Source organism: Camelina sativa, chromosome 14 (genome assembly GCF_030686135.1).
Source record: "Camelina sativa cultivar CO46 ecotype springtype chromosome 14, ASM3068613v1".
NCBI lineage: Eukaryota > Viridiplantae > Streptophyta > Magnoliopsida > Brassicales > Brassicaceae > Camelina > Camelina sativa.
In genome coordinates this window covers 16907120-17033513 of record NC_141893.1, presented here as the reverse complement: position 1 = coordinate 17033513, position 126394 = coordinate 16907120, and the positions used below count along the sequence as shown (strand labels likewise).

General features: G+C 35.6%; 12 protein-coding genes, 1 long non-coding RNA gene and 5 pseudogenes across 24 annotated transcripts; 5 read left to right on the top strand and 13 right to left on the bottom strand.

Moving 5' to 3' along the window:
- Positions 1–9023: 9023 nt before the first annotated feature.
- On the bottom strand, positions 9024–11274 carry LOC109128697 (S-protein homolog 5-like; annotated as a pseudogene). Its single transcript, XR_015580799.1, has 2 exons — positions 9782–11274; positions 9024–9167 (listed from the first exon to the last, which is right to left on the bottom strand). The product of XR_015580799.1 is annotated as an S-protein homolog 5-like (transcript).
- A 13192-nt stretch (positions 11275–24466) lies between these two features.
- LOC104741922 (4-substituted benzoates-glutamate ligase GH3.12-like) lies at positions 24467–27404 on the bottom strand. Its single transcript, XM_010462854.3, has 4 exons — positions 26896–27404; positions 26720–26821; positions 25335–26107; positions 24467–25232 (listed from the first exon to the last, which is right to left on the bottom strand). The coding sequence occupies exons 1-4, from the start codon at positions 27162–27164 to the stop codon at positions 24673–24675; spliced, it is 1704 nt and encodes a 567-aa protein (XP_010461156.2). The 5' UTR covers positions 27165–27404; the 3' UTR covers positions 24467–24672.
- A 2876-nt stretch (positions 27405–30280) lies between these two features.
- On the bottom strand, positions 30281–34054 carry LOC104741921 (cystathionine gamma-synthase 1, chloroplastic-like). Of its 6 annotated transcripts, none has more exons than XM_010462851.3 (13): positions 33916–34054; positions 33696–33820; positions 33436–33524; positions 32857–32960; positions 32660–32733; positions 32407–32575; positions 32250–32309; positions 31967–32170; positions 31795–31881; positions 31345–31452; positions 30819–30914; positions 30611–30726; positions 30281–30527 (listed from the first exon to the last, which is right to left on the bottom strand). In XM_010462851.3, exons 2-13 carry the CDS (start codon positions 33752–33754, stop codon positions 30404–30406), a joined length of 1290 nt encoding a protein of 429 aa, XP_010461153.1. In that variant the 5' UTR covers positions 33755–33820; positions 33916–34054; the 3' UTR covers positions 30281–30403. The 6 variants fall into 6 exon arrangements, with proteins under 6 accessions (XP_010461153.1, XP_010461152.1, XP_087340573.1 ...); XM_010462850.3 differs by having other exon boundaries at positions 33939–34054; XM_087484447.1 differs by having other exon boundaries at positions 33696–33722; positions 33847–33941.
- An 815-nt stretch (positions 34055–34869) lies between these two features.
- LOC104741920 (uncharacterized protein ycf45) lies at positions 34870–37061 on the bottom strand. 2 transcript variants are annotated; one of them, XM_010462849.3, is made up of 9 exons: positions 36740–37061; positions 36597–36659; positions 36437–36514; positions 36106–36326; positions 35955–36027; positions 35583–35867; positions 35333–35476; positions 35174–35224; positions 34870–35058 (listed from the first exon to the last, which is right to left on the bottom strand). In XM_010462849.3, the coding sequence occupies exons 1-9, from the start codon at positions 36890–36892 to the stop codon at positions 34987–34989; spliced, it is 1140 nt and encodes a 379-aa protein (XP_010461151.1). In that variant the 5' UTR covers positions 36893–37061; the 3' UTR covers positions 34870–34986. The 2 variants fall into 2 exon arrangements, with proteins under 2 accessions (XP_010461151.1, XP_087340574.1); XM_087484448.1 differs by having other exon boundaries at positions 36106–36331; positions 36740–36985.
- A 743-nt stretch (positions 37062–37804) lies between these two features.
- Positions 37805–38646, bottom strand: LOC147928330 (uncharacterized). The gene is made up of 2 exons (XM_087486092.1): positions 38302–38646; positions 37805–38095 (listed from the first exon to the last, which is right to left on the bottom strand). The coding sequence occupies exons 1-2, from the start codon at positions 38644–38646 to the stop codon at positions 37805–37807; spliced, it is 636 nt and encodes a 211-aa protein (XP_087342218.1).
- Positions 38647–44923: 6277 nt separating this feature from the next.
- Positions 44924–46317, bottom strand: LOC104741919 (protein BEARSKIN1-like; annotated as a pseudogene). The gene is made up of 3 exons (XR_015580760.1): positions 46022–46317; positions 45654–45922; positions 44924–45560 (listed from the first exon to the last, which is right to left on the bottom strand). The product of XR_015580760.1 is annotated as a protein BEARSKIN1-like (transcript).
- Positions 46318–49279: 2962 nt separating this feature from the next.
- LOC104743750 (uncharacterized) lies at positions 49280–52017 on the top strand (annotated as a pseudogene).
- Positions 52018–52701: 684 nt separating this feature from the next.
- Positions 52702–54394, bottom strand: LOC104741918 (uncharacterized). Its single transcript, XR_760401.3, has 3 exons — positions 54003–54394; positions 53773–53842; positions 52702–52780 (listed from the first exon to the last, which is right to left on the bottom strand). It is a non-coding gene; the product is annotated as an uncharacterized LOC104741918 (long non-coding RNA).
- A 226-nt stretch (positions 54395–54620) lies between these two features.
- LOC104741917 (uncharacterized) lies at positions 54621–56949 on the top strand. Of its 2 annotated transcripts, none has more exons than XM_087483086.1 (6): positions 54621–54816; positions 55158–55382; positions 55477–55603; positions 55698–55985; positions 56085–56305; positions 56444–56949. In XM_087483086.1, exons 2-5 carry the CDS (start codon positions 55168–55170, stop codon positions 56103–56105), a joined length of 651 nt encoding a protein of 216 aa, XP_087339212.1. In that variant the 5' UTR covers positions 54621–54816; positions 55158–55167; the 3' UTR covers positions 56106–56305; positions 56444–56949. The 2 variants fall into 2 exon arrangements, with proteins under 2 accessions (XP_087339212.1, XP_087339213.1); XM_087483087.1 differs by having other exon boundaries at positions 54631–54816; positions 55162–55382.
- A 961-nt stretch (positions 56950–57910) lies between these two features.
- LOC104741915 (uncharacterized) lies at positions 57911–60449 on the top strand. Its single transcript, XM_010462843.3, has 7 exons — positions 57911–58746; positions 58849–58992; positions 59191–59263; positions 59357–59462; positions 59550–59646; positions 59855–59950; positions 60043–60449. Exons 1-7 carry the CDS (start codon positions 58294–58296, stop codon positions 60196–60198), a joined length of 1125 nt encoding a protein of 374 aa, XP_010461145.1. The 5' UTR covers positions 57911–58293; the 3' UTR covers positions 60199–60449.
- Positions 60440–62088, bottom strand: LOC104741916 (protein FATTY ACID EXPORT 4, chloroplastic). The gene is made up of 4 exons (XM_010462844.3): positions 61771–62088; positions 61608–61672; positions 60936–61023; positions 60440–60828 (listed from the first exon to the last, which is right to left on the bottom strand). The coding sequence occupies exons 1-4, from the start codon at positions 62006–62008 to the stop codon at positions 60683–60685; spliced, it is 537 nt and encodes a 178-aa protein (XP_010461146.2). The 5' UTR covers positions 62009–62088; the 3' UTR covers positions 60440–60682.
- Positions 62089–62717: 629 nt separating this feature from the next.
- On the bottom strand, positions 62718–64823 carry LOC104741914 (putative receptor-like protein kinase At1g33260). The gene is made up of 2 exons (XM_010462842.3): positions 64111–64823; positions 62718–63735 (listed from the first exon to the last, which is right to left on the bottom strand). Exons 1-2 carry the CDS (start codon positions 64448–64450, stop codon positions 63011–63013), a joined length of 1065 nt encoding a protein of 354 aa, XP_010461144.2. The 5' UTR covers positions 64451–64823; the 3' UTR covers positions 62718–63010.
- Positions 64824–69390: 4567 nt separating this feature from the next.
- On the top strand, positions 69391–71842 carry LOC104741913 (uncharacterized). The gene is made up of 3 exons (XM_010462840.2): positions 69391–70715; positions 70795–71346; positions 71448–71842. Exons 1-3 carry the CDS (start codon positions 69738–69740, stop codon positions 71559–71561), a joined length of 1644 nt encoding a protein of 547 aa, XP_010461142.1. The 5' UTR covers positions 69391–69737; the 3' UTR covers positions 71562–71842.
- Positions 71843–79802: 7960 nt separating this feature from the next.
- Positions 79803–83317, top strand: LOC104741911 (trihelix transcription factor GTL1). 2 transcript variants are annotated; one of them, XM_087485884.1, is made up of 3 exons: positions 79803–80691; positions 81088–82555; positions 82638–83317. In XM_087485884.1, exons 1-3 carry the CDS (start codon positions 80411–80413, stop codon positions 82896–82898), a joined length of 2010 nt encoding a protein of 669 aa, XP_087342010.1. In that variant the 5' UTR covers positions 79803–80410; the 3' UTR covers positions 82899–83317. The 2 variants fall into 2 exon arrangements, with proteins under 2 accessions (XP_087342010.1, XP_019091259.1); XM_019235714.2 differs by having other exon boundaries at positions 80002–80691; positions 82642–83317.
- A 1322-nt stretch (positions 83318–84639) lies between these two features.
- Positions 84640–88463, bottom strand: LOC104741910 (uncharacterized). Its single transcript, XM_010462835.3, has 10 exons — positions 87637–88463; positions 87429–87507; positions 87217–87311; positions 87015–87119; positions 86835–86914; positions 85994–86084; positions 85808–85915; positions 85632–85718; positions 85246–85314; positions 84640–85018 (listed from the first exon to the last, which is right to left on the bottom strand). Exons 1-10 carry the CDS (start codon positions 87832–87834, stop codon positions 84887–84889), a joined length of 1044 nt encoding a protein of 347 aa, XP_010461137.1. The 5' UTR covers positions 87835–88463; the 3' UTR covers positions 84640–84886.
- Positions 88464–90402: 1939 nt separating this feature from the next.
- On the bottom strand, positions 90403–91654 carry LOC104741909 (putative glucan endo-1,3-beta-glucosidase BG4 pseudogene; annotated as a pseudogene).
- Positions 91655–94766: 3112 nt separating this feature from the next.
- Positions 94767–95640, bottom strand: LOC147928329 (uncharacterized; annotated as a pseudogene).
- Positions 95641–113442: 17802 nt separating this feature from the next.
- Positions 113443–117286, bottom strand: LOC109124464 (putative methyltransferase PMT18). Of its 2 annotated transcripts, none has more exons than XM_010462833.3 (5): positions 116059–117286; positions 115684–115894; positions 115299–115599; positions 114524–114991; positions 113443–113788 (listed from the first exon to the last, which is right to left on the bottom strand). In XM_010462833.3, the coding sequence occupies exons 1-5, from the start codon at positions 116785–116787 to the stop codon at positions 113572–113574; spliced, it is 1926 nt and encodes a 641-aa protein (XP_010461135.1). In that variant the 5' UTR covers positions 116788–117286; the 3' UTR covers positions 113443–113571. The 2 variants fall into 2 exon arrangements, with proteins under 2 accessions (XP_010461135.1, XP_087342009.1); XM_087485883.1 differs by having other exon boundaries at positions 113443–113729.
- Between the last annotated feature and the right edge of the window lie 9108 nt (positions 117287–126394).

The window sequence follows — 126394 nt, the reverse complement described above, 5'->3', positions numbered from 1 at the left end:
TCGTGGTGCTTGCTTCAATCCATATAGAGCCTTCTTGAGTTTGTACACATGATTCGGAAATTTTGGATCTTCAAAACCCTTTGGCTGAGTGACATATACTTCTTCTTGGATGATCCCATTTAGAAATGCACTCTTCACATCCATTTGAAACATCTTGATGTTCAGAAGACATGCCATGCCCAAAAGTAAATGAATGGATTCAAGACGTGCTACAGGGGAAAAGGTTTCATCAAAGTCAACACCTTCAACTTGAGAGTAACCTTGAGCAACCAGCCTTGATCGATTTCGTGTAACATTTCCATCCTCATCAATCTTGTTCTTGAAGATCCACTTAGTACCAACAACATTTACTTGCGGAGGTCTTGGAACAAGATCTCACACATTATGCCTAACAAACTGATTGATCTCTTCATGACACGCAGCAAACCAAAACTCATCTTCTAAGGCTGCAAAGATGTCAGATGGTTCCAGTGTTGAGACAAAACAAGAATGTTGTAACATTTCTCGGAAGTTGATCTGAACTCCTCTTGTTTGTCTTTGACCTTCTAGGTTGCCAATCACATCCGATTCTTAGTGATTCTTAGGAACTTGCAAAGGTGTTAACCTTTTATCCACAGCTGATCCTTGAGTAACCCTTGTTTCTTCTTCTTGATCCTTTTCGACTTTCTCTTGATCTAGAATTGGCAGATCTTCATCATCCTGAGCTACAGGGAATTCTTGAGTAGGTGATCTATCATCAAATACAACATTAACAGATTCTTCAACTCTCTTGAGACGTTTGTTGTATACCCTGTAGGTCATACTGTTTGTAGTATATCCCAGAAAAATACCTTCATCACTCCTTGAGTCAAACTTACCCAGGTGATTTTTATCATTCAAAATGTAACAAATACACCCAAACGTGTGGAAGTAGCACAGATTCAGAGTTTTCCATTTCCAAATTTCATAAGGAGTGGTGTTGGTGTTTGGTTTCACATAGACACGATTGATGATGTAACAAGCAGTGTTTATCGCTTCAGCCCAAAACCTTGGTGACACATTGTTACCGTAAATCATGGCTCTTGCCATTTCTTGGATAGTTCTGTTCTTTCTTTCAACAATCCCATTTTGTTGTGGTGTCCTTGGTGCAGAGTATTGATGTCGTATCCCTTGAGAGTTGCAGAATTGCTCAAATTCTTAATTCTGTAACTCACCACCGTGATCACTTCTGATTTGGACTATAGGTCCCTTTTCAGTCTGAAGTTGTAGAGCTAGTATCTTGAAGCTCTCAACAGCTTCTGTTTTTTTCTCTTAAAAATCTGACCCAAGTGAATCTAAAAAAATCATCAACAAGTACAAAGGTGTACTTTTTTCCATTCAAACTCTCAGTTTGTACTGGCCCCATAAGATCCATGTGTATCAACTCCAGAATCCTTTTTGAACCAATATCAACGATTTTCTTGTGATGTACCTTGATTTGTTTTCCTTTACTGCAAGCATCACATACTGCATCAGTTTTTCCATCGAGCTTTCGTATTCCTCTGACAACGTTAGCCTTCACTATCTTGACTAAACTCTGAGTGTTGATGTGCCCCAGCCGTCGATGCCATAGATCAAGTTTAGATACTGTAGCGGACAGACACATCTCTGACTCTTTCCACATATAATAGTTGTTTCCTGATCGAACTCCAACTAGAACTTTGTTTCCATTTTCATCATATGCACCACATTCCATTTTTGTGAATGTGACTTTAAGTCCATCATCACATAACTGGCTTATGCTGATTAGATTTGCACGAAGACCATCAACAAAATACACATTCGCCAGTTGTGGTTGGTTGGATCTGTCAATCATCCCTTTTCCTTTGATTTGACCTTTTCCTCCATCACCAAAAGTGTCTTTTCCACCTAGTATAGGTGTAAATTCGTCTAAGGCTGATTGATCTCCTGTCATATGTCTTGAGCATCCACTATCAAAATACCAAGAGTTTTGACTTCAGATGAATCTGTAGATGTGTATGCTACATTGGTTTCTACGTCATCCTCCTCAAGTTCTATCAGGCTTGGATTACAACTTAAGCTGATATTCTCGGTTGAGTCTTCTCCAGAAACAGCAGGGAGAGTTTTGAGATTGCCTCTTGAGTAAATCTCATCATCCTCATCATACATCTTCATTAGGTTGAGATTCGATTTTTCTGTATATAGATCACTGTACAAGTCTTTCTTGGAGATCCACACAGAGCAGAACTTCGCTGGCTCCAAGTAGCACTTATTGAGATTCCACAACAGATTGATCTTCTTCCTGAAACTGTAACAATGTCCTCTTTGATGATTGCCACCACAGTGATCACACCCATAAGTTCTTCTCCTTATGACCCTCTTGTGATAGTCCTTCAACGAATGATTCTGCCTTTTCTTTGATCTCTTTATCACTGAAATTTCTTTCGTCAAGTTAGTAGAGATATCTGCTTCTTTTTCTAGGTGACTGGCACTCACGAAGTTCAAGGTTGAACGGTCAGATCACTTGAGGTTCCAGTATTTCCTTGATACCCTAGACCTCTGTGTGTGGCATCTATTCTTCCCATGGGCAGAATCTTGTCTAGATCCTTAGTTCCACTGTTCAGCATCCTGATCTGCTTGTGTTTCTCATTCAACTCCTTTTCAAGCACTGTGGCTCTTCCCTTTTCTTTGTAATATTCTTCTAGAAGGTTGCTCAGTTTATGAAGAAGTCCTTCAGTTGATTGATCATTAGCCTTGAGTGGGGTATGGTTAACCTTTTCCGTTGCATCTTCATAGGCTGATTCAAGTTTAGATTCCAAAGTGGGCTTTTCTTGAATAAGCTTAAGCTTATCCTTGCTTAGATGTACCCAACTGTCATACAGAATTCTGTATTCCTCCTTAGGATTGATTTCTTCGTCACTCTCTGAGTCATAATCAGCTCCTATTTGAACATTATCTCCATTGACTGTAAAAGCAACAAAGTTGAGCAGTTCTTCCCCTTCCTCATCAGACTCGGAGTCGCTGAAGGTCAACAAAGATTTATCCTTTGACCTGGGTTTTGTTAGGACATTCAAACTTTGTGTGTCCCATGCCTTTGCACTCAAGACACTTCAACTCATTCCGTTTGGTTACAAGACATTCAGGTTTGATATGACCATAGCCTCCACATTCGTAGCACTGAATCTCCTTTCTCTTAGCAGAATAGTCAACATCTGGTTGTGATGATCTACCAACTGGTTTGTCTCCTTCTGAAGTACTCCAACGTCGCGTATCTCTGTTGTTGTTTCTCTCAACCTTTTTTAAAGCTTTACCAAAATTTCTGGCCAACAAGGATATGTTATCCTTGATTTCTTGAAACTGATCAGGTTTTTGATCGGCCTGAAACGCAATGCTTGAGACGGTTTGGCTTTGTCTTCATCAGCTTCCATTTCTTCAGATTTTAGTAAGCCGACCAGTTCAGAAAAAGTCATTGACTCAGTGTTGCCAGCTACCCTCATTACAGCCTTGTGAGCAGCAAATTTGGATGGAAGACACCTCAACAGTTTCTTCACCAGTTTTTGATCCTTGTAGGTCTTTCCAAGCACTTCAGCTTCATTTGTTATGGCACTGAGTTTTGAGCTAAACTTCACTATTGTTTCATCTTGAGCCATCTTCAGACACTCAAACTGAGTAGCTAACATATCAAGTCTCGTTCTCTTAACAGTTGACGTTCCTTCATGAGATTGTTGGAGAATATCCCAGACTTGTTTTGCAGACTTGCATCCTTGAATGAGTTTGAACTCATCTTCATCCACACCAGAGAAAATGGCATTCATGGCTCTTGCGTTGAATTTTGACAGATTCTTCTCGTCAATCGTCCATCTGGCTTTAGGTTTTGGGATTTTAACTCCATCTTCTGTTGTATCAAACGGAGGTTCCCAACCTTCTTCTACAGCTGTCCATGCATCTTCTCCTTGGCCTATGATGAGTTGTGTCATTCGAACTTTCCAATACCCATATCTCTTAGTATCCAGCATGATGTTCTTACTTGTACCCGTACCATCAGTATTTGGTTCCATAACTTAGGATTTAACCTGTGTAGAGACGATAGTCTCAGATCGGTTTTCCCGCTCTGATACCAAATGAAATAACTAGAACCTTGAATACTAATACAAGAACACCAGGAAATCAGTAAAATGAGCTTTATTAAGAATTTCCCAAACAACTATCTTACAAGCTTGTTTGATAAATTTTATGCAACACCACAACAACTGGTTTGCCACTGAAACAATCCTAATCTACCCAACCTTACCTGCACAGCAACAACTATGCTCACTTTTTATTCACTCACCAATGAAACCCTCAAGCAATATTATTTCTCTTGCATAGATCTAAACACACACTTTTCTCTCTGTCAAAGTGCTAACCAAACAAGGATGTGAATTGCTTCTCTTTTATATACAGCAAAAATCTTCACCATACTCTTCTTTATCCAGCAAATCCTCCTATGCACCATGTCCTTCAAGAACCTCTCTTTGTCCAATGAGTCATAGGAGAAACCTCATCATTATGTTGACTTCAACACTCCACTTCCTTGTAGCTTCCAACGGACACCTTTTAGCCTGTCACCTTTTTCGCCCATGCTCAACATCTCCACGCTCGATGCACCGCACTGTCTTCAAGGTGTTGTGCTGGCAAAGAAAACTTGACACTTTCCCGCTTCGTCTGAAGTCCTTCAAGTACACTCTGCGACAGCTTGTAACTTTCCCGCTTCGTCTGAAGTCCTTCAACTACACTCTGCGACAGCTTGTAACTCGTACAGATCCTCTGTTTCTTCAATCTCCCCCTTTTTATCTGAGTGTGTGCCTCAAGCCAACGATACAAAAAACTTTTGAAGAAATCCAAGAAGAAATGTGTAATGTACGCATTATATAGCTCATGCATCTCCAATAGATGGCTCAAACTATATGTGCAAGTGTGAAGACAAATGGAAAAAGATTGGACTGACAAAATTAAATGACACTTTATTTATAACAAATTTATATTTTCTTTATTCGTACATACATTCGGTGACAAGCGTTTAATCATCGTGTAGAGTTCTTCAACACAATCTTCTATGGTGATGTGAAATCTAGATCAAGAAAATGACAACTGATCAGTGAGCAGAGCCACAAGAGAAAAGACACTAGTCAAGCACTTCAACTACGGTTTGCTCAAAGAAGTTTAAAATACGAATTCATGAAGGAGCTAGATAGTAAGATGCGTTGGCAAAAGATCTCACGAGGGTAAAAAGCTGAGACCAGTTAGACCTTCTGTTAAATTCGGGCTTTCAACTCAATACCAATTGGAGAAAAATATTTATACTATTTTCTAAACAAAAAAAAATTTAAAAATTTTATGGGGAGAAAGATCCCATATTGAAAGATGTGATGGGACTTAAGTAATACATAAAGGGTTATGGTCAATTCACTCATTGCCAATTGGTTTTGAGTTGGAAGCCCACAGTAAAACCCGAATTTAACATGGTATCAGAACCTACACACGCTGGCCCGTTAATTAATCCGACCCGGACAGAGGCCCGATAACCCCATTAATTGATGGTCCAAAGGAAGGCCCAATTCCATCGAGATAGCTAAATAAAGAGCATTATCTCGAGGGGGCGTGATGGATTGTCGAGATTAATAGTTAGAAGAACCATTATCTCGAGATGGCGTGTTGAGAAAGATCTCACATTGGAAGATGTGATGGGACTTAAGTAATATATAAAGGGTTATGGCCAATCCACTCATAGCCAATTGATTTTGAGTTGGAAACCCACAGTAAAGCCCGAATTTAACACCTTCCCCAACGGGGGTTCATAGAGGAGAACTTAGTATTTTGTTGCAAAAAAAATAATCAGAAGAAAAGAAAAAATGTAAGGGAGCCCCTTATATATTATACCGAATGTTGATCTAAGAGACGAAACGTGTCAGCATTCTATTGGCCGAACAAAAAATAGAAAAGAGAAAAAAAAAATTATTTGGATCGAATTTCATTTCTTTAATTCTCTCTCTCTCTTTCTCTCGCGATTGAAGTCCCGAAAAGACAAAGATTTGTATTTGGAATCGAAGGGTGTGGAGGAAGAGGAGATTGCGGTCGGAGAAGATGCGTAACGGGGGTGAATTAATGACTCGGCCGTGTCCCATCGTGATAGATTGAATCGTCTCCGAGAGGATGTATGAGAGGCGATTTGAATTTGGAATCCACTCAATCGGAAGAGATTGAATCAATTGGAATCAGAGGGTAAGTTTCTCAATACAATTAGTGATTGAACCAATCCTGATTAGTGTTTTATGATTAGAATTCTTTGATTTTGGATTGCAATTTAGGGTTATTTGATGTTTGTTAGAAAATTAGGGTTCTTGGTGTTCATGTGTTCCGATATGATCCATATGTTTAGTAGATGTTGTCCGAATGCTGCAGGTCGGTTGTTTCTTAGTTACTATATCTTTGTGTCATTTCAGTGCTGCTGTGATGACAAGAGCTTTCCCTGACTATATGGCTCAAAGGAAGGATCTCATGCTTGTTCAGAATATTGCTAGCTACTTGCTCCTTGCCTGTGGGGTTATCTATTTCATTACAGTACGATCTCCTTCATTTTCTCAAATATTACATCTGCTTATTATTCCTCTCTTACTTGTATTACTGTTGAATCTTTTTTTCATATTTGTTTGTGCATTGTTGTGGTTGCCTCTTGCTTATCATAATGCATTTCACTCTATAATGAATCTTGGATTGTGCATCTTATTGTTTCTTTAGATTTTTTAAGTGAAGAGTCTAGCATCTTGTTTCGAAGGTTACCAGCTCTCTTTATATGATATATATGGGGTTTGCCTGGTAAGAAACCATGATGTCACTTTGGTCCTAGACCTTTAGGATCACTTGGATAACTCTTAACTCTGAACAATAGGTGCTTGATATAGTGGTTAGCAAGTCTCTATAGTTATTTCTAACTTTATAGAATGAGCTTTTTGGTCGAGGTTTTAGTTACCACTTTCGCCCAAATCACTTTCTTTCCAATGCTGCCAATGTAAGATCTGCCTATGTTGGATTTGGTCGGCAAAAACTTTCCTTTTTCTTGGCAATATATCTGAGTTCTCGTTTATGTTTCGATGTCAATCTTTGATTGTTGTCTTAATTTCAGGGAGTTCTATGCATCGACTTTCTGAAGCGTGCTCGACAGCAGAAAGAAATATCAAGAGAACAAGCCGTCAAGGATCTTGAGGCAAGTATTGATAGTTTATTATCATCTAGTTTCTATACTCTGCATCATTACCATTATCATATTCCTCAAATGGCTTCTAAATCATTGAATGTTGTTGCAGGAGATAGCCAGACGCAGGGAAGAGTTGTTTGCATCAGAATATTCCTCAAATGGCTTCTAAATCATTGACTGTTTTCATCCTTCCACTTGGATAAGAACAGCAGATTCTTTTGTTTTTTTGTTTGTTGAAATTGAAGCTTTGATATTTTATAAGAGACAAGAACTACTGAATATGAATTTCGACATGTTGATGTAAATTACCTGCAGTATATAGTAAATTGATTGTCAATATAAAAAAAATGTAGCTAATTGATGAATGCTATATCTTTCTAAAGGCCAAAGAGGAAGCGAAGCTAAAATGAAATTGTAATTTTATAGTTAGTTTGAGTAATTCTTTCTTCTATCTATTCATAATTGGGCTACGAGATTAGAGAATCAGACAAATAATAATCGCATTAGATTGGCGATATTCATCTTCATTACATTACAATATCATGTTTTTGGCTTCTTATCCATCACATTTGAACTTGTGACTAAGAAGTTTTCTTTTTCGTCTGAGCTACTCTCATCATCAGACAACACAAGAAGAATGTCATTAGAACAAGAAGCAGCAGTTGTATGTTTAAAAATTAATTAAATGTAATATTTTTTTTTTTTATAAAATCTTAAATGTTTACACATTTATACCACTTTTATTCTATTTAAAATTTTTAAATTTCAAAAAACAATACTTTCAAAAATAAGATATCCAAAATTAGAACCTACCATTGGAGGAGAAAATTTTAACTAAAAATCATGAGTTCTTATATTCAAAACAATACACAATTAATTCATAAAAAAAATCAAAAAGTGTTTAAGATCCTCCTAATATGAAGCTACCGATGGCCTTGTCTTTAGAAGCTTAGGTTTGTAATCTAATATATGCGAGTTAATATATGTTAGTTTTATACCTTTTTGTTTTCATTTTTTTTTCATTTAAAGCTTTAGATAGAGTAGTCTTGGAATCGTTTGACAAAAAAAAAAAAAAAAAAAAAGAGTAGTCTTGGAGTCTTGAACAAATAGAGTTTTATTATCATTGTATATGATTCAAATGGGACTGTTGTCTTATATATTTTTTGGGAGAAATTGGATGATACGTTGGCTCACCGTGTTTATAAGATTGAGTATCCTAATAGATTTTGTGATATAGGAGCTTTGAATCATCTACATTAAAATGAAACAAGAATCGGAATCAATGTTTAGAGTTAGAAACCTTAGTTTGCTTCTGTGATGTAATAAAACTTCAAAGAAAGAAAACTACTACACATTGATTGGAACATCATGAATTTATTGTTGGGTTCTTTTTTGTTTTATTCAATCAGTTTTGATGGTAGCATTTATTAGATAAGATATAGTTGTTTTAAAAAAATGGTTTGTTTAGTGTATTCAATCAATTCCACTGTTGTTCCAATTTTTCAGATGTCATTGTTTCTACTTAGATAGTGTTTGTCTTGTGGTAACTGTAAATAAGCTTGAATTAATTGGAACAGCAGTCAAATTGGTAAATAGAGTTACAAACTTAGTTTGCAAAAATAATGTTTGTCCAAAAAAAAAAAAGTTTGCAAAAAAAAAGTCTGTGTTAGAGAAAACAAAAGAGAAGAATAATATAACTCATAAAAAAAACACTTCAAATAAAGATAGCATAAATGATATTATTTTATTCAATCAATTTTAATGGTAGCATTTATTACATAATATATCTAACAATAATGTTTATTTTTCCTTAAGGATGATCATCCATTAGGAAACAGTAAGGCAATGATCTATCGCGGTTTATACGACAAATAGTGTGTTCATTATAGTAGCCCACTTCCCAAATACATTGTTGGCATATTAGAGAAAAATACTTAGGTTCACTCTTACGGACCTCTGTATTCACTCCTTTTCCTCTCAACCAATCAGAATGTTTTATCTAATATTTTATTTAAAAATAAATCAAAATTAAATTAAAAAACTAATTAAGAAAACAAATTTTGTATACTTTTATTTAAAGAAAGTTAAATATTATTTTGGTTTAGATTTTACAATTAAACGAGGTTATATATCGGTTTGAGTTTATAAATGAGAATTAGTGTTTATATTTTATAATTAAAACGAAATTATATGTCGATTTGGGTTTACAAATAAGGTGGTTAGGGTTTAGATTTTACAATTAAAATAAAATTATATGTCGGTTTAGGTTTACAAATAAGATGGTTAGGATTTAGATTTTACAATTAGAACAAAATTATATGTCGGTTTGGGTTTACAAATAAGATGGTTAGGGTTTAGATTTAACAATTAGAACGAAAGTATATGTCGGTTTGGGTTTACAAATGAGATGGTTTGGGTTTACAAATGAGATGGTTATGGTTTAGATTTTACAATTACAACAAAATTATATATCGGTTTGGGTTTATAAAAGAGCGGTTTAAATTTCTAATTTTATAATAAATGTGTACAGATTTTATTTCCTTATTTTGTAAGTATTACTCTTCTAACTTGTCCAAATGGATTATCTTTTTTAGATATTTTAAATATATCAAAATTATGAGATCCGCCTCCTTTCCACCAAAAATGACAATGAAATTTTGTAGATTTCGATATGTTGACATGAAATCTGAAACCCCAAGATTGCAAATATGCCAGACGAATTCGTCCTAAATCATTTTCATTGGATTTACAGCGCACATTCAAAAATTTAAAGTTGTCCACAACGTAACGAATTACAACATGCTTTCTGGCTAGAGGCATCAAACCGTTGTTGCCCGGTACTTCTGCTGCGGCACTTGATAGCTGACGTAAAACCAATAAGAGTATAAGAGATTAAAAATAATAATACAAAATGTAATACAAAAGGATGATTATTAGTAGAAGCCATGGTTATGTAAATTAGGCTCGAATAGCTAGATAGAACGGAAAAACGTTTTTTTCATATCTAGACAATTACAATACGTATCGAACTATCAACTGTGCGAAAACATACATGCACTTTTAATTTATTTGAATTTCATACCCAAACTTATAATTTTGTGCTTAAATATACAAAAACGTTATTTGCTAATTCTGTTAATTTTTCGTTAACCCAATCTGACCTGAATTCCAGGTGTACAAAGGAAACGACGTCGTTGGCTAGGCTTAAAACCGTGACCTTGAGAGTCTAAGACACAAATATCTCTTTAACCACTCGGAGATGCCATATTATTGGGATTTGTTGAACAAAACATTTATATATTATCTTTCATCTCGCTTCTAAATTAGTGATCTTCATCTTCTTCCTTCTCCCATCTCTAAAAAATAACGAGGGAGAGAACATAACCCATAAATTTAAACACAAAATTTATAATCATTAATATAATTACAAATCAGCTTGAGAAATGTGACACCCTAGTTTTAGAGATTTGCGGAGATGTTTAAAAGAATTGATTTGGCCACCTATATTAACAAAGTGCACTTATCTTTTCGGTCAATGGTCCTGAGAGAATTTCATAGTTAAGCGTGCTTATGCTGGAGTTGTCTCAGGATGGGTGACCTTCCGGGAAGTGACTATCGGAACTGTGTGAGGGAGGACAAAGCACAGGGAAAGATCATGTGGTGATTTGTAGGGACGGTAACAAATCTTTAAAGCCTCCCGAACATAGCAAACCGGTCGTCGGATATGAATGGGCTCACGGACCTAGTGAGAGGATGTGAGGCCCATTAAAGAAAGTGGGCTACTGGAATTGGACATAGGACCTACTAAGAGATGGTAGTGGGGACGTTACAAGAAACAACGAATATATGAAGATTTGAAACCACCCTTAATCGTCTATTTTGTAAGGATGTCTCAGATCCCAAATCTGGATCAGAACAGCAAGAGACTCCTCAGTCTCAGAATTCTCTAGCGAATCGATCCTTACATCGAGGAAATCGTGATCACAACCGCTCATGTCACTTTCTATAAATCCTCGTTTGCATAATTTGATGATGTTTTGCTATGTTACCCAACGACAAAATCCATTTTTCTGGGTTAGAGAGAAAGAAGAAATAGTAAGACGAGGAAAAACACTGAATTGAAAGATATATTAAATGTTTGTTTAATAATTCACAATAATATGACATGTCCTAGTGGTTTAAAGAGTGATTATTGCATCTTAGACTCTGCTAAGGTTAGGCAAAATAGTTGAACCCAAAAATTTAACCCGAACCCGATTAAAAATATCCGATTCAAACCCGAATCCAAACTTTAAAAATATCCAATTGAATGCTTTTAGTAAATGAAATGGGTACCCGAACCCGATTGGGTATATCCGAACACCCGAACATATACCCAAAACAATTATGTTTCACAACAAAAAAGGTCTATGACCAACCAATCAAGGTTGAGAAATTAGAAGAAAATTAATTTGACACAATTAAAGAAATAGTAAAAAATTATAAGCACGGTAATATATGAATCTTAAATAATTCAAAGATGAAAATATAAATTAAATAAATAATCTAAAACTACTGCAATAAATTTTAAAATACAGTATTAAAAAAGAAGATGCATATATTAATTTTCTTTTTTTTTGGTCAACATATTAATCTTACCTATTCCAAAATGAAAAAGAAGAAAGTAGGAGTATTTGCCTTCCTATTAAAAAAGTTTTACCAATAGAACAAAATTGAAAGCATTATTTTTGTATTAATTATTTTGTTAGATGAAAAATATGAGATGATCTATGTTTATATAGAAGTGAGTATTTACATTTTTTAGAATTAATAATTTACTATATATTTTCCTTAATCTTTTTTTCTATGTTTTGTAGAATTAATAACTAAAAATTAAAATAAGTAAATTTGTTATAATTTCGAAATTTATGAATGATATATATATATATATATATATATATATATATAATCTCATAATTATTTTTAAAAACTGCTTAATTTTTGTAAATTTTTGATAATAATTATCTTATTACATTATTAATATTGTTTAAAACAAATTGTTTTTTTTTGTCGTAATCTTAAATCTCCTATTAAATATTAAATTTACACATGTCAAAATATCAGATTAATAACTTGAAATATGTCAAAATCATGGTAATGACTAACTTTGAAAACCCAACTTTATATAATAAGATATCTCAAGTTTTTATTCGGTAGTTTAGAAACTATTCTTTTCTGACCAATAAAAAAGGTAATATTTCTAATTATATGAATTAAGAATAAATACATCTAACTGAAGAAAATTTGACAAAATATTTTTTCATGTTAAAGAAGTTTGACTATATATATATATATATATATATATATATATATATATTCTAACAAGATATAAATCTCATATATATTTAAGTATCTTGCAATAATACAACAACTTATAATTTGTTAAAACTAAAAGAGTATTTTACTTAAGACATGAGCTGAATTTTATGACACTTTGATTTATAAATACGTACATTAAACATGTTTGGGCTTTTACCAAAAAAAAAAAAAAATAATAACATGTTTCGGTGAAAAAATAAATATGTTCTCGATTTTTTTACTATGAAATACATAACTCTATAGAATTTTTCTATAGTGAAGTAGTATCAAAGTTTGGTGTAAGTAGCCAGTTAGAACTTAGAAGCTTAGATACAAGTATAACTACTATATGCGAGTGCGAGTCTATGTTGGTTTTACCTCTTTATTACTTGTGTTCATATTTTTTTTGTTAATTTATTCATTTGAAGCTTGAGGCAGGATAGTCGTGGAGTCATGAACAAGTAGAGTTGTTACTATCACTGTATAAGGATTCAGATGTTGGCTCGTCAAGTTTCTAATACTGAGTCTCCTGATGGAGTTTGCGATATGGGAGCTATGATATCATCTACATGAAAATTGGAACAACAATCATGATGTCGTGAAGTACTTGGCAACATGGTCTAGCCATAAACCGCTCATGGGTGGCTCACCGTGTTCAGTGGAAACAGGGCAGGTGACGATGGAGTAGCTTGCAAGGAATCAAATAATCTGATTAAACTACCTTTAATCATGATGATTTTTTTTCTGAGTAGACATGAGAGAGAGAGAAACAATTAGAGAAGGAGAGGAAATGCCATTTACGGCTATAATGTCGAAGAGTCCAAGATCTATGGCTGCTATTTTAACTTTAAGAATCATGGGAAGAACAGCTTCTAGCTGTTTCAAATTGTCATGTTAACAAAACAAAATCACACTTAACTCAAATTGGTTACGTTAATGTTTAACAAGTAGCATCATCGAATTGTCATGTTAACGAAATAGAATCACACCTAACTCTTATCTAATTACGTTTATGCTCAAACAGGTAGCATCATCGAATTGTCATGTCATCAAAGAGTAACTGAATTACGTTTATGCACAAGAATTGGCATCATCAAATTTTCATGATATCAAAAACAAACTGTGAGCTATATATATATAATCGAAAGGCCGTTCCAAGGAAACAGATTTATACTTTGATTTCTTTCTCTCTCAACACACACTAGAATTCAGTTAATCTTTTTTTATTGTTATGGAGATCTCAGTACGGGGGATTGAAATCCTTAGAGAAACTACTGCACAGACAGAGAGGATCATGACTTTTGCAGAGATCCCTTGCGGATTTTACAGTGCCGAGGACACTAAGGACAACTCCATGTCCAAGAAGAAGCTCTCAGTTTCAATCATCCTCTGCTTTGTCTTCATGAGCGTTGAAGTTGTTGGCGGCTTAAAAGCGCATAGCCTAGCCATTCTAACGGACGCGGCACATCTATCACCGGATGTTGTCTGCTTTGCTATTTCATTGTTTTCGTTATACGCATCAAGGTGGGAGACAACACCAAACCGGACCTACGGATACTTCAGAACCGAGATTCTTGCGAATCTTGCTTCCATCCTGCTTACCTGGGCTCTCAATGTGTGGATTGTTTGTTAAGCAATCATAAGGCTCTGCCACCAGAACAGAGAAATCAAAGGCCCTCTTATGTTTGGAGTTGCTCCTTTGAAGGCCGAGTCTCGCCTAACACATCAGCTATTTTACGATACAAGTTGATAGCAATATTGTGTATACAGTATACTTCTGTCGGGAATGGTAGGTGTCGCTGTTTCATTATACGGGATTGATCCTAATCGAGATTTAATTTCTTTTGTTCCGGCTGCCGGTGTAATACTGACCACCGGTTTTGTACACATACTTCCATACGCAACCGAAAGTCTTACAAGTTCTTGCATTGGAGATGAACCGTCGTAGGGTGGTTTTTATTATAATGTAATTCCAAATATTATACACCAAATCCTTCTATTGTTTTATTGGTAACATGAATTTATAATATAACTCTAAAAATGAATAAAAAATTCTTATTTTGATTTAAAACCAAAATACTTAGCACATTTATTATATGTTATGATCGAAATATTTAATTTTATATTTAGAACATTTTATTTATATTTTGATTTTACTGTGTTGTATTTTTTTCATTTCTTTTATTTTTGTTTTTCCTTTGATTAAAATAATACTATCACAAATATGAAAGAATTAATTTATTCATTAACTTTAATGTTCTTTTTGATGATGCGGACACCCTTTATAAAAGAGAACTCTCTAGTTATATATAATACTAGATTATGATCCGCAATACAGAACAAGTTTTTATTTAATTTATTTTGTTAATGTATTATTTTAATATTAATTTTTCTAATGTATTTTTTGTTAATTTAAGTGATTTATATAATTTATAGTATACCACACACTAAATTTTGTTTGTTAAAATCTTAATTAAATCAATTTCATTCGACATATTTTATATTAGTGTTGTTAAAATAGTAAAATGAGAATTTAACATATATTGAAGTATCATATTATTGATATTTTATCTTTTAGTATTATCAATTCAGTCATGTCATATCATATAACCCGTCATGTAATATAAATCGTTGGTGTTATTTTGACAATTTAATATGTTTAAATATTCATAATTCTAAACTTTTTATTAATTTATGTATCAGTTATAAATTATAAACTTCTTAAAATTTTATAATTTACTATATGTATGTTTAACACACACTTTTTATATTAATTGAGTAATATATGTTCGTTTTAAATAACTCAAATCATGATATATGCCAAAAAGGATATATTTTTACTAACTTTATGTATTACTAGATAAGGTCCGCGTTAATACGCAGGTAAAACAATATATAAATCGATAATAATTCAAATATGAGTGATTATCTATACATTTAATGATTTTTTAAAAACGAATTTGAAATTCACTATATCTATTTCTAATACAATTTAACTATTTGAACCATCATAATAAACCATATTTAATTTTCATAATTTATCTTAAATAGTTACAAACTTATATTAAACACAATCTGTGCATCTTAGTCTATATCATAATAAGAATTATAATATTTGAAATTAACAGAAAATAATTGTTTAAAAAAAAACCACTAAATTTTTTAGAAAACCAACATTGGCTAAGATATTTTTATACATATATCGTTTCCTAAGTAATAATTTACCTCATGTCAAAAAAGTTAAAATATATATATATATATGCATAATACGTTAACATATGCTTTGAGTTACGTAAACACACATATATATAAATTAGCTTGGTCTCAAAATAAAAACGTTGAAAATATGGGATCTTTTATACAATTTTGGTGTAGTTTTACTTTATAATATGAAAAATCATCATAAGAATAATACAACCTCATAAATAAATAAAAACATTGCTTTGCCAATATAACATAGTTGAAGAAATTACATTGTTACGTGAGAAAATATTAGATAGTTTAGTTGTTGGATAGAAATGAGTCTTTATAATCCTTTTTCTTTTAGGAATAATAAGTTACTATTGAATATTATATGAATTATTTGTATATCCTTAATCCATTTTCTCTTTTTAAGAATAAAGGTAATCCTTTTCCTTGTAGAATTAGTAACTTAATTAAAATTACTACCTAATCTTATAATTTTTTTTGAAAGTATATATTTATTTAAAAAGCTAACAATTTTAAATTTCTTAAAAACATATTTTTTCTTTTATACGTATTCAAATGAAAATTTGTTAGAAATGCCCCTTTTGAGATACCTCTTTAAAAAAATATCATTTTCTTGAACATTTTCATTTTTGCTCACTTTTACACAATAACAATATGTTAAATTAATTTTTAGAATTTTTTTTAGGTTTGGATTCTCTATTTTACAAACCGGTAATTGACCAGGTTGAGAGAAATGATGTACCTCCAACCATTACTGATGTTCATGAGCGGCTCCGTAACCGTGAAGCTAAGCTCCTCTCTATTGCTCCTCCGCAGCCCTCTCTGTTCCCAGCCACAGCGAATGTCGTGCAACACCATGGTGATCGCCATAACAACAACAACAACAACAACCCCCACCACAACACCAACAACCACTACAAATGGAACCCCTCTCATTCTCCGCATCACCAACAACGCTTTAATAATGGTAACTGGCACAACTCTCAATCACAAGGCGGTTCCTCTCGTCCGTACAAACCATACCTTGGCAAATGTCAGCTTTGTAACACTCAAGGTCACAGTACTCGTCGCTGTCCTCAGCTCTACTCCCTCCAATCTGCCTTGCCTTGCTACAGAAGCCCTTTCACACCATGGCAGCCTCGTGCAAACCTAGCCGTTGCTAAACCTTGCCCCTCGGTTCTTGACACTGGAGCCACCCATCACGTTACTGCTGATCTCAACAGCCTCACTCAACACCAACCATACAACGGTGGTGATGACCTTGTCATTGCTGATGGTTCCACTCTTCCTATCACTCATACGGTTCACTATTCCTTCCCTCTCAATCTCGTGCTTTACTATTGGATAAAGTATTATGTGTTCCGAATGTACACAAGAACCTCATTTCCATATATCGTCTATGCAATGCTAACCGTGTCTCTGTGGAATTCTTTCCCGCCACCTTTCAGGTGAAGGATCTCAGCACGGGGGTCCCATTACTCCAAGGTTGGACTACTAATGAACTGTATCAATTTCTAGTGATGAACCCCTTCACTCTTGCTATGCTTTTTTCCGCTAGCCCATGCACCAATCTTTTCTCATGGCACTCTCGTTTAGGCCACCTCTCATATACTATTCACAATAATATTATTTCGGCTTTTTCTCTTCATGTTGCTTCATCTACTCAAAAATCTTTGTCTTGTTCGGATTGCCTTATTAATAAGAGTCACAAACTCCTTTTCTCAAACAACACAATTGTCTCAACTCACCCTCTTGAATACATATTTTCTGATGTTTGGACATCTCCCATCCTTTCTCTCCAAAACTACAAATACTACCTTGTACTCAGACCACTTCACCCGATATACTTGGTTATACCCACTCAAACAAAATCTGATGTCAAAGATGTGTTCATCGCTTACAAAGCGCTTGTTGAAAACCGGTTTCAAACCCGCATAGGCACCTTATTTACCGATAATGGGGGAGAGTTCCTCGCATTACGGACCTTTCTATCATCACATGACATCTCTCACCTTACTTCACCGTACTCTAGAGCATAATGGTCTATTGGAAAGAAAATATCGCCATATTGTCGAAACGGGCCTAACACTACCGTCCACTGCTTCGGTTCCCATGGAATATTGGCCGTATGCATTTGCCACTGTCGTGTACTTGATCAATCGAATGCCCACTCCAGTTCTTGATATGCAATCACCGTTTCAGAAGCTGTTTAAGTCACCACCGAACTATGAAAAGCTCCGCATCTTTGGCTGCTTATGCTTCCCATGGCTACGTCCCTATGCACCACATAAATTTGCGGATCGCTCACAACGGTGTGTCTTCCTTGGCTACTCTGCTACACAAAGCGCATACTACTGTCTTCGTATACCGACTGGTCGAACATACGTTTCTCGTCATGTCCAGTTTGTCGAACACAGTTTCCTGTTTCGTGATCAACACGCTGTGACACCGCCATCATCTTCTTCAAGTATATCACCACCACCGTCCTCACTGGTTCTATTCCCTCTGTCGTCGGGTAATGCTCCAACATCTCACTGTCCACCGACCAGTGCAACTCATGTTGTCCATACTTCATCGACTCTCGACCGTGACTTTCACTTCACATATCAGCGTAGAAGCAACCTCGTAACTCAACATCTTCCCAGGCCACAGCCCACTTCTAAAGCCCATCAACAATCACCAGCCCAACAAGCCTCCTCATCGTCCATTCCTTCATCGCCATCATCACCTTCGCGTTTGGGACCCCGGGCTACTGACCTTCACCCCCACGCTACGACCACACCTCAGGTATCATCTTCTATCTCTCTCTCATCATCCTCCCTCACCACCACTACTTCGTCATTGGATTCGGAGTCCACTACTCCAACACAAAATGGACGCAACACACGTCTCAACCAAATCTACGTTCCCCTGAGGCCACTGCTCGACCACAAAATGAGTTGCCAACCACAACTCAGCCACAACACCAAACAGTCCCCACTTCACACCAAGTTGTTCCATTGCAACCACAGATCCAAACAAATAATGTTGAGCCACTTCAAAATCACCACAAAAGGACAACCAGAGCCAAAAATAACATTACTAAACCCAACCCCAAACTCAATCTTCATGTCACTGCCTCTTCGTCGCCACCAAAAGAACCAAAAACGATCGCTCAAGTCTTAAAAGATCCGAATTGGGGACCTTCTGCCTCTCACAAGTATGATGCCTTGAACATCAATCACACATGGGACTTGGTCCCTCCCAATGCCAGTCGATCAGAACATTGTGGGATGTAAGCGGGTCTTCACAACAAAGTTTCACGCCAATGGACTTCTTGACCGCTACAAAGCACCCTTAGTTGCGAAGGAATTTCATCAACAATACGACAAAGACTATGCTGAAACCTTCGGCCCTGTTATAAAATCTACAACGATACGTCATGTTCTTGACATTGCGGTAAAGAAGTCTTGGCCGTTGAAGACGTAAACAACGCCTTCTTACAAGGCGATATCATTGAAGATGTATATGTCTCAACCGCCTGGTTTTGTTGACAAAGATCGACCATCCTATGTTTGCAGGTTAAAAAAATCCATCTATGGGCTGAAGCTGGCGCCTTGAGCGTGGTATGTGGCTTTGAAACAACACTTGCTTGACACCGGCTTCACTAACTCCCTCGCTGATACGTAACTGTTTATTCGTCATTCTGGTTCCACGATTACCTATGTGCTTGTTTACGTCGACGACATCATTGTCACAGACAATAATTCCATTGTTGTTGCATCGGTTCTCCAATCATTCTCCGAGAGATTCTCCATAAATGACCCTATTGATCTTCATTACTTTCTTGGTATAGAGGTCTCTCGGACATCACATGGTCTCCACCTCATGCAAATAAAATACATCATGGATCTACTTCACCAAAATAACATGCATCTTGCTAAACCGGTTGCGACACCATTACCAGCGTCCCGAAACTTCTCCTTCTTTCACCCCGAGGTGGCATGGTTAAATTAAACCAAAAGGCTAGGTTTCACGATTATCTTCTCCTTCTTTCACCCCGAGGTGGCAGCCACGAACGAAAGGAAAAAGGGATCGAGTCGTTGTTGTAGTGGCGAGAGAGTAGAGAGGAATTAGGAAAGGCTGCGTGGTGGTGGTGTTGTCGGACTCGTGAGGAAGATAACCAATATGGGCCTTGGAGGCACCTTAGTTGTGATGTGGCTGTGATTTGGTATAGGATTAAAGAGGAAGACGGGGGACAGCGGAGAGAGCGAGACGACACGGAGCGGGGTGTTGAGCCGTGACAGAGAGGAAGAGAGAGAGAGAGTTTGGTGGTGGTATGAGAGAAGAAACGGCTGGTTGTGGTCGAGGTGGTGTAAGGAGGAGAGGAGTGAGCCATGTATATGTATACATGTAAGCATCTCCTTCTCCATTTGTGGTTATCGTACGGTTGTGTTGTTTACGTTGTTCTTATATAAAAGGGAGAGTGAGGCATCGTTGTATGGGTTGAGTCATCGATGTCGTAATTGTGTTCGAGTCTTAGAGCCAGCGTTTCTCTACCGTGGTTGGGTCTGTTCTTATCGGAAAAGGGATAGGAGGAAGGGAAACGTGCAACCCGTGAAGAGAGGCGATGAGAGAGAACGGATGTGCGGAGAAGAGAGAGAGAGACATGATAGAGGTGGGGAATCCTCTTATGGATCTGGTTGGTCATTTTCTGGCTGTGGGAAGCTTCATTAGTGGTGAAATAACAAAGCCGGAGTGGACAGAGGTGAAGAGGAGAAGGTTAGTCCAAGAAGCATGGAGATAAATAAAGTGTGGAGCAGTCGAATTTGGAGGCTTTCCGGCGCCGTATCCGACATTGTCTCGGTAAGATGATGATACTTAAGTAATATCCATCAAGCCAAGATTCCAAAGAAACAGAGATAACTGCATTTGGAGTTAACCACGAAGAGTTATGTGCGTTGCTTCCTGGACAAGTAATTGCTGGAAACTGTGAAATCTGGGTTAAGTATAAACCCTAGAAACTATTCCGAGATGGTTCTTTCTAGGCGACGTTTGGAGGTCCAAAACTAGCCTGATCTGAACGAAGTTTGGTGGAGAAACTCTTGATAGTAGTGGCTCCATATCCAACGGTGGGACTGCGAATTGAACGGTTAGTTTATGTTTTATTCGAACGACAATATGAAGGTTTTGTATGGTTTATATTGTTGGATGAGCCAACAAGCTCGGTACGAGCTGGAACCTTGCAGGGGTTTTTATGGCTTGTGGTATTAGGTCATGGTGGTTTGAGAACCAAGTTATAGCTCAGCAGTGCAGGGTTCAAGCTAAGATGGTGAATCGAAGGGTTCATTGGAAAAGGGTTTCTTGTGGCTGGACAGAATAAAGTATTCCAGCCCACCTCTTTTGTTACTCGGTTGCTAGGGATGGTTGGTTGTGTGACTCATTAATTAAATGAGGTGGTGTTTGGGATACATGTTGAAGTGGCTTGTTTGAGTGGTTCACAAAGTGGTCAGTTAGAGGAGGAATAAGAGTCTACGAATGTACGATGCTTGTGGAGGTGATGTACGTTGTATGATTGCTATTCGTAGTTGCAGAGTAAGAGTTAGTTGGATCTTGCTAGTATTTGTGGAAGTTTTTTTCTAAAGAGCGGTTGACGCCGGTTTTCTCATCGAAATTATGGGGTTCCGGTAAGATTGTTTCCCGTGTGTCTCCTGTGAGGATTGGGAATCCGGGTGCGGTCATTTCAGTTATGATTAAGCTTTTTGCTTTGAGAATCATATATCCCATTTAAGGTTACAATGATAAGTATTTATATTAAAACATGCCATTAATTCTCGATCAATACAATTATTCTCCATAAATGCATACGTTTTGATTCTAGCATTTACACCACCGTAAGTTGGAATCTCTTGGCTTGACCGATCTCCTTTATGTACGGGAACCTCTCTCAGCTCCTGACTTCTCGCTCTCCTTTAATGCTCGGGAACCCAAACTCTCTTGAACCATGAGCTGAGTCAGCTGACTAACTTCGAGTTGGCTCCTCTCTTTTGTTTGAACCCTTGCAGTTTTGAAGTTGTAATTGTACATGTACGGAACTATATGCTGCATATATTCTCTTTTATTTATTTTTAGTATCCATTTTATCGAGTACCCGTATTTAAAGGTGAAACGATCTGATCCATTTTTTGAGTATAATAATTGACTAGTGATTCCATACTCACTATCATCCTAACCACAATGAGTACAACAGTGGAAATAAATAACATCATTAAACTAGAATACTTCAATTATTCCAATAACAACTAAACCAATATCAATATTCTAAGAAAAATCCAGTAATTCCAAAAGAATAACATAAACCAAGAAACCAACAATCCTAGGCAACATTCTAACGACTCATTTCTAGCAACCTAACATAAGTCAAACAACAAATCAACGAGCCACTAGAACATCATCCTCTTCATTGTCTTGATTTCATGATCACACATTGTCTTTACCTGCACCGTAAACAACAATTGAGATGTATGAGTATTGTCATAAACACTCAGTGAGACAATCCTCCCATCTGCTGGGCTATATACACAAGCAATTAGGAATCCAATGTTCAACAAACAACAAACAACACAATCAAACCAGGAAAAGCAAGTATCAACCGTCTACTGTTGTCAGTGGCTGGACGAAATCAAATATTCTAGTCCACATCTCTTGTTACTCGGTCGCTAGGGGTGGTTGGTTGTGCGACTCAGTAACTAGATGAGGTGGGTTTTGGTGTATTTGTGGAAGTTTTTGTAGTTAATGATTTCTACGCCAGTTTTCTCGTCAGAATTATGGGGTCCCGGTGAGATCGTTTCCCGTGGAACCTGTCCAAAGATTGAGAATCCGGATGCGGTTGTTTCAGACATCAGCAAGGTAAGTCATAGCCATTAGACCATTCATCTTGAATAACTATTTTTCTTAAAATAATAGGATAGCTGGTTACATATTTGTGTTGATGGTTTATAGAATGTTGCTAATGGGCTGTTTATATAGAGAATGAAGTAGGGTGAAAGTTAGGATTAAGTTGCAGAGATAAATGTTTGATCTTATCATCAAGAAAGGAACATTCGAGTAAGAAGATCTTACCTGATATATTATAGGAAATATATTAGGCCTGGGAATTAGAACCGAACCAATTTTTTTAAACCGAACGAAACCGAGATTTGGGCAAATTGGTTTGGTTTAAATTAATTGACATAACTAAGTGGAATGATTTTAATTTTAGTCGGTTAACTGAAATTTTAGGTTTGGTTCTCTAGAACCGAACGGTTAACCAAATAAATGAAAACTCTAGTCTAATATATTTCAAGCCATCATCTCTTCTCCTTCTTCCTAGATTTTATCGATTCTTTTTTTTTCTCTAGGCAAACAAAAAATTCTTCTTTTTATGGTTCTTTTTCTTCTCCTCCTATTTTGATTCATCACCATTATTTTTTCCTTCCTCTTCGATTCATCAACATCTTCTTCAATCCATCACCATTATCTTCTCCTTCGATTCATCACCATAATCTTCTTCTTCTTTTTGATTCATTGTCTTTCATAATCATCATCATCATCATCTTCGTCTTTCAGATCAATACTAGGAGTTCCACTTTTTAGAACTCGCCTTCAGTGTCGATCCATTGATTTTCAATGGAAAAAAGTCTTTTTTTTTAAACAACTCAATTGTAAACCTAAATAACCGAGTTTTCGAACCAAAATAACCGATTCCGAATCAAACCGAACCAAAATCTTAGTCGTTTTGATTCGGAACAGTTTTCAATTTCTGAAAAAACCGAAAACCGATTAATCCGAACCAAAATACCCGAAGAAACCGAAATCGCAGGCCTAATAACATCCCATTTTTAATAAAAGGGAAGTACACAACATAGTTTTTGTAGACTTTATATTTTTAATAAATAGTTACAAATGGTTATAAATAGGTTATAGATTAATTCATATATTAATCGGTTACACCTAAATATTGGGTGTAGGCCTGAACATAAAAACCGTACCGGAATACCCAACCCGGAACCCGATCCGAAAAACCGGGTTCGGGTTGGGTACAAGTTTGCCTATAAAACCCTATTGGGTTCTATTTTCTAATACCCGTGGGTTCGGGTTAGGGTCGGGTAATACCCGGTACCCGTTTGGGTACCCATTAAACCCGAACATATAAACATATTTATAATATTTATCATTAATATAATGTAATTACCCCAAATTATGATTATAATTTTGAATATTTCATTTAATTTTATACCTAAATATCAAAAATAATCAAAATATCTAAAATATTTTGTTATGTAAGTCAAAATTTAACTAAATTTATTTAAATTTAATTATATTTTTTCGGGTACCCAGTAGTTCGGGTACTAATTGGGTTCTAAAATTTATAACCCAAACCGATCCGAACCCGATAGTACCTAAACCGAACCGAACCTATATATCTAAAAATACCCAATAGATTCTATTTTTCTAAACCCGTTTACCCGAACCCGAATGGGTAATACCCGAACCCAAACGGGTTACCCGAATGCCCAATTGTAAACCTAAATAATCGGAAACTTGATTATTTAGGTTTACAATTGAGTTGTTAAAAAAAAAAATTCCACTGAAAATCAATGGATCTACACTGAAGGCGAGTTCTGAAAAGTGGAACTCCTAGTATTGATGTGAAAGACAAGATGATGATGATTAGAAGTAAACCTCTTTAATCATAAAATGAATTTATATAGTTGAAGATAGTATACACACATACACACATACATAGTACACACAAAACCACATCTTTACTTAAGACAAATGCATCATCAACCACACTTTTGTTTATACAGTAATAAATACATCAACCACACTTTTAAGACGCGCACACAAGATAGCATCATCATCTTCCAAACAGATCATATATGATATGATCAAAGAGGAGGACATTTATCGCTAAAGAAACGACCAAGAACCTTGTCTTCAAGAACTGTTAAAGCCTCCGAAGATTTTATGCATAAAGGTGTCTTGTATTGTGATATCGAAGAACCTTTTGAAACGAAAAAGTCCATGAGGGAATCGAACGTTCCTTGTTCCACCACTCTTATCTCTAGAGCTCCGATTGATCCATCTTTACTCCTAAATGTTTTATAAAGAGGACTTAATGATTCCTCCATCACACAACAACATTTCACCAATACTTTGTTATCAAGTTCAACACCATCGATGTTTTTGTTGTTGAGTTCCCAGTAAAAAACATAGTGACCTGGATTCGTAGAAATATCTTCATAGCATGTGTTACCCATCAATATCAAATTCGAAGATTCAAGAACGAGTGTCGCATGATACAACGCCTTTAAAATATGCTCCTCAATTGTTATCTCAGTCTGAATGCTAAGAACCGTTTCTTTTCTACGTATGAATCGAAATTGAGGTGTGCTATTATAGAACCCAGTCACCTGTAAAATATCTCCAATGTTATACCTGTGTAAACCTAGCAAAATAAAAAGTAACAAAATTAACTCTCATGACTTGAGTCTAGATTTATTATATTTTTTTCTTTTATTAAGAGTAAAAACACATTTAAATAACTTACCAAAATAATTTGTGACTAGTAGCTCATAGTAGCAACCAAGCTTAACGTTCACCAGATCAACAATGTCATCCTTGTTTTCCTCGTCAATCTGTTTGAACTCAAAATAAGACATATTGGGTAGACATGTGTATGAGACATCTTCTAGTTTGGATGACGGGTCAACGTTGATCCCAAATATACTTTCCGATGACGCATAGAGCACAGAATATATGGGAAGTTTGTTGGAGTAAAAATCCAATGTAGGGATGTACTGAGTCATCGATCCTGTAACAACGCAATCGATAAATTTGACTTTGGGCCAAAGCCGTCGGATTATTCCTTGCCATGATTTTTTGTTGCATTCGTACTCAATAAAATTTGCTAATTCAGGATTAGGCCCTCCAAGGATGATAGTCACAGAGTCCCTGCATTTTTGGTCTGTAATCCACTCGCTAACATGACCATATCGTGTATTACTACACAGCTCTCTCCAGTGAGTTTCAAGAAAATTGATGGCACGTACCAAGATAGAAACAAAGTAAGCACTCATACTTGTTATTTCGTTTCTCTGGACGAGTCCACAGAGAAGATGACAATACATACTCTGTATGTTGTCTGGGCATAATGTGACATCAATGGGGCTTGAATACAGCTCTGATGGTTGGTTCTTGAAATAATCGCTCTGTAAAAAACTCGAAACACCCCCAGAAACTGGCAGACCAGAAGGAGTTTTGGATAATGGTCTAGTGAAACCAAACATCATCTCCTTTTCTCGCTTGGCCCCATCCATATACCTACAAATCATAATCAAGGATGACAATAAATGGTGATGGAGTTGTTACATATGTAAAATATTATATGGGAATAATGAGATGGACATCATCTAGTGGCAGTGTTTGGCGGGTGAACATTTTCTTTTTGTGAATGTCTTTTTTTTTTTTTTAGGTCAAAACCTTTTGTGAGTGTCTAAGCCATAAATATGAATATGTATACCTCTAGAGAGTGTTATTCTACAATTCTTCACATATAAGAAAAATGTAAAAGTGTAGGGTTATATATAATTGATAGTTTGTTTGTAAAATTTTTGTTGGAAAGTCACAAATGACACTTTTTCTTAAACCTTAAAATTTATATATAATTGATAGTTTGTTTCTATCTCTCTGGAGTATACAGTATTATTTTGTAAGTCTCTAAGCCAGAGAGATATAATCACACCAACTATAAAGTCGGTTTTAGCTAGTCGTGTAAACGTCTTTGGTAGCAATAAAACTCTCATTCCCAAAGTCTCGAAATATTTATGATTTCGACGTACAGTTTAGCCAATTACTATAATTTATGGTTTGTTTAATTAAGGATTGTTCGCGACGTCCAAAAGGATAAAAGAAAAAATATTGAAAATTACTTACTTGGATACAAAGGGGGACGAAAGAGCTTTGTATAGCAATAGGTTCTCAAAGAAGATATTGTTCATAGGAAATATCTTATGTTTTCCTCCTGATGTTCCGGAACTACATGATCCACAACCATTAGAGGAAAAATGTATAATAGCTTCATCGCCACGTAATCAAAAATAGACATTTACCTTAGGAAAAATCCAGTGATGGAGTTGCCTGTAATGACATTTGAAGGTTCTCCGTTGGCAACACGTTCGATATAAGGGCTAACATCTTCATAGGTAATTACTGGCACGTTCTTTTTAAAATGCTCTTTATCAGAACTTCCATGGAGGTAACGTTGGAGATATTCAGTGTTGGCGTTAAGTGTGAGTATCTGCTTCAATACATCGTCTTGTATTTGCTTCGCGTTCGATGTTAATGCCTCTAGATCCATGCAATCAAAACTTGGACTCATATTTGGTATAATCTCTCTGCTCGCCTGAAAATTAAAAGGTTTATTTATTTATATGATTTGTTTAGTAGGTTAATCATATAAGTGACACCTTTTTCTTTCGACTCTCTGGACTCTAAAAGAGGTAGACGAAAGCTAACAAAACCAAAGACACTAAATTTTGGTTGAGAACTGAGAGAGATAAATAAGCGTTGAAGTGAAATAATGGATTATATTGCTATAAAGGAGAGGAGGCGGTGGGACGACATAAAGAATGGTGCATGTCCGAAAAATGGATGGTTTTGCTGACATAATGGACGCATGTCCGTCCGTGAGACAACACATCTCTCTCACTTGACACATCACTCACTTGGACAAAATGTCCAGATTAGCTAGCTTTGACTCTCCCTGATGGCAATGCAACCTATAGAATTGAACACATGCATGACTAGCTTAACTTGCTTGTTTTTTACGCCTAATTTGATATAGAATTCAACAACTTAATATGTCTTTAACTAAATCCGTGAGACAACACATATCTCTCTCACTTGACACATCACTCACTTGGACAAAATGTCCAGATTAGTTAGCTTTGACTCTCCCTGATGGCAATGCAACCTATAGAATTGAACACATACATGACTAGCTTAACTTGCTTGTTTTTTACGCCTAATTTGATATAGAATTCAACAACTTAATATGTTTTTTATATGACAATCCGTCCCGCGGATCCCACTAGCCTCATTACTAGTTGCCTCTATAGACTAGTTCTGCAGGGCATCGATTATAACTCATTACTGTGGATATCCAAATCCAGCAGTAGGTTATTGGTGCATCAGGCGTTCCTCAAACCCTGGTTCTTCACCCTTTAACAATCTTCCCACAGGACAAACTGTCATCAATTGAGCTGTAGGTCAACTGGTGATAACTTGTCCTGTGAGAAAGTTGTTAAAAGGTGAGATACCAGGGTTCGAGGAACGTCTGATGTACCAATAACCTACTGGTGGATTTGGATATCCACAATAATGGGTTAGGATCGATACCATGCAGGGTCAGCCTATAGAACAACTAGCAGTGAGGCTAGTGGAGTCCACGGACGGGTTGTCACTCTTTCTCTCAATTGAAATTTAGCTGAGTATATATTAACATTATTATTGATGTCGGCAAGTAACGTTATTGACTCTCTTTTTATCTTTGTTTCATTTTTTTTTTTTGAATCATAATACATAAATTAGTTGATAAAAATCTTATCTTATTATTCATATATAAGTTCTGATTCAAATTAAAAAAAAAACGAAAATATATTACTAATATAAAACAAAAAAAAATCATTATTTTATTATTTTGATAACACTATTAATGATAAAGTATTAGGCATGTCAAATTGATTCCACTATGAAGTCTATGATTAGAAAAAAAGTATCCCCGACAGTAAAATTGTAGTTGGTACGTATAAAACCATGCATAGATATTCCACGTATTTGCAAAAAATATATATACTTCCTCACGTATTTTTATAAATAATGTTTTTATTATTCAGAAAAGGTTTATAAAAAATGTTGATTTCTTAATCAGTGTATATAGAAACCTTATACATCAAACTATAAAAATACGGAGAGAGTATTAATCAACCAGTGGTGATATAGAAGATAATATGCGCAAGTCCAAAATTACAGTTTTACACACTTGTTGTTGTCTAAATCAGAAGAAAACTAGAATACGACAGTGCTACGGATTGAAATTCTATTATTTATTTTGTAATTTTTATTCAAAATATCATATATGTGATTATTTTATTTGTTTTAAAAGTATTTTTTGGATGGAACACTATACCATAAAATCATATGCTGAATATGACTTATAAAAATAACATCTATTTTGTAAGATATATTTTATTAGATCTAAAATTTTACTCGCGGTAGAGTGGGAGTTAAACTGTGTGATAAAAAAAAATCATTAGTTAATTTTATTTAATTTGTTTAGTTTTTAAAATTATATATTGTATTTAGATTGTTAATTTTATTACTTAACCCATAATATATCGTATATTAATTTTAGGACTAAATATGTAATGTATGTTTGTTAAAATCATCTTAACCGAGAAATCCTAGCAAACAACATTATTCCAAACTTTAATTGAATCCGAGAAATCATATTTCTTGAAATTTCAATCTGTGCTCTAGAAAAAAATCATATTTTTTAGAATTCTTTCAAAATATTATAGTGACATATTATTGACCCGTGCTATAACAAATCAAATTAGAGTGTTTATAATTTTTAACTTTTTGATCTATCATGTATTTATAATATTCTTAAAAATATCAAATTAAACTATTTTAAAATATTTCAAATTAAATTATTTTAAAAGTTTATTATAGTATATAAAATTATACAATTCAACAAAAGAAATACATGAAATTGAATTTAAATATTCAAATTTTGATTCATTATTCAATCAAACTTTTAGTTGAATATATATTTTTTAAAAGAATAATATTATGAATGATTGAATATTTTATATATTGAACAATTTTTTTTTTGTATGAAAATGGTGTATTTCGGTGAATGGAGATGTCAATGATTTATAATAAAAGGTTGGAAGGGTGTTATATAAGATATTATTTTGTTTGCTTAATCGGAAATCACGCTTAAGCGTGATTAATTTCCGAGATTTTATTATATTTGTTTTCTTTAATTGTCTAACCATATATATGGGCTAACAGTATATGGTTGTTAAAGATTTTATTTCTTTTAAGTTGTATTATTTTTTGGGATATTCTTTTAAGTGTATCTTAATAAGGAAGCCAACCCATATAACATATTTTGTAACCAACTAATGAATCAAATAATAACTATAACTATATAACATATAACTATTATGTAGTTTACCAACAAGAAGTTGTTAAATAGGGGATTGTCTTAGTAAATTATCCCTCAATCCTTTCTGACTATTTTTTCTTTCAGATTCATATAGAACAGAGAACCTAAGCTTTGATACATGGAGGCTGAGACCAACTCAGGTATTTAGAACTGAGATCTGGTGGAATCGAGATACAATATAAACATTTTTTAAAGATGAAGCGATGCATAAATTGATCAATATATAGGAACAGACAAAAAAAAAAAAAAAAAAAAAAAAGTTTAACTAAAAAACGTTTTCATTTGAAATTATTAAAGTTTGTTGAAATAGAAATAAAACAAATGGTACACGTGTTTGTGAAATGTTTGGGAAACAGCTTCGTTTACAAAACATCAACATTTATTTAGATGGTATCAAGAGCTTGAAGAACGTCAGCCTTGATGTCATCAAAGTCTTCAATACCAAAACTGAAACGAACTAAGTTGTCGTTGAGTTCATAGTTGAGCCTTTCTTCTCGCGGTACATCCCTAAATCAAACCCCCGAAACATTTGTGTGTGTAACAAGAAATAAAAAATTAAACTACCAATGTTTTAGTGGGAAGTTATATACCAGTTCCTTGTGGCAGGTTGGTCCACGAAGCTCTCGCATCCACCAAAAGATGTTGCAATGTAAGGGATCTTCAGAGAATCAATGAACTTGATTGTCTTCTTCAAATCTCCAGCAACCTATTTGCAGATATAAAGGAAAAGAAAAAGAAAAACACATTTTAAGATTGAGAAGATTTCATTAAAGGTAAATGAATAGGATTAATTTTGACCTCGAAAGTGACCAAACCACCAAAACCAGTCATTTGTCGCTTGGCTATGAGATGTTCGGGATGACTCGGAAGGCCCGGGTAGTAAACGCGACTTACCTAACACGATTACAGTGAATCCATTTTTTGATGAGATATGATGGTCCACTTGACAAGGCTAAGAAAATGGAAGACAAAGTATGGAGCAAAGGTTATGATGTTTTATGGTTCAATTTTATATGTGTGTTAAGTTCCACAGTATGGTTCATATAATTGTGTGTGTTTATGTGTAAATAGTGGAGTCTTGATCGTCTGCAAAGACACCTCAAAATCGATTCAGTAACATCTTATAGTACAAGTTTCCTCTTTTAATTTGTTTGATCATTTCTCAACTTGCTAGGCAAGAAACCTCATTCCAAATTTCTTTTCTTTCTTGCACAAGAATTAAGAAGTGTATATGAGTGCTTAATCATAGTATATATATTAGTTTCTTTTATCATTTTCACATACCCTATATTAATAATGGGTGCAACCAAAAGAAAAATAGTACCTTGGGATGTGCTTCTAACACTTGGGCCATCCTCAAAGCATTTGAATTATGTTGTTTTACACGAAGATGCATCGTCTTCATGCTTCGGATGAGTAAATATGCGGCATTCTGTTTCTCGCAAAGACACAGTTATCCAAAGGTTAGAATATTGATGAATAGGGATGATACGGCGGACCTACTAAGGAGGAAGGTGGGTCACCTGACCTGGGTAAACTAACTAAATAATTTGTTTTTACATGTAATTACATAAAATTTCAATAGCACAGATGGTAAGTTCTGCACTGTTGACCTCCCCAAACCTGAGTTCGAACCACGAATATGACAAATTAATATTTTTTCTCTGTATTTGACCTCCCTAAATTTTTATCTTTGGTCCGCCAAACTGACACAAATTGAAATTTCAACCGATGTATGAAGTGGTAGCATTAAAGGGGAATCAAGCATTTTTACAGGATTAAGCGTGCCTCCCAAAAGTTGATGCAAAATGCGAATCTTAGAAATCAACTTCGTTGAGCCAGATATGCATCCAGCAAGAACCTGGGAAGACACACGGAACAAATAATCAATTTTTGGTAACCAGTTCTCTAAGCACTAATAAGGTTCTGCGTGCTAAGTTACACACATCATTGTGTCCTCCAATGTACTTAGTACCAGACTGGAGAATAAGATCAGCACCAAGGGCAAGTGCCTTTTGATTCAAAGGTGTTGCAATGGTACCGTCTATACAAACAAGAGTTCCTCTTTTGTGACAGATTTCTGACACTAACTTAATGTCCACACATCGAAGAAATGGGTTTGTTGGGGACTCAGTAAAGAACATAGAAACCTGTAGAACAAACCACAATTCATATAATGCTTTTCAACTTTTAAAGTATGCTAGGAGAACTCATTGTAAGTTATAATACATTATGGTCATTCACTACAGCTTCGAGCCTTGCGGTATCATCAGAGTCAATCATAGTCACCTGGATGACATATATAAACACACACATAACAAAAAGGTGATCAATGAGTCGAAACAAAACAAAATTGAAGTGAGGAAACAGGGTTTTTATTTCTTACGGTGATTCCCAATTTGGGAAGAAAATTCTCCATGATCATCCTTGTCTCCTTGTAACAATCTTTAGTTGTCACAATATGACCATTCGTAGGAACCAATGCCAAAAGCATAACACTAATTGCACACATTCCAGATGCCACGACCAAAGTTGATTCAGCACCTTCAAGTGCACTAATCAAGAGAGCATAAAATGGACAACTAAGAACAAAAATCAATTGTGAGACACTAATCAAAGACATCAAGAGAGTGCGAGACCTAATCTTTTCTTCAAGTACCATAGTTGTTGGGCTTCCATAACGAGTATACTCATGACATACAATCCGTTGCTCCTGCAAAATTGAAAATAAATTTATTGTTGTAAAAATAGTCGATTAACTTAGTCAAAGCAACACACTATTTAAAGTTTTTTTCCCCCGATATATATTCAACCCTAGATAGAAGCATATACGGACCTTGAAGTCGACTAGGTCGGAAGTGTTCTTGAAGAAGTAGGTCGTTGTGTTTACTACAGGGGTCGTGATCGAAGTTGTGTTTATTTCACGACATAATCTTTCACCTGATTATAAAACCCACAACAAAATCCATTATTTTCGATTCTCCGCTTACGAAAATCCCATTCTTTTCACAATGAATGAATAAGGTTGGATACAATATGTCTTAAAACGCTTTAGGCGCTTGCTAGCCGGTGAACGTTGTTTAGATACATTTTTCTTACATCCATTTTCAGTCGATCGATAGAAATATTATATTGTACATGCGCTCTAAGGACAGGTGCTAAAAACCTAAAGCATATACTACATGATTATTTGTGGCACAGTGGCAGTGGGTGCATGCATGCATTCTCGCGGCTCCCTTAAAAGAAAATTGTACATTTTAATATATAAAAAGATATAATATATTTTGTCCAAACATATAACAAATTTCTAGTAATTAAGAGGTGACAAGAAAAAAAAAAAAAAAAAAAAAAAAAAAAAAAAAAAGATAACTAGCAAGAAATCAGTAAGGGTTGACAATGACCGTAGGTAACGTACCAGCATGAACAGCCAAACTCCCATCGGAGCTCAAGAATGAGGGCTTCAAATTGTTCATCTCCCCCATCGGATGAGCTAGTTCCCTCTTTCTTTCAAATACAAACCAGTTAAGATTTTATTGAATATTTTGGGTTAAACATAACAAAATTAGACTAAATTTGAAGCCTGGAATAACATCCTAGACATCATACAACACATAAAAAAGCAAAAGCCTAAAGATCACGAAAAGGAAAGAGAATTAAAAAAAACAACTCATTTACCTCTCTTTTTGATCAAATTGAAATTCACTTTCCAAACCGAAGAATATAAATGTAAGCATGCAAGGTACGGAATGTGTTAAGAGAATGCTTTGAAAAACGTTTTTAATATCCAACCAAAGCACGACCTGAAACATTATTTAAGAAGACTTACGTTTGATCTAGAAAAGCTCAGAATGTTATATTGGCCTCTATGGATTCTTAGGAGGATGAAGAAACTAACCAAGACCAAGAAAAAATACTCACTTTGGTTAAGAATTGAGAGATATCTTTAGCTTTTATGGTTCAATCTTAATTGTTTTTACGTGATACATGGAAGGGCAAGCACGGAATCTTGACATCTTTAGATTTGGCAATGGCACGGGGAGAAATTCAGTTCATCATTCACAAGAAAACACTGAGACTGAGACTTGAGTTTTGTTCATGAGACACATGTCCACCCAGAATACAACACAACTGATCTCTCTCACTTGATACATCACTAACTTTGACAGAGCGTCCATACAGCTTTAATGACTCTCCCTTATGGCCATGCAACCTATAGGGTTTGATCACATGACTAGCTTAACTCTTAATATTGATTAATTATATGCCTTATTCGATTTACAGTTCAATAACCTTAGAAATTTACTAAACCAGATGCAATCATTATCACAAAACTTTTAAATTCAATTAAGCCTACTCACCAATAAATGTCATGAATAAATGAGATGAATGCACTTATAAAATCCATAATGTGAATCGAAACCTCTGGAAAATAAGAGAAAGTCTAGTCTTAACCCCAACGTTACTTGAATCATTAAACTCAAACTCTGGAATATTATTACTTGGGAATTTCTACATTTCTTTGTCCTTATATCGTCTCAGATTTTCGGGTAGATTCTCGCTCTAATGTGTGTGCACGTATGAGACATGTTTGGGTCGTTTAATGCTGATCAGACCTGCTGTATTGACCAGAACTTGACTAGATACATATATGTTATGTGAATTGACTTGACCTTGTCGATTGATGATTAAGTCTATTAAATTGTTATATATCATTATATCATGTGTGCTTAAGGTTGAATGAGATGGAGATTGAATCTTGCTTGTGTAACAGATGAAATGTGGACATGTGATGGGCTCAGTGCCACTAGACGTCGGCTTGTACACTTGAGTACGTATCGATACAAATGAGTAATTGAATGCGATCCTGATGGATGTAATGAGATGGATGCATTTGTGTTCTTATAATCTTTTGCAAACATTTGTGTACATAAGAAAGATGCCCAAGTCTAACAACGATGAATAAATCTCAGATGCCTTGCCCGTCATATGCCTTCCACCTTTCTATTACCACCTTGTACTCATCATCCCTTCTCCTCACCTAAAACCATAAGTTATAGAAGTCGAATCAGTATCTGTTGAGCTCAGTGATCAAATCATTGTTGTCGTATAATTCTCAACTGATATATATTTTTGAGTACTACTATATACTGTACCTCAACCATGGGATTCCTTCCACGAAGCAACATATCAACGCTCTTTTCAGTCTGGACGAGAGTGAAAGATGACAAGTTTTGTTAATAGATATGATCTTTGATATTGAATGAGTGCAGGGCAAAGGCAACAACAGACTGAGTTGTGAAACAGAGGCTTACTTGATGTGCAATCCAATAATCCCGTTCTCTCATCTCTATCAAGAAATAAAAAGTCGGTGGAGCTTTCCTCTCGAGAATACTCTTCTGACTCCTTCTCGCCCTCGCTTCTTCATCTCCAAGAGTGACAGTCTCAATGCCTCCAATCTAGAACCAACAAAAGAGCAGGAAAACAACATGAAAAAATCTTTGTGAAAACTAGAAGCAAGCGATAACACAACATTCAGACAAGCAGTGAAAAAAAAAAAATTACCAAATCTGAAAGTGTAGGATTCTTTATTATGTTCTGGAGCTGCTCTCCGTGAGCAGTGCCAATTAGCATCACTCCCCTTTCAGCAATGGAACGACAGGCAAGTGCTTCAGCTTCTGTGCCGATCTCATCAACAATGATCACTTGAGGCATATGATTCTCTACTGCCTCAATCATAACTTTATGCTGCAAAGATGGCTTCGGTACTTGCATCCTACGAGAACCTCCAATAGCTGAGTGTGGAATATCTCCATCTCCTCCTATTTCATTGCTGGTATCAATTATCACCTAAAAAAACGCAAATTACGCATACTTAACAACTTAAAAACGCAGAACCTTCATGCTAAGAAAACCTCAAGGATAAGCAATACCCACCACTCGCTTCTGGAATTCATCAGACAAGACACGAGCAATCTCTCGCAATACAGTGGTCTTACCAACACCAGGCCTGTAGTTTAATTCGATAATCAAATCATCACCAGGGAAACAAAATGAAGCATAAGAGAGTAGTGTGTAAAACAAGTACCGTCCAACAAACAAGATACTTTTGCCATAGTGAAGGAGATCATAGAGCATATCAATGTGACCACTCACAGCTCTCCCAACCCGACAAGTTAAACCAACAATGAACCCTTTCCTATTACGAATAGCTGATATCCTGTGCAATGTACCCTCTATTCCAGCTCTATTGTCAGCACCAAATTCACCTACCAGCTCTTGAGCATCCTCTAGCTCTTCCATGGATACCTAAGCTAGTGTTTCCATACATACAAAGTATCCAAAATTCAGAAGACACCAACATAACTCCTATTCCCACTAAAAACACAACAACATCATTCATCCCTAATTAGCTTTACCTCGATGTTCCTAAGATACTGGCCTCCAGGTTCACCGAGATAACGTGCTTCAGGTGGTCTTCCCAAATCCATAATCACCTAACCAAGATTTTCAAAAACTCTCATTCCATTTTTGTTAAGCTTTTCAAAATTGTTCTTCACGAAGAGTTGAAACAATAACCTCAACAAGCTGATTTCTTCGAGAATCGTTGAGGAGAAGATGACGGAGATCTCGTGGAAGGATCTACAAAGACGCAAGTGTTGTTCAGATCAAACTGTAAGAACAAAGACGAAACAGAGACTGGTTTTTATAGTAAATTAGACCTTGAGAAATGCGCCGAGATTGTCGTCGACGATCATAGCGGAGGAATCTGGAAGAGCGAGGGATGAGACGGTGGAGGAAACAGGAAAACGCCGGCGAATTGGAGGGAAAAAGCGACATGCTCCGCCTCCCCAAGAGACGCACACTCCGGCCATCTTTTTTCACTGCTCCACCGAGCGGATAAGGAAGATTCCTCAAAACCACCACCAAACTATTAAACGTATGGGCCTTTAGGTCTTTGGGCCTTTAATACTCTCATATTATTGTCTAGGTTTTTAATATCCTTTTAGCCTTCGGCGTTCTGATTATAGTTCGGATCGGATCAGATTTTTTGGATTTTGAATTTTTTGGATTTATTATTCTAAAATTCGTTTAGATATTTTTAAATTTCGGGTTTGGATTCGGTTATCCAAAGTACTCAAAAATTCAAATTTTTTGTGTCCAAATCTATTCAAACTACTTGAAATGAACCAAAATATCTAAAAAATACGTTTATTTTTTACCTAAATATACTCAAAAATAGTTGTAATACCTGAAAATATTTAGAATATCCAAAAATTTAAACTTTTAGATACCAAAGTTATTACAACTTGTAAGTATTACTCAGATATTATTACTATGTATTTATATTTTGGGCATGTTCGGATATCCATTCGGATATCCATTCGGATTTCAATTCGGATTCGGATTTTCGGATCCTTAAATTTAGAATTCGTTCGGATATTTCTAAATTTTCGGTTCGGATTCGGATATTATGCCCAGACCTACTTTAGAACTTAAACAAAATCATCCCTCCACTAGAAAACTCTAAAGAAGGTTGCTCAATTATTTAAATAATAATTTTTTAATTTTTGTTTATGAATTATAAAATTTTAATAATCTAAAATGAGAAAACAATTATTTATATTACATAAAATAGAAAACAATAATTTTTTACAAAATTCGGAATACTAAACATATTTTACAAAATTCAGAATAAGATTTATTGTTGGGTTGCACCAAATTTTTGTCAGATATGCTCAATCAAATCTTTTTTCAAATGATCATGCATTTGTATATCATGAACGTCATTTCGAACGCCCCGTCATATTAGTTAGATTTGTTGGCCTATCTATAGAAAACGATAAATCGACATGAGAAGTTCCGCTTCCTTCTCCGTGATAGAACTCTGATGGATCGTAGAAATTGTAGTCATGTCGATCGTCTTCCACTATCATGTTATGCAATATGATACATGTTCTCATTATTTTCCTTATTTTTCCTTTATCCCAAAAAAATGTGGGATTCTTCACGATGGTAAATCGAGCTTGCAAGACTCCAAATGTACGCTCTACATCTTTCCAGCATGCTTCTTGACACTGATCAAAGATTTTTGCTTTTTGGCCATGTGGAAGTGTAATGGATTGGATGAAAGTTGCCCATTTGGGATAGATATTGTCAGTGAGGTAGTACGTCATTTTATATTGATGTCCATTGACAACGTATTTAACTCTCGAAGCTTGGCCCTCTAGGATATCATCAAACACCGATGAGCGGTCCAAAACATTGATATCATTTAACGTACCTGGTGGTCAAAAAATGTGTGCCAAATCCATAAATCTTGCGATGCCACAGCCTCTAGGACGATTGTCGGTTTTCCATATCCACATGAATATCGTCCTTTCCATGCAGTGGGATAATTCTTCCACTCCCAATGCATACAATCTATGCTCCCTACCATTCGGGGGAAATCGCGATGTTCTCCAATATTCAGTAATCGTTGGAGGTCTTCCGTTGTAGGTCTTCTGAGATACTCGTATCCAAAAAGATTTATAACTCTGTCTACAAATTGTTCAAGGCATTTGTGGGCGGTTGTTTCAGCCAGTCGTAAATATTCATCCACCGTATCTGCCAAATATTTGTAAGCCATCATACGGATAGATGTCGTCTTTATCTGAAGTATGGGACTCCATTCTCAATAGTACTAACAATGCGTTTGAACAATGGTTTGTTCATTCTAAAGCGACGGAGGAACATCGCTTGAGTGTAAGTCGGATTCTCACTAAAATAATCATTCCATAACCGAGTGTGACCTTCTTCGCGGTCTCTATTAATGTGCACTCTTCGGAATATTGAAGTTGGTGGTACTTCCTCTTTAGTGTAGTTGTATTGAATCTCCTCCATTATACTATCAACTTCCTCCTCTACCATTTCATCAACTTGATCAGAACTCCAATTAGACATTATTTGACCGTTTGGGTTTGTTTTGAGGCCTATGGAGTTTGGTTTATTTTGTATTGGAAATGGTTTTTTGTTGTAAGGTTTATGGAAATTTGTTTATGTAATGGAAATGGGTTTGTCTTCTAAGGATTAGGGAGATTTGTATTTGTTGTAAGGTTTTTTGGTATTAAATATTTAACAAGAAGAAATGATGATAAGATAAAAGAGATGAAAAGAATCGGATGAGAAGCAAATGAAGTTGTACACAACATTGATCAATATATAGACCTTACAAAAGACACACAACCAAACAAAACCCATTCACGGGTTACAATACATAAACATCACAACTCGAAACCCATTCACGGGTTGGACAAGCCGTGATAGTCCTTACAACAAGCAAAAGCCGACCACACTTAACCTCGATACAGAAAAAAAGAGAGACCCGTAAATGACACTAAAAAACAACACCCATTCACGGGTTAAAACACAACACATCTTTGATAACAAGACAACTTCCATTCGCTTGACAACCAACATGTTTCCCTTCACATGACAACGAGACAGCTTCATATGTCGTCCCAAAACCTGCAACAAAAGAAGAAGACAACTAGAGCTAAACACAAAAAAAAACTTTTGAACACAACAAGAGTTAAACAAGAGTTAAACACCAAACATGACAAACAAGAGACAGAATATTCAAAACATGACAAAGACAATAAGAGTTAAGCATAACAAATGAATAGAATCGAAACCTAAATGTTTGTCAACATTTGATCAACGATTTTGTCTTTTAAGTAGTACTTCAACGGGTGTTAGTTCACCCTTGTTACGCAGACTGTCTAGCAATCTCATTTTGGTGTGCCTCTCTTTAGTCGCTTGTTCTTGATCCTTCATTGCTATGATCCTATCTAACTTACCGATAGAACCATCCTCCACATCACTACTAAATTCCGGTTTCTTTCCTTTTTTCTTGGAAGCTTTAACCGCCGGAGGCCTCATCTCAGCTCCATCATTGCTCGAAGTAGCTGAGTATGCTCCTTCAGAAGCAAACTTAGTCTGTTTATGGCTACATTCTTCTGGGATCCATTTCTGATCATGCTTTAGTTCCCTCAGCAATGACCTAGCATAAATGGCTTCTTCATGTCGTTCTTGTAAACCTCATATGCCATGCTCATCACATTATCTTCCGATCCTCCACTCTTCCTTCTTGCACTCGCTTTTGCGTAACACCCAACAAACTTGTTGACTTGGTGGTTTATCTTGTTCCACCTAGCCTTACATTGTGAAGGCCCTCTTGCGTTTGAACCGGATGCTCCATCATTTGCTTTGTAATAGTCTGTTACCCTCTTCCAGAAACTATCTATCTGCTGCTCATTACTTACAACTGGATCTTTGCTTATGTTTAACCAAGCGCTTATGAGATTGACATCTTCCTCTGCACTCCACCGCTTCCTACTTCTTCTGCCTGCGTCTTCTTCATTCTCATCTACTATAACCTCGATACAGTCTTCAGATTCAGATGTCGGGCTAAAGTTAAGAGGCTGAGAAGAGAATTCAGGGCTAAAGTGTACAGGCTGAGAAGAAAATGTAAAGCAAAACAGGACAGGCTGAGAGGATTGTGCGGAATTTGGAGGAATAGGATTATCATAACCGTTGGAGTTTTTTTGAGAATTCAAAAGATCAACAAATTTTTGCTGTGAAAAACGATAAGGGTTTCTAGGATCCATTGCTTGTTTTAGTGAAAGCCGATGTTTAACGAAAAGGGTTTGTAGATGATCGATAATGGTTAAGGTTAGTGTAATACCCCTTATTTTGACCTAGTATACGGATGGAGGACCGCGAACGTGGACGTGCGACCGACTCGGAAAAATTTTCGAAAATAAAAATCCGTTGGAGCCATCAGTGAACCAAACCTTATCCGAAGGATTGATCGAAGAAAAATGGTTGAATTGATTTTTATATCAAACCATGAACAAGTTAAAGATTTCTTTCGGCTACCGTCAAGTATCGAGAAGGGAAGGACCGACTATCAGTGGCATTGGGCAGTAAGGCTATTGGAAGATTATATGCATTCGGTCAAAGGACATGATCGAGTGTTTACTAAAGGTTATTGAGTTGGCTATCAAGGGTTAAACAATTTGTTCGATAGAAAGATCAATTGTACCGAGAAAACTAGTTTTACCGAGAAGGAGCTGTTATGGCCGAGACAAGCGAGCGATGATCGAACGAATTTGGATACACAGACAACAAGGTTAGTAAGTGGTTAAGGACAAGCCACATTACATGAGTTTAGCTGTAAAAATCGGTCGAAGAACTCTCGGTTCAGTTTTGGCCACGAAGCTGCTTTGTCGTAGAGGTGCTTGTGGTGTAAGTAGGTGTGTCACCACCTGGGAGTGTGCTGACCACGAGGTGCCACACTTTTGGATGGGAATGGCGTGTGTTGAGTGTAAGTTGGCACAAGCTTGGGTTTGGATAAGAATGGAAGTGGATAAGGATAAGCTTTTGGATAATGCTTATCCGCCACCTCTCGCTTACCTTAGCTTGGAGGCTAAGACTCCTCTCCCTATATATAAGCCACGAAATCCTAGCTTTAGTTCATTAGCTTCCACCAAAATCCGACCTTAGAATAGTTAGATAGTTAGTTATATCGCTGAGCTTGTGGAGGTGAATCGGGTAGAAGTTGGTTGAGTCGAGAGTCGTGGTCGGGTTTCCGGTAAGTAAGTCCTGCCCTTAGTCTCTTATTCTTTTTGGAATATTTTTCTAAGTTTTTGGTTCGGTCCGAAGCTTAGATCCATCCTTGGAAAAAACTAGTCGGATCGAGATCAATGGGCGGGCAAGGGTAGAAAGTCGTTTTCTCGGCGTTAAGGCCAAGGTGAGTACCAAAGCATGTGTAGTAGCACATGATTAGGATTTTATTTGATGTATGAGTTTAGGATTGAGGTTGTATGTTAATACTTGTGCATGATAGTTAGATCTACGTCTTTGTGTGAGATCTATTTGTTTGGTTGGTTTAGATCTAGCATCCTTGCTTGATCTATTTTCATTTTGTGAATTTTGTTTGAGGTTTAGGAACTATACTTGGTATAGTTTCGAGATCTGTTTGTTGTTGTGAAGTTGCTTAGGCAATTTTATGAGGTTAGGCTATCGCTGGTATAGCCGTTATGCTGCTTGGTTGTTCATGGTCAATAATCGGTAATTATTAACATGATAACCGGGCGTTGTGTGTGTTGTTTAATTGTTTCATATTGATTGTTTCATTGCTTGTTTGTTGATTGATTGATTGATTGTTATTAGTTAATCTTGTTGTTGCTTGATTAACTTGTTTATGTTAGTAGATCTGGTTGCGAGTAGTACTGACTTGATGTCAGGCTCGTAGTAAGTAGTGTGGTGCTAGTCATATGGCTAGTATATAGCGAGGTCGTGATTGTCCCAGTGGCTCAGAGCGGTTCGCTACCACCGGGCACTACTTGACGAAGTAGTAAATTTTGCTGTAAGGGAATAGGTCCCTTGTAAACGGTTTTGGGGAAGGGATGTGATCGTTCTAGCCTTTGTGGCTAAAGTTTGGAAGACATTGCCTTGTGGGAAATCAGAATCGCATTATTAGTAGTAAAGGCCTTTAGGATTGGTAGTGAGTAGTGTGATGGATGTGGTGCCATTTTGTTTGTATTAGTTAGCTTCCGCTGTGAATACTCTATATGGAGTTTGATTGCTTGTTAATCTTGATTGTGTGTTGTGTGTTTGATTGTTGTTTGGGGATTGGGTTTGGGGTTGTTGTTTGTTAGATCCCGGACTCACTGAGTAATCTTAGATTACTCAAGATTCTACCTTTTGTTTTTCAGGTAACCTTAGTTGGGAGACCTTTAGGGAAAGCACGGACGTTGGACACCGGTGTAGAGTTTGTTGCCTTTGTAAAGAAATATTTGTAAAACTAGATTTATTGTTATTGACTCGATTTGGGCCTTAGGCTCTGGGATCCCAATCCTTTGTAAGTGTTTTCAACGGTTTAAATTAATAAAAGGAGTTTTTTTATTAAAGCCTTGTGTTCCACTCGATATTAGTCTTGTTCGGACTAACACAACTTGCGGATACGGTACGGGTTGAAAAGCCTTAGGCCGTGTACGAGAGGAACGATACCCGCGGATGGACTGACTAAGGTATTAGATTCGTTCTATTAACCTCGGTTGGATTGTCTACGGGCATCACACGTGACACGTCTGATTCGTTCTTAGTCCTAGAACGGTTCGGGGGTGTTACAGTTAGTGTTCAACATTGAGGGTTTATATTGAACTCAAGGTTAGGTTAACTTTAAAACTAAAGGTTAGACAAAGAAACTAAAAGTTTATTGAGGTAAAGAGTAATGAGTGTTGAGTAGAAAAGAGATATACTTTTCAATATATTTCTATGAGTAGACAACTGAAACACTTTTTCAGTAAATCTCTATGTGTAAAGGTATTCCAAAAGCTGATGTTTAAAGACAATACTAAATTCAAATACAATCATATACTCAATAAACCAGTTTAATTATGCTATTTTATTAAAAATCAAAACAAATATCACCATCACAATTGAAAGAACATCAAACAGGTTTTCAAAAATTTTAAAATACTTGAGCAAAAAAAGAAAACATCAGCTTACATATCAAAGCTAGAGGACCATACCTTTTCACACAATTATTTATACAAAATATCAAACTAAGATCACACCCTACCCCTAACAACAACACACGGGTTTATAAAAAACATCAAACATTCTAACAATCACTCTACTACTAAACACGTAACTCACAATCTATAACACAAAGACAAATTTAAGAGAACAAGAACATTAAAAAGCTACTCATTCATCCCAAACACAAACTCAGACAAAAACCTAACAACAACATATGAAAGATAGAGGACAATACCTTTTCAAGTTAGACAATCCAACCGTTGTGTCCACTTCATGAATACCACTCTTCACCATTTAACCGTTATATCCAGTTGAAGAAAACCTCGCACAAAATATGACAAAAGAGTCAATATTAATCACACAATTATTTATACAAAACATCAAACTAATCTTACACTCTACTGATCAGAACAACACATGGGTTTTATCTACAATCTATAACACAAACACAAACATAAGATAACAAGAACATAAAAAGCTACTCATTCATAAAAAAAGCTGTCAGACAATGAGAGTAATTAAACCGAAACCCTAAATCCTCCAAACAAATCTCAAAATCAATTGGACATCAAACTAATCTCATAATCTACGCCTAATAAGTCAAATCGACAGAAAACATTAATCATTCTAACAATCAATCAAATTAATATGAAACCCTAACAATTAAAGACCACCGAAGATGAATTACAAAAACATGCAATAAATCAAAGATGAGAAGACGAACCTTATCTCTCCGATTTGTCAGCTGATGGACCTCGCCGTCCGCTTTAGGCCTTCAGAAGAAACCTCCGCCGTCGTTGTCCCACCAAAAGAAACCTCTGTCGTCGTTTGTCGTCAAATCTTAGGGTTACGCCGATTTAGAATGTCATCGCCTCCGGAAGACCATCAACCCTCAAGATTTAGCCGGAAATTCAACGGATTCGATGTGATTCGATTGAATTTTCTGATTTCGGATGAATCGCATGTTTTATCGCCGTTTCAAACGAGAGAGAAGAGAGAGAGAGTCGAGAAGAATGAAAGAAGAAAATGAGGAAAAAAATAATCTTTTTATATTTACGCGTCCACCAATCGGCATACGCCACATAGCGTTTCTCAGGGGTTGCTCAAATTGCTTCCCACAGCACCGATTATCCACTTCATGAACTCATAAATGAGTTTTTTTAATCTGAATCTGAGGCCAAAATGTGACAACAACTCAAAGAGCAACTCAAATGTGAGATGCTCTTAATCTGTGTTTTGATGCATTTAATGTAGAAGAGAGATGTTTTTTACATTTTAAGAGTTAGTGTTTTTTTTGGTGTTTTTTACATTTCAACTAGTTGAATACGTTTCTTATTAACGTTATCAATGATGCAATTTGCTTCCTAATCACAAAATGAAATAAATGGATACATATGTATTCAAAGAAGAAAACATAGAAAGAGATGCATATAGATTTAACATATAATTAGCATCTATTTAAAATAACCCAAGAAATCCATTTTCACCGCGCAATGAAAGCAGATTCGAAGGTGGCTGGACCGTCGACGAATTGTTGTTGCCTTCATCTTCAAACCTCATAGTCATAGCTCTAGACGAGTCCTGTTCATGATTCCCCATGTTACAATTCACCATTCCCCATTCACCAACTGTTTTGCATGAGCCGACCTCAACCCCTGATGGCTCACACGCTTGCTGGTACTCGCTTTCCCTTGGAAGAAGAGCCAAAGAGTAGTCATATCCAATTGAAAGAGGCTTCTGATGAGGCTGAAACATTGGTGGTTGAGGGTATTGATGTAGACCGATTTCTTCAGGCTTGTTAAGCTCAAACATTGAGATTCCTTGGTAAGAGCTTTCTCTACGGATGAAGCTACGAGCCTCAAGCCTACTGTTGTTGATGTTTGAGCTAACATCATTCCCAACTTTGAACAGATTCTTCTTCTTGAACACTCTACAAACAACCCATCCATCTTCCTGCATTATTTTTATAGATAATTGGCACATCCGTTAAAATAAAAAATGGACCCGCTTTAACAATTTTGTAATGAATAAGAGATAGATACATACACTAGGGTCATCGTCAGTGTCCTCAATACGGTACTCATGCATGATCCAATCAGTCTTTTGGCCGTGAGGAGCTCTTCCTTTGTAGAATACAAGAGTCTTCCTCATGCCTATCTTCTTGTAACAGTTTCTTATGCATTTGTCACGTCCCGTCGCCTTCCAGAAACCTGAGTGGGTCGCACGGTTCGTCCTTGAACCTGTCGGATATTTCCTATCCTTGTGGCTGAAGAAATACCACTCGTTTTGCGGCGTTGATCCTATTCTGCATCTATCTACACACACACACACACACAAAAAAAAAAAGAGTACATGTATAGTAACTAATGGGAGAATTAGATTATAATGGTATGTTTATTAATCAATGAACGTACCTTGTAAATCCCACGGCTCAATCTTGTTCAAGTCAACCTCCTTGATGACTTCCATATCGAACTTTTCATAAGAAATCTTCTTCTTCAAGTAGTAATGAAGAAGTTCTTCGTCCGTTGGATGAAACCGAAAACCTGGTGGTACTCCTCCGTTAGACGAACTCATTTTCCGGTTTTGTAATGATCAGTGTTTGTTTGAGTACAAAGCTTTAGAATAGAGATCTTGATTACAATGATCTGCCTTTTGTTTGAAGCACTCTTCTTGTTCTTGGTTTATATATAGAGACGTTAGAGAAAATCCTAAGAGAGATTACACACACGTAATCGTCAACTCTATTATCACAAATTAAATAATTTAAAGAGTTAATAGTATGATGATGAAGAAGTTGACGGCCGGTGACAACGCCGCCGGAGAAGCTTCAAAAAGCTATCGTGAAAACTGAAAAGCAAGACTCTTCCACAGCATTTAAGCCGTATTACACTTGCGTGAACGTTGACCCTAGCTACTTGTTTATTCATTTTATAAAACGAATGATCCCGGTGAATTTGGAAATATAATTATCATTCTGTTAAGTTATTAATAACGAATCCGTGTTGAATTAAATTGTTCCGTAAGCAAAGGTTTACGTCAAAGTAGGAAAAAAATTTCCATATGGGGAACTCCAATTCTGATTATACGGTCCATTTTGTGTGTGTATATGTGTGAAGTTTGGTTAGCATTTAATATGAATCTAATTAAGATGGCTATAGTTTTTTAAAAAACATGCATGGAGGGAACTTGTGATATGACATGCAGTGGACAATGGGGCCAATTGACCAATTGTATTTGTCAATTTTTTGCGATATTTTCTGATTTGTTTGGTTTGTCTAACTTTTAAGCATTGATTCTTTGATTCATGTTCATTGACTTAAGCAACCATTATAGAAATGGATTTATGAACTCAATGAATAAAGGGGATTTGAAATTTTGAGATAAGTCCCGCGCATGCATCGCACATGGAAGACTTGCGGCGATGGTATATGTACGTTGACATACGATTAATGTACTATTTCTAACATATGATGTTCGTGTCGTGAGTAAGGTGAATTGTGAGATTTAATTTGAGCCTAATTACATAAGGTTATTATAATTATTCTGTGGAAATAATAAATATGTTGGTTTTAGTGGTTAAACATATTCAAATTTTCATAATTTTGATGATAGTAATATGTTTTATGGTAAAGTGTTTAAAGTTTTAAATATTTTTAATGATAAAATATACTAAATCAAATTATAATTTCTAAATTTCATATTAAGAAATATATGTAAGTTACTTAAAAAAATACTCCATGAAATTTTGATTTGTGCAATTGATTAAGGTTCATGTAATGTTTTAACAGATAAATAGAAATTAATACATAAGAGGATATGTATAATACAGTAATAAAATGTCAATGTACATACAAAAGTTCTTTTGTATTATAAATAATTTGTTATTTATTAAATTACTTATTAAACAATAAAAAGTTAATGATTGATAAGTATAAGAAGACGGGTTATATATTTCAATTTCCAGACGCATAATGGCGAGAATGAGCAATCTATATACTGTCTTGCAAGATATCTACTAGCAAAGTCCAGGGGCGGACCTTGGTACAAGGAAGGAAGCTGGATAAATTTTTTAATTTCCCTAATTGTTATTGAGAAACAAACATATCTGCTCCATCAAAAAAAAAACTTTTAGTTATATTGACCTGGTTCAAAAATCATCTTAGGTTTGTTACTGGCAGAGTTTGTCAATAATTTTGACGAACTCGCAAAAACATACTAATGAAAGAGTACTTGATTTTACGTGTCGCGAACTCATATTTTGTTTAAACTTTGTCCAACAAACCTTATCTTTATTCATTCTAGCTCACGAAAAAAGTCTTAAATTTATTTTCATGTATATTTTATTCTTTATTAATTAAAATTCTATAAGGAAAAAAATTTAACCCAAATAAGACTTTTTAAAAAATACATAAGATTAAAAAAGCAGAGTTATGACGGTTTTGTCAAAGGTAAGAGTTGTCCTATTAGCTTGTGCATTTTCAAACATCACCTTCTAATTAGGTTTATCATTGTGTATTTCAAATGAGTAAAGCCATGAATGACGTCTAACATGTCGTGCATGCGACCATAAGCTCAAAATATATCTTATAGTTGTTGGTTTTGTCAACTCTTTAGTCTTTTTGTCCACACATATCTTCATCTATCACCACTATTTCTTTGTATACTTAGACGACATAATTTTGACTGGAAAGAGTGACAAAATTGCTCAACAATTTTTCACTTGTCTTGCATAACATGTCTTGGTCAAAGATTTAGGCGATATCAACCTTTTCTTAGCATCGAAGTCACATATTCCACTAGAGGACTTTACCTCACGTAACAAGAGAATTGATCTTCTCACAAAGACCAAGATGGTTAAAGCCAAAACAACTTTGAAAACCTATGACGCCTTTACGAAAAGCTCACACTTCTCTAACGAGAGAGGACTTCATGATTTAATCGAATATCACACTGTTATTGGCAGCTAACGTGACTATTTTCAATTAGCTTTTCCTAACCCACAAGATAGACTTTGTTGCGGTGGAGCTACAATAAAAAGATAAATGAGTGCGATTATACATGATTGGCATCTCATATCGTGGTATCTTCCTTGAACGTAGCAACATATAGGTTTTTTTTTCTTTGGTATCAAGTATATCTCATATATACTTTAATATATCACTACAAGAATACAGTAAATCCGCCACTGCTCGGCCATCGTTCCATCGCAGTCGCCACAAAGGCCACTGAAAAGCTACCATTTAGCCATTGTTACTCTACCACAAAATTGTTGGACATTTCAGTCGCGGACTAGTAGCCTCGTGGTAGCTGATTAGCCACTGAACAAAGACGGTAGCCACGCCGTAGCTGCTTAGCCACTGCTATTGTCGTGTCGAAATGTTTTTAATATTTATATAGTTACTTTTTGATAGCGACCGTAAGGAAGTGGCGTGAGTGGTAGCTAAATTTGAATTTTATGGCTACGGAATATGGTATCAGTGGCGAGAAGTAACAGATCTAATTATGACCGTTCTCTACAGATGGTTTAGTGTCTATATGCTGTATTTTTGACCGTTTGTTGCAGACAATGATTCTCATTTACTTTCGATGTCTAATAATTTTTACAGAATTCAAGAATTCTTTTGGCTAAAATGTCTTTTACACGAAATTTATTTTTTGAGAGAGGGTGGATGTATGAAAGATTAGATCCGGTGAAGCAGGGTGTTTCTGATGTCTTTTTTGCAGGATTAAACACGTTTTTCAATTGTGCACAAAAGGAGTCTTCTTATATTGAGAAAGGAACTATGTTGTGTCCTTGTACTCAATGTAAAAATAGGAAGCGTCTTGATGCAAACACGGTGGGAAATCACTTATATACGAGAGGCTTCACGGAGAACTACTATTTCTGGTCGTCACACGGAGAAACTGTTGGCGGTGAAACTTCAACGAGTGTCGTTCAAACGGAAGATGCAAATCAGTTTACAAATTATGAAGATATTGGGCATCACGAAGGTGGTCATCACGAAGGTGACAGTTATACGTATGTACACATGGTACAAGATGCTTTTCCGGAAATGCAGCCTGAGTTTCATGCAGCTCAAGAAGAACCAACTGGTGATTCGAACCATTTTTTTCAAATGTTGGCGGCTGCAAAAGAACCAATATACGAGGGATGTGAAGAAGGATTGTCTATGTTATCTTTATCAGCTCGTCTTATGCATATTAAGACAGAGCATAACCTTTCTGAAGTTTGTGTGGATGCAATATCACAGACGTTCAAAGAGTATCTACCACATGGTAATAAAGCATCGAAATCTTACTATGACACAAAGAAGATGGCGAAAGCATTGGGGATGCCATTTTACATGATTGATGTATGTGAAGATTATTGCATGCTTTTTTGGAAGGGTTCAGATAAAGAACTAACGACATGTCGTTTTTGCGGAAAAGATCGGTATCATCCTAGAGAAGGTCCTGGGAAGAAAATTCCAAAACAGAAGATGTTTTACCTCCCTATCGCTAATCGATTAAAGCGATTGTACCAATAAGAACAGACAGCATCAAATATGAGATGGCACGTTGAACATGTAACTCCTGAAGGAGAAATGCAATATTCTTAAAATGGTGCTGCATGGAAACACTTTAACCAGATATATCCTAATTTTGCCTTGGAACCTCGGAATGTCTATTTAGGACTATCAACATATGGATTCAATCCTGGTGGTATGCATAGTAAGAACCATTCTGTATGGCCTGTTATAGTCACTCCATATAACTTGCCACCTCGTGTGTGCATGAAGAGAGAATATCTCTTTCTATCTGTTTTAGTTCCTGGACTGGAGCATCCAAAGAAAGGGTTAGATATTTTTTTGCAACCGTTGATAGAGGAATTGAAGGATTTGTGGATAAGTGGGGTAAGTGCATATGATGTGTCTAGGAAACAGAATTTTGTGATGCATGTTGCACTAATGTGAACTATTAGTGATTTTCCAGCTTATGCCATGTTATCAGGGTGGTCGACACATGGGCGATTAGCTTGTCCTTATTGTTTAGAGGAGACAAATTCCTTTTGGTTACCTAACGGTAGGAAACATAGTTGGTTTGATTGTCATCGTGCATTTCTGCCAACTGATCATTCTTATCACAAAAACATTAGATCTTTTTGTAAGAACACGGTGATCAACGACAAGCCACCAACATGGTTAACGGGTGAAGAAATATACTACGAGGATTAACCAAATTGAAGGCTTAGAAAGAACGATCGAATGTGGGGCAGAGGACATGAAAATCCTCATCGTTCTATTGATTGCTATGGTGATTATCGGGTGAAGAAGAGTATACTTTGGAACTTGCCTTATTGGACAGATAAACTTTTTCGTCATAATATTGATGTTATGTATACCGAGAAGAACTTTTTAGACAATGTCATGCACACAATTTTGAATGTGCCTAAGAGGACAAAAGATAGCTTAAAATCGAGGAAAGATTTACCAAGGATTTGTAATCGTATGGATTTAGAGATTCTACCAAATGGTAAAGCCCTTGTACCAAATTTTAGGCTATCAAAAAAGGGTAAAGAGATCTTTTTCAGTTGGTTGAAAAATGATATAAAATTTCCCGATGGATATGTTTCCAACGTTTCAAGTTGCGTCAATATTGACAACGGCGAGCTTACTGGGCTAAAAAGCCATGACTGCCACGTGATAATGCAGCGAATACTCCCTATTACATTTGCAGAGCTTCTCCCCAAGAATGTACACACGGCCATATCAGATATTGCTCTGTTTTTTCGGGATTTATGTGGAAGAACATTAAAAACGGATGACATTTCTTTGTTGAAAGAAAATATAGCTGTTAAGATATGCAATTTGGAGAAAATCTTCCCTCCATCGTTTTTTGATGTTATGGAGCATCTTCCTGTTCACTTGCCTGTTGAAGCTAAATTAGGAGGTCCAATACAATACAGGTGGATGTATCCATTTGAACGGTTTATGAGTCATTTGAAGAAAAGGCTAAAAATAAAGCAAGAATTGGAGGTTCTATAGTTGATGAATGTGTGAATGAAGAAATATCCAATTTTCAGTCGCATTATTTTGCTCCTAATGTAATCACAAAACAGCGTGATCGTCACTGTGAAGCTGAGGGTGAAATTCAAATGAGCTATGCTTATCTGGGAGTTCCAACAATTTTTCAACCCATTGGACGTGTTAGTGGGAGTTTTGGGAAAGGTTGGCTTTCAGAACAAGATGCCCACGTTCTTCAAACATTTATATTGTTAAATTGCGAAGAGATAGCTCCATATGAAAGGATGTTTGAAGAATATCTGCGTTTGTACAATCCAGATATTACCGACAATGCCATCAATAATGCAAAAGATGTACAATTTGCTCAGTGGTGTAGAGATTACGTAACACTACAAGAATTTTGAGTTTTAATAGCGTCTGAATAACGCCATCTATCGATACTATAACATTTTAACAAACGCTATATTTGCTCCCGTCATTGTAGGTCAGACACTTTAGATAACGTTTTTTTATTATGTTATTGTATTATCGTATACAATAGCATTTATTCATCTGCAATTAAATATTCTATAATAACGTATTTTTCTGTTATTAGTATATTAAAATGGAATTGTTATATTTAATAAATGTAATTTTTTTATTTATTATTTTATACTAATTTGATTCGATGTATAATAGAATTCTAGATTTATTTTAGAGATGGTATATATCAAAACACGTTATTAATTGTCACAAAGACACACGCATAAGTTCAAATAAACGCAAGCAACAACTTTTTACAAACTTTACATGTTTCCATCTTCACCATGACTTGTAATCACTTCAAATTATCAGGCTTCACTCAGCACATGTCTTCTTACTTCAAACGAATCAAACCAACGGTGTCGTAAAACCTTTTGTGGTCACAAATAACTTCGCCAGAGACTAGCTTGTTGAGACAGACGTCACTTTCCCATGTTAACATAGAAACACTTGTTTTGAGTACCGAACACTTCGGCGACACGAAGGAGATCGAGCTCACCGTTGAGTTCTTTAAACCACTTACCGCCCCAATAACCTTATGAACACATCGGAATTACGAGAGACTAATGCAAATCTACACTAATACGTACCATGGAGCTTGTATTACTCCGGCGTAACCAGCCTGTAACACTTCATCTGAGACACCTACCAAAAGACAAAAACAATCTTGCATAGAAGAACTTAAGAATTCTCAAACGATGAAACAACAAAGCAATTCAAGGGTTTTAAACAGAAATCCACCTCCATCTTACATGGTTACAATGAAGAAAAGGGGAGGAATATAAACAACTCTTAAAATTAGCTGCTCATTCTCCACTAACAGATCCGTAACACATACAGTAAAACCTCTATAAATTAATACTCTATAAATTAATAAACACTATAAATTAATAAATTTTGCTGGTCCCAAGTCGGGTCAGTGTAAAAATTAACAATATTCGATAAGATAATAAGATAATAATTTTTTCGAAATCTCCTTATAAAATATGGTCCCAATAATATCATAAATTAATAATTATGTAAATTTATATATATATATATATATACTGATATAATAGTGTATGTTTCTCCTAAAGCTCAATTCTATAGAACAATTGTAATGTTGTATTTTCAACCTATAATAATATCTCTAAAATATTTTATAACATGTCATACAAATAATTAAATTTAAAGTTTTAATTTTTAGATATGCATCATTTACAATTTGATAATTTGACAGGTTATTAAAATAGGAGAATTGATATTATTATTCATAGATTTGAATTTATGTGTCTCATGTGTATAAGTCAATTTGTCTATAATATTTGTAATTTATTGTAAATAGTGCTTTCGAAATATTACAAGTTCAATTCCTAAACCATAAAATTTATAACATCCGAAAGTTTAATCTTATTTTGCTATAGTTGTTCCAATTCATAATTTTTTAAAAAATAAACAATTAAAAATATATCTATAAAATAATAATTATTAATTTACACTATAAAATAATTATTATTAATTTATAGATAAATTAATATCACTATAAATTAATAAAATGTCTTAGTTCCAATATTATTAATTTATAGAAGTTTTACTCTACATCATTTAAAGAAATGCTAAATCAATTCAATAAAACTCAATAAAACAAGAAAACAAACCTCTTAGTTACTCTGTCTAGATCCATTAATCTAGCCACCGTGAACCTTGTCGATTCAATTTCTCATACCCCTTTCAAAGAAAACAAACAAAAACAAATAAATGACAATTTTTTTTTTAAACTCCAAAAAAAATAGGTTTTTCAATCGGAGTAAGCAGAGGAAGAGTCAGAGAAAGTGTTGGCGGCTACGGTGTTGTTTCGAGCAAAACTGAGACGGATCTTCTTATATACCTTGAGTGAATCTCTATCTCGCTTGCATCAACGTTGGCTATGGTTTGATTTCGAAACGGAGAGTGAATAGGAGGGCAACAACATGATACAGATCTGTATTTAATGAAGAAGCTGTAACTAGGGTTTTGCTCGGTGGATAAGAGGAAGAAGACTCATGTGGCTTTGAATCTAGGTTAGGGATTTTGTTGGGGAGGGGGGGAGAAACTTGATTCTAAATCTGGTGAACTGGTAATGAAAGAGTTAACAAGAGTTGAAAGGTTGTTTTGAGAAGATAAACAGAGATAGTAAGAAAAATAAACTTAAGTGAAACAATGGATTGAGCCATTGAGGGGGAGAACAAAAATTTCTTAGCCCCTTTGATTTTTTTATGTTTTTAACCCAAATACTTAGCCGGCAAATGAATTAATTTTCCGCGTTAATTATCTATAGTGTTTTAAAATATAACAGTGCTATGTATATTACAGTTCCAACAAGTTTTTCCAAAAATAAAAATCAGACCAACGAAACACAGCGTTTGCACTCTAACAAACGCTATCTAAAACTGAAAGGTATATCAACTATAGCAAAAGATCATAAAACGCTATATTATAATGCTATTAGTACTATGATTTCTTGGCCAATTAAAAAAATCCTCAGTAATTTATCTTTTTATCTCCACTTAAACCCTAACTACAAAACAGCGTGAACGACTGTATGTGTGATTCTCTCCCCATTCTCTGACGAATCTTTGACGAACTAAAGCCTCTTTCTCTCAACTTCTGCGACCACACTCTGCCTGATTCCATCTCTGACAACCGTAGTCTTCCAATTCAAGGTTTGTTTTGTACATTCGTTCCAATTTTTTTTTTTTTTTTTTTAATTTTTCTTTGTTGTATTCTGAATTTTGTCACTTGGACCAAGTTTCCTTTGATTTTGGTTGTTATGGTCACAAGCGATTAAGTTTAGTTCGATTTTGGTTGTTGTGGTCTCGACTGTCTCTCTATTTATCAAATTTGGTTTATGTTGCTCTGGTTTACTTTGGCTAGCTTTGGATTAAAAACAAAACCATACCTAATATTGTTGTTTTTTTTTCTTGTTATGTGATGTTTATTTTAAGGCATCTAAAATTTACATTCTAATCGTATATCTACTGTTCTTTTTGTTGTTGTTTCCAAGAAAGAGAAATATGGGATCGGTTCCATTTCGTTCTGTGCCTCGACGAAGGAACGCTTCCACCACATCAGTAGGTAGCCAAGGAGTTGATTCTTCTGCAGCATCAGCTGCTCCTGCTGCCCCAGCTGAGCTTCCACAATTGAGCTTGAATGAAATTATGTCGTCTCCCTCTCGTCGTCCAAAGCCTCGTTTACATCCAGATAGACCAGAACGGCCTAAGGATGTTTGGTGGGCTTTTCAAACTTTTATCTAATGTTATATGTATCTGATGCTAAGGGTATTATTTATATATATTTTTTTTTATATTTGGTGAGCTTTTCAGGTTTGGTCTTGATGATTGTGTTAGGACTGATATCAGTTCGATATACCAAAATGATTTCAAAGGTCCATGGAGTTGTATAAGTAATGTCCCTCTAGAGCATCAAAAGCAATGGTGGTCTAGATTTGCGGTAAGTTTAAATCCAGATTTTAATTATGTACTTGTTGAACATTACAATATTGTTAAGTCCTCTCTGATTTTTTTTCTTTGCTTTGTTATCTCAGCAGCGTTATTTTTGGGAAGATGAACATCATGACGCTGTTATCAAATTATACCGCAAGCAGCTTAAAGAGTTGCTAAAAAACCTTATCAGCAAGGGAAAGCGAGATGGAGTAAAGCCTGATTTTGTTAGTGATGATGATTGGAATCTGATGGTAGAACGCTGGGACACAAAACCAGCAATGAAGAAGTCTAAACGGTGTAGTGGTGCAAGAAAATCACAGCGGTCTGGCTATGGAGCGCATTGTCATACTGGCGGTTCAAAGCCGTTTACCAAGATTGAATATGAAATGGTAAGCTATCAACAAATAATTATGATTAGTAACATAGGTTTATTAGTTATGATAGCTCTTGTTGTACTTAACCATAATTCAACATGTTCTTTTTTGTAGACTGAAAAAATAATGGCGTAAGGCCTTCGATCCCTGAGTTGGTTAAGCCGACTGACACAAAATCTGATGGGACATATGTGGACAAGAAAGCTAAGGAAATTGTTGAGGACGTGTACAACTTGGCGACTCAAATGTCACCACATGATTCAGATGATAACGAAGGAGACTCATCAGCTGTTTCAGCACCTTCTTCTACTCTTTTGAATAAGGTCTTCTGTGAGGTGAGTATCACCTTCTTTTCTATTTTTAATGGACTTTTAGTAATTTTAATAACTCAAATTGTTCATGAATACTCTTGACACATGCTTAATAAGTTAATATATACTAATGTTTGACATATTTTTTTTTATTTTGAGTAGCAAGTACCGGTGGTCAAGGGATACCGGTTTGGCATAGGGTCCGTGCATCATCATCGTGGTGAGGCTTTGCAGTCTTCCACACCATGTCCCTCATGCCAAAAATCACTTGGAGACAGAGTTTGTGGAGATGAAAACCACCGTCTCCTCCCTTGGTGACCATGTTGCCACCCTTAGTGGCAAGTTTGACACACTTCAAGCCTCTCTGAACATCTTGGTTCAGACAATAACAAGAATGCCAACTACCATTCCTTTACAGCAGCCATGTTACCAGTCTCCTACCACACCAGTACATCAGCCAGGGAACCACTCACCAGTAACATCTCAGCCGTTGACTTGAGTAATAATGACTTCAATTTCTCTATCAAATTTATCAATTTTGTTTTCATTGTGTCTAATCGGAACATGCATGTTTTGTAATCTCTTTTGAATGTGAAAAAACCTTAAAACATATTATGTATGCTTGGATCAGAATGTCTTTTGGATGAATGTAGAATGTCTTTTGGATATATTTTATTCTAAATAGGTTGCCATAAGCGACCAACTTCGTAGGGCCAAACAGTGGCTAAGATAAAATAGCCACCAATTTAGATATATTAATCTGGTTCCAGTTCTGTAGCTAAACGCCACTGAATATAAAGGTGGCTAATCGTCACTGTATAGCCACCAAATAGTAATGTCTCCAACAGTGGCTAGCGTCAAAGGGCGACCATTTATTTTGTAACTAAAACCGTGGCCATCTAGCCACCGTTATTAACGTCGCTGACAATGGCTATATAGCTACAAAATATTAAAGTCAATAGTGGCTAGCATAAAAGAGCCACCATTTATTCTGGTAACAAAAACTGTGGCAATATAGCTATCGTTAGTCTGAAGGCTAATTCAGTAGTCAAGCGCAACTGAATAAATGGCAGCCTTTCGGTTGCTATTTAGCTACTGAAATTGGGCGTTGCAAGCCAGTGGCTATCTAGCCACTGTTGGCGACCAGTGGCAACCATTGGCAACCGAAAACCAATTAGCTACCATCCATATGCAACCGGAATATTTGGTAGCTAACAGTGGCTATTTTCATTTTAGCACCGATTTGGTTGATTAGCGCCTAGAAAAATGGTGGCTATATGGCCAGTTTCTTGTAGTGTATAGGATATGCTATATTATGGTCCTGAAAGAAGCAACATAGTTGCTTTTTCCACCGAAATCCGACGATTATCATTTCGTTGCCAATGTAAAACCAATGACACATTACCAACTATACATATCATTTGTTGCAACGAGGTCGGCCAAGCTTTCCTAAGTGTCGTCAGTCTCATGTTCCACCCTTAGTCTCTTACATGAAGGCTCAACTATTACTTCTTTCGTTCGTGATGACGTCCAAAATCTTGTCAGATAATTGAACTTTTAAAGCCAACATTTCTTGTTGGATCCATAAAAAGTAGTTCGTCGATACGATAGGACCGGCATGACTAATTTAGGTAATTACACTTTCGGTATGGTTGAAACAGAAACCGAAACAGAAACCATCAAATCAGAATCATGTTTTTACTCTTTTGACCTTCCTAAATCAGCCCTTCCTAGATTCTCTCCTAAAACAGAGAAGCTAGATACAGAGTTGGATTGAACAGAGACTCTCGCCAAACGTTGCTTCCTTGGGAGACCTACAAAGTTTTCTTCTTGTATATCGTTTAAGTGTGTTTCCTCTCCAACTTCACCAAACTAATTTCGCCACGAAACCAAACAGAGTCACATCCTCATGAGTGTTTTGTGTGCTGCGATGATCGTGTGATTGATTCAGAATCCCTAACTTTTTTCGAAAAAATTCCAGTCCAAAAACCAAAGCTTGACCCATTGATTCCATGGCGATGTCTCTCCGTTCCGCTCCATTCATCTCTCTCCGTGCAAGAAAAAGCTTCAACCTTTCTTCCAGAACCCTCGCCTTTAGGTTATCATGCTGTTCTTCTTCCAATGGGTCTCCCCAAAATCAAAACTTTTCCACAGATTCCGAGAAGAAGAGATCATTCGCTGTTGCCACCGGTGAGCTTTTCATCGGAATTGCGTCGAGACTATTGAAGTCTTCTAAGGAGATTCAGAAGAAGACGCCGACGGTTGATGATGGAGATAGAATAGGTAGTGTGATTGAGGATGAGATTGAGCCAGCGGTGATATGGGAACAAAGGATTAAGGATGTTGAAGCGGAGAAAGAGAGGAGAGTCATTACAAGTCCTGGGTTTAGTTTCTCTGCTGCTGGTCTTTTGTTTCCTTATCATCTTGGCGTTGCTCAGTTGTTAATTGAAAAGGGTTACATCAAGGTGCTTCATTTTTTTTGTTCATGAATTGATTGTGTTTATTATATAAACCATTATGATTTTGAGGAAAGAACATGATTTTTGTTTGTTGTGTGTTTGATTTAGGAAACTACTCCTTTAGCAGGATCTTCTGCTGGTGCTATTGTCTGTGCTGTGATAACCTCAGGAGCCTCTATGCGAGAAGCTCTTGACGCTACTAAGGAGCTTGCTGATGATTGTCGACGCAATGGCACTGCGTTCCGTCTTGGGGTAATGAGCCTTCTTCTTTCTCAGTACATTTACAAATGTTTAGAGCCATGGAGTTGTATAAGTTCCTAGGTGTTGCTGCTCTTTTTTGTATATCAATCAAATCATCTACCTAGCTTTAGAATATATTGTTATTTGCTGTGAGGAGTTTGGCTTTACGTTACATTATAAAGCTGTTCATACAAGTTCCTGTTGTTTTAGGCTGTCCTCAGAGAATCCATGGAGAGGTTACTGCCAGATGATATTCACATTAGGTCCAACGGGAGAATTCGCGGTGAGGAACAACTTTTTCTTTCTTTCAATTTGTATTTGTCATGCCTGACTTGTCTTCGGGTCTGACGTTGTTGATCATTCGACTGTATTGTAGTTGCCATCACACAGGTGTTTTGGAGACCTAGAGGTTTACTAGTGGATCAGTTCGACTCCAAGAGCGATCTGATCAATGCAATTTTCACTTCTTCTTTTATTCCAGGGTAAAATATCACTCTTTTTTGCTTTTGAAACTTTCAGATTTTTTGGGAGAACAAAACTTTAACAAACAGAATTAAAAACACATGCAGATATCTTGCACCAAGACCTGCAACGATGTTTCGTAATCGAGTTTGTGTTGATGGAGGCTTGACATTGTTTATGCCACCAACAGCTGCTGCTAAAACAGTATGTACATGACTGTTGTGTTGTTTTGTTCTCATTTTCTTTATCTTAGGCGCCTGCTTGTCAGCTGTTCATTACGTATCTTTGAGCTGCTAAAGAGTGTGTGTGGCCTTTTCCAAATATTGGAAGCCCTTTTGTATGTGTTCAATCCATTTAACTTCTGTATATGTTCCATGGAGCTGAATGAACTTTCTGCATCAATCTTTCGCAGGTTCGAGTTTGTGCATTTTCCGCAAGTAATTTCAAACTAAAGGGTATTGAGATCTGCCCAGATTGCAACCCTTTAAACAGGGCAACAGCTAGACAAGTAAGTGCTCAGTTTCTTTTAAATCTCTAATGAGATTATTATCTTTCTCTTTTGAGAGTTAGTGTGTTAATCTTGGTTTTCCTGATACTTAGCTATTAAATTGGGCACTGGAGCCAGCAGAAGATGACGTGTTGGAAAAGCTGTTTGAGCTGGGATATGCAGATGCAGCTACGTGGGCTGAGATGAATCCAGTTGAGGAACTGGTGTATGACGATACTCCCACTCCTCAAGAGATTACTGCTACTTAAGAACACACGAACTCAATACTATATTACAATAACCGTAATTAGTCAAATTTATTTGCGCTACAATAGATTCTGATAGTCTCGAAAAGCTAGCTGGTTTTAAAAGTCACGAAAAGTTGTAGTTCTTAGATCAAACAAAGCATATGGTACATCACTTTCAGATGGAGTTCATAAAAAAATGTGCTTGTAAGTTGTAAGGGAAGCTATTAGGACCCAACGATTCTCAATAGTATGGTCCACAAAATATTATAACTTTCTCTTTTGGATCATTCAACATCAAACTTTATATTTGGATCATTTCAACATCAAACAAAGTCACTAACAAATTCTTGAATGGAGATGCATATGAAACAAAAATTATTCTCTCCACATTAGCTTCACACAGCTTTGCAATTTATTGGTGTGGGGAAAAAAAGCAAAAACTGTTCTTGATTCATACTTTTGAGAGCTTTCCTCTCAGGTTATCAACCAAATGCTCTCATCTAGGCTAAGGTAAAGGTAACGGATCAGGTACGTATATAGGAGGTAAACTGTCGTGCATATACGCCATTACAAAGAAGGACAACATGCCGACAGAAAGGAGTAGTAGCGGTCCTGCTGGCACTGGTTTCCGGGAAGATGCTAAACGAAATCCTGCAAGAAAGTTGTAGACAGAACAGAAAATCCCATGCGATGAGAAGAGATCTGCTGCACAATTCAAATATGTGCAAACATTAAAGCACATCTTAAGAGGAGCTTACCGAAGACGGAAGAGAAGAGGAAGGCAGCGCCAAGTCCTATGGTGTCACCAAGAACTCTTGTCTCTGGCGATTTAGTAAGGAAGTAAGCCTATATAGAAATCCAAACATTGGAATGCTCAGTTGAACAAGAAGATGTGGATGCTTTCACTTATGCAGTTATTGATCATAGAACCGAAACACAGAGCACAAATGAGAAACGAAGGTTTTTGTAGAAGACAAACTTTGGAGGAACACAATCAGGAAGATACAATACACCAGCTAACATAGAAAACAAACAGGGGTTGATCAGACAAGCTTCCGAACTTATTAAGGTTGATCAGACCTTCAAAAATATTACTGACCAAGAGGGGGTCTCATTTTACAAGGTAAAAAGGCATATAAGAGAATCAAACAACCACCTTCTAATAATTCAATTAATATGGTTTAAAGGAACAGGGGTATGCTACATCATCTGAAGATTATGACAGATCAACTGTTAAGATTTAGATAGTTTCTTAAGCCTCCTCTCTCTAAAGAGACAAAAACACCATTTTCTCAATGAACTTAAACAAAACTAGCTTCATTAGTGCACTTAATTCCTCACTAGCTTCCTCAAAGGACAAGTTCAGATTAAACAGACAATGCAGCAACTAGAAACAAACAAAGAGAGAGAAAGAGAGAGAGAGATCTTACAGATGCCATAAGAACAGAACCGGTCAAACCACCAAAGAGAGAACCTTTGCTTCCAGATTTGCTATCTTCAATTTTGAGGAACAAAAAGTTCAAATTTTTAGTTGAATTGAGCCCAAAAACGAAGTCCAGCTAAAACGTTAGAACCATGAGATCAGTAACTTACAGGCGAAGAGACCGCCTCCTAGAAGAAGAACACCATAAGCAGCAGAGGCGACTGGAGCTAGCTCTGACAGCTCCGCCTTGCAGCAGAGACCACAATTTCGTCTGCTCTTCGATTTCTCCGACAATCTAGTGAGTTTTGACCAATTCCGGCCACCGTTACTGACACTCCGCCCAAGTTTAGTGCTCCTCACCGATACCAAAGACGGAGAAGGTAACAACGTTAGCGAAAGAGACGACATTGCTTCACCGAGTGGGTCTCGCCAGTCAAAGAGTATAAAAATGGATCAAATATGACAAAACTCAGCGTTTTCACTTACTTACGGCTTCGGTTTAATCGGTGCGATTCGGTTTATAAATTTGGGCACTAAAAATCGATTTGGTTTGGTTAATTTTGGGCATGTATTGGTTCCACTATTTCCAATGGTTTTTTCTATTTTTTACTATATAATAGAAAAAAAAATAGAGATGGGTTCGACTGTCAATTTAAACCAAAAACTAAATTTGGTTTGGGTTATTATCAACTCTTTTAATAATTTTGTTTATTTCAGGTAATCTCGATTAAACTAATATAGATTCAGGATACAATTTTGAATAACTTCACAATGAAAATATGGTAATTTTGTTTGGTGGTTCCTAACCAAACTGGTTACCAAATTTCATGTTTTGTCCAATAAACCGAATCTGAATTAAATTACCAAAACTTCGGTTCATTTCGAGCCATTCGACTAATTTTGTTCGGTTTATATGCCCTACCACTAATAGTTTTGGTCTGGTAGTTCCTAACCAAAGCGGGTACCAATTCTTTATGCTTCCTCTTTTGTCTTTTTCAATCTGTTTCAAATCAGAGTTAAATTACCAAAACTTTGGTTCGTTTCAAGCCTTTCGGCTAATTTGGTTCAGTTTATGCCCCGGCCGCTAATTTTGTTCGGTTTAGGAAGGACAAAGAGATTCTCTCAATCGTTTGTATTAAAACATCATCACACATCAATGTTTACAAAATGCAATTCACACAGAATTGTTTGTTTTGCTCTTTACTATACACATCACTAAGCAGAACCATTTGACTCTTCCATCTTTTTTTTTCGGGTTGTTTTCGACAGAATCTCCTATACAACAAAACTCAAATCTTCTCACCTCTTTTTGTGTCTTTTGATAAACCAACAACTAGACCTACACACAACAATCACTACCTAAACCTCATCGTCTTAAAAACACACGGGTTAATTTTATATACATATATATCACTCTTCTTTTCCACAACCGAGGAAAGACAAAGACGGGATCTTCTTGACAAGAGTTTGGACTACTTGAGAAGCCGATGGTCTCAACGATGGAGCGCTACGAAGACAAAAAGCAGCCACACTTAGCATTGTCTTAACCTCTTCTAAATCAAGACTAGCATCCCTGGACAACCTTGGATCCAAGAACTGTCTCATCTTCTCTTCTTCGATATATCCATTCGAATCAAGAATCTCATGGATCAACGGAGCTGCTGTGTGCACCAACATCTCACCTCTCTCAGAGCTAGCCGCTTCTTTCCCTGAAACCAACTCGAGAACCACAACTCCAAACCCATACATATCCATCTTCTTCGAAGCAATCCCTGTTCTTAAGTAGTGAGGGTCTGTGTAACCAGGAGAACCAATCATCATCACTTGCTTGGAACGTGGTGACATTGTTGACATCGTCTTAGAAGGCTGAACCATCGACGAGAAACCGACCTTTGCTGATCCGAAATCGCATAGCTTGGAGTTGAAATGTTTGTCAAGAAGGATATTGGAGGATTTGATGTCGCCGTGCACAATCTGAGGACTACATTTCTCATGAATATGTTCAATTGCTTGCGCAACCTGAAACGCTATAGCGGTGCGGTTTCTCCATGGTAACACTTGTTTGCTGTTGCGGTTAAGCTTCTCTTGGAGGTTACCTTGAGGAAGGTACTCTAGTAAAAGTGCACCAGTTTCCTCTGAAAGATAGACAACAATAACAACAACAAGATTAGATTCACACTAACAACCCCACTTAAAAGACAAATGATTTGCAACAATGAAAAGCTAATCAACTCCAAACCAATTAGGGTAAAAGTGAAAACACTAAATGGTTAAAGAAACGAATCTACATAAGGACAGGACAAGACTAAAGCTTAAAGCTTAGTACTTTATAAAGTATTTGACTTTTATGAGTGTGAATAATTCAATAGGACCAGTTCTTGATTAATCAAAATCTTGATGATGAATCAACAAATCCAAGAATTTAAAGAATCTAAAACAAAATGAGGGACCGATCCTTAAATTCGCTAAACATAATTGAATTTAAAAACGGATTTAAGAGAGAAAGGAACCTGAATCGTCAAAGTAACCAAGAAGCTTAACAATGTGAGGATGTTGAAGACGAAGCAAAATCTCAAGCTCAGACCTAAACACTTGGTAAAGACGATGGCTACTAACATGAACCTTGAGAGCAGCGTTGATAGAGCCAGACAAACGAGCCAAGTAGATACTACTGTAGCCACCTGAACCAATAAGTCTAGAGAAATTGGAAGTGAGAGACTCAACGTCGTCCCATGTGTAACAAGTCACACCGGAGACAGAACCAGATTCCGGAACCGTGGGTTTGTTGTTGTCGGTGGTTGTGGTTGTGGCTGTCATGTCGAAACGGACACAACTTAAGAAACAAGACATTTTTGGAAATGGTGTGTGAGAGTTTGAGTGAGGAGTGTTCTGTGATTAATAAGGAGGAGAGAACAAAAAAAAGTGGGTTTCTTGGAAAATGAAGAGGGGTTTTTGTAACAGCCGACAAAGAAGGAACAGAGGAATCAGAGAATGAAGATCTGATTTTTTAGGAATGTGTGTGTTTGGTGGGTTTGTGATTAAACAAAAAGAAGAAGAAGAAAGAAGAGTAAAATGGTTTCTTTAATTTTTTTGGATCAAGGAAGAAGAGGGAGAGAGAGAGAGAGAGAGAGGCAGAGTTTGACCAGTTGTGATTAATAAGAGGAAGAAGAAGAAGAAGCTGCACTGACGTTATAACCACTACGATTACACTCTTTAATAAAACACTTTTTTTGCCGTTTCGTTTTTTTTTTATATTGTCCAATCATTAATAATATTTATGGGTATTATTTGCTCACGTATACATATTTTGTTTTGTATTTGTTGTTTTTTTCTACAAAAGGAGATTGAAAGTTTCGGTTTTTATTATACGGTAGTGGCGACTAGTGAATGCACCTCGATCGGTCTGATGGTTTAGTCTTTCCGAAGTTGCCACGCTACCGTCAAATACGAAATTTAAATGGGAAGTTTCGAAATGGGGACCATAATATATAGGTTGGATCGTTTTGTGAATCATCATCGCACGTGTTTGATGGTTTCTCTATTCAATTTGTTTGTTTGACAAAAATGCATTTTATTTATCAAATTTTAAAAAATAAGACAAAACTATTTTCGGCTTTCAGAACATTTCTTGCTCATAAATTCGTTTCAACATGTTGTCTCGAAGTTGATTGAGATGAGAATGAAATATACCCATTTTGTTCCTAATTATTTTTTTTTTTATAGTTTTTTCACACCTACACAACACATTAAAGTTTATTATAAATATATTATTTTTTGTCCTTTATAATTTTCTATTAATTTAAACCAATAATATTTAGTTATTTTTTAAAAAAAAATTACATTTCTTCGTCAACAACTATTATAAAATCCATAGATAATCTAAAAAATACACCATTTTTCCTATAAAATAGATTAATAAGAAACAAAGAATGTAATAAGAAATACTATAAAGAAATTATACCATTTTGTTTTAATCATTTCCCTGTATTTTTACTATCGTATCAAAAAAATTTACAATAAAACAATAATTCTACTAGTAACCATTAGAAGAACTAAAAGAAAATGAATAAAAAGAATAATGCAGAATAGAACAAACAGTTTTTGACGAATAAAAAGAAAATCTGCAGAGAATGAACAAAATAGTAAATAGTAACCAAACAACAAAAATATTTTAAAATATAATAAATATTAAATAAATTATTTTTAATGTATATAATAAATTTTACATTTGATTTTAAAATAAAATTTGTAAATTAAATTTTAGATATATCATATTAAATATTAATAATTAATATTAACATACAATAAAATTTTAAGAATAATTTAAATTTGTTTTACTATTCATACAGTTTTCAAATAGAGCCTTAAGATTAGCCAATATAAAATTCCTATCAAAAATATTTTCTATGTCAATACATTGTGAAAATATGAAAGTTTTTATATTACAGAATTGAAATTTTATTAATAAACATATTTTTTATTTATTTTAAAATAAAAAAAAATAATATTTGTTCTTTTTTTTTGTTCTTTTTGTTCCTCCTCAATTTTGGGGAGGAACATTTTTGTTCTATTGTTCCTTATTTTTTGAAGAATATAGAGGAATGCAAGGAAAAAAAATTACTTTCAAAAGGTAAAAATATTGGGAATAGAGAGGAATGTGATATTCCTCCTCATTGTTTTCCTAAATTTTGGTCACCAATTAAAGCCAAAGAGTGTCATTTTGCCACTTTTTCTTTGTTACAAAAAGAATGTCATTTTATGTTGTCAATGTAGTTTTTAAAATTAAACTCTATTAATTGAGTTTATTAATTAGAAACAAAAAACTTTTTAGTGTATTTATAAAGAGTCAAATAGAAATTTAAATGATTTTCTTTATTTGTATGCATTCTGTCAAAATGACACTCTTTGTGAAACAAAAAGAGTATATTTTTGCCACATAGCTAAAAAGTTTAATATCACACTAATATCTAACTTTAAATTCAATTGATTATTCTAGATATATTTATTAATTTGTCTGTCAAAATTTGTTATCAACTTATAAAATTAAAGTTTTTATATATAGTTTATACCAAAATCTATAATGTCAAAAAACGAACATCTCGTATATTCTTCAAACTAACATAACAATTAAATTCAGTAAGGCATACTAGCAAGCAAAAATATCAGAACTGTAAGAAAATATTCAAAAATTCTGATAACCATTACCGTCGAAATCGATGGTCAGAAAAAAATTGACAATTTTCGATCTATTTCGACTAATTTCTATAAAAAATAACAATTAGTTATTGCTATGTTGATGTTTTCTTGTAGTTAACTATTGTTATATTTAGCAATCTGGTCAACAATTTCGGTAAAGTTACACAGGATTCGCTAATAGTTTTTAACAGCAAGGTAAGAGAGTGTTTCACAGCATATTAAGATAGTGTTTTGTCGGTAATTACTAATTAATTGCTTTCGGGAAAAAAACATTGTTTTGCTTTTTTCTTTCTAACAAAAAGACGTAAATTTCTCTTGACTTATATAAATCCAATCATAAGTAAAGCAACTTTTTTGTAATGATTTTCAAAGAGAACAAAACACATGCTCTTTCCAAACAATGTAAATAAGGCACCGCACTACCAACCGGACTGACACAAGATTGTGCACGGGTACATGCATACGAGTATCTTATTCGTTACTCTCTAAACCATAAAATTTTAATAATACACAAAATATAATGTCAAGTTGATGTATATACATTAATTCAACGGCTAAAGAACGAGTGGGAGAATCATTGTCCCAAGTATTAAAATACTCGTTTTCCTAAGTTAAATTAATTTTGAATCCAAAGATGTCGTCAAGTAAAGATGTTAGATGTGATGTCGCTATTTTTCATTTTCTACATACAAAAACGTGTAAGGTGGTGCTCTTCTTCTTCGACGCTTGAGTATTAAGTATTTGTACATTTGTGTGTATACACAAATTTTCTCTTGAAATTGACACCAATCAACCCAACCACTCACCGACACATTTTTCATGCTTCTTTTAGTTTAATGCGGGTCTTTACTACTCTGTTTGATGCTTTCATTTCCCATCTAATCATTCTTCACGGAGTACATTTTTTCTCTTCGTGATTCGTGCTGGTCCTTGTTGTGAGTTGCGACAATATTAATCACAACAGCAACGAGTAGGTGAGGACTGAGACGAGTTATTTTTCGGAAACACCGATGTATTGTTTATTGTGAATTACTTATCTCATTCAAGTCTAAAATTCTAAATAAAGAAGAAGAAAGATCTGTTACTTATATTATATCAAAAGTTTTTTTTATAAATATATTTCATCTATTTAACGAAAGTGTCGTTCTAACACATTTCACAAGTTTTTTTTTAAAATACATATAGGTATTCCAAAATTAAAAAGTATAAACATATAACAAAAATAATTTTATAAATATGAGTCTACATTCTTTTTTGTGTCAATTTGCATTTTTGTATTATTGTTAGAGTTAATCTCTAATAGTTTATATTGCATATAAAAAAATATTGTTATTTTTCAAATTACTTAAAAATTTTGTGAAAGGTTTTAGACAATTATTGCTTTCATGAAAGTTTTTTCACTTTTTTTTTTTGTAAATTGAATTCTTTCTAAGATTATGAAATTAAGCAATTATCTCAATATATTGATAAATTAATAAATATGTTAGTTCCAACTTTATTAGTCTGTAGAGATTTTACTGTATTATGTTTTGTTCCTATAGCACTATTATTTTGTGTACGCTCGTTTACGATTGCTTAAACTTTTATGCCAACCTAAATTCAAATAGTTATAATATGTCATATGACATTATGACTGATTCAAATATTTCCTTTGTTAGAGCATGTTTATAGGGAGATCAGTTTAGAGTGTTCTTAAAGTATAAATATTGTAAAAATAATGTAAGATCAGTTGTTAAGAACTTTTGTTGAGAAGTTAGTTATTGGGAGAACATGTGTAAGATCTTAAGATTTAATAATATAATATTCTTATAAAAATTTAAGAATGTTTAATAAATACATAGATTAATGTTTAATAAATAATTTAAGAATATTTAATACTATTTAATAATATAATGTTTATTTATATTCTTAAACATATTACAATTAGAAAAATTTATAAACATATCATTTTAATTGCAAACTTATAAAACTTTTACTAAAATTCATAAAAATATATGGATTAATAAATACATAGATTAATGTTTAATAAATAATTTAAGAATATTTAATACTATTTAATAATATAATGTTTATTAATATTCTTAAACATATTACAATTATAAAAATTTATAAAACTTTTACTAAAATTCATAAAAAACAAACATATTACTTAATTAATTAAATAAGAATTACATTTTATTTAATTAATTAGACAAGACAAATATTTCGAAAGAAAATTATGTTCGAAAGAAATGAATAATAAAACGCAAGTTTCTTTCCGAGAGTGACACGTGTCCTTTAGATCAGATGAAGAACTGATCTTATTCAAGATCAATTGGGCTGATCTTATGGGTACTGTTCAATTAATTTCAATTTAAAAAGACCCAAGATCACCCTAAGTGATCTACCGATAAATATGGCTTTATGATTTTGAGAAAGAAAAAAGAAAAGCGTTTCTACAAAGAAATTAAAGTAGTGATTTAAAACAACTAATAGAAAAACAAAAAGGATAAATGAAAAGATAGGATAACGAATCTGATTTTCTGACATGACAGTGACGGTCGTTGGGCTTTCCGATAGTACAATTATATGCCACCTGGGAACTGAACTGAAGTGTGTATCATATGAGATGAGATGTGGTCACTAGATTGAGACCGTACCACTACACTGTTACCCTAATTGGGCCTTTATTAGGCCCACTTATTATATCCCCCATTAACTGTAGGCCCATTTGTTTTTTTTTTTTTTAATTTTTCCTGGGCGAACTTTTCTTACCAAAATCCGCCCCCAAAATTATGAAAATCAAAATCGAACCCTCAAAGATCAAAGCGACGGCGAAGGAGAGAGAGAAAAAAAAATTAGAGACGGTGGCGATCGAAACCCTGTGCCCTAATTCGATCGGAATCTTGATTCGCCGCCGTACTACGTCGTCGCCCGGCGGCGGAAATGTGCGGTTGGGGCGATGCGTTTAATCCTCACCGTCATGTGTTCATTCATCCCTTACCTTTATTCTTCTTCTCCTCCTCCTCACCGTCCTTGCTCTTCTCCAATCTCTCGCGCTCGAAATCGTCGTTGTCGTCTCACTCGTTTCGCCACCGCATTACTCGCTACCTCCGCTCTTCTTCTCGCCTCCGTCGCTTGGCTCTCTCTCGTCTTCTCTCCGACCACTTCTCGTTGCTGGCATCTCCTTAAAGATTGGGAAGACAATCATCTCTGGAACAAACGGTATCATCGTACTCCGATTGATGTTCATCCTCCTCCTCCGCCGTCTCTTCCAGCTCTTCCTTTATCCGATCATGAATTTAGAAATCGTACTCTCTCGGAGATTGATAGACTTGATCTGTTGTCTCTGCAACACTTGATGTTTGGTATTGCTGGATCTTCACAGCTTTGGGAACGTCGTAAGGAACTTGTGAGGTTATGGTGGAAACCTTCTCAGATGCGTGGTCACGTTTGGCTTGAAGAGCAAGTTTCTCCTGTAGAAGGTGATGATTCACTTCCTCCTATCATTGTCTCTGAAGACAGTTCTCGTTTTCGTTACACTAATCCCACTGGTCACCCTTCTGGGCTTCGCATTTCCCGCATTGCGATGGAGACTTTTCGGCTTGCTCTCCCTGATGTTCGGTGGTTTGTTCTTGGAGATGATGACACTATCTTTAATGTTCACAATCTTGTTGCCGTATTAAGCAAGTACGATCCTTCTGAGATGGTTTATATTGGAAACCCTTCGGAGAGTCACTCTGCTAACTCTTACTTCAGTCATAATATGGCTTTTGGAGGCGGTGGCATTGCCATTAGCTACCCTTTAGCGGAAGCTCTATCTCGCATTCACGATGATTGCCTCGATAGATACCCTAAGCTATATGGCAGTGATGATCGTCTCCACGCCTGCATCACCGAACTTGGAGTTCCTTTGTCCAGAGAGCCTGGCTTTCACCAGGTATGTTACATCATCTCTGCGTCTATGATCTCTATTGAATCTTTGATAGGAAAATGCTGATTTCATGGTTTTGTGGCAGTGGGATATTAAGGGAGATGCTCATGGTCTCTTGTCCTCTCATCCCATTGCACCTTTTGTTTCAATTCATCACGCTGAAGCTGTTAATCCTCTCTATCCGGGATTGTCGATAATAGATAGTTTGAAACTCTTGACAAGAGCTATGAGTCTGGATCCCAGTAGTGTTTTGCAGCGATCCATTTGCTACGATCATACACTCAAACTGACATTTTCGATATCTCTTGGTTATGTTGTACAAGTTTTCCCCAGTATCGTCCTACCACGGGATCTTGAGCGAGCTGAACTTTCTTTCTCTGCATGGAATGGGATAAGTCAGCCAAGTGAGTTTGATCTTGACATAAAGCTTCCAATTTCATCTCTCTGTAAGAAGCCTATCCGCTTCTTCTTGAAAGACGTTGGACGAAAAGGCAATGCTACACTCGGAACGTACTTGAGATCCTCGATAAAGGATGATCTGAAGAGGAAGCTTCTATGTTTTCCACGTTCTCTTCCTCTGCACAAAGTGGAAAAGATCCAGGTCCAAGGATTTCCTCTGAGTAAAAATTGGCACTTGGTGAGGTTTTTATATTGATCTTTTGATCACCTAATGTTTTTGTTCTTGTTTTAATGATTTGCAATTGATGGTTCTTCCTCTGTTTTAACTGTTTCGATCAGGCACCACGACGGTTGTGTTGCAGAGCAACCCCAACTTCTACTAATGAGCCGCTCAGATTAACAGTTGGGCAGTGTGGGAAGGTAATTTTGGGTTCCACGATCAGTTCCCAATGAGTTATGGTGGATACTGGATCTCTAAGGATGTTGTTCCAGCTCTATCCTGTGCTTGTACATAGGTAAGATCCAGTTCCTTAACTGTTGTCTGACCTTAGAATGCTAATCCCCAAATTGAGTTTGTCACTCTTTTGTTTATTCCACTTTTTTGTTTTTGTACATCTGAGATTTCAAAACTCAACTCTTCCTGTTGAGATAACGAGTGTAATGTGTACAACAACAAATCTTTCTCACTTAACTCTATCTATCTGTGTTAAGAATGGTTTTGTTTTTATTCCCCATCTACTATATTGCCAATCTTGATATAGCCACATAATATTTGTGCGTTTACTATGTTTAATATATTAAAGCAGAATATATCCACTAGTAGTAGGGGTGAGGTAAGTGGTCCATAGGTTTATGGATTTAGTGCGGAATTAAGGAAAGGTCTTTGGTTGGATAGATTTTTAAGATGTGTGTGTGTGTTCTAAAAACTGTGGGTTTAATCAGAGTGTTGTGGTGTGAGTTGACTTGTCATGAACTCTCTGACACACTGGCAAGTGAGCCCAGGTTATGTTACTTGTTTGTCGTAAAACCTTTGAAATTGACATTATGATGAGAGAGCAGTTGCCTCATGGCTTCTATTTAAAGGGGTCGCATAGTTAATGCGATGATCAAACTATAGCCCCCAAAGTTAGATTTTGGTGAGTTAGTTACTTTGTGTAAACAATTCTTTTGGCTTTGGCTTTGACTTTGTAAGGTATTTATTTGCTGCCACTAAAATGTAGATATGATTTGTAAGAAAAGAGAAAAAAAAAAAAAAAAAGGATTCGTGGTTGTGAAAATTCATGGAAATTACAAGGACCATTTAAACTAAAATTTTGTGTGACCCGTCAAAATGATGTTGACTTGTTATCTTTTGGTAAGTCCCTCGTATGACACAAGTTGGGAAAGTAATGAGTTTGACAACTTGTGTCCTAATGAGATCAGATTTATTGGTCGTAGAGAGAGAGACGTTAAGATTATTAGTGGGTTAATCAAACCCCCTAAGATCTAGATCTCTATGTAAAGAAAGATGAAAAAAAGGAAAGAGAGATGGGGTTTTTAGACTAGAGAGATTCAGAAATCAAGGAAGAGACTCCGTGAGCATGTTCTTACCACCTCGTCGTCTGATTATACACTTTGGTTTTTTTTATGTATATATTTCAGTGTTTTTTTAGTTAAGAATATTATTACTAATAATTAAGTGATGAAAAGAAAAAAAAAAGAAGAACACATCACATGTAAATAAGTAATAAATAAGTGAAAAAGGAGAGGCATGTGAAAGTGGGGAAGAAGGAGAGAATACAGCTGTGTGTTTTCCGCCGCTCTCTCTCTTTCTTTCCCCTTCAAGAAAGTTCTCCACTTCCACCGCCCATCTTCTTCTTCTCCTTCTCCTTCGTCTACTCTTTATTTTTTTAACTTTTATTCCTTTCTCTTCTAACCACTATTATTATTAGCATCTTTCATTCTCTAATTTTTAGTCTTTGTTTAAAAAAAAATTATAAGGAATACATAGTATATATACCATTTGTTCATATTTTAAAATTAACTACTCAAAATATTGATCGAATTTTCAAGTTTTTAACTTTTCGAGAAGTGATTTAGCTATATACAGTACACTATTATCATATTACTAATAAAAAAAATTAATCTACTAAAATTAAATTCTCTACATTTTAACAATATTACGAGAATTTTAATTCAATTTAATTCGTTCCACTAACAACTGTTCAACTATTTTGTTATTTGCCTGACATATCAAGCATATAGTTTATTTTCCTTTTCATATACAACTAGAAATCAGCTGTCTATTTTTGTGTAGCGTGTAATTTGGTAATATGAAAATGAAATGGGAAAATTTATATATATATATATATATATATATATGTATTTTTCATTATATGTGTAGGTGAAGAGGTATTTAAGAGTTGTATAATGTGACAGTGTGAGTGTCTGCATCAATGTCTTCAGTTTGCAACTAATTTTAGATATGAGGCTATTCAATTTTCTGTTCATCACTCCCTCCTATCTTTTATTCACCACACTCTTTACTACCTCTAATGTACTTACCCCATTATTTCACCTAATTGTTATGAGGTTTCTTTATTAGATTGTAGTATTTGTACTTTTTCTGTCGAAAAATCTGGGTACCAAAACAAATATCATCATCTTGACTTTTATTTTGATATATCAAGATGAACATAAAAGAAAATGTAATAAAAGAAAATGAACATACCATAGTTTCATCTTAAAAATCCAAAGGACTCAACTTTTTCTAATTATGTTATATGTAGACACCAATTAGAAAAGAAAACAAAGCACAGTAGGTTCAAAAACATTTAAGTCTGACATCTCATTTATTTATTTTTAAAAAGTTTTGCAAACCAACGTTTTTGATTATATGCCAACATCCAGAGAACACTTACTAAAATTTTGGTATACAAATGAGTCTCCCCTGGCTTTGTTACCTAGACAAAATCAACTATTCTATGTTAAATCCGCTGCAAATTCAGTAAAAAAAAAAATGTTGTAAAAGGACATAAGATGATGATAGTGTTTGTAGTGGGTTTGGCTTGACCATTGGCTTTTTATTTTCCTGTTTTAACAAATTATAAAAATCTCAAGTATTTAGATACAATCAAAGGAAACTAACGTATATGTCATAGGAGGTTTTGATCAATAAGTATAAGTTTTTTTATTCCGGATAAAGTTGCCTTGTATTGTATTTATCTTCTTCTATTGATAAGGCCTTGTAGTTTGATATTCTCGTGGTCTCGAGTCTATCGTTTGTAGAGAGTCTCTTGTATAAATGCTCTAATTTGTGAATTAATAAAATTAAGTTGGTTTGATATCTAATTCTACATGGTATCGGAACAAAGATCACAAAAATTTCTCCAAAAAGTTTTTTCCTTTTAATCGATAATTTCGATTTTTTCTTGTTCTTCGTTCAAAATTTGTTTCTTGCGTGACAAGTAAACATGTCTTTCGTAGAAGATAGTTCTTCTGCAACAAAGAAGGATGATTCTCCACAGTCGGTGACTCCGGTGGTGTCTCCTTACACCTTGTCCAGCTCCGACAATCTTGGTTCCATGATCTCGTCGGTGTTTTTAAACGGTGAAAATTATAACGAATGGGCAACGGAGATGTTGAACGCACTCCAAGCCAAACGTAAGCTTGGTTTCATCAATGGGTCGATTCCTAAACCAGCTGGTGACGATCCCAATTTGGAGAATTGTCGTCGGTTGGATCAAGACTTCGATTGAATCAAAGGTGAAATCGACAGTAACCTTTATCGCGAACGCTCATCAACTTTGGTTGGACTTGAAGCAGCGTTTTTCAGTTGGGAACAAGGTTTGTGTTCATCAACTCAAGAGTCAGCTCAGTGCTTGTCGACAAGAGGGACAAACAGTCGTTGATTACTACGGCAAGTTGTCCACTTTGTGGGAGGAATACCAAATTTACAAACCTCTCACAGTGTGTTCGTGTGGTTTGTGCACATGTGGAGCTACATGTGCACCTGTGAAAGAAAGAGAGGAAGAGAAGATTCACCAATTTGTTTTGGGACTTGATGAATCCAGATTTGGGGGTCTTTGTGCTACTCTCATTGCCATGGATCCTCTTCCTTCTCTTGGTGAAGTGTATAGCAGAGTCATACAAGAGGAACAACGGTTGTCTTCCACTCGTCTTCGTGAACAACGAGAAGAAGCAGTTGGGTTTTTGGCTCGTTCTGATACTTCCAGTGGCGGTACAACAAACTCTATCATGGGTAAATCTCGTTCTTGTTCTCATTGTGGTCGGAGTGGTCATCAGAAACGAGATTGTTGGCAGCTCGTTGGGTTTCCGGATTGGTGGACGGAGAGGGCTAAGAAGAGCACTGCTGGTCGTGGCTCTGGCGGACGAGGAAGAGGTCGCGGATCTTCTTCCAATGTCGGTGGTCATGGACGTGGTCATGCTCTTGTTGCACATGCTACTAGCTCCAACCCGTCTATTTTTCCTGAGTTTATACAGGAACAGTTGAAGGCTTTTGCTCAGCTTTTGCAAGAAAATTCCATCAAAGGCACTGCTACTAGTGAGAATCCCGACAAGTTGTCTGGTAAGCCTAAATTTGGCAATGTTATTTTGGATACTGGAGCGTCCCACCACATGACAGGGACTCTCTCTTTATTAACCGATGTGGTTCCTATTCCACCGGGTCCAGTTGGGTTTGCTGATGGTAGCAAGGCCTTTGCTATAAGCATGGGAGCTTTTCCACTCTCACATAATGTCAAGTTGACAAATGTCCTCTTTGTGCCTTCACTCAACTGTACATTGATCTCTGTTTCTAAGATTTTGAAACAAACAAAGTGTCTTGCCACATTTTCTGACACAATCTGTGTTTTGCAAGAACGTGATGGTGTGTATTATCTTACGGATGTGGCTACAACAACGATTCATATGGCAAGTGCGGCTTCTGATCCTGCTTTGTGGCATCAGCATTTAGGACACCCTAGTTTTTCTGTTCTTTCGGCTTTACCCTTGTTTTCCCGCTCCTCGTCTTCTGTTGACTCTACGTCTTATGACGTGTGTTTTAGAGCCAAACAAACGAGAGCTGTTTTTCCAGATAGTCTTAATAAAACAACTGATTGCTTTTCAATGATCCATTGTGACGTTTGGGGTCCGTATCGAGTTTCCTCCTCTTGTGGTGCGATTTATTTTTTGACTGTTGTTGACGATTTCTCTCGAGCAGTTTGGACATTTCTTTTACTTGAGAAGTCTGAAGTACGTGGAGTTCTTACAAATTTCTTGCAATATACGGAAAAACAATTTGGTAAAGCTGTCAAGGTAGCTCGAACTGATAATGGGACATAATTCTTGTGTCACTCTTCTCACTTTTGTGCCAATGGAATTGTTCATCAGACATCGTGTGTTGGTACGCCTCAGCAGAATGGACGCGTAGAACGGAAGCATCGGCACATACTCAATGTTGCTAGGGCTTTGTTGTTTCAAGCAAATTTACCAGTCAAGTTTTGGGGTGAGGCTATCCTCACTGCTGCATAGTTAATTAACCGTACATCGTCTTCTATACATTCTGGTCGCAGTCCCTTTGAGTTACTTCATGGTTGCAAACCTTCCTATGACCAGATTCGTGTTTTTGGTTCTGCATGTTATGTTCACTGTCTTACACGAGACAAAGACAAGTTTGGCCAGCGAAGTCGTTTGTGCGTTTTTGTTGGCTATTCTTCTGGAAAAAAAGGTTGGAAGGTGTTTGATATCGAGAGAAATGAGTTTCTTGTGTCGCGGGATGTGATTTTTCAAGAAGATGTTTTTCCCTATGTGAATCTTGTTTCCTCCTCGTCTTTACCTTCGGCGTCTCCTTCTCTGACTTTTGGTGATGATGATTGGATTGTTTCTCCTTCGAATGTAAGGGGGAGTTCTGTTGTTTCTCCTGTGCCGGAGTCTGGTACTGAGAGTTCTCCACCGGCGGTTGCCAATGTTAATGATGGTTCTTCTTCTCTCTCCTCTGTTCCGGTTGTTTCGGAGTCGGTAGTTCCGGCTGTTGAATCATCTCCTGCTATTGCTATTGTACCTTCACCTCCTGCGGATCTGGTTTACCCGCTGTATTACAGGCTGTGCCGGCTCTCCCTCTCCAACGTCAAAGTCAACGCTCTAAGACGCCTTCTGTACGGCTTAGCGATTATGTCCTCTATAATGTTAATTACACACCATCGTCCAACGCTCTTCCTGCCTTCTCGTCACAGTTTTCGGCTACGGTTCCAGGTACTTCTCTATCTCCTTTCAAAGATTTTGTCTCTGATGATGATTTCTCTCCAGCTCATCGTGTTTTTCTTGCGGCCATCACTGCTCATGACGAGCCTAAACACTTTAAAGAAGCCGTTAAGATCAAAGTCTGGAATAATGCTATGTCTAACAAGATTGAGGCATTGGAACAAAATAAAACAGGGGAGCTCGTTGATCTTCCTCCTAACAAAGTGACGATTGGCTGTCAGTGGATTTACAAGACAAAGTATAATGCCGATGGTATTGTGGAACGTTACAAGGCAAGGCTTGTTGCTCTTGGTAACAATCAGGTTGAGGGGGAGGATTACAAAGAGACTTTTGCTCCGGTTGTTCGTATGACGACAGTTCGTACACTCCTCCGTCTTGTTGCTGCAAAGAATTGGGAGGTTTATCAGATGGATGTGCATAATGCATTTCTTCATAGGGATCTTGATGAAGAGGTCTATATGAAGCTTCCACCGGGTTTTCGTCATTCACATCCTGACAAGGTTTGGCGTCTTCGCAAGTCCTTATATGGTTTGAAACAGGCTCCTCCCTGTTGGTTCAAGAAGTTGTCTGACTCTCTTTTGCGGTTTGGTTTCTTCCAGTCGTATGATGATTATTCTCTCTTCTCATATAACCGGAAGAATATAGAGCTTCGTGTTTTGATCTATGTTGATGATCTGATCATTTGTGGTAATGATGGTTACATGCTTCAAAAGTTTAAAGATTATCTCAGTCGTTGTTTTTCCATGAAAGACTTGGGCAAGCTAAAGTATTTTCTTGGTCTCGAAGTTAGTCGTGGACCTGATGGTTTCTTCTTGTCATAGCGTAAGTACGCCCTTGACATTGTTGCGGATCATGGCAACCTTGGTTCTCGTCCTGCGTATACCCCTGTTGAACAAAATCATCAGCTTGCTACTGATGATGGTCTGCTGCTCACGAATCCTAAGTCGTATCGACGTCTTGTTGGTCGTTTTCTGTACTTGTTACATACCCGACCTGAGTTAAGTTACTTTGTTCATGTCTTGGCCCAGTTTATGCAAACTCCACGAGAGGCTCATTTGGAGGCAGCATTGCGTGTGGTACGTTACTTAGCTGGCTCTCCTGGACATGGCATTTTGCTTCAGTCCTCACCGGATTTGACTATTGATGTTTATTGTGATTCGGATTGGAGTTCTTGTCCGCTTACACGACGATCGCTTAGTGCATATGTTGTCTTGCTTGGTGGTTCTCCAGTTTCATGGAAGACTAAAAAGCAGAAGACTGTTTCACATTATTCCGCAGAAGCCGAGTATAGGGCTATGTCTGTAGCTCTTAAGGAGATCAAGTGGCTTCGTAAGTTGTTAAAAGAATTAGGCATCGACCAGGCTGCGCCCCCTCATTTGTTTTGCGATAGTAAAGCCGCCATTCATATTGCTACTAATTCCGTTTTTCATGAACGCACTAAGCATATCGAAAACGATTGTCATGTTGTTCGTGATGCAGTTCGTGACGACATTATTACTACACAACACGTTCGTACGACTGAGCAGCTCGCCGACATTTTCACGAAAGCACTTGGTCGTGACCAGTTTCATTACATTCTATCCATATTGGGCGTTCGTGACATGCACACTCCACCGTGAGGGGGAGTATTGCGGATAAAGTTGTATCTTGTATCGTATTTATCTTCTTCTATTGATAAGGCCTTGTGGTCCGATATTCTCGTGGTCTCGAATCTATCGTTTGTGAAGAGTCTCTTATATAAATACTCTATTTTGTGAATTAATAAAGTTAAGTTGGTTTGATATCTAATTATACATTTTTAATGCTAAAAAAATAGATAAACAATACAAAATAGTTAAATTTGGTCCAAAATAACGATACAAAAAAAATGAAAATATTATTTTAACAACATCTTTTATGGTTTATATTTATCAAAGTGATATATCCTATACAAAAATATTGCAGAATTACTAATCATATTTAAAGTTATCGATTCGACAAGTCTGGACCATCCGAATATAAAATTGCTAGTCTATCTGTTATAATATCCTTTATGTAACCGTTTTCATAATTTGCATTATTCAGCTAGGCTTTTACCAAATTTACTCAGCTACAAAGTTATTGATACTGAATTGAATTTACTATAGTTTTCCATTACTATTATCTTTTTTTTTTTTTTGGCATTCCTATTGTTAGTTCTGTTTCTATAACTGTGTATATATTACACAAAATGAAAAAGAGAGACTGTTGAACTGGAGAGGACAGAAGAGTAGAGGGGGGGGGGAAGATGTCAAGGCTGGTCCAGCTCAAATCGGGTAAAAAAAACTATTTAAATTCCAATTTTGTCCTTCCCTCTTCCCCTAAAAATCTGATTGTCACATACCCTACCAATTAGACAACGCCACGTGGACACCTTAGACATGATGGTGGGAGAGGACAACAACATGGGAGGCACATGATTTTGTGTTTATTATATTTTTTTTTTTTGCCAAATAAAAAAAAGAAAAATTAACCCCCCAAAAAAATAAAAATGAATCAGATCACTGGCAATGAGATGTTTGCGGATCCAAGTTTAACTTTTAAAGCATTCCTTCTATAAATAATAATAATACACAACAAAATTGGATTTTAATTTAATGTAATAATAAAAATATGTGGACATTTTTTCTAAACAATAATAATAAGAATAATGAAAAAAAGAAAAAACAAATAAATAAAGAAAAAGGGAGAGAGTGAAGAAAAGTGGGTTTAACAATAATTTGCTGCAAAGTTAGAAGAGGGCTTCAGCTTTATTTACTTCTTCCTTTGCTTTCATTCTCTTTCTCTCTATCTATCATCATCATCCTCGTAATCCTCATCATCTCTCTCTCTCTCTCTCTCTCTCTTTCTGCATACCCTAGCTACTTGCAGTTATATATAAAAAAAAAAGGCTGCTTAGCTTTGCTTCTCTTTCTTCTTATTTCATCATCAATGGTTTTATCTAGCTAGAGATATTAAACCAAACTGTGAGAGCTCTAGCTAGAGAAGAAAGAGAGAAAGAAAAAAGATTGGTGAGACCATCAAGATTGGTGAAATCTAGAGATATGGAGCAAGTAGGAGGAGGTGGAGGTGGTAATGAAGTGGTGGAGGAAGCTTCACCGATTAGTTCAAGACCTCCTGCTAACTTAGAAGAGCTTATGAGATTCTCAGCCGCTGCCGCAGATGACGGTGGAGGAGGTGGTGGTGGAGGAGGAAGTGCGTCTTCTTCATCGGGAAATCGATGGCCGAGAGAAGAAACACTTGCTCTTCTTCGGATCCGATCCGATATGGATTCTACTTTTCGTGATGCTACTCTCAAAGCTCCTCTTTGGGAACATGTTTCCAGGTCTCTCTTTCTCTTAGCTCCATTACATTTCTTGTTCATCAATGGTGTTTCTTGCAGAATAAAGATCCATTTGCATGTGTTTTTTTTTTCTTTTTTAGTATAATTTTCTTTTTTTGGGTGTTTGGTATATAAAATAATAATATATTCGAGATCAAAGCATCTTCACCATCCCCAAGAAAAGAAAAATTTAAAGAACTGTTTGTTTATTACAGAGTTGGCTCTCATGAGTTTCTGGGACGTTTTCGATTTTGTAAATCCCAAGACTCTTTTAAAAAAAAAAAAAAATCCGATCGAACAGTAAACATAAATTTTGTTTTTTTTTTTTACCAGCTAATATCGACAACCCAAAAAAAATTAACACAGAATCTGAATTTTTATTTTTAATGTATTGAACAGGAAGCTATTGGAGTTAGGTTACAAACGAAGTGCAAAGAAATGTAAAGAGAAATTTGAAAACGTTCAGAAATATTACAAACGCACTAAAGAAACTCGTGGTGGTCGTCATGATGGTAAAGCTTACAAGTTCTTCTCTCAGCTTGAAGCTCTCAACACTACTCCTACTCCTCCTCCTTCTCATCCTCCTTCATCGTCCCTCGACGTCACTCCTCTCTCTGTTGCTAATCCCATTCTCATGCCTACTTCTTCTTCTTCTCCATTTCCCGTATTCTCTCAACCGCAAACGCAACCGCCTCAAACGCATACTGTCACTTTTACTCCTACTCCACAGCCTCCTCCAATGGCTCCGACCTTTCCGGGAGTTGCTTTTTCGTCTCATAGCTCATCCACGGCTTCAGGAATGGGGTCTGATGATGATGAGGAGGACGATATGGGCGTGGATCAAGCTAACATTGCCGGTTCAAGTAGCCGCAAACGCAAACGTGGGAATCACGGAGGAGGTAAGATGATGGAACTATTCGAAGGTTTGGTTAGACAAGTGATGCAGAAGCAAGCGGCTATGCAAAGGAGTTTCTTGGAAGCGCTTGAGAAGAGAGAACAAGAACGTCTTGATCGTGAAGAAGCTTGGAAACGTCAGCAAATGTCTCGGTTAGCTCGAGAGCATGAGGTCATGTCTCAAGAACGAGCCGCCTCTGCTTCTCGTGACGCCGCAATCATTTCATTGATTCAGAAAATTACTGGCCACACTATTCAGTTACCTCCTTCCTTATCATCTCAAACGCCTCAACCGCCCCATCAACCGCCTCAACCGCCCCCAGCCGCTAAACGTGCTCAAGAACCACCATTATCAACAGCTCAGTCTCAATTACAACAACCAATAATGGCGATTCCGCAACAACAGATTCTTCCTCATCTTCCTCATCAACCAGAACAGAAACAACAACAACAACAACAACAACAGCAACAACAAGAGATGATGGTGAGCTCGGAACAATCATCATTACCTTCATCGTCAAGATGGCCAAAGGCGGAGATACTAGCGCTTATAAACTTGAGAAGTGGAATGGAACCAAGGTATCAAGATAATGTCCCTAAAGGACTTCTATGGGAAGAGATCTCTACTTCAATGAAGAGAATGGGATACAACAGAAACGCAAAGAGATGTAAAGAGAAATGGGAAAACATTAACAAGTACTACAAGAAAGTTAAAGAAAGCAACAAGAAACGTCCTCAAGATGCTAAGACGTGTCCTTACTTTCACCGTCTCGATCTTCTTTACCGCAACAAGGTACTCGGTGGTGGAGGCGGTACAAGCACTTCTTCTGGTTTACCTCAGGAACAAAAGCAGAGTCCGGTCTCTGCGGTGAAACCGCCTCAAGAAGGAGTTGTTAACGTTCAACCTCATGGGTCAGCTGCTTCAAGTGAGGAGTTGGAGCCTATAGAGGAAAGTCCACAAGGAACAGAAAAGGTATAAACTTTGCTTTTCTTTCTCAAAATGTGATTTGGTTTGTGTTCTTTGATAACTGAAATATGATTTGTTGGAATTGAAGCCAGAAGACCTTGTGATGAGAGAGCTGATGCAACAACAACAACAACAACAGCAGCAGCAACAAGAGTCAATGATAGGTGAGTATGAAAAGATTGAAGAGTCTCACAATTATAACAACATGGAGGAAGAAGAAGAGGAGATGGATGAAGAAGAACTAGACGAGGATGAGAAGTCCGCGGCTTTCGAAATTGCGTTTCAGAGCCCTGCAAACAGAGGAGGCAATGGCCACACCGAGCCACCTTTCTTGACAATGGTTCAGTAAAAAAAAAAAACAGAACCATTGTTTCAAGAAAAAAATGTACTTATGTGTGCATAGTTTCTAAGCAAAAACACCCAAAAAACCCAAAACACAAACACACAAACACACATCTGACACCACAAACTGAAAAAAAAAAAAAAATCAAAAGGTCTCATCGATCTTTGATTTTTTTTCAGTGAATACAATTCTTTTTCACATTCTTTCCCTTTTGTCTCTCTTGTTTGTTTCTTCTCTTGTTCATTGTTTTCCTTCTTCAACAACATTGTTCATCACACACACACACCCACATGAACAAAAGCTCTAGTCTTTTAGATTATTTGGAGTTGTAACTCATCAGCAAGTCTCACACTTTTTTTTTTCTTTTTTTCTTCTTAAAACATTTGTTGATTGGTTAATTGGGGAATAAAGAGTCTTTTTGTTTATTTTTTTTTCTTTCTTGATAAACAAGAGAAACATATATGAATTGATAGATGATTTGAGATTGGCTTATTCACTTTGCTTTTATATTTTTATTTTGACTGAGAAGAAAGACTCATTCAACAAAAGCCTATAGTTTTGAGAGGAGAAGAGAGAAAAGAGAAGAATCTCTTTGTGTTTTTAAGTTTTTTTTGTTATCCTTTTTGCGGCGCCCACAAATACAATCCGATAAGCCATTATTCATTTTGGTGTCACAATCAGTTAAACAGGGTCGCTCAAAGTTTTGTTCTTTTGTTTCAACTTTCTCCTTTATTTTTTCATTTTTTAGCTCTTACAATCAAAAGCATGTGCAGGCTTTTGTACTTACAACGACAAGACTCGTGCCACTCTCATGTTAACTCATCGTTCATCCTTCTTGTTTTTAATATATTTTTTATGGTTTTTTCTTTAAATACTTTCAAGAAAACTGTTTCAGAATTTACCGTAAATTTAATCTATTCGTATTAAAAAAAGAAGAAGATGGTTATATTTGAATATAAGAGAATATAGAAACATGGATTGAGACAGCATGATCACACCCAAAAAAATGAAAAAAAAATAAAGAAGAAGAAAAGAAAAGATTCTGTATCTTTTTTGATAGAGAGAGTAATAATGGAGGAAATGGGTACAGGTAAGAAAAGAGTAAGTACCACTTTGATTGCCAACTTGCTTTCACCTCTTTGTGTCTTCTTACACAGCTGCCCCAACGTGCAATCATTTGTATATATTTACGTATATGTATCTAATTATACAGATATATTACAATGTAGTTGTTGTGTATAAAATACACCAATGAGCCTGTCCTACCCATGTGCCTTTGTTGTTTTCTTTTATTAATTAGACTCTCAACTTTACATTTATTTTTGTTTTAATTACGTATAATGAGGGTCACCTTATAAAAAAGCCAACATGTAATCTACATTTTCACATGTGATCTCACCATTAACTCAAAAGATTAAGATCTCTGTATAAGTAACTGATCACATGCATGTGTAGTTTCCTTTTTGATTAGGCTTTGTCTATCTTTTCTTGTCTACAAAACCATATAATATTCTCTCTATTCTTTTGTTCTGTGTCTTTTTTCTCCAAACCACGTAAATCCTCAGAACAACACAAGTGTACTACTACCTACCCAAAAAGTTACAAAAGTTGTATTCAATGTCACGAGTTCGAATATCAACAATGGAGAAAAGACCAAGGAGATTACTTGGTATAAGCCCAAAAATTCTAGGTAAAATATATTGATCCTTTGACGAGGAAGTACCAAGAACAAAGACAAAGATACAAATTTAAGTTCAACACCATTTTTAAGGATCTGATAATTGGAAACCCAACAAGTGTTAGTTGAAAACACGATTCAATCCATCAAGTCCCACTTCCATTTACACAAAGAAAGGGCGCTCCCCTTTTTTTTCCAGACTCTTAGGTCACTTTTGCCGCAAGAAAACAAAATTTATGAAAGTAAAACAAATAATGGGGAAAAAGATCCACAGTTGGAGACTATAAAGCTGTAGTTATATAATAAGTTAGCAAGTTTAGTCGAGTTCTGCTCTGCTTTTACTTCTCTTCATCTTAGCCTTAAACCTTGACTTCACCATTAATGTCTCTACTGTATTTATGAAGTTTCCAATGGCCATCACAACCAGAAGAATGCCACAAACCAATACCTGCCCCAGTATTCACGTTATCATCAGAAAACCATTGTGATAAACCATACTATGCGGATTACTCGGTTGGAAGTGAGAAACAAGAGGGACAAGAGTTTCCTATATCGATGATATTAATTCAAGTATCGTCTACATCACTATTTTATGTTTTTCGTCAGACTGGTGCGTGAATAAACCAATTGAATAATATTATAATACACAAATGCTGCCAGAAGATAGATATATACCTGCCATTCAGCGACTACCCCCATAAATACTGTCCTAAGCAACTGCAGTCCCACATATGCTTCAAAGCCCTGAGTTTCCAAAGTAGAATAAAAACATGTTTAGCTACAATCTGATAAACAAGCTTATGAACTTAATATGAGTCTGAAGTTTCCCTTAAACTGGTGATCTTTCACTGTTTCGACCATCTTACAAGTTTAAGAGGACATCATGAAGTTTGGTTTTACTTAGTATATATCTTCAAAGAGATTTAAGTTCCAAGTATATAATAATAGCTACCAGCCACCAGCTAACCTATACAACCCTGGTCTTATGGTGAAGGAAATATGAAGCTTTAATATGCTCTAGCATAACCTTATGTGAAATTGATTAAGGGTAAAACTGTTACCTGTAAAGTGAACAAAATAGGAAATAATAGCAACAATTGCCCATCTACTCCAGCTGTTTCTCCCCATACAACGTCCATCCTTTTAGCCTGAAAACGACCATAATGCACACTTTTACAGCCATTTTATAGTGGCAAATAGGATTCGGGCCAGAGAAAAAATGCAAATAGTATGGCACCTTTCCAAGTGCAATGCGAGTGTATAATCTTTGGCGTTGATATCTATTTTGCAGAAGCATCGCAACACCTTGCATCATAGCCCATTGGAGGAAAAGAAGCACTCCTTTCTGCAAAGATTTAGAACGATCAATACATTTGCATGGTAGCTTTTACTATGCGTATATGATAAAGTTAATGACCACTACCTGCTTCTGAACACAGTTTGGTTGACCTTTGATTTCCCAAGTGAGACTGACAAGGGCCATTGCCATGGCAAAATAATGATGATAAAGCCACCTGCAAATGCATATCAGTCCAATGGTTTAAGTCATCTCCAACACACGCGATAATATATGTTGATAAGATCATACACACTAAAATCAGTCTACATAACATGATTCACTGCAGATCAAAATCCTCTACCCACTGAGGCCTTTATAGGCCACTAAAGTTTCTCATCTATTCTCTAAATGATCTAAAGAATCAATCTCTAACTGACAACAAAAGTAAGCTACCTCTTTAACAGCTCTCCAATATTTCCAATTAATACCAAACAGGAGACAAATTATAGGTAAATCACAGTGTAAAACCTTCTGCATTACATTTCCTAGACAACAATTACTATCATTAACTAAATTCTAATGTCCTTCACCAGCAGTGCGATCAGTATAAGCCTAGAGAGGTACCAAAAAAAGAGCAAAACACAACGAGTAGCAAAACATTAACCGAGTGGCAGTGACAATAAATTTGATGAGTTTCTTGAGTCACGCTAACAACCTAAAGTTTATAGTAATTTTTCATGGGTTAAAGAGAATGGTCCAAAAGAAAATGAACCCTGCTCTCAAAGGAGGGAGAAACCTAATGAATTTTAAACCTCAGAACAGTGTAGCAAAACACAACATAATGATCTAGTCTACCCAAAGTTACATCATGTGAATTTCAGCAGCATAACAAAATTACATCAACCTAGAATATTTCAAATTTAAAACACTGGATACCAATAGCAAAACAATCATAACTAACTGTTAAGGAATAGGATTAGAGTACCATGAACGGATATCACTCCCATTAGCTCTCAAAATGTTCTCTCGCATAACCAAACCAGCATAAAGGAACAGAAGCCAAGCCTGATAAAAGAGGATTACATGTCAATCCGAAACAAACATAGCTTAAGTAACTCAAACTGAAACACAAACTCAACCATTATATATATATATATATATATACCTGATAGAGCTGAACAGGGAATGCAGGCAAACATCCATCCCACACATAAGATCTTAATGTCAAAAGAATTGCAGGGAAAACAAGAAAAAGAAGAGCTGTCCTATCCTGTTCCCATGTAAAAAGACAAGTAATTTTAACCAGATTCATACATCAAAGCAAGATCCAACCAACCACATTAATGAGGGAAATGCATAATACTAACTCTGTAGCTATTGTATTCTTCTTTAACTTTAAGCTGTATATCTTTCCGTGAAGCTTTAACATTCACAGGTCCCAAAAACATTCTTACAAAGCGTCCTGCTTTTCAAACATGACACAAAGTCTAATCCTTTTAACAATTGTATCAACACAAAAAAAAACTTGAATCTGAGATTAGATCATTGATTGATCTCAAAAGGGAGAGAGATTCAGAACCTTGAGGTTTGGAGGGAAGAAACGATGAAGTGTCTCCATCAGCAAGCATGCATCTAGCACGTTGCAGATCCTCCTCTAGCTGTAACCCAAGAAGACAAATTTAAGAATCGGAGAAATCGAGAGAGAGAGAGAGAGAGAGAGAGAGAGAGAGAGAGAGAGAGAGAGAGAGAGAGAGAGAGAGAGAGATTGGTTTTTGTAAAAATTTGACCTTTTCGAAAAGTTTGGGATCGAGATGCTTGTCGGAGACAAGGGTTGAGTGGAGACGGCGGATTGATGAGTCAACGACGGAGGCTCTTTTACGGAGAGAGAGCTCTTCTTGGGAAGAAGAAGATACGAAGGAGGTGGAAGAGTCGTGAAGCTCTTTAACTTGTTCGACGATTCGTTTCACTTCTTCTTCAACCTCCATGGTGTTTTGGATCCGAAGATGAATGAGATCGGACTTGTAAGTGTCTGTGAATGAGAGAGATTGAAAATAATTCGAGAAGACCCAGAAATAAAGGAAGGATTTTTAGAGACGAGAGGAAGAAGAAGAAGATGAAGAAGAAGAAGTTTGTAACTAAGGACGGATCAATCTCGCACGGATCTCTTTCTAATGCTCTTACAAAACCCTCACCGAGTCCTTCCCTACCACATCGCAATCTAAGCATCACTTTCTTTATTTTTGTTTTTCCCCTTAGTTTATTTTTCATAATACTTACAATTAATTAGAATAGTCTTTTTTTTTTTTTTTTCTTTCTTTTCAAGTCGGCAATTTTTAAACAGTTTTTGATATAATAAAAACTAAAAAGCTTGTTTTTTGCTTAGTTTTTAAAAAATCTATAAATGCAGAAAGAATGGAGAAAGAGATGGATTCAAAATGAAGGAGGAGTCTCAAAGAAAATATAAGATTGTCACAACTCACAATGGTTTTGATAACAAGCAATACTTGTCTGCATTCCTGGTAGTTTGGAATCGAAGTTAACTAGTTTTAGTTTTGGAAGAAAAATAAGAAGCTTTTGGGTGTGTCTTAGTTGTAAGGACGGATCAGTCAATCGCAAGGATCTTTTTTTCTCATGCTCTTACAAAACCCTCACCGATCGAGTCCCTACTCCCTACCACGTCGCAATCTTAAGCATCACAATCCTTTGTTTTTGTTTTTTTCTTAAAACTTAATTTTAGAATAGTCCTTTTTCATGTCGGCAATTTTTAAACAGTTTTTAATATGATATAAAGCTGTGTTTTGCTTAGCTTTTAAACGTATAAGGTGTTGTTCGTTTGGTGAAACAAACGTAGTATCTAGACGCAGATGCTTATTATCGTTTGTTTAGTAATAATTAAGAAATGAACTGGATTAGGTTTGAAAACTCATAAAATAAAAACTTAATTTTTGGATGAGTTTTTTTGGAGAGTTTGGATGAGGTAAACTCATCCATAATTGGTAAAAACACAAAATCTCATTTTCTCGCTAAAATCGCAAAATTAAGTTTTCCCGTCAAAAACGCAAAATTACGTTTTTCCGCAAAAAAATCAAAATTTTATTTTCTCGCCAAACTCACAAATTCTCGTTCCCGCCAAAACCGCAAAATCTCGTTTTCTCGCCAAAACCGCAAAATCTCGTTTTCTCGCCAAAATCGCATAAATGTAAAATTTTATTTTCTCGCCAAACTCGCAAAATCTCGTTTTCCCGCCAAAACTGCAAAATCTCGTTTTTCCGTCAAACTCGCAAAATTACGTTTTCCCGCAAAAAAATGCAAAATTTTATTTTCTCGCTAAAACCACAAAATCTTATTTTCCCGCTAAAACTACAAAATTTTATTTTCCCGTCAAAACCGTAAAATCTTGTTTGCCTCCCCCAAACCGCAAAATCTCGTTTTCCCCCCAAACCGCAAAATCTTGTTTTTTGGCCAACTCACAAAATTAAGTTTTCCCGCAAAAATGCAAAATTTTATTTTCTCGCTAAAACCGCAAACATAATTGCATTTTCCCGCAAACCGCAAAATTTTATTTTCGAAATATCAACTTACAAAACAAACATAATTGCATCCAAATATAATTTATGGACACATTAACCAATAATACAAACGAACATCATCTAGATGTTGTGTCTAAATACTCTGTCTTGATACTATATCCTGATATTATGTCTAGTTCACCAAACGAACAAGGCCTAAATGCAAAAAAAAAAAAAAAATGAAGAAGAGATGGATCCAAAATGGAGTCTCAAGAAAAATATATGATTTTCACAACTCACAATGGTTCACAACAAGCAACGGTAAATTGCATTTGGTAGTTTGGTTTGGGACCGAAGTTAATTGGTTTTGGTAATAAGAAAACGTGTTGAAGGGAGAGGAAGTTTTGTTCGTATATCCGTCGTAATGGCATCAATGCATGACTAGTTTTTAAACTCTTTTGTATAACAAGTGCTATTACGAATTGTCAATGTGGAATAAAGAAAGTAAAGATTCGTTGGATCGGTAAAGAACATTTGTGTTCGAATACATTAGCATGAAAATGAGATATCATCGTTAGTTTTTGAGTTAATTGTATGTCTTGGAGTCGGTGTAATAGTTAACATGGACATTTAGGATTACTATTAAATTTTATTTAGTAAGAGGTAAAACTTTTTTGGATTTATAAAAGATGACTAACTCCAAAAACATTTGTCAAGATTTGCAAAAACAAATTTGGGGCTCAACCCTAAATTCATATCGAAACATTAATTCACACGAGTTTCCAAAGTTAAAAGGATTTAATCTTAATCATATTATGCTAAAGAACATTGTGTAATCAAGATCGCTGTAATTATTCAACACGAATGCAGTTTGTTAAGATTTATTTAAACCTTGATTTTTGAAACAATTTGGGAGACTGATTTGCTTAACAATATATAAATATTAAAAAATATATTCATTTAAGAAATGCACAAACAAGACGGATACGAAACAAATGGCATACTCTTATGATGGATGAAGGAATCCATTAACTAAAACCGGAGAAAGTAGTTTTAACTACCAAATTTAATGTCAATTAAGTTCCGCTACGAGATCTCATCACCAATCTCACAGAAGCCAATAGCTTATCACATGTGTTAATCTCACTTATTAGTGAACTGAAAAGTCTAAGCAACTTTCACACTTTAAAATAGCTTATAGATGGGTTTCATACCAGTAGGATTGTACAACCCAAAATTCTGTTCAGTACCGGCCGGCTTTTGATTTTCGTTGAACGTTGCGAATAGAAACCCGTCGAAGCCTTTGTTGGGCCTCTTAGGCGTCCCTTTTCCGCTTACTATATGCTTCACAAAATTTCTATTGTAGGTAGCCGCGATATCCGGTGTGGTTAGGTTCCCATTTCCGGCTGATGGCCATCCGGTCTCGGACACCACCATTGGTAAACCTTTCACGCCTTCCTTCTCCATTGCCCACACGAATGCGTCGAAGATTGCATCAAACATGTTTGAATAGCCCAATGGTCCATCTTGGACTACGATGGCCTCAGTGTTGAAGGTAGCATAGTCGAGACGGATGTTCGATGGGTCGGATGCGTAAGGGAAGTAAGGGTAAATATTGACGAGGATAGGCGTACTTGTTTGAGACAACAGTTTTAGCACGGGGACAAGTTGTTCTCGCGCCTGGGACGTGAACTTTCCAGTGGACGGTGGGTATGATTTCTCGAGATTCGACATAGCCACCACCGTGCTTATCGAGATCGGAAGATTCCTTGACTTGACGAGGTTGGTGAGAGACTGCATGACCGGAAGCACTTGCGGACCGATTGGTCCAGGGATGACTTCATTACCAACAGTAATGAACGAAATGTTGACGTCGGCTAAGTAAGGCTCGATGTTGGTCACAAACCAGCCCTTAACAGCTTCTTCGCTAGCTGCAAGAGCAGCCAAGTCCTGGTCCCTAACGCCAACAGTAACTTCAATATTGCCGTGGTCGCGTAAGGCTTTAAGAACCTCTGTGCTGGGGTCGAAGATTCGGATTTTTTTAATGCCTATGGACTTGTAAAGGTTGAGAACATTGGACGGAGTTGGGAGGTTATCTCCGAGGAGGCCGTAGTTCAAACCAACGCTATTTGTTGCGGTTAAGAAGCCACTAGTGTTGTAGTTGGATATCATTATAATGCAGGAGAGGAAGAACAAGAACAGCTTTTTAGAGGAATAGATCATGATGAAACTTTTGTGTAGAGATAGCAAAAAGGTCGTACTTGCGCCTGTAAAAGAGGAAGGAACCAAACTTTGCTTCTTTATTTGTTTTGTTACGTTGCAAAGTATAGGTTGCATATGGGTGTATATTTATAGCTACATATTTGAGATCTATTTCCAGTCTTTATTGTAGTATTTTTTTTTTTTTTTTTTTTTTTTGATAATTAGTGAATTTGAGCTCTATTTCCAGTCTAGAAAAAACGTACCCAAGAAAGTACGTGAATTTGAGTAAATTGATATATTAAATATACGTAATTAATAAATTCATGTATTGTTCATATTTTTGTACAAGTAACAAAATAAACTAAAAGGTACGTGAATTTGACTACGAATATATACATAAATCATTAAATTGATTAATAAATTTGAATATAGGTGGACCAAGTTCTCTTTATACTTTCCAAAATCATTGATAATTGATTCATCATGTATACTTTATTTTGGATTTTTGAAGTGTTGATATTTGATCAACTCCGTATAATATAAGGTTTATAAAAGTATTAAGAAGACGTTAATTTGATTAATGAAGTTACAGTTTCAAATGCTATTCACTCGACCTAATAGTTATATACAACTAAAACTACTCATTTTAGCAATCTTTATACTCTCTTCTTGTTAATAATCTACTAGTATTATATTTTGCAATATGCAAGATTTGCATTAAGATGAATAAAAAGTTCAATGAACCCTTTGGGGTTATCCGATAGGTTGTAAGAGGAAACAATAAAAAAATATATTATATTTTCTTAACTAATGAAATCCCAAGATTAGTTCCAACTTTTACAGTTTTGAAGATGATAAAAACGTTATTTAAAGCTAAAGGCTTACCACAACATGAATCAATTTTTTTTTTCTGACCAATAAAAATTGGAAACACGTTACAATTTTTAATGGGGAATTGCATTGTATAACAATTTTTTTTTAATAATTCATTCATTACTTATACTAACCATAAAAATGTGATATAATATGTATTTTATATAATAGTTACAAGATTATTTCTCTATTACCATTCTCTACCATCATTTCCAACCACTACCTATCGGCTACCACCTCCGGTCACTACTTCTGGCCACTACTTCCGGCTATCAATACCGGTCACCACCTCTGACCACCACTTTGGTTCACCACTTCCGGCCACCACTTCGGGTCACCACCTCCGGCCACCACTTCCAGCAACCACCTCCGACCATTTTCGATGGCCACCATCTCTGACGGTCACCACCTTTGGCGGCCACCAGCCACCACTGCCCTACACTACCACAAAACAATAAAATTGTAATTTTACTCTACAATCATCCTATTCTCCTATTTTTTTGAATTAGGTGCTATTTTATTAGTGATTTTGGTTATCACACAAATTGACCCTTTTTTTTGGATTTATTCCTAAAGGGCGAATTTGTTTATTCACGTGTTCTTACTTAATCAATCAAAATACAACAATATGTCATTTAATACTAGCTTTAAAATTAAAATTAAATTGAAAAAACAAACAAATTGGATAAACAAAATCTGTAGACATCAGTTAGGGTTTATAAATAAGAGTTTGAGTTTTTTTTTTATAACTAAACAAGGTTATATGTTGGTTTGAATTCATATAAAATGATTATGATTTCAATTGAATGGAATTATACATATCGGTTTGGATTTATAAATGAGTTTTAGAGTTTAAATTTTATAATTAAACGAAATCATATGTCGGTTTTAGTTTATAAAAGAAGAGACAATGTTAATATTTTACAATTAAATGAAATTATATGTTAGTTCGAGTTTATAAAAAAGAATTATGATTTGAATTTTACAACTAAACAAATTTATATGTTGGTTTGAATTTATAAAAGAGGGGTTAATTAGAGTTTAGATTTTACAATTAAACAAAACTATATGTCATTTTGGAAGTATTAAGGTTTAGATTTTACAATAAAAATAAAATAATATGTCTATTTTGGTTTATAAAAGAGTTGTTAGAATTTAGATTTTACAATTAAACAAATTTATATGTCGGTTTGAGTTTATAAAAAATGGTTAGAATTTAGATTTTATAACTAAAACTATAAATAATGTTAGGGTTAATGACTTTAAATTCGTATTTAGTATTATTTTACTTATTAAGTTATGTTAGATAAGACTAATTAATTTTGTTTGTTTAATTAGAGTACATGATATAAATTATGATTGATTAATTAATAGGGGGTGAACAAGAGAGGTTCATCCTTCAAGATGAACCCAAGAATTATACTTGTGGTCATGCTACATACATTACCAAGATATCCCAAAAATGAACTTTTAGAAAATCGTGATTTGAAACTTTCAGTACATACAATTCAAATTCTTCCCCAATTACAATTTTGTGTGTTTAAAGCTGAAATGAAGTTCATTTTTTGAAAGATACAGTTATATGTTTTTGTGAAAATCATATATTTATCATAGGCCAACATTTCTCTCCAACTATGTGGACAGAGTTTGATTTTTTTTTTTTTTTGGTCAGCCATTGAGGCACAACAGGTCGGCCCATTAGTCAAATACCTATATTCGTAAGGAGCGTGACTCGATCCCTGGTGTGATGGTGTCTTGTACATTAAGGACTTAATATTGACCACTGCATTAAAATAACTTCACGAGTTTGATATCTCGTTGGGAGAGACAATTTATTACACACTTGTCTCTATTCTGAGATAATTGGTGTATGAGTCTATACCCAAAACTTCAAAATTCAGAAAAAATAATTGCTTTTTGGTGAACAGAAAAAAATAATTGTTAGTTTAGATAATCTATCTCTATTGATTTAAAGGTATTAACCTAAAATTATCAATTTAGAGTTGATTATTATAAATACCGACACAAAAAGCAAAAAAGAGTGGATAAGAAAGTAATCATTAGTCAGTTAGTCGAATAAATTTAACAAACACTCTTGTTGGTTGATATCCTAAAGCCAATTAATTATGCATTGAACGAACCCAATAATTTGTGCATCCACTTTCAAGTTTAGTAAAACCAATCTACCTAAAATTGGTGCATTAATTTAGAGTGGACTAAAATGTAATCAGTCGAATAACTTTTATATCTAACAAATGAATGATCTTAATTGTTTGATTTGATATTATACAAATTTAAAACTTATTTTAATTTGCATTATCGAAGTGTGACAATCAGAAATTCAGAATATCAATTGCCTTCTTCTTTCCTTTTCTACATTCATCTCATGTGAAGTTTTTTTATAACAGTCTCTTCCATTGTTCTCGATTTAAGAAAAATATTTGCAAGAACTCTTGATTTAAAGATCTTGTAATATCTATCCAACGTGTAAAAGTGTTCATCTTTAATTGATTTCACCTGATACTTTCCAATTGGCTCTTTATAGGTGCAATAGATCTTCCATTCAGAATTCAGAAGGGATTTCATTATCTTCTACTCCACACATTGCAGAACACTTGTCTTTTATCCATCGGGTGACCATAGTATTACATCCACTTTTTAATGCATAATATACTAAGGCATCTCTGAACTCATCCAAGCTTTCAAACACTTGATGCATCTTCAATTGACCACTTCCTCGCTTGCATCTCACATAACTCACCTCGTCACCTTCATTATCAAAATTGGGAGGAGATTATGTTAGTCAAACTCTTCATCCTCATCTTCATCAGCAAAAGGAGCCACATTTCTTTCAACTCTTAGTTCTTCCTCACATGGCTCACCACCAATCTCCTCATATTCTTCGTGTTCCTCTGTTGCTTCGGTCAAAAACATGTTAACAACCTTAACCCATCGAGCTCCATCACACATCTTATTGAAACTCCTTCCACTCAATTCCTTTCGCCCCTTAGTTTCTTCAAAAGGGTAAAAATACCACAACTTCTTCCAGTAAAATGACTCACCCAATTGATTCCCCATTATTGCATAAAATTCTTCAGTCTTACACTCAATCGTTGACATCTTACCACCAATATAAGAATTCCCATCATCATTAGTCGACCAACTCCAACCGTGATAAACAAAGAGTGTTACTTCAACAGTGTTCATACTGAAAACAGCGTTCATACTGAAAACGATATTAAAAAACTAACATCAAAACAAGCGACAACTCGCTTATTTCATCAGCATATAGTGCAAAAACTGCAAAACTGAAAAACAAATTGTTACCTGATTTTATCTTCTCACGGACCCCAGATTAGACCTTCGAACACGTTTAAGTGAAACGATATCTCGACTCCTTCGATTACAAACCACATATCTCGACAGAACACTCACTCTCTGTTTTGTGAAATTCACTTTCATCTACGACAAGAGTAAGAACACAAAACCCTAATTTAATTTTTTCCCCCAATTGTAAAAGGACGATGTTTTGTTCTTTGCTAGAACAAACGCAAAAATGATAAAACGATGTTGTTTTTGTGACATCCTGGTTTGCGCAGAGGTTTAAAAGGAATTGACTTGCCCACCTATGTCACCAAAGTGCACATATCTTTTTGGTCTATAGTCCTGAGAGAACTCCAGAGTTAAACGTGCTTGATCTGCAATTGTCACAGGATGGATGACCTTCTGGAAAGTGATTGTTGGAACTGTGCGAGTGAGGAAAAAACATAGAGAAAGATCATGTGGTGATTTTTAGGGACGGTAACAAGTCTTTAAAACCTCCCGGACGTAGCAAACCGGCCGTCAGATGTGGATGGGCTCACAGGCCTAGTGAGAGGACGTGAGGCCCATTAAAGAAGGTGGGTCCATGGACTAGGAGTGGACATGGAATAGGAGTGGACATGAGGCCCACTGAGAGGTGCCGGTCGGGCGTTACAACTCCAGCACCATCGGCCACACAACCAAAATCCATCAATATCCCTAGGTCTACATTCAGTCGTTATGCTTATACTCACGTCCTAGACATTGCTTGCTCCAAACTCATCCACCCTTAGGTCACAACCTTCAAGCCATAGCGATCTCACTCTTAGACCACTGTCTTTGAGTCATACCGTCTCACTCTTAGACCACAATCCTCGAGATCTTGGTATCAAGGGAACTATTCATCTCCTCAGGTGAACACCATCCCCTCTACCACTCTCTGGGCCCACAGTCTCTCGAGCTATCGGTATCTATGTGAATCACCATCCCCTTAGGAGAAACAAGCCTTAACGTCTACAAACTTCTCCCGACCCTAAGTACCTCCCATGGCCCGAGTATAACATTACAATGTCACACATGTCCACTCAAGTTCCATAATCAAACTTGATCACCCACCAACGGAGAAATATCTGCTCTACCTGCATTCATCCACCTATCCTCCTCTCTAGGCTCGATACCTTTTGAGAAGAATCTCACATGTATCATCTACAACTGCTCCATCCTCCTATGATATGATGGAAACTCCTCAACATCCGCAGCCCTCGGCTGCACCCTGCTACATGCAGCACAACTGGAGCCTCAACTGGTACCCCTCTCGGTAACCGCTCCAACAGCACGTCAACAGATCCGCCAAGCGATCATCTCGAACCTGGGCTCCACCTGCTGCAACCCCACACCTGGGTTCCCATCCCTCTCGGCAAACTCACCGGCTAACCCCCCTCTGGTCCCTCATGATAAGCTTGCGACCCTCTGACGTGCCTTCTCGTGGAACTCTTGACCACACACTCACTGGCCTCGGGAAACTGCCCGGCCACGACCACGATCACGTCCATGTCCACGACCAACAACTCAAACATCTTTAACCTCTGCTCTTTCAAGAAAGAGGCTAACAAGCATAAAACAAAACAAAACCACAAAGAAAAACACAACATACCGTGAAATCTCATTGAAGGCTCAAAGAGGAAGTTCTAGGACTCTATGCCACACACAATTGACTAACTCACATAATCAATCAAAGCATGGAAATCCACAACATCTACAACACAAAGCCTAGCAAATCCTACCTAGAACCGTAAGGGCTCTGATACCAAATTGAAACGACCGGACCAACTTTTTTTTTTTTTTTAAATAAAAATAAATAATAATCTAGTGATCCTATACTCACTAACAACCTAACTCCAATCAAACAACAGCAGATAACATAAACAATACCATTATACCAATGAATTAACCAATAACAAAATAACTAGTATTAATTCCATAACAATTAAACCAATAAATAAATCCAATATAAAACAAAGAATCATCATTCTTAGACAACATTCCAAGGACTCAAATCTAGCAACATACGGAAGCCAGACAACAACCAATCGAGCCACTAGAACATTCTCTTCTTCATTGCCTTGATTCCACGATCATAATTTGTCTTTACCTACACCACAAACACAATGAGATGCGTGAGTATTACGAGAAATACTCAGTGAGGCGATCTTCCCATCTACGAGCTATATACACAAGAAACCACAAATAAAACATAACAAACCAGTCATTAAACAGAACATCCAATAATACATGCACCACACCTACACATCTTCACACAAAACAAGTCATACAACTTAATAGCTCAGATAAGCCCATGGTCACACACTCACCATAAGAAGTGATTCACAAAAATAGCTACAACCAAAAGAGAGGCTCTCCAATTGCCAAGAATAGCTAAACTCGCTCCTACAACCAATCACAATAACAAACAAACATTAAAAACAAACTGTCAGGAAAAACAGAAAAGAACAATCTCACAAGTGAAACCACGAAATCAAAACAAATGGTTAACTTTCCAATCCATCCGCTGGTCTCAATCCGTGATTGAGAAGAAACGTCCCACGAAATTGTCTATATCTCCTAGAATATTATCTCAAATTCACTTCTGTAAAAAGGAGAGTCTACGAATACAACCCTACCAAAACTCAATACCTTCCGAATCGAGTTGAGCAGTCGGATCCTCCTTCTCCCAAACTCTGACAGTTCTGTTTTCTCTCTTTACTCTAAGGAAAAAGTTTTATCTCCTTTTCTTCCTCCTTTACAACAAATAACCAAGAGTTCTCTCTCTTTCTCTCCCTCTCTCTGATAACAATGTCGACAATAGCAAAAAAATAGAGAGGAGGTGTGACTTTATGAGGGAGATTAAGGGATTTTTGGTTTAATTAGATTAAACCATGATTTAATTAAACCAAAATCAATTAAAATCCACCCCTTTGGTTTACTCAACACATCTCAAACTCTATTCCCCAGAACATAGATGTTACAACAATAGCCATGAGAGAGTCTCCTTGTCTCTCACAATCCACCACCAAAAACTCACATCCTTCTCTTCACACATGAAGAAGATGGATCTCCCTTCTCCTCTTCTTATGCCTTAAGCACAAATTCTCTTCCTTCTCTTCACACATGAAGAAGATGGATCTCCCTTCTCCTCTTCTTATGCCTTAAGCACAAATTCTCTTCCTTAAGCATCCAACACGACGAAGGAGAAGCCCCTTCAAACCCACAACCCGATTTCTCTTTCTCCCTCAGGTCAAAACCTCGCTCGGCCTCATTTCCTTTTCCGTCCACCCCAAAACCATCTCCTTTCTCTTCATTTCCAAAACAGACCCACACAACTCTCTTCTCCTTCTAGAGCAGGAACAGCTGGGAGAGGAACCCCTAACATGCAGAGAACATTCTATTTTTATAGGAAATGTTCAGGCTTTCTCCAAACCACACTAAACTGCACGAAACCAAGAATAAACCAAAGAACCTGACCACTTGTAGTGTTGAGCAAGACCCACCAATAGCGTCAATCGACATACCGAAATCCCAGTTATAGTGTTCACATGTGTTACACTTTAAAACTGAAAATGGAATTAAATTATATTAAATCATAGATCATCAATCTTGAATATAGAAGTCATGTATGAAAAAACGTATAATCCAACTTTCTAAAAAAATATATAATCATCTAGTAAAGAAACATTTTCTTAATATAAAATAATGTGCTAGCGAGAAATATTTTTGTGAAGCACATATAATTTGTCATTGTAAATAGGATATTAATGATTTGTTTGTCTATATATGAATCTGACTTGAATCAAAAAAATTCAATTTGAAAATCAAATTTGTTTTTTATGGATGAAAATGGTTAATATATATAAGGTTAGTCAAATTTTTGGTTAAGTTAGATGTTAGAATATTTGGTATTTGTTTTTTAATTTCCAGTAAGGTTTATGAATAATATTTTACATGATCTATTTAAAGGCTTTGGTTTTGGTTTATATTCAAATTTTAATCAGGTATATACCCTGAGGGGGTATATATATTAGGTTTTGAATTAATTAATTATTTTACTTGTCAGTTATGCTCAATTTTCGATTCAGTTAAAGATGTTATTGTTAATCTCAAATCTATTAAAAATATAAAATTCTACACATAACTTAGTTAAGACGAAATTAGTATTCAAGATAGAAATATAGTTTGTGTCAGCTGATATTGGATTGTTTTGCTTGGTTATATCAAATTGTAAGACTTGGATATAGTCTTTTTCACTTATGATGGGCGTGCTTAAATATTTTTTATATTTGTTTTTTTTAACTGTTTGTCATTCATAGACGAACTTGTACAACAACTATTATTTTATGTTTATGTTCACTTTGACTGATGCATTTCTTTAGGCAAGATAGTCTGTTAGAAACTAATTTTTTTGACCAAATAAATATATACACTACCGTGAATTTGATGATGTAGTGAAAAAGGTTTAGAAAACAAAGATCTTAAATAAATTTTTAATAGGAATCATCAAAGAGAATTTTGTATTCATCTTTAAACAAGTATATTATATATAAACTTATTCTCTAAATGACTATTAATTTTAGCGACCAAATAGGATCGAGAGCTAAATTTCTTTTCCCGTAACCACATAAGATAGAAAATATGATTACAATAAAAACATAGATAAAAAGAGAAATAAATCATTCACATTTGAAAAAAGTAAATAAATATCTCTGTGTGGTCCACAGTCAACACTTTTAAAGAGTGAAAGTTAATTTACTTTGACCAATTTTAAATTATTACCTCAAAATAAGAGTATCTAATGGCAATAGATATTTACATTAAATAATTTATAATAAAAAGGGAAACAAATCCAAACAAAATTCTTAATATAATTCAAAATATTTCATGTAGTTTTTATAAAATTACAAAGATTTAGAGAGATTTTATGGTATATAAATATATATTTTGGGGCAGAAGAAAGAGATCATGCATTTTAGAAGTTTTCCAACAGATTATTAGATACAAATTGTTTATTCAATTGTTTTTTACATGCAAACTGTTTATTGGCATAATTACTATTGCTATGTCAATTGTTTTTATTATATATGTTGAAATCTTTGTGTTTGGAGCTGCATTTAATCTTAGAAGCATCATGTTTTTAGAATCTAGATGGATTTTTTTTAACTCGAATTTGTTTTCATAAGTATCTAGTTTCTTGTATTTCAAAAATATTTTGCCCTCAAACTATAGATAATTTTAATTATGTATCAAACTTTCGCGCACAAAATATTTTCAGATTAAAATGTTTACAACAAACTTTCAAGTTATAAATTTATTATTAAAGGTTTTTTTTTAAAAAAAATTGCATGTCTTTTGTGAAGTTTGATGTAATATTTCTTAAGCAAACATATACTTTAGACGAACAAGATTTTCGGATCTTAATTGGCTGTCAATCAGTTTATTCAAACTCTTATGTCTATTCAAATGTCTCTTTACATTTTTTTGAAATTGATATTTGCATTGAGATATGTGGATAAATCATTGAGTTCTTATTGGGATCTCTCAAAATCTGTTTAAGCACTGATCAGGAGTCTAACATAATATTTGGAATTTTGCTGAGCATATTTGGCAATATTACAATATTTTTTACAGTTTATTAATCATTTTTGTTTTATCTGGTAGAAAGGTAAGAGACGTAAAAGACTTTGTGACACTAATTGTAAGAAGAAGTGATGGAGATTGACGTATCCAGAGGAGACTATACAAGCAATAACCATCGACGTCGAGTGCATCAAACACTCAACATATGTGCTTTTGCCTTGATTGCTCAAAAGATAATTTCCGGTTAGTTTTAAAAATACAATTTTGCTCGAAAGTTAATATATAATTTGCCTTTACTAGGAGAAATACATGTGTAATAACGATCTATTTTGTTGTTTGGTCGTCGTAAATGAGATTTATCTCAATATAGCGATGAAAATAAATTCATCGTAAGTTAATTAAATAAATTCATAATTCGACGTAAATATGTCAGATTGTTGTTGTCAAATAGCCCAATCGTTAACTTGTGGATTAGAGTTATATTAATGCATCTATATATATAAATATATTCCCTTAAACAATACCATAAATAAAAACATGGTACGTTATGTTATTTGATGTCACATGGTACAGTTAATAGATGTTAAATAACTTGTGAGAAATTTTGTCCGAACTTCTTTCTTAAATTTCTTCCTTGAGCATATGAATATTTTATTTGCTATATTGCATAACTTACTACATGGATACAATCCTCAACATCAAATATTTTTGTTTTCAATACTTTATAACAAATACATTCCACCTCATGGATCATCCCCAACGAGCATCATATTACCTTCGTTGTCTTTAAAGAACACTATTTTAAAGCCAACGAAAGAAATATAATGCTTGTTGAGGATGATCTATAGTTGTTTGTGTCTCCTATAATTTAATATATGTTAAAGTATCAATATATATCTTTTGATGTTGATGATTTTGTGCATGCATTGTGTTCTGCAACATGGTCAAGAAAATATTCATCTGCTTAGGACAAGAGGTTTAGAAAACGAAACCCAGATATATATTTTCTCAATTCGAGTTAACAATTTTAAAATCTTTTGAATTATCAAGAATTATCAAATCAGATTATTAACTTTTTTCATTCATTGTTTTTCAGGTTCAAATATCAGATTCAGTTAATATGTCCATCGCTAAGTTATACATTGGTGTGAAAATGGTCCATAGTCCACACTTTTTACATTGATACAAGTTTTACTTTGACCATTTTTTTAAAATATATTATCTTTGAATAAGAAGATTTTTATGGCAATAAATAATTAAATTTAATAATTAATGCTAGCCGAAAAGAGAAAAAAATCCAAGCAAAATTCTAATCAATTATAGTTCATGTAGTTCTTATAATATAGCTATGAACCTTTTCTTCTGAAATATGAAACATTTCAAAAGTTTTCTACCAGATTTTGCTTGAAAACTGTGTATTCAATATTACTTTTTAAAGAATTCTAGTGAGAAATCATCTGAAGAGTCATATATTATTTTATTACAGTTTTTTCAAATTGAAAAAATTAATATTGATATTTCATTTTTTTATCATTTTTATAAATTTTGAAATCTTTGTGTTGGCAGCTATACAAAATTTTAGAAGCATCATTTTCTCGAATTTAGATGATGATATTTAAATATAAGAATTTGTACACATATATATATATATATATATATATATATATATATATGTTTTCAATTACGATATCTATTCAAATTAATTGTTTGCAACAAATGTTCGAGCGCAAATAACCAATATAATCTTAGTATCTTTTTAAAATTTGGCATGGATTTATTTTCTTTTAGTTTGAAAGATCACTTCTTAGGTTATTTCTTAACCAAACATGCATATACTTTAGAGGAACAATATATTTGGATCTTATTGAAATTTGGCTTTCTTTCCTTTTATTTGAATATCTCTTTACGTTGGTTTAAAATTATTTTCTACATTTAAATTCATGGGTGTCATTTATTAAATATCTCTTTACATTGATTTTAATGTTCCAAAGATTTGTGGATAAATCAATGAGGTTTTCATTTAGGAGAGAAACTTTCTCACTCTTCATCATTGTTCAAGATTTTAAGATACTATTTAGAAATTTGTTGATCAACTTTAGCTATGTTAGAGTATTGTTTAATATATTTCTTAATCAAAAATTTATTTTATTTTGTAGAATGTAAACTAATAGAAATAAAAAAGATTGATGGCACAATTTTTATGAAGAATTGATGCAAATTGACATATCCAAAATGTAAAGCAGCATAAAGGAAAATTTAAAAGTAAAAGCGATTGATGTAAAAAAAATATAAGGCAAAGAAGATGTTGGATAAAGCACTGAATAATCACTAGTCATGCTTTTCTTACAATGCTTATGTCTTGCTTGCTTAAACGAATACTCTCTGCTAGTTTATATATATATTTTGTTTGATAGTTTAGATGGAATTTGGCTTAAACTACAAAAACATGTATGACAAAAATTTATTTTTACATTAAATGTTTATGTTCACATCAACATATTGAAAAAATTAATTTCTCGTAAATTGATCAAGGTAAACTTACATTCGATATAAATGTTAAGCCAAATTTGTCCTTAATAAATGTAAATAATTTGTAAATAAATGGATTACTAAAATGTTCCAATGAAATAACGATGATATGAAAATAAAAACGAATGAGATTATAACTTAGGTCTCAAGATTTGAAATTTAACAATAATTTATCGTAAATATAATGTCGTTTAATTTGTTATACCTCTTTCCTTTTACATATGTCATAAAGTTTCATCTTTTATGAATGCCCTATTATCGACTAAACAATCATTATAGGACTATTCGTTGTTTAGTCAAAGTAGTAATGGTTACATCGACAATGCTCTTATAAAACGAAACTTGTGTATTTTAGGTTAAAATTGTATTATTGCAAAGTGAGGTTTCACCCTTTTCATTTTGCTAGTTTGTCTCACTTATGGCTCATTTACTATGATTACCTTATCTTATAAGCTGAAAGCATACATATATTTTTGTAAGAAAAATTGTTTTGCACTTAAGGAGAACATATATAACCTTAATAATCCACAATTGTCATATTGTTTCACGCTAAAAGGCATATACATTCACAAGAACCTAACAAATACCAAAAGCATCATACCTTTCCCAGAATATAAATAACCAAAAGAAAGTTTCAAAATATAAAAACTTATCAAAAGAGAGACATAAGCAAAGCTCAAACTTAAACTTCATTGAATTCTTAGTATTCATCCCTCAAAATTATCGAAAAGGGAACCTACACAAAACTGAATTAAAAGTACTAGTGTATTAGAATGTGCTGGACATCAGCTTGTTTGAAGCTACTATAAAAAAAGAAAAGGGAAACCCATATAAAGAAGATCTCAAGCTACCCATTCATCTTAGGTAAAAGATTTGAAGCCAAATCATATCGTAATCGGTTCGGCTGCAAAACATGCTTATTAACTAATCTTTTATTTCATTGGTTGAACCATTTGTCCGTTGTAGCCAATGAAAAACTAGTTGATAGGTTTCTTTTGTAGCCGAACCTATTAGGATAAGATTAGGCTTTAGATGTTTTACCTAAAATGAATGAGCTTGTGCTTTTCTTGATATGGGGTTCCCTTATTTTTTTTTATAGTAGCTTCAAAAGCTTTTGTCCAGTACACTTTAATATATTAGTACCTTTAACTCATGTTCATGCATGTTTTTTTCCTGACAGTTTTGGAAAATTGGTACTAGGAATCCATTGGTGACCAAGTTTGAGGTTTCAATATATTTCTCTTTTGATATGTACTATATATATAGAGGTTTTCTATTTTTAAATTGTGGATATACTTTTGGTTAATTATGATATAGGGAAGATATTATGCTCTTGCTATTGTTGGATCTTTTGATACAGATGTCTTTTAAAACGAAACATTATGCTCCCAATCATGGATTATAACTCTTATTCATTCTCCTTTAAGTGCAAAACTTTCCTTTTTTACAAAAATATAAATGTGCCTTTCTCTGATATGATCGGTTGGTCACAATAAACAATAACAACGAACAAATGGTTCAACCAATGAAAGAAATACTAGTTGCATCTTTATTTTGTTTGTTGTAGTTCAGTTTGGAAATGGGTAAAATTGATTCACTAATTAGCCTAACCAAAATGATATTTGGAATTTTTAACAGCAACACAATAACTAAACCGAGGAACACTAATCGAAGAATTTATGCTCGGTTGTCCAATTTCTGGGCATGTCCTAAGATTCGGCCACAGTGAATTTTGATATGAAAATAACTCGAATGATAAAAATATTCACAAAGAAGTTTTAACGTATTAAACAAATGAATATAAGCTAAATGCTTCCCTTCAACTTCTTCTAAGCTATATGCTTCCAAACGATTAATATGGTTCCAACTTCCACAAGGGTGTTCTCTGAAATCCATTATGGTAAATATGTCCAACTGGATGGGGGTTTTTTCATCATTCTTTTGTCATTTCTATCAAATTCTTGAAATATATTAACCTCAAGGTATTGTTTCCACTCTCTATGTACTCTATCACCTCCTTAATTTTGAGGGATAGTATTAAGGAAAGAGTATCATCATATAATCTGTTCATTATGTTATGTGCTTATATATAAATTGTAACATTTAATTCAATAATAACAATAACAATACAATTCGATATTCTTCATTTACAATACCAAACTAATGGCTAAAAATTGCCTAATACTGGTTTATCGCTAATCTTGTTCATCAATTGTTTTTTGCTTTCAATATTTAAAAACTGTTAATATTCAGTTTAAGGAAAAAAAACAACTCTATGAAATGTTGGTTTTCCCTGAATTTCTAAAATAACATAGAAACATTTTTAAACACAAACAATAAAAATAATTATTAGACACACAAGATAAAAAAGATTGGGATAGAGAGTTCCAAAAGAGTTCAGATGAAAGGCCGGTCCAATATGATTGTACAACGAAAAGGATCTTCTCAAGGTTGAAGGGATATTTTTCATTATCCAAAATCCGACTCTTCCACTTCCTTTCATTGGTTATGCTTTGTATCTTCGTCAATGTTTTAACATTGTTCCTAAATACCACTGTTCCCTCTGATCTTAGTAGTCTATCCATCTCAATTAGTACCAATGTCACATCCCACCTTAAATCATCAACAATGACAACATCAAAATTTACGCTTGTGAGATCTCATTTCAAACACAAAAATGATGAAAATTCACATTTTGTTAGTGGAAAAATAAACAATGTAGATCTTATTAATAAAATGTGCATTTGACTTATAAGATCACATTTGGTTCAAGTTAAGTTATATATTTGCATTTACATGAGAATTTTATATACAAAACATCATGTAACAAACCGGCCGTCGGATAAGAGTGGGCCCACGAGCCAGCATTGGACATGGCCCCCTAAGAAAGGTGATGGTTGGGGCGTTACAAATAGTATCAGAACATGACCCAAATGAGTGTGGAGTCGAGTAGGCTCACACCGTCGAAGGTGACAGTTTTGATGTGCAACAAGGACGTTGCACTCCTGGTTTTACGGCGAGGTTTAAAAGAATTGATTTGGCCACCAATGTCACCAAACTACACTTATATTTTCGGTCAAAGGTCCTGAGAGACTTCCACAGTTAAGCGTATATATGTTGGAGTAGTTTCAAGATGGGTGACCGTCCGGGAAATGATTATCGAAACTGTGTGAGTGAGGACAAAACACAGAAAAATATCATGTGGTGATTTGTAGGGACGATAACCAAGTCTGTAAAGCCTCCCGGATGTAGCAAACCGAATGTCGGATATGGATGGGTTCACAAGCCTAGTGAGAGAACGTGAGGCCTATTAAAGAAGGTGGGCCTATGAATGAAACTGGATATGAAGCCTATTGAAAGATGGCAGTGGGGACGTTACACATATAAAGTTGTACACATAACTTAGTTAAGACGAAATTAGTATTGAAGATGGAAATCTAGTTTTTGTTAGCTGATATTGGATTGTTTTGCTTGGTTATATAAAATTGTAAGACTTGGATATAGTCTTTTTCAATTACGATAGGCGTGCTTAAATATTTTTTATATTTGTTTTTTTTACTGTTTGTCATTCGTAGACGCTCTTCTTACAACTATTATTTTACGTTTATGTTCACTTTGATTGATGCATTTCTTTAGGCAAGATAGTCTGTTAGAAACTAATTTTTTGACCAAATAAAAATACACTATGAATTTGATGATGTAGCGAAAAAGGTTTAGAAAACAAAGATCTTAAATAATTTTTTAATAGGAATCATCAAAGTGAATTTTGTATTCATCTTTAAACAAGTATATTATATATAAACTTATTCTCTAAATGACTATTAATTTTAGCGACCAAATAGGATCGAGAGCTAAATTTTTTTTCCCGTAACCACATAAGATAGAAAATATGATTACAATAAAAACATAGATAAAAAAAGAAATAAATCATTCACATTTGAAAAAAGTAAATAAATATCTCTGTGTGGTCCACAGTCAACACTTTTAAAGAGTGAAAGTTAATTTACTTTGACCAATTTTAAATTATTACCTCAAAATAAGAGTATCTAATGGCAATAGATATTTACATTAAATAATTTATAGTAAAAAGGGAAACAAATCCAAAAAAAATCTTAATTCCATTCAAAAATATTTCATGTAGTTTTTATAAAATTATAAAGATTTAGAGAGATTTTATGGTATATAAATATATATTTTGGGGCAGAAGAAAGAGATCATGCATTTTAGAAGTTTTCCAACAGATCTTTACATGCAAATTGTTTTCAGAAGTATCTAGTTTCTTGTGTTTCAAAAATATTTCGCCCTCAAACTATATATAATGTTCATTATATATCAAACTTTCAAGCGCAAAAACTTTTCAGATTAAAATGTTTACAAAAACTTTCACGTTAATCATAAATATATTATTACATGTTTTTAAAAATAATTTTGCATGTCTTTTATGAAGTTTGATGTAGTATTTATTAAGCAAACATATACTTTAGACGAACAAGATCTTTGGATCCTAACAAACACTGGATGTCAGTCTATTTATTCAAACTCTTATGTTAATTTGAAATTATTTTCTGAAATTTATTGATACCATCTATTCAATTTTTTTTTTACATTATTTTGAAATTGCTATCTGCATTGAGATATGTGGATAAATCATTGAGTTCTTATTGGAATCTCTGAAAATCTGTTTAAGCACTGATGAGGAGTTTAGCATAATATTTGGAATTTTATTGAGCATATTTGGCAATATTACAATATTTTTTACTGTTTATTAATCAAAAATTTGTTTTATCTTGTAGAAAGCTAAGAGATATAAAATACTTTCTGACACTAATTGTAAGAAGAATTAATCGAGATCCACGGATCCAGAAAAGACTATACAAGCAATAACGATCGACGTCGAGTGCACCGAACACTCAACATACATGCTTCCCTTACAATGCTTTTGTCTAGATTTCTCAAAAGATAAATCCCGGTTAGTTTTAAAATATAATTTTACTCGAAAGTTAGATATAATTTAGCTTAACTAGAAGAAATACATGTGTAACACAAATCTGTTTTGTTGTTTGGTCGTCGTAAATGAGTTTTATCTCAATATACTGACAAAATTCGTCGTAAGTTAATAGAACTAAATCATAATTCGACGTAAATATGTCATATTGTTGTCAAATAGCTCAATCGTTCAACTGTGGGTAAGAGTTATATTATTGAAAATATATATATATATATATATATATATATATTCCTTTAAAAAATACCATAAATAAAAACATGCATGAGATGAAATCAAAAAAAAATATGAGAGAGGTTAGTTATGCAATTTAATGTCTATATTAATGGATATTAAAAAACATGTGAGAAATTTTGTCCGAATTTCTTTCTTAACTTTATTTCCTTAAGAATATAAATATTTTATTTGCTACATTGCATAACTTACTGCATGGACTTAACCCTCAACATCAAACATTTTTGTTTTCAATACTTTATAACCGATACATACCACCATGGATCATTCCCAACAAGCATCATATTTCCTTCATTGTCTTTAAAGAACACTATTTTAAAGATAATGAAAGAAATATAATGCTTGTTGAGGATGATGTATAGTTGTTTGTATCTCTTATAATTCAATATATGTTAAGGTATTAAAATATATCTTTTGATGTTGATGATTTTGTGCATGCATTGTGTTTTGCAACATGGTGAATAAAATATTCATCTGCTTAGAAAAAGAGGTTTAGAAAATGAAATCCAGAAATAAGTTCCCTCAATTTGAATTAACAATTTTAACATTTTTTACGTATCAAGAATTATCAAATCAGATTATTAACCTTTTTCATGCATTGTTTTTCAGGTTCAGATATCAGATTTGGTTAATATGCCCATGACTAAGTTATACATTGGGTGTGAAAATGGTCCATAGGCCATATTTTTTACATTGATACATGTTTTACTTTGACCATATTTAATTTTATTCTCTTAAAATAAGAGGATTTTTATGATAATAAATAATTAATGCTAGCCGAAAAGAGAAAAAAAATCTAAACAACATTCTAATCATATATAATTCATGTAGTTCTTTATACTTGGTTGATCATTGGTATATAATATATTATGGGACAAAAGAAAGAGATCAGACATGTTTAATTCATGGTAGATCGCTTAAAACCTTATAATATAGCTATGAACCTTTTCTTTTAAAATATGAAAGATTTCATAATTTTTCTAACAGATTTTACTTGGAAACTGTGTATTCGATATTAGCTTTTAAAGAATTATGATGCAAATCATCTGATAAGTTATATATTATTTTATTCCAGTTTTCTCGAATTGAAATAATTAATATTGATATTTCAATTTTTTATCATTTTTATATATATTGAAATCTTTGTGTTGGCAGCTATATATAATTTTAGAAGCATCATTTTTTCGAATTTAGATGATGATTTTTAAATATAAGAATTTATTTTCATATATATATATATATATATACATATTTTCAGTTACGATATCTATTCAAATTAATTGTTTGCAACAAATGTTCGCGCGCAAATCACCAATATAATATTAGTATCTTTTTAAAATTTGGATGGATTTGTTTTCTTTTAGTTTGATAAATCACTTCTTAGGTCATTTCTTAACCAACATGCATATACTTTAGAGTAAAAATATATTTGTCGTAAATATTATGTCGTTTAATTCGTTATACCTCTTTCCTTTTATACATAATGTCATAAAGCTTCATCATTAATGAATGCCCTATTATTGGCTCAACAATCATTATAGGAGTATTTGTTGTTTAGTCATAGTAGTAATGGTTACATCGAAAGTGCTTCTATTAAAAAAAACATGTATATTTTTAGGTTAAAAATCGTATTATTGCAAAGTGAGGTTTCACTCACCCTTTTCATTTTGCTAATTTTTCTCACTTATGGCTCATTTAGTATGATTACTTTAGTTTATAAGCTGTAAGCATAACATATATTTTTGTAAGAAAAAAAGTTTTGCACTTAGGGGGAACATATGATCTTAATAATCCACAATTTTCATATTGTTTCATGCTAAAAGGCATACAGTCACAAGAAGCTAACAAATAGCAAAAGCATCATATCTTTTCCAGATAATATATAACCAAAAGAAATTTTCAAAATACAAAAACGTCATTAGATTCTTAGTAGCCATCTCTCAAAACTATCGAATAGGGAACCTACACAAATCTAAGTTAAAATTACTCTTTTATTAGAGTGTACTATACATAGCTTGTTTGAAGCTACTATAAAAAAAGAAAAGGGAAACCCATATGAAGAAGATCTCAAGCTATCCATTCATCTTACCTAAAATTTTTGAAGTCAAATCATATCATAATCGGTTCGGCTGCAAAACATGCTTATCAACTAATTTTTTCTTTCATTGGTTGAACCATTTGTCTGTTGTAGCCAATGAAAGACTAGTTGATAGGTTTCTTTGTAGCTGAACCTATTAGGATAAGATTAGGCTTTAGATGTTTTACCTAAAATGATTGAGCTTCAAAGGCTTATGTCCATTACACTTTAATATACTATTACCTTTAACTCATGTTCATGTATTTTTTTTTCCTGACAGTTTTGAGAAATGGTTACTAGGAATCCACTGGTGACCAAGTTTAAGGTTTAAATATATTTCTCTTTTGATATGTACTATATATATATATTTTTTTTTGGACAAACACATGATTTCATAAGGTTACATAAGAAGGTATTCCCCAATACCATAAGAAAATAGTTAAAATAGAAAAGAGACGTCGAGGTAAAACCCATGAGAGCTTTGAAACAATTGCTATGCAGCAAATTGGCACATGTGAGATCATGGTTGCTCGAGTGGTCATCCTCGAAATAATCAAAGGATGAAAAGGTTGTCATGGTCGAAGGACGCTGCGACGTTGTTGAAGGATCCAAAGCCAACTCACTCGCCGGGGCGAGGTACACTAACAAGGTAGTGGCAGGGGCAGAGGTTCGGGCGGACAAGGATTTAAGATCCCGGGTAGGCTGCTTTGGTAGCCAAGGATAATCTTTAACCCATAAAGACCGTGAGATGGAAGTGGTACTGAAGTTGATCTGCTTGAAGTCGTCGGGTGAGCAAAGTGGATTCCAGGGCGATAGACCATAGACCTTTAAGCTAGTAGATTCAGACCTTCCAAAGGAAACTAAAACCAGAAACTGCCATGAACATATGTCAAATTGTAACAATACAGATGGGTTCTCTCTCACATGGGGCCCTTGACCATGAAGATTAAGAAATCCACACAAAGCATGTAGCCAATTTGACAAAGGAAGAAACAAAGTAGGCCTGTTTGGTTTTGTTTTTGGCAACACGGACAAGGTTAGGGTGAGGATGAAAGGGTGAGGCTTGGGGTTGCTAGTTGGGTTCAGGTTGAAAGAGCTATAAAGCCACAGGTCCTTAAGACCATCAACTACAGGTACAGCTTGAGCAATAACCAGGGTTCTCATAACAATTTTGCAAAGCCAACCTTGTCTAGTTAACTGGAGTCTATGATAGAGTCTTCGGCTATCGAGTATTAACCATATAATTAGACAAAGGGAAAAGCTTGTCAAAAAGGACTTTAAATTGGACCTGGATTTTTGGAAGTTAGGCTTGAACTTTCGAGCAGCTAATGGGCCGGGTGTATATCCAAGGCCCAATCAAAGAAACCCTAGAGTTACTGTGACTGACCAGCGGATCTGATCGGAGCGGCGGCCGGCCGGAAGAGAACAAATACTCACCGGTGAAGGCTGTTTCGGTTCGGCCAAGCTCAAGAGGTGGCAAGCGGCTGAGATGGAAGTTCAAGTGAAGGGAGAGACTGTGGCCCTGAAGAATAACACCCCCAGGTATCGACAACGTCTCCATCTGGTATGGCTCAGATGAGGCTGTCGAGGGTTCTTCAGACGCAGAACGGGTTCCAGATCGGAAAATGCAAGGGTATGGGGACTTCATATCCGCCGTTGACGAGGCTGAGCGAAAGGTTGAGAGGAAAGAGTTCATCAGACCCCTTCTCCGTTTGTACGCATTGTGCTTCATGCCTTCGTTTAGATCTGGGTGGATTGGGGTAAGTGAAGCAAAAGGGGGAAAAACAAAAAAAATAGAAAACAAGCCAGCAGAGCACAAATCGTATCACCGACGCCGGCGAGCTGAAGCATCACCGGCGCCGGAGAAGGAGTATATCGGGAGAAGGGCCTCAATAGTTAGTTGCGCCTGGTAGAAAACTCGGGGAATTAGGCTATCTTAATAAATCATTTATAAAGATTTTATGAAAGTGAAATGATATGTAGAGGTTTTCTATCTTTAAATTGTCCTAATACTTTTGGTTAATTATATTATGTTTTTTTGTTTTGATATGCGCTTATATAAAAATTGTACCATTTCATACAATAATAACAATAACAATTCCATTCAATATTCTTCATTTACAATATCAAATTAATGACTAAAAATTTCCTAATACTAGTTTATCGCTAGTCTTGTTCATCAGATGTTTTTCGTTTCAGTATTTAAAAACTGCTAATTTTCAATGTAAGGGAAAAATACTCTCTGAAATGTTGTTTTTCTTTGAATTTCCCAAAAACAATCATAGAAACTTTTTAAAACACGAACAATAAAACAAAAATGAGACACACAAGATAAAGAATATTGTAATAGAGAGTTCCAAAATAGTTAAGATGAAGAACCGGTCCAGTATGATTTTACAGCGAGAAGGATCTTCTCAGGGCTGAAGGGACCTTTCTCATGATCCAAAATTCGACTCTTCCACTTCATTCCATTAGTTATGCTTTGTATCTTCGTCAATGTTTCAACATTGTCCCTAAATACCACTGTTCCCTCTGGTCTTAGTATTCTATCCATCTCAAGTAGTATCAAAGTCACATCACACCTTACAGATCAACAGTTAATGTCAACATAAATATTTACGCTTGTGAGATCTCATTTCAAATTCAAATATGAATGCAAATGCATATTTTGTTAGTAAGGATAAACCATGGAGATCTTATTAATAAATTGTGTATTTGCACTTGTATAAGATCACGATTGGTGCGAGTTTAACTTGTATATTTGCATTTTCATGAGAATTTTATTTACAAAAAAAATAATTATTTACAGTTCTTTATTTTTCTTTTAAACGTTTTCTATCAAATAAGTGTCTAGACCTACAAAAATATACACATTTTCGAGCTTAAATTATCAATAATATATATATATAACTACTTTTGTAATATTATTTAAATTATACTTTTAAAACATATATACATATTGTTCTTTTTTGAGGTTTCATTTGTAAACTCGTTTCTTCTTGTGTGGACTACCAATTATTAAGGTTTTTTTAATTAATGTGTGGTTGAAACAATTAAAATTCGTTATAAATTATAAATTATTGGACACAAATATTCTTTTCATATTGATATACTAATAGACTGGTAAATCGTCAACGCAATTACCAAACACAAAACAAGGTTCTCTTTTCATTTGTGTTTGATGCCCGTTTACGATTAACTAAGTTATTTTGCTAGGTTATAGTTTTTTTAGTAAAATATACACTAACTATAAACTTCGAAGTCTAGTAGTTGTTTATTTCTTTTTTCTTTTTGATAGGATAGTAATTGGTGTTTACCTGTTCTCGTAAATGCTGAACAATCCATCGGCATGAATCAAATCATAAGTTCTTGGATACGTTGAGAATCCTTCACACCAATCTTGATACGTCCCTATAAATCCTCGTTCGTAAATCACACCTAACGTTTGCTTCTCAGCATCCACAGGAACCACATTCATAACCCAAGATGGATATTTCATTATCGCGGCAGCAAACCCTCCTAGGTACGCATTCATGTCCATTATGTTCCTGAATCTTCCCCTTGAAAGCTCTGGCATTATCTGTTTGTAATATGCTATTCTTTCCTTCCATTCTTCATTGTCTTCTCTGAATTTTTCAGCATTAGTGTCCGGTATAGTACCCCGGATTATCCTAGGCGGTACAGCAAAAGCTCGGTCTGGCCAATCCTCCAACGCGCCTCCTGCGAATTCGTTTGGATTGTTTGCTTCTGGCAATGGTGTTACACAAGATTCCAAGTCTTTGTACCTATGATCAAAAATTATTATTCATAAAAAAATCAGAAAATATATACTTGCTCCGTTTTGTTGTATATATAAGATGTTTTAGCCAATTATTTATGTTATTTTTTTTTTCATTTTAATTATTTATGCAACATTCTTTATTCTAGTTAGTTACTTCAAGAATTTGATTTGAAAATTGTAAAAAAACAAAATTCAAACAAAATCTAGTGTTAATATCTATAATTTCGTGATTTATGCGCAATCATATAAAACATCTAATAATACGAAAAAAATGAAGTAAATATGATTTTAGGAGGGGTTGAGATTGTTACCAAGCAAAATCGGGTTGGTCTGATTTGCTGCATAGAGGAGGAGATTTGTGAACTCGTTTGAGTTTGTTACACTCAACGTGATTGATAGGCTTTTGCCAGATTGATAAATCACCCTTTTCTGTAACTTTCTTCCAACAAAGACTTCTTGCTGCATTTTCTATAGAATCTTGCTCTTGCTTCAAATCCTCTTGTGATCGTTCCCAACCTTTCCAGTATTTCTTCCAGTTGATTGGTGGACCGGAAAGGATCCAATAACCACCCGGTCTTAATACTCGATCCACTTCGGTCAAGTACAAACCATCTACACACATCCATTTTTTGTTTTTTAATTTCCACACAACAATCAAGAAACCTCATGGGAAAAAATCAAGAAAATGTTCATTACCGTTTTGAAACCAAGGAATCAAACAACGAGAACAGTGAGCAAGATCAAAAGCTCTAGCTGGATAAGGAAGTCTTCTTGATCCCATGATCCCGATAATCGCAGGAACTCCACGTTCCAACGCAAATTGAACTTGAGCTTCATGAGTGTCTCTTGGAGCAAAAGACATAGCCACAATATCCCTTTTCAATAAGTAAGCACCAAAACTCGCCACCTAAACAACCAATAATATCGAATTAATCAAACTATTATCCTTCGGATTGAGAACCAATCAAGAAGTTGTATTTTAATATAATGTTTGGTTTGTTATAAAAAAAATAATAATAAAACCAAGTCAAAGATAGATAAATCTAAAATAGTAAAGAAATCACAACTTACACCACATCCTGTATCAATAGCTGTTCTAATAGCTCCATCAGTAAGAGGAATGAGTCTAGCAATATCATCAATGTAAGCATCAGCTCCACGTGGAAACATAGTGCCACCACCAGGGAATCTGAATCTTTCGCCTTCGACTTGAATCCAATTCTGGATAGCTTTCTCAATACTGAGCTCTTTGTGTGGGATGTTGTCGTACCAAGCATAGTCTCTGCTCTGAGGCCATTTAAATGGGATCTTGTAGTTTGGTGGAGGAGGAATCAGACAATAAAGAAGCTCATCTTTCGAAGGACAATGTCTTTCTCTGTATTTCATCATGTTCCTATCGAATCTTCTCCCTCTCTCTCGATCTTCACATGGAGTGTACTCACTCAAAGACATGTCACATGGCTCAAAATACTTTACGGTTTGATTCGTAACCTTAAGCTCGAGTTTGTGATGGCTTTCGAAATCTAACCCAACTGGTTCCGAGGAGGACAAAGAGGAGGAGGAAGAAGAGAGACTCTCATCAGAAGAAGAAGAAGAAGGATTTGTCTGAGCCCGAGTGGTGGTTGTTGTTTCATCACATCCCATTCTTGAGTAAACCTCAGAGGAAGAAGTTGGGACAGTGTTGTTTTGCCAAGATCCAAGAACATACGACAATATGCATAGTCCACTTACACAAAGAATCCAAGTGAGTCTCTTTCTCTTTGCTTCTGCAAGGTGGTGACTACTGTTCTCTTTCGCCATTTCTGCTAGAGAGGATGATGCAAAAGAGTTGCAACTTTTATCTGATTTTTCGTAAAACAAGAAAAGCTAAATCTTTTTGTAAGGTGATGGAAATTAAAAAAATCAACGTAAAAATGTTATAAAAAATGTAAGAAAAGTTAAATGGAGCTCGAAGCACGAGGAAAAGGGATCCACCATCACAAGAAATCAAAATTTTCTTAATTTATTGTAATAAAAAAAAGGACAAATGGTCTCTATTCTTTAGCAAAAAGCCAAGAACCACATTTATTAATTTAAAAGTGATTTTAAAGAGAGGGAAAATAAAATTTTTGAGATAAAGTTGGAGGCTGACTAGCCTCATTTTTCGTTTTGCCATGTCTCTTTGTAGTTTGTAAACATAAAAAAATTGAAATCTTTACAGGTAAATTAAGTCAAAATAAGAAAGAAAATTCACAAAGTAATTCACGTGGTACCCATAACTTTGGACTCAAAGAATTAATTATTATAGGGTCCTGTCCTTATTCCAATTTTGTAATTGATACTATATGTAAGGATAACAAAATGGGGCATAGTATTCTAGACAAGCCGAGCATAGTGTCACGAATTTTCATGTCCCACAAAACTGTTGCTAGAATTGTCGACGGTGTACAAGAATTCTTATTCTTCACACGTGACATACATATGTATATCATACTATCATACGTACATACATACGTGAACATATAGAGAGGCGGTTCGTGGGTGTTTGATGATAAGCATCTATAAGTTAGAGGTTACCTCGAGGGCTAGACAATGGGGATATTATTACCTAACTATCATGTGTTTCTCCTCTTTTGAATCTGTTCCTCCATGTTTTGTGGTTGTGGAAAAACATGTTTTGTCTTCTCCATCGTATTCTTTTTTTTTATCAACAGGAATTTTTATTAATCATTTGTTGTGGAAACAAAGGTGAAATACAAAGCTAAAGCCAACGCACGACATTGACGTTCTTAGAGTCAGCAAGCCGGCGGATAACATTTATGTCTCTAGAGTCTAAAGATAAAAATACTAATTAAACAGAAATTCTATAATCAAAAACGAAAGGAAAGATACCTTAAACTAAAAATAGAAACAACTGGCAATAAAACCTCAAAAGAGACAGTAGACCAAAGAAAACAAAGCACCTCTTCTTCTGAAGCACCAGCGAATGAGATTTACCAAAGATGCCCACAGACAAACAGAAGTAACATCTACCACCTCCTATCATGGTGAGAGCTGATCTCTCAAGACTTCATAAACCGGTAAGCGACTCGCTTCTGGATGCGACGACGACGTCGGTACACCAATAATAAAAATATGGAAGATAAAATATTTTATAACACAAAAAATTATTAAACAAATAAATTACAATGAAACCTAAAAAATATAGTTCCAATATGAAACTCATATATATATATATATATATAAGTTTTATGTATAAACTATCACTACAAGAATATTGACTTTTCGTAGCATCCGAATAACGCTATCTAAAGATACTATAGCGTTTTATGAAACGCTCTATCATCGCCCGTGATAATAGGTCCGTCATTTTTAATAGCAGTTTTTGACATTGCTATCGTGTCTTCATCAAATATAGCGCTTTCTTCTATGCTATCGTAAATTCAACAATAGCAATAATACTTTGCTATTAATTGTTACACCAAATTTTATATAAATTACTATTTTCCAGGATTATTTTTTTGGGTTTTGGATAATTTGACAAATTAAAAAGAGAAAATGTCATAATTTAATTATATTTAAATATTCATTACAAAATGTGTTGAATTTAAAGCTAACACAAAATTCCAAATTCAAAAGCTCCACTACTGCCGTCTTGTAATCACTTCAAGTTCTCCAGCTCGACTCAACACGTCTTCTTAGTCCAAATCATCTTATGAGTCCCTGAGAAAAAGCTAATAAAAAATTCCAACATTCAGAAACTCTTAATTAAAGATTACTAGATACTAGTAGTCAGTGAGAAGAAAGACTATTACTTCACGACAAAGAATTTTTGATCTCACTTAATCATACAACTCTACCATTGAAATTTCTGATGACTTTAAGTGTCTCTAAGTCTTTAAAGGTCATCTTGAAATCAATCTATCATATTGCTATAAAGAAACATAAAACACACAACAAATCCCCTTAATTATCGAATTATTGAGAGCTAATAAACAAGATTAGGGCTGAAATTAAACTTCCCTTGCTTCTCATATGAAGATCAACTTTAGCCCTTTTTTATCCAGATCAAAATCTCCATCTTGAAATGTTCCATTCCTGTTTTCAAATCGAGTTCAATAAACATTCATATTTACAGAAGCTATTCAAACCCAGTAAAAAATGGTTCAAGACTTCAAATCTAGTTTACTTTTATCTGCAATTCGATAAACAAAAAAAAAGATAGTATAATTAGAAGTTTTGAATCAATGAATCAATGGAGAAGCAAGCAGATAACATCCTTTTGCAACAAACAAATCAGATGTACAAGTCAAAACCTTTAATCACAACTAGAGCTGCAAAGATGACAACATAATCTCATTGAACCTAACCACATAAATACTTTTCTCAATGTTCTTCTTGAAATCAATCCCACACTCGGAAGAAACGAGAGACTTGTACGGAGATCTCTAGATCTGGAAGCAAGACCTTCGGATCTGATTTCAAAAGACGAAACTCATAGCTAATCGCCTAAAGTGAAACGAAGACATGCAAGGATGTAATTACCTCAGATTTCATAATACATATGAAATAAAATGAATAGATCTGGTAAAGACGAAGAGAGATCTATGCGAAGGTGGCTAGGGTTTCGAATCCCAATCTCTCTTGCTTTGACGGTGGCTAGGGATCGATTTCAAAAGAAAGAGTGAGAGGGAGAGAAACGACATGATAAAAAATGGATTTACTGAAGAAGGCATCACTAGGTTTTTGTTATATGGAGAAGAGGAAGATGATTCATCTGGTTTTGAATCTGGGTAAAAATTTCGTTGGATGAGAAGCATGGTTCTAAATCTGGGGAATTGGTAAGCAAAAAGTAAACGAGTGTGAGAAAAAGCTTGAGAATATGGACATAGATAGTAAGAAAAAAAGCTTGAGAAGTGAAACACTGGAGTGAGAGGGAGAATGAAAAATTTGTTAGCCGCTCTATTTTTTCACCAAGTACTTAGCGAAAAATAGATTTATTTTTCTGCTTCAAGTATGCATAGCGTTTTAAAAATACCAATGCTATGTATACTATAATTAAAAAATATATTCTTAAAAATAAATTATGACCAGTAAAACATAGCGTTTACATTTTAACAAACGTTATCTAAAACTAAGAGATATATCAATTATAGCAAAAAGACATAAAACGCTATGTTATAGTGCTATCAATTCTCTAATTTCTTGTAGTGTATGAACGCATAGCATACTCAGATTTGTTAAATTTTTGTTATATAGTGTAACGCCCGAACCGTCTTATTGCTTAGTGCGCCCATGTACACTCCCAGCCCATAGACCACCTTGCTTAGTGGGTCCAACGTTCACTCATGTGGGCTCACCCATATCCGACGGTCAGTTTTCTACGTTCGGGGGACTTTAAAGACTTGTTTACCATCGCTACAAATCACCACATAATATTTTCCTGTATTTTGTCTTCACTCACACAGTTTCGACAATCACTTTCCGGAATGTCACCCGTCCTGAAACTATTTCAGCTCAAGCACACTTATTTATAGAGTTCTCTCCGGACCTTTAGCCGTAAAGATAAGTGTATTTTTGTGGCATAGGTGGCCAAATCAATTCTTTTAAACCTCTCCGCAAACCGGGAGTTCACAATTCATCTCCACTAACAGATCGCAATGTCCTCGTTACACACCAAAACCATCACCCCCGATTGTGTGAGCCCATTCGACTCCACACTCGTCTAGGTTTGGTTAAAATAGCGCTTGTAACCTTACTGGGCCCCGACCATCACTTTGCTTAGTATGCTCCATGTCCACTCCCGGCCCTTGGGCTCACCTATATCCTACGTCCGGGAGGCTTTAAAGACTTGTTTATCGTCCTTACAAACCACCACATGATCTTTTCCTGTGTTTTGTCCTCACTTTGAAACGACCTGACCTGTTTTTTTTGTTTTACTTAATAAATATATAAATATATTATAATAAGAAACATCTAAGCTAATGGTACCATACCCACTAGCCATCTAACCACAATCACACCAAACAACGGAAAAAATAAAACCAATAAATAACCAATAAACTAATAACCAATATCAAATAAACCGTAATAATTCCAAAACCATAAACTAAAGATCCAATCAACATAAACCAGAAAACCAGCAATCCTAAACAACATTATAGGACTCAACTCTAGCAATCTAACAAAAGACAGACAACAACCAAGCGAGCCACTAGAACATCCTCCTCTTCATTGCCATGAACCCACAGTCACACTTTGCCTCTACCTGCACCACAAACACAATGAGATGCGTGAGTATTACCAGAAATACCCAGTGAGACGATCTTCCCATCTACGAGCTATACACACAAGCAAATCAAGAGTACAACTTCAAATAAAATATAACGAACCAACCATTAAACTGAAAAACCAATAACACTTTCACCACACCTACACATCATCACAGAAAACAAGTCATAAAACGCAATCGCTTAGATAAACTCATGGTCACGCACTCACCTTAACAAGTGATTCACGAAACTAACTACAACCAAATGAGAGGCTCTCCAATATCCAAGAACAACGAAACTCGCTCCTACAATCAATCACAACAAGAAACAAACATTAAAAACAAACTACCATAAAAATAAAACAGAAAAGAACAACTTCACAAGTGAAACCACGAAATAAAAACAAACCATTAAATTTTCTAATCCCTTCGGTGAAAAGCAAGGTCTATACGTCCAGAAGCTTCCCACAAACTTTCAGCACGATTAGCTATCAGAGGAAACCACAATCGATCCCGAAACACCCGCTAGTCTCAATCCGCAAATGAGAAGAAACGTCACACAAAACTACCAATATCTCCTAGAATATTAACTCAAATTCACTTCTGTAAAACGGAGAGTGTACTAAATTCTCTTAGCTACAACCCTACCAAAAATAAATACCTTTCGAAACGATTTGACCAGTCGAATCCTCCTTCTCCCAAATCCTGACAATTCTGTTTCCTTCTGTATTCTAAGGACAAATCTTAATCTCCTTCTCTTTCTCCCTTACACCCAATAACCAAGAGTTATCTATCTTTCTCTCCCTCTCTATGATGACAATGTCTACAAAAGCACAAAAGAAAAGAGGAGGCGTGACTTCATGAGAGAAATTAGGGATTTTTGGTTTAATTAGATTAAACCAGGATTTAATTAAACCAAAATCAATTAAAATCCACCCTTTGGTTTACACAACACATCCCAAACTCTAATTCCGGAACATGGATGTTACAATTCTCCCCAGCAACATGGATTCGTCCTCGAATCTCGAACAACCATCAGCCAAAGACTCCCGTGCAACCATCTCCACGGCCCGCACTCCTCCGACCGATCTACGAAGGTCACCTCTAGGCGATAGACTCACGTTTCATGCATTATTTGCTCTCGACTTTTGTACTTTCCTTTACTCATAGGCCTTAACCTTGAGTTTTTATTGGCTCCTCATCAAGCGTAAGTCTGCATGCCATAATGTTGGCTCCTCATCGGGCCTAAGCCCGCATGCCATAATATATAAGGAAGTCTAATATTCGTCTCTCGGGTTACCACCCTACAGCGCGCCCCCGAATCGTCATCCGAAGTCGATATACCAACCATACTCCCAAGCCACAAAGTCTCAGAATATGGTAATACTAAGAGAACCAAGGTTACCCAAGAGTCGCGAGCAAACAATTCTGAACACGTCTGAGCCCTATCCCTATCCAGGTTTCCTTCTCGTGGCTCGCGTAAAATAACACAATGTCCTACCAACCACATATCCCCTCACTGGAATACCTCATAACCACACATGGATCATCTCTCTGCCACTAAGGCCGCCACAGAGGCCAAAAAAATGTCCTAAACATGACCGCCACAAAGGCCAAACAAATGTCCTAAACAGGACCGCCACAAAGGCTAAACAAATGTCCTAAACAAGACCGCCACCAAGACCAAAAAAATGTCCTAAATAGGACCGCCACCAAGGCCAAACAAATATCCTCAACCGGACCGTCACAAAGACCAATTGTCCCGAAGGACCGTCACAAAGACCACTTGTCCCGAAGGACCGTCACAAAGACCACTTGTCCCGAAGGACCGTCACGAAGACCATACATCCTGAAGGATCGCCTCAACAGGCCACACGTCCTGAAGGACCGTCACAAAGACCATACATCCCAAATGACCGCCTAAACAGGCACATTGGCTAAACAGCCCGCCACAAAGGCCACACAATTTGCTAAACAGCCCGCCACAAAGGCCACACAATTGGCTAAACAGCCCGCCACGAAGGCCACACAATGTCTCAAAAGACCGCCACACAGGGGCACAACCACTAATAATGGACAATTCTAACTCCCATAAAACTTCCGTTTCTAGAGCTTTCCACTTTTGGAAACTTCCTCTTTTAGAAACTTCTATTTCAGGAAACTTTCCTTTAACACCATCACAGTCCCAAAGGACTCTCATCAAAGGAATCTTCTTCTTCCGAAGTTCTTTGATCCTCCTCTCGAGAACCCTCACTGGTCTTGCCTCCAAAGTCATGATAGGCTGTAGATCCTCCGAAATTTTAGCCAACAACTGATCATCCTCACGGAGACACTTCCGCAACATAGACACATGGAAAACCTTGTGGAAAGCACGCATAACCTCAAGTAACTCCAGTCTATATACCGCCGGTCCCACCCGCTCAATCACTATGAACGGACCGATATACCTCGGACTCAACTAAGTCTCAGTCAATGACCTGTTCGGACCCTGCAACATGGCCATCTTGAGGTACACTCTGTGTCCTACCTAAAACTCAAGATCTCTCCTCCTCCTATCGGCATAACTCTGCCGATCCAGGGCTTCCTTCATGTTCAGCTTGAGAACCTGAATCTTCTTTGAGGTCTCCTAAACAAAATCTGCCTGTAAATGCTCCTCTCCCCCACTTGAGTCCATTATAACAGTGTACGACACGACCTCCCATACAAAGCCTCATAAGGCGTCATCCCAATACTCGCCTGATAGTTGTTGTTATAAGCAAACTCTACCAGGTTCAGGTGATCTGTCCAATGGCCACCCCAATCCAACTCACACATCCTCAACAAAATCCTCCAGCGTCTGGATTGTCCTCTCAGACTGCCCATCGGTCTGGAGATGATAAGTTGTACTCATATGCACCTTAGTGCCCATCGCTACCTAAAATGCCCTCCAGAACACCAAAGTGAACTTAGAATCCCTATCAGACACAATGCTCGCTGGCATCCCGTGCAACCTGACTATCTCCTTCAGATATTCTTAGCCAAGAACGCTGCTCCATTAGTCTTCTTAATGGCCAGAAAATGTGTCGACTTAGTCAAACGGTCCACAATGACCAAAATAGCATCAAAGGTCCGAGACAATAGCAATCCTACCACAAAATCCATGGTAATCATATCCCACTTCCACTCGGGAATGGGTAGACTCTTCATAATCCCACCTGGAACCTCATGCTCAACCTTCACTAGCTGACAAACATCGCACCTCGTGACCCAACTAGCTACATCCTTCTTCATCCTAACCCAGTGATAGTACCTCTTGAGATCACGGTACATCTTAGTCGCTCCTGGATGAATAGAGAACTTGCTCGCATGAGCCTCCCTCAAGATCTCCTGTCTCAACTCCTCATCCTTGGGCACACAAATCCGCCTGTGCACCAAAATAGTACAATTAGCCGAAACCTGATACTCAGAATCAACATCCTTTTAGGCATTCACCAGTCCCAAATTCTTCTCTTGTGCCAACCGCACTCTGCTCTACCAGCCGCCTCCAAACCAAACGGCTCCTGTGAAACCGCACACAAACTCAATGCACTGATCTCTTCTATCAGAGACTCCATAACCTGCTCCTGAGCCGAAGCTGCCCTCTTTCGACTTAGAGCATCTATAACCAAGTTAGCCTTACCATGTTGATAGGCTATCTCCAAATCATAATTGGCCACCAGCTCCATCCGCCGCGTCTGCCTCAGGTTCAGCTCGGGCTGAGTGAATATGTACTTTAGGCTCTTATGATCTGTAAACATTTGTACCTTTGCACCATAAATATAAGATCTCTAAATCTTTAAGGCAAAAACTACAACAGCCATCTCCAAATCATGAGTAGGATAGTTGTCCTCATGCTTCTGCAACTGCCGCGAAGCGTAGGCAATCACCTTCCCATGCTGCATCAACACACACCCTAAACCAACTATGGATGCATTTGTATAAACTGCATAGGGTTCTCCCTGCTCAGGCAAAGCCAAAACTGGCGTAGTAGTCAACATCTCCTTCAGGCTTGCAAATCCTTCCTCACACTCCTGTGACCAAACAAAAGGAACATCCTTCCCTGTCAACTTAGTCATAGGACGTGCTCTGCTCGCAAACCCCTGCACAAACCTCCTGTGGTAACCTACCAAACGAAGGAAACTCATGATCTCTGTGGCATTCTACGGTCTTGGCCAACCTCGGATAGCCTGAATCCTCTCCGGATCTATAGAAACCCCTCTGAAGATACAATGTGACCCAGAAAACTCATCTCAAGCTGCTAGAAACTACACTTGCTCAACTTAGCAAACAACTTTTGCTCCTGCAGCTTCTCCATAACTGCCCTGAAATGCACTGCAAGCTCCTCAGGACTCTTGTAATAAACAAGGATATCGTCGATGAAAATGATGACATAAGCATCCAGAAACTCCTGAAACACGCTGTTCATCAATCTCATAAACGCTGCTGACGCGTTAGTCAACCCAAAAGGCATTACCACAAACTCATAAACCCCTAACTCGTCCTTCTACTTGACGAACAACACAGACGCTCCCCACGGTGAAATGATAAGACGAATGAGTCCCCTGCTCAACAAATCCTCTGGTCACTTCCTCAGTTCTATTAGACTAATAATCAAGTATGCCGACATCAACTCACCACTACCCGAATAATCAACCCCTCTTGCATGTCCAAGAGCCTCTAGTAACTTGTCTCTTAAGGAAACTTCCACAAGATAGCTTATTCCAAAAATAGCTTTTTCGCTTGGCAATTCTCCACAGCAAATCATCAATACGAGCTTAATAAAACAAACAAGTACCATATGTTCGCATATTCTGATTCACCGTATCAAATGCTTTGCAGGTCCCTAACTCAAACCACTTGACTTCTTCCCTCTAACACGCTTATCAAAACCTTGAATCTAGCAATCCTGTCCATCTCCAATGAACTTCATCTAACATCATCGCAACGATTAGTTTATCCTGCCATGAAGGCTTCTCGTGAACTTATGTATCTAGCAAACATGTCTTTCCCAGCTCATACCTGCTGCAACTCCCCTTCCCGGGACTCCAGCACCACCAGCAGCACAATCCTGGCGCAACATTCATGACCGCTCCGGTCATAAAACCATGACCCACTGGAAAACACATCCAAAACCCAAGA

Excerpts from the sequence above, each read along its gene's own strand:
- LOC104741922 (XM_010462854.3), bottom strand. The coding sequence starts at position 27,164 with ATGAGTCCAAGTTTTGATTGCATGGATCTAGAGGCATTAACATCGAAC. Across the intron at positions 26,822-26,895 it reads ATCACTGGATTTTTCCTAAG|TTCCGGAACATCAGGAGGAA; the intron begins GTAAATGTCTAT and ends TGGATCATGTAG. Across the intron at positions 26,108-26,719 it reads TCGTCCCCCTTTGTATCCAA|GTATATGGATGGGGCCAAGC; the intron begins GTAAGTAATTTT and ends TATGATTTGTAG.
- LOC104741921 (XM_019235717.2), bottom strand. The coding sequence starts at position 33,829 with ATGTTTCAGGTCGTGCTTTGGTTGGATATTAAAAACGTTTTTCAAAGC. Across the intron at positions 33,525-33,695 it reads CAATTTGATCAAAAAGAGAG|AAAGAGGGAACTAGCTCATC; the intron begins GTAAATGAGTTG and ends TGTATTTGAAAG. Across the intron at positions 32,961-33,435 it reads GAGTTTGGCTGTTCATGCTG|GTGAAAGATTATGTCGTGAA; the intron begins GTACGTTACCTA and ends TTTTATAATCAG.
- LOC104741920 (XM_010462849.3), bottom strand. The coding sequence starts at position 36,892 with ATGGCCGGAGTGTGCGTCTCTTGGGGAGGCGGAGCATGTCGCTTTTTC. Across the intron at positions 35,868-35,954 it reads ATGAATTCCAGAAGCGAGTG|GTGATAATTGATACCAGCAA; the intron begins GTGGGTATTGCT and ends GCGTTTTTTTAG. Across the intron at positions 35,477-35,582 it reads ATCCTACACTTTCAGATTTG|ATTGGAGGCATTGAGACTGT; the intron begins GTAATTTTTTTT and ends TGTTGGTTCTAG.
- LOC147928330 (XM_087486092.1), bottom strand. The coding sequence starts at position 38,646 with ATGGCTTACAAATATTTGGCAGATACGGTGGATGAATATTTACGACTG. Across the intron at positions 38,096-38,301 it reads ACACATTTTTTGACCACCAG|TGTCAAGAAGCATGCTGGAA; the intron begins GTACGTTAAATG and ends ATCTTTGATCAG.
- LOC104741917 (XM_087483086.1), top strand. The coding sequence starts at position 55,168 with ATGGGATCGGTTCCATTTCGTTCTGTGCCTCGACGAAGGAACGCTTCC. Across the intron at positions 55,604-55,697 it reads AATGGTGGTCTAGATTTGCG|CAGCGTTATTTTTGGGAAGA; the intron begins GTAAGTTTAAAT and ends TTGTTATCTCAG. Across the intron at positions 55,986-56,084 it reads CCAAGATTGAATATGAAATG|ACTGAAAAAATAATGGCGTA; the intron begins GTAAGCTATCAA and ends TCTTTTTTGTAG.
- LOC104741915 (XM_010462843.3), top strand. The coding sequence starts at position 58,294 with ATGGCGATGTCTCTCCGTTCCGCTCCATTCATCTCTCTCCGTGCAAGA. Across the intron at positions 59,647-59,854 it reads CAACAGCTGCTGCTAAAACA|GTTCGAGTTTGTGCATTTTC; the intron begins GTATGTACATGA and ends AATCTTTCGCAG. Across the intron at positions 59,951-60,042 it reads ACAGGGCAACAGCTAGACAA|CTATTAAATTGGGCACTGGA; the intron begins GTAAGTGCTCAG and ends CCTGATACTTAG.
- LOC104741916 (XM_010462844.3), bottom strand. The coding sequence starts at position 62,008 with ATGTCGTCTCTTTCGCTAACGTTGTTACCTTCTCCGTCTTTGGTATCG. Across the intron at positions 61,673-61,770 it reads AGGAGGCGGTCTCTTCGCCT|ATAGCAAATCTGGAAGCAAA; the intron begins GTAAGTTACTGA and ends TCAAAATTGAAG. Across the intron at positions 61,024-61,607 it reads GTTCTGTTCTTATGGCATCT|GCTTACTTCCTTACTAAATC; the intron begins GTAAGATCTCTC and ends ATTTCTATATAG.
- LOC104741914 (XM_010462842.3), bottom strand. The coding sequence starts at position 64,450 with ATGTCTTGTTTCTTAAGTTGTGTCCGTTTCGACATGACAGCCACAACC. Across the intron at positions 63,736-64,110 it reads TGGTTACTTTGACGATTCAG|AGGAAACTGGTGCACTTTTA; the intron begins GTTCCTTTCTCT and ends TCTATCTTTCAG.
- LOC104741913 (XM_010462840.2), top strand. The coding sequence starts at position 69,738 with ATGCGTTTAATCCTCACCGTCATGTGTTCATTCATCCCTTACCTTTAT. Across the intron at positions 70,716-70,794 it reads GAGAGCCTGGCTTTCACCAG|TGGGATATTAAGGGAGATGC; the intron begins GTATGTTACATC and ends GTTTTGTGGCAG. Across the intron at positions 71,347-71,447 it reads TGAGTAAAAATTGGCACTTG|GCACCACGACGGTTGTGTTG; the intron begins GTGAGGTTTTTA and ends TGTTTCGATCAG.
- LOC104741911 (XM_087485884.1), top strand. The coding sequence starts at position 80,411 with ATGGAGCAAGTAGGAGGAGGTGGAGGTGGTAATGAAGTGGTGGAGGAA. Across the intron at positions 80,692-81,087 it reads CTTTGGGAACATGTTTCCAG|GAAGCTATTGGAGTTAGGTT; the intron begins GTCTCTCTTTCT and ends TGTATTGAACAG. Across the intron at positions 82,556-82,637 it reads GTCCACAAGGAACAGAAAAG|CCAGAAGACCTTGTGATGAG; the intron begins GTATAAACTTTG and ends TTGGAATTGAAG.
- LOC104741910 (XM_010462835.3), bottom strand. The coding sequence starts at position 87,834 with ATGGAGGTTGAAGAAGAAGTGAAACGAATCGTCGAACAAGTTAAAGAG. Across the intron at positions 87,508-87,636 it reads ATCCCAAACTTTTCGAAAAG|CTAGAGGAGGATCTGCAACG; the intron begins GTCAAATTTTTA and ends CTTGGGTTACAG. Across the intron at positions 86,915-87,014 it reads TCCCTGTTCAGCTCTATCAG|GCTTGGCTTCTGTTCCTTTA; the intron begins GTATATATATAT and ends CTCTTTTATCAG.
- LOC109124464 (XM_010462833.3), bottom strand. The coding sequence starts at position 116,787 with ATGGCGAAAGAGAACAGTAGTCACCACCTTGCAGAAGCAAAGAGAAAG. Across the intron at positions 115,600-115,683 it reads GATTCCTTGGTTTCAAAACG|ATGGTTTGTACTTGACCGAA; the intron begins GTAATGAACATT and ends GGATGTGTGTAG. Across the intron at positions 113,789-114,523 it reads TTCAGCATTTACGAGAACAG|GTGTGATGTGACTTTGATAC; the intron begins GTAAACACCAAT and ends TTGATCTGTAAG.